At 39.9% G+C, this 144179-nt stretch overlaps 1 protein-coding gene across 1 annotated transcript; it reads right to left on the bottom strand.

The window, feature by feature from the left end:
- Positions 1-54825: 54825 nt before the first annotated feature.
- On the bottom strand, positions 54826-134514 carry LOC126094465 (sorbitol dehydrogenase-like). Its single transcript, XM_049908853.1, has 8 exons — positions 134360-134514; positions 115130-115163; positions 82093-82257; positions 81745-81904; positions 68984-69168; positions 62472-62650; positions 62258-62379; positions 54826-55073 (listed from the first exon to the last, which is right to left on the bottom strand). Exons 1-8 carry the CDS (start codon positions 134411-134413, stop codon positions 54911-54913), a joined length of 1062 nt encoding a protein of 353 aa, XP_049764810.1. The 5' UTR covers positions 134414-134514; the 3' UTR covers positions 54826-54910.
- Positions 134515-144179: the final 9665 nt, after the last annotated feature.

Genomic DNA, 144179 nt, shown 5'->3' with positions numbered 1-144179 from the left:
GAAGTATTATGTGCATTATTGAAGTATTGTGAGGAATTTGATGATGAAGTTAAGGTTATAGATTAATTATAGAGTGAGCAATATAAAATCAATCCAGCAATGAAAAGTGCCACCCAACATGAGTCTCTGCAGAAATATATCCAAGAAGGGGGGAGGGGGGGGAAGGGACAAAATTTTAAAATTTCTATTTTTTAATATAGTTTATTAGGTGAGTTGAAGTTATGTCATGCCCTAGGCTAATTTCAACTGGAAGTATAGCCAAAGTAATTGTATCTCAAATGATTGATAGCTATCCACTTTGTACTTTCAAAGTACATTGCTTTATACCTAAACGGTATGCATATTTCAGTAGTGTGTCTCATATTGTATGCATATTTCAGTAGTGTGTCTCATATTTTTATATCATTAATATGCATATGGATACTACCTTTTTTATCCAACAATTTGAAATTATATCATCATATGATTACATCCAGGGTAACATAGGTAGAAAATATTCATGAAAATATGTTTATATTGGTTATTTTAGTTGATACCAATAAGCTATTCTCAATAGTTATGAAATTTATATTTCAGATTTTTAATTTCAGTGTCCAGCTAACATTATATAAAAATTCAGAGTAACTAAGAATTTACTGTTAGATATCAATCAAAATAATCAATAAACAATGTCACATTTATGTTCTACAAAGTGGGGAAACAGGGAATATACATGTAAACTCTCATTCCAGTTATTCATCTTTCATGACATCCATAACACTTTGCTTACAAGACTTCACTTCTGTTCATGTTACTTCCATGCTTCCCATTTTTAAAAAAATTGTCTGGCATACTTAAAACTGAATAAAACATGTTATGAAAGCCACATAGTTTTGGTTTGTTTACAAAATGTGTAACAAGGGCCAAAATCAACTGGATGAATGTGGCAAATCTCCCAAAACTAATCTCAGATTTGCTGGTAGTGCCAATTTATAACAACCTAGGATTGAACCAACAACTGCAGAATTCACAGCCATATGACTGCATTTGGTGTTGTTTTGTAATCCATAGTTTGACACGACATCTTTTTGATGTTGCAATTTTGCATTGTTTTCCCTGTCTAATGGTATTCTTGCAACTGATGCATTTATCTTCCAAGATTAGGTATAAACGTAGCCACATGGAGTATAGCATGGCCATGTTCTTCAGAGAGCATAACAGTAGTGCTGCCAGACAAAACTGAATGTCTATTCAGTAAGCCATCTTCAGTCACATGAAATGGACAACTACTGTTGTGATTCCATTGCACAGCAAAGGGAGGATGTGTCCTTATGGGGAATGGTAGACAAATAACAAGCACATATACTGCAGCCATCATTATGATGTTACTGGAATTGGTGTCAGAATCTGTTGTTGTTGTGGTCTTCAGTCCTGAGACTGGTTTGATGCAGCTCTCCATTCTACTCTATCCTGTGCAAGCTTCTTCATCTCCCAGTATCTACTGCAACCTACATCCTTCTGAATCTGCTTAGTGTATTCATCTCTTGGTCTCCCTCTAATCTGTGCACCATGTAATCTGCAGTTTGACAAGAGCTGTATGAAGAAGTGTCAGAGAAATGACTGAGGACAATGTTTTGGATCAGTTCTGTAAAGTTTCATGTCCATTATGATTAAAGAACACCACCAAAATCAACATCACATTTAGGAGTCAGCATAATTTCATGTGAATGACATGACAACCACAAAAGTCCAAGATATATAGCGACTGCTGAAGTCACAGTACATCATGGTGGACTCAGCAGTGTTAAATCTGCAGTTCAGTAAAGTCCCTCATAATCATTACTACAAACAGTTGAGACTTCTGTACTAAATAAAAAGCCTGACCCAAATTCCAGGGAGGGCACATGCCCCCTCTTGTTCTCCCCTTGTGGATGCCTATGCTACCTGAATCTATTTATGAAAGATTCACACAAGTAGAGCAGTTAGTGAATGTGGTGTATGTTACTACTAATTGTTGCTGCCATTTGTCAGGTGGCTACATGTCAGTGCAATATGCATTTCATTGCAGTGCAGTATTGTGAGTGTAGTTGTCCTCGTGTAAAATGCTTTAGGCAGTTCAGAAGAGAATGGCTATAGTTGAGGTCCATACGCATTCCTGATCATTATAAGAAATATGTGAAGTTTTGTAGAAATTTTTTTGAATTCCAGCATCACAGCACAGAGTAGCACACAACAAACATGGCGACAGATTCAAGTGTTCGTAATATTCCTGTGCGCGAAAATTACAGCTCCGTAGTGAAAAACAGTCATTATGTGAATGATAATGGTGTTACAACAAAATTAAATGAACGTATTATCAGCCTACAGAAAATTGTCGAAGTGCTTCGTAAAGAAATTTCATGGCTCAAGAAAGAAAATTGTGATCTCCGATCAAAACAAGGTACGTGCTACAAGCGGGACTCGGTGCAAAACATTTCGCCTGCTTCCAAAAACTGGAACAAAGCTACGTTTAAAAACAACCAAGCTACATTTAAAAAGAACAAAGAAGAAGTGTTAATCGTGTGAACAATGACCGCAACATTAATTTCGTGCATGAAAACTCGTTTGAAGTACTCGCAATTGTAGACAGCGAGGGTAAAACGAGCCGTTACGAGTCGCTTGGGAAGGAAAACATTCAAGATAGTAGGCCTAAAACCACCAGTGAACAGTCTAAACACATCAAAAAATCTCAAAACAGTGATAAAGTGTCGTAGGAACTTCATGAGACAATACTGGTACAAAATGACCTTGAAGTACGTCACAAAATACCGATACAGACAGACACTCAAACGAAAAACATTGTAACAGACAACTCGCATAATAAAATACTCATGCTTTCAGATAGTCATGACCGTGGACTCGCAAAGAAAATTAAAGAGAAAACTAATAGAAGTTTGTGTAGCATAGTAAAACCGGGAGCCCCACTAGCAGAAATAATAAAAACGACTGAATCTAGAGAGGTTAAAAATCTACACGATAAAGACTGTGTAATACTCATCGGAGGTTCAAATGATGTATATAAAAATGAAACTGCAAATGCTACACATTATCTTAAACAGTGTCTGAAGAACCTCACGCATACAAACGTGATAATCGTGAATACACCACATCGGCACGATCTGGATAACCAATCGTGTAAATACAGAAATACAAAAAGCCAACTATCAGTTTGCCAAAATATGTAGACGTTTTAAAAATGTTAAATGTGTTAATATAAATAATATAGGTCATAGATTCCATACACAACATGGACTACACTTAAACAGTATTGGGAAAGAATATCTGGCGAACATGATAATGAAGGAATTAAAACTACTTCAAAACACCTTCAACACAAAAACAACTGTTATACCCCTATCAGTAATAGAACATTCCACAATACAAGAAAAATCAACAAAGGCAGTCATCTCGTCAGCAGCAGAACTGACATCAGCAGAACCTTCACCACCACCACCAACAATAAGAACAGGAGACACAGCAACAGTGGGACAGACAACAGCAAAGCCAACAACAGCAGTAGCACCAGTAACGACAGTACCAATGGAGAAGCCACCAGCTAAACCACACCCCATCAGAAGGAGCCAGAGGACAAGAAAGTACATCACTCCAAAGGAGGATTTTTTATGGTTCAGCACCAAGAGGAGAAAAAAACTGGGACAAACCGGTGCAAAGCATCAGTCACTGTCAACAAAATGCAAACAAAAGATACAGGCAAGGTAAGCTGTGCTCGTTTCTCAGTCTTTCATCAAAATATACAATCTGTCAGTAACAAAGTGCAACAATTAGAAGTGGAACTACAAACCTTAAACAGTTCAGTCACATGCATTACTGAACATTGGTGCAGAGGAACTGAAATAACATTAATAAATTTAAACTCATATATACTAGCATGTCATTATAGTAGAACCACCATTAGAGGTGGTGGATCATGTATATATGTTAAGCAAGGAATTGCTTATAAAATTAGAAATGATATTAATTCTGTAAGTGAGGAAAAACACACAGAAATATCAGCCATAGAGATAAGCAAGACAGATGAGGCACAAAGGTTAACTATAATATGTATTTACCGTTCACACAGTGGTGACATAGATACTTCAACTACAAAACTAATCCAGATTCTAGACATGGCTTCTCATTTGTGGAGACTTAAATATAAACACACAAAACCCAGACAGATTCTGTAACTCATTCTTGAATATATTGCACTGTTATAAGTTATCACCATTAGTTAACAGAGCAACGAGGATAGCCAAAAACTCATCATCAACAATTGATCACATCATCACAGACATAGATAAAGAAAGTTGTGAAATTATTGTAGATAACCTTGGCATTTCTGATCACTCCTGTCAAATCCTAAAATTAAACATAAATATAGACAATACAACTAAAACATACACATACAGAAGGGTTTTCTCCAAACCAAACAGATCAGAATTTGCCAAGCAAATAAACAGTATAACTTGGGAAGAAGTGTATGCTGAAACTAGTGTAAATAAGAAATTTTCTAAATTCATGTCACTATTTAAACTCAGATTTGATGAAGCATTCCCAAAGGTGCAAACTGCAGTACACTCACACAAAAGAAATACCTGGGTGACCAAAGGAATAAGGAAATCCTCTGCAACACTCAAACAACTGAACAGGTTAAAAAACTACCATAGTGATCCTGGTTTCCTAAACTACTACCGCACATACAAAAGAATATACAGAAGAGTATTACGAGATGCAAAAAAAGCCCACAATGACAGTATTATAGAAAAGGCAGAAAATAAAATTAAAGCAGCCTGGACTGTTACCAAACAGGAAACAAACAGTAATAATTTAAAAACAGTAAACATTCAAATTAAACATAATGGTGCTATTATACATAACCCAAATACACTAGTAAATACTGTAAATGAGTACTTCAGCAGTGTTGCTACCAAGCTACAGCAAAAGTTTGGCAAAAAACAGCCTGAACAAAAATTGAACTATATGGCTAACTCAATGTTACTGTTACCGACTTCTACAGAAGAAGTAAGGATGGTTGTGAAGAATCTAAAGAATAAAACATCAACAGGTTTAGATGAAGTGCCAGTGTGCCTACTGAAGGGCTGCATTGACAGCATACAACATCCTTTGGCACACATCATAAATGAATCTTTTACTGCAGGCTGCTTCCCAGAATACTTAAAATGTGCAAAAGTCCTGCCTCTATTTAAGAAAGGCGATCCAGAAAATATAGAAAACTATAGGCCCATCTCATTACTCTCATCCTTTTCCAAGGTAATAGAAAATATAATGAAAAAGAGGCTAATGCATTTCCTAAACAAGTACAACCTACTGTGTAAAGAACAGTTTGGTTTCAGGCCAGGAAGAAGCACAGGTTCAGCAGTAGCTCACTTCACAAATTTTGTCTTAGAAGCACTTGACGAAGGTGAACATGTAACAGGCATATTCCTTGACCTTAGCAAAGCATTTGACATGGTAGACCACAAAATACTACTAAACAAAATGGAGGCACTAGGAATAAGGGGAACAGTAAATAATTGGTTTCAATCGTACTTGGAAAATAGTGTACAGTGTGTAGAGATCTCACAAACGAAGTTCAGCAGATTGACAAAGCACATTTCCAAACCAGAACATATTAACATAGGAGTCCCTCAGGGAAGTGTGTTAGGGCCAATACTCTTCCTAATATACATCAATGATTTTCCCCAGAGTGTCAAATACGGGGAAGCAATACTATTTGCAGATTTCAAGAATTTCAAGAATCTTATTCACCATAGATCATTTTACAATGATATTGGCTTCATCATACAAGATGTACTAGTACATACAGAATAACAAAATAAACTTCTGTCAATACATTATAAATACATTTGAAGCATGGCAGTGTACCAAATTACAAAGGATAGCTTTTAAAAGCTAACGCAACAAGCTACCTTATAATCTAATATAATATGGTATTTTATTGTTTATAGTATAAACTTTGTAATTACACACGATTAACCACAGCACAAAATAATATGTTTAACTTCAGACAACTTTTACATGCTTATATTCTCCTCAGGCATCTCAAAGAATTCTTTATTGTCATAGAATGGATGATCTGACAGCCAGCTGTACCACTTAATTTTAAAAGAATTTGTATCCATAGACTGAACATGAATTGGCAGTTTATTGAACATTTTGAGTGGGTTAACTTTGTGGGAATTTCCTGTTCTCGCTAATCTGTGGCGCGGTATGTCTAAATTACCGTTCGCCCTGGTGTTGTGTTCGTGTATTTCCTTTCTGGCAATAAATTCTGAAATATTATTTTTAATATAGAGTACAGACACATAGATGTATAAATTTATAATTGTAAGTATTCTGAGTCTGGAGAAAAGAGGACGACAGTGCTCCCTATGATCTCTTTTACATATTATACATATGACTTTTTTTTGTAATTTCAATACGTTTTTGATGTGAGGGAAGTGCCCCCGTATAATAAGACCATATGAAATATGTGACTGGAATAGCCCAAAGTATGTCACCCTAAGGTACTCCAAGCTCACTACCTCCCTTAGTTTCAAGAGAAGGTATGCCACCCAAGATATTTTTTCACATACATGATTGACATGTTCCTCCCAATATAGTTTTGAGTCAATGTGAATACCTAAGAGTTTTACTGACTTATTGCCTACTTCATTTGATGTTTCCATTAAAAGTTGTTGTGTTTTGTCAGGGTTGCATAGGAGCTTATTGGCTGCAAACCAGTCCAGGGCCTTATCTAGTGTTTCTTTTGTTAGGTTATTCAGATCTGAAATGTTCTGATGTGTGGTAAGTAGTGTTGTATCGTCAGCATAACACACAACAGGGTGAGCTATATTTTTAGGTAAATCATTAATAGCGACAATGAAGAAGAAGGATCCAAGGATAGACCCTTGTGGTACACCTGTGCTGATTTCCATGATGGAAGAATTTAAATTTCTGACTGAAACGAATTGTTTTCGGTTACTTAAATAAGAATTTATCACAGATAAAGTGTTCCCTCTCACCCCATAAAACTCTAGTTTCCCCAGTAGTATGTCAGCAGGAATGCAATCGAAAGCTTTGCTTAGGTCACATAATACCAGTGATACCATGTTATTATTTTCAAAAGCTGTTAAGGTTTGGTCAATGATTTCCAAGATGGCCCCTGTTGTGTTCTTCCCTTTTCGAAAGCCAAACTGATTGTTACATAGGATATTGTGTTTTTCAAAGAAGTTGCTTATTTGTGTGTGTATCAGCGCCTCAAATACCTTTGAGAATATTGGAACAATGGAGACTGGTCTGTAGCTTTGGGGGAGATGTTTGTCTCCTTTTTTAAAAACTGGGACAACTTTTGATACCTTGAGTGCATCCGGAAAAACTCCAAATTCTACACATTTATTAAAAATATAAGCTAATGGTTTGGCGATTGAGTGTATTGTCTTTTTAATTATGTTATGATAACCAATAACAGTCCATACTTTTAGAACCTGAAAATTTGGATACAGCTGTTATAACATCAGCAGTTGTGACAGCCCTCCATTGAAATGCCAGGTTAACAGGCAGTGGTGTTCCAACAAGGTTCATTGCAGATGAATTTGTTGCTTTGATACTGTTACTTATTTCTTTAACTGAGTTTAAAAAGTACTCGTTTAATTCTTCAGGATCAAGCAGAGCTGTTTCTGTGCCTTTCGGTGTATTCTCATGTTTTATTATTTGCCAGGCTGCCTTGCATTTATTGGGAGCTCTTTCTATATAGTTCTCCACTGCTTGCTTTTTTGCCAGAAGAAGTTTAGCTTTATAGTGTTTTTTGCATTTCAGATATGACCTATGAATGTTCACACTCTGTTCTGCCCCTTGGTCAGAGGCTTGTTTATGCATCTGGTACAGCATATGCAAGTTTCCTCTAATTTCTACTAGCTCTTGTGTGAACCAGTTCAGGCATTTCTTTTTCATTTCATTTGGAGATCTAATTTTTTTTACTGGTGAGCAAGAATACCATAAATCTGTGTACTTTTTAAAGAAGTTACCAAAGCTAAGCAAAGATGACAGCAGCATCCTTATCAGTGATGAGTCACCAGACAAATTGAGAGACAAAGCTGAAGAAACACTCGATCATGTATGCAAGTGGGTAGCAAGCAACAAATTAACCCTCAATATTAAAAAAACAAACAGTATTAATTTCCACACAAATAAAAAACATAATAGCATAGGCCTAAAAGTTAAAGATGAACTTATAGATTGTGTCACAAACACAAAATTCCTAGGAATGCATGTTGACTCACAGCTTAACTGGACTGACCATATTGCAGCACTAGAAAAGAAAATTGCTACTGCATGGTATGCACTCCGGATAATTATGTCAGTATGTAATTGGTCATGTGCTAAGACTACATACTTTGCATATGTGCATTCAATAATTAGTTATGGCATAACCTTCTGGGGTACAAATGTGCAGAACATACAAGCAATTTTCAAGCTGCAAAAAGAGGGCTGTACGAATAATAACAAAAAGTAGCAAGAGAGCTCACTGTACTGATTTATTCAAAACTATGGGAATCTTGACAGTACCATGTGAATACATCTTTCAGACTGTGATATATATAAAGAAACACATTGACCAGTACACACAAAACAGATCTATACACCAACACTGGACTAGATCCTGCCACCATTTGCATCTCTACAAAAAAAAAAATACAAAAACCCAAAATAGTTTATTATTTAATGGAATAAAAATGTATAATAGACTTCCAGAGGAGATCAAAGCTGAAACTGGAATACATGCCTTTAGGAAAGCTGCAAAAAGTTATTTAGCAGATAAATGTTACTATACTGTCAAAGAATACTGTAAATGACATGTGTTCACCTCAATTCATGCAAGAGTACCTTTGTAAATTTATATTTATCTGTAATTAAGATTGATATGTATTTGTTTTGTGTAATCCATGCAAGAATACATTTGTAAATTTATATTTATTTGTAACTAAGATTGGTGTGTATTTGTTTTGTGTACAAACGATGAAGTTGCACAATAGAAATATGTACTACCAGAAGTACTATTATGTATATACTCATTCCATGTATATAGTTGATGACATCCATACAACACAAGTTGTCTACGGATGAATAAATAAATAAATAAATAAATAAACATGATGTGGTTTAAGAAATGGCAACCAACGGTTTTTATTCTAAAGGCAAAATGAGATAGACAACCTCCTGTTAGGACTCCACAGGACATTGCCAATCTTGAAAGAGAAAGTAAGTTACTACCAGTCTAAAAAAACGAATACACAAGATATCTCAACTATCTGATGATAGGCAAACACCCTATTGTAAAATTATTCATGAATTAAAATTAAAACCTTACAGCATTAAAACTTCACAATAGCTGACAGAGACAAACTCAAACAAACTGAATAATCCAACTGGCTTCTCGAAAGAATTATTGGTAGAGAGATAGACCCTGAGTCTTATTTCATATCAGATGAGTTATGGTCTAGTCTATCTGGCCATATTCACAGAACAACAGGTATTGGATGGCGAGGAATCCTCATGATATATTTGAGTATCCACTTCACAATTATAACATTGGTGTTAAACATCCCATTTCTGATACTCTTACAGTGGGATCAATAGTTTTTTGACCAGACTGTCTGTGGAGGTTACCCTCCATATGGGGGAAAGGAAATACACCAATAATAATTGCATACGAATATTATAGGTTAAAGATTTATTTCTGACTGCACAATATAAAAATTCTCCACATCTCTCATCATTCAGTGTGATCTGCCTGTCTAAAGCACAGATGCTCCATGCCTTCATTCTGCCATGTTGGTTGGTGATGTTCTGGCAGTAATTCACAGTCAAATGCTGATCATTCTTTTTGGGATGCTGTTAGTTTCCTGGAGAAGTGTCTAAGCGGCTGTGTATCACCTACCGCCTCTTGCTGAAAGACCGCCCAAATAGCTGAGTTGCTGGCATCAGTTGTTTGTGTATGAGGGCCCGTCAGGGTGTCAGTCAGAGGGCCCTGAACTTCAGCTGTATGAAGTAAATGTCATCAGTAGATGTTTGGGATACCCAGGAACTGGCAAAGTTCATGGTAAACTTGTGGTGGTGGTGGTGAAATCGAAACAGTCTGCAGGTGGTTTGATGCCCTCTGCATTCAGAATGTGTTCAGGAAATGTAAGTTAATGTTTCTGCAATTGCAATTTCATTTTGTTGATTACCACATCTGCATCAACGGCATGAAAAGAATTTCAGATCTTGTTCATGACTGAGGGAGTCAGTGGAGAAAATTAAAGTGTCACCAAGGTACACACAACAGCAATTGCATTTGAAAAGTACTCCATTTATTAAAAAATGCCACATCTAAGTACCATTTTTCAGTCTGTATGGCATTACCAAGAATTTGAATTAGTTGAAGGGTATAATAATGGCTGCTTTACCAATGGTATCTGGATGCGTGGGGATTTCATAATAAGCTTTGCGGCAGTCAGTCACACTAAAAACTGTAGCTGCTGTGAACAAATGTGTGAAATCTTGAATATTTGATACTGGAAGCTGTTATGAACCATGTGAGACTTAAGAGACCTGTAGTCCCTGCATAGTCTCATGGAACCATCGCACTAATTTTAAGGATGACACCCAAGCACTGTCTGATGGATGGATGATGCCTGATTGCAACAATTCATCTGTTGTTGTCTTAGTTGCATGGAAAAAAGCTGGTGTGATGTGCTGTGCCTTGTGGCAAAGAGGTGGACCCAGGATCATGTTGAAGTGGTGCATTGTGCCATTCCTAGTAGTTCAGCGGTAGCATCTAACTCATGCTGAGTCATGTGAGGGGCCAGAATGCAGTTACAAAGTGGAGATAATGAGGCAGATAGTGTTGTAGTGATCTCTCTATTTTTTTGGCAAGACAAGTCATGTGTTGCAGTGTCAACAGGCAGCAGGTGTGTGGCATGGCAGTCTGATAGAGACATCGCTGTTGTGCACCAGTGCCACTGTCTTGCGTGACATTCATTGGAACTGGTTGCAGGCATGCAAAAATGTGAGGAATGTCTCTTGTATTTGCCAATGCTGGTCATCATTGGTCCAGTGTAGTCGCAGTGAATTGATGAGGGTCTTCTGGAGTCATTCTTGGATTATGGTGATGGTTTGTATCATCATAATACATTTTTGTAGAAGAGGACTGCTGTTGCCCAAGGCTGTAATGTAGGTTGAAAGTGGGCATGAGAATTGGTTCCAACCCAGGATGGGTTCTCATGCAACATGGCAGTATAAGGCATCATGGTAGAGGTCACATGAGAGACTGAATTTGTGAAGGAAATCAACCCCAATCACATGTTCAACAACATCAGCCATGTAAAAGGTCTTAATTGCAATATAACTCATCTGTAAGTTGTACGGCTAGCTCCACAGCACTGTTTACAAAGATACTGGCCTTGTTACCCATATGTAGTTACAGTCTGAGGCTTTCAGCTTGTGGTTCAAACATTAGTTGGGGCACTGTGAACACATCCAACCCTCTGCCAATAAGAAAGTACATGTGTGTGGAATGGCCCCAGATATATAGTAGCCCTTCAAAAGAAGTCACTGGGGTATAAGAGGGGCAACATGGTGTTGTGGCCTAAGCTGGTGCACCTATCGTGGGCAGCGATAGTCACTTGGATATGAGCAGACCTGCTAACAGTTGCAGGGCGATGCACCATACTGCACGATACCACCAGCGTTGTAGCCAGGGGGAGACAAGATCAGCTGACCGGGAATTTTCTGCAGGTAATGTGGTGCCATGTGCAATCCATGACTCGGCACATGGAGAGGGGACCATGTCAGCTTCAAATGAGGTTGGGCAGCATTAAGATTGTTCAGATTGTGTGCCTACTGATTGGGAGGTAGGGGCAGGGATGCGCAAACTGATGTCTGCCTTTGCTGTATCACTGAGTACAATTTGTCTGCTGGGGCAATTTTTTTTTAGCTAACCACTCCACCTTGTGCGCAGTCATTGTGAGCAGTAGCTGAGGCAGAAGTTTGATGATCCATAATGTCCAGAGGCTCAGGTTCAGCATTAATGTGGGGTACACTAGCAAATACAAATGGTGGAATAATTGTGAAGGAGATCCCTCAGTAAGCTGCTCATCATTGATAACGTATCACATATGCTGCTCAGGGATGTGAGCAATCCATTGTAGCAGTGCTGTTTTTAGTGTGTCATAGTTATTGTGTGATGGCAGTGAACGGATGTCACTGATTAATTCCATGTGTTCTGTGACAGATCAATATTACAAACTTTGAGTTGTCATTCACAATACCTAACATAGCGAATACACACTGGGCTGTAGCGAACCGTATGTCACTTTATCAGGCTAGAAATGCATATCTACTCTGTCCTGTGTAACCTGATAATGGTTTTACCATCTGAGCCAAATAGCAAGGCATGACTGATGCCAAAACATTTGTTCATGGTGTGGTTGGACCTAGGAACATGGCATCATTGTTGCACTTTGGTTGTGCGCACAAAGTGATTGCTTCAAATCTCAGCGATCACAGTGCGGTAGCTGCAGAAGATACTGTTGGCACCATATTCATTCACTCAAAAATTGAATGTGAATAGTCTATGAAGCTGGTCAGCATGAGGTCTGCATGTAAATTCACTGATAAAGGCTCCAGTGATGGCGAATGTTGTGTCATAGTCACTGTGTCTTGTGTTTGTATATGCTTCTTGTTCCATATTCCACATTGTTTGTTGACAAAAGTAATGAAAACAATGAACTGTAGCTGATACTGATGGGTTCAGAGCAATAGAGCTTCAAGAAACAATGAACAAAGTGAATTTTGTACCCATTGTTAATGAAGTGATGTAAGACAGTATTTTGCAAATAACTCGGCATTTACTGCAGTTGAGGTCAACATTGTGGATGTTTTTGTCTGTGTAATGGAAGGGCATACACCAATAACAACCACACATGAGTGTTACAGGATAAATATTTATTTCCGAGTGCATGCTACAGAAAGCCTCTTCTCTCTCTCTCTCATCTCTCATCTCTCAGTGCAAACTACCTGTCAAACACACAGATGCTTCATATCTCTGCTTGACAGCCTTGGCCAGCAGTGTTCTTTGCCTTGGAGTTGCCACATGTCAAAACAAATGTTTAGCCCATGAGTCCTATCATGTAATAGGGGAGAGAGTGTGGCAGATATGATACGCGAGTTGGGATGGAAGTCATCAAAGCAAAGACGTTTTTAGTTGCGGCGAGATCTATTTACGAAATTTCAGTCACCAACTTTTTCTTCCAAATGCGAAAATATTTTGTTGAGCCCAACCTACATAGGTCATCAAAATAAAATAATAGAAATCAGAGCTCAAACAGAAAGGTTTAGGTGTTCGTTTTTCCCGCACGCTGTTCGGGAGAGGAACGGTAGTACAATTGTGGTTCGATGAACCCTCTGCCAAGCACTTAAATGTGAATTGCAGAGTAATCATGTAGATGTAGATGTAGATGTAGATGAATACAGCTTCTGCCAACATGATCAAGCAATAGGGAATAACTCAAATGTTTCACTGAATTACATTCATGCAGCTGTCACAAATGAATGATTTGTCAGCAGTGAACGAAAGGATGTGGGTGTTAAGGGAGAGGGTAAGGAGTCATTCCAATCCCGGGAGCGGAAAGACTTACCTTATGGGGAAAAAAGGACAGGTATACACTCGCACACACACCCATATCCAACCGCACATACACAGACACAAGCAGACATTTGTAAAAAAAAAAAAAAAAAAAAAATGTCTGCTTGTGTCTGTGTATGTGCGGTTGGATATGGGTGTGTGTGCGAGTGTATACCTGTCCTTTTTTCTTCCTAAGGTAAGTCTTTCTGCTCCCAGGATTGGAATGACTCCTTACCCTCTCCCTTAAAACCCACATCCTTTCGTCTTTCCCTCTCCTTCCCTCTTTCCTGATGAAGCAACAGTTGGTTGTGAAAGCTTGAATTTTGTGTGTATGTTTGTGTTTGTTTGTGTGTCTATCGACCTGCCAGCGCTTTCGTTTGGTAAGTCACATCATCTTTGTTTTTAGATATATTTTTCCCACGTGGAATGTTTCCCTCTATTATATCCATATTATTTATTTATTGATTTATTTAGTCCAAATCCTACATGTATAGAATATAGATAAGGATATTGGACATGGTTAAGTATTTACAGTTTGTATTACATTACTCATTCCTAAGGACTAGATATTGAAGTGATTTACCAAAGAACAACAAACATTAGAGGCAACATGCAAAGTAGAATATTCATAATGCATCATTATTTTTGTTGTTTGGCTTATAGGTACTCTGTCAGACTGTAAAAGCAATGATCAGTTAAATATGCCTTTAGTTCAGCCTTAAAACTACTGAGTTTACTTATTTAATATGGTTAGGCAGATTATTATAAATCTTTATCCCATATGTAGTGTGCCTTTTTGGCTACCTTTATTCAGCAGAAGTAATTTATACCAAAAATACTTTCTACCTTTTAAACAGGTTAGTATTATCTCACCTGTTTAACTAAAAGAATTTCACATGACTTTGTATATGATGTATTATATTTCAGGCTAAAATGTTTTTAAAAAATTACTTTGTTACAATCAATATGTACTAACTCCGTTTGTAAGTTAAAATTACTCTTCTTTTAGAAACATTTGAAATTACAAAATATTCAGCACATCTAAAATTCCTATTATTAATTACACAATCTGATGCTAATTATTAAATCTATTTCTGGACTCATTTATAAAATAATAATCGAAATTGATAGAAATTCATTTGTCAACAACATTTGTAAACTCTGGAATATTGTTAGTACCACAGAATGAGGTAGTAGAGGGCATGCCTCTGATGTGATTGACGTGCTTTAATGTTTAGCAATAACAACATAATTTTTTATAAAGACAGTGTGAGATAGCAAAAGGTGAAAAAGTAAAAATCAAGATAAAAACTGGCAATTCTTCAGTAGTTATTATGCCAATTTGAACCAAGAAAATCAATAATATCAAAAATTTCAGCCTCAAGAATCTACCCCTAGACATGAAGAACTGGAGCCAACTACAAGAAAAGAAGATAAGTAGGAAAGTTCATTGTAAATCTTACTCCTCTTGAAGCTTATTAACAGAGTTTATTTTGAAGAGTGGCAATCAATAGGTGATGTGATAGAGGATAAGATTACAATTGGTGGCTTCGTCGGGGATCAATTGACTGATAATGAAGTTTTGTCTCTTATCAATTGCAGTTTATATATGAACAGATTTCTGATCACTCAAAGAAAGAAGACTGAGTACTGCGCAACAAAGTCTTATTATAATGCTACAGCCTCCCCTAGATCATTATGCAGTGTCTGATACCACATTTTTTATATGCATCCGTGTATTTATCGTTCGATTCAGTGCTTCCTAGAGCCTTTTATGTGTATTTTTATAGGTATTGTTCACTACAATTTGCCCAAAAAACCTATTCTTCTTTGTAAACACATATAGAATATTCTGAGAAGATGTATATTCATGTGATTGTTAATAGTTTGTTGTCATTAACAAAAATATATACATATTCCAAATTAAATATCAAATCATGAAATTGAAATAATAAATGTTTAGCAACAAATATTAAGAGGCTGTGGAAATGTTGGCATAAATAACTACCACCTCTAATTACCATAACTGCAATTGGAAAATTACTGATACAAAAAACCTCAATCCGATTCAAAAGAAAATAACAATTATTATCTAGTGATGTAATTTGATTCATTATTATTTTTATGTAATACATTGTAATTAATGGTGCTTGTAAATTATGCAGATAATTTACCTCTTGTTAATTACACCACCCTAATTTACAAAATTCCTGTATCTAAGCAAACACGTGTGTATTTAATTTATGTAATCTGGCAAAGCATGGTGTGTATACTTTGCGCAAATGTTAGCAATAAAATCCATACAGTCACTAACTACAAAATTAAGGTAAAATCAAAATAATTGTTGAAATCAGATTGTGAATTAATTTTCACACATAAAACCAAAGCTGATGATAAATATAATACGTCATTTTACATTATATGCTATAAACTGTACACATGTAACAACAGTTAGTCTAGATGAAATTGTTTTCAATTGTAAGTTACACTTTGTAATAAATTAACAATGGTAACAATTGTTAAATTTGTATATAAAGCAAAGCAGCGAGAAAGTCAGTCAGTCAGTCAGTGTAGTGATTACCTCAGGAGTCTGTGCAGTTCACTTATCAACTAAGTCAATAAACAATTTTGTGGAGCTTGAAACTTTCGAATTTTCTTATCAATCATCAATAAACCAGGCAAACACAAATTTAAGTTACGTGTTAATGATCTGAAGAGATCGTTACATGTGGTGGAGTTGAGCTGGAATTGATGTTTGAAGTTAGAATTGTGTTTATTGAGTGAATGTTTCAGGCTATGTAAAAAATGTGAATGCAAGACAACTTTTGCCCAGAGAATTATTTGTGGTAACAGTTTATGGAAAGATCAAAAGGAAAAAAATCATTACCTGCTGTGAGAGGGTCACAAATCATCTGTTTTGGATATCATTATCTGATGATAATGGACCAAATTCTCAGACTGTGCCGCTGAAATTCAGTTGAATAACTGTTCTTTTGATTTTCTAATTTTAAATAGTGTTGCATGATGAGAACATGAAATGAATGAAGAGAAGCAAGTAGACTGTGAATCTGTAGAAAACAATTCAGACCTAAGATCGAGCATCAGTGAACTATCATCCATCAGTAATCCAAGTGTAGATCAAAGGGTTCCAGTGAAAATGTCGCCACGAGTACTCCAATTACACAGGGAAGGTGAAAATAATTTGTTAATGTTATTAATTTTTTTTTACTATCAAAAACAGTCTTGATCACAATTTATTTATTACGATGACCGGTTTCGACCACTACTGTGGTCATCTTCAGACCAATGAGTAAGAACCTCCTTCTTCTGTAGAATCACTAGTAGTGATTCTCCAGCAGAAAGAAGTACTTACTCATTGGTCTGAAGATGACCACAATAGTGGTAGAAACCAGTCACCGTAATAAATAAATTGTGATCAAGACTGTTTTTGATAGTAAATATTTGTAACACATTGATCACTGTATTTAAAAAAAGAAAGTTATTAATGCAACATATGAAAGAATTGAAGGAAAGGATGGGACAGATTAGGCAAGATATTGGTCAGCAAAGTCAAAAGGTATGGTAAGTCAGCAAAATCAACAGTTAAGGCAGCAGTTCAGTGAACAAATGATGGAATTAAAGAATACTGTTATTGAAAATACTAATCAGATAAGGGAAATCCAGGAGGATTTGGCAGCACTAAGAATTACTGTTGAGACAGGGCAGGGTGAACTCAGTACTTGTGTTGGAGTGGTAGAAGAACAGGTAGATGTATTAGAAACTAATTTCACACAAGAGTTGTCCAAAAATGAGGAGAGATTCAAAAAACTAGATACACATGTAGAAGCAGAAAATTCTAAACTTAAAGTAGAGGTTGTTCAGACTAAGAGAATTATAGAAGAAAAAGTAGAAGCTTACAAAAGGAACTCTAAGTTAAAACCCACAGACATTACCAATTAAATAAATAATGAAGAACTGAAGTGTGATGAAAAAGTAGATTTGTGTAAAAATAATGTTATAGATTTAAATAAGAAAGTTGCAGAATTACAAGAGGATGTAGCTCAAAGAAATTTTGTTACCAATATTAATTGTGAATGCAGTGGCATACCTTTAAAATTCTTTCCAGGTGGTGGGAAATTGCATCCTGTTGATTTTTTACATCATTGTCAGGATAATTTTAGTAATAACAGGACAGACAATGTTAAAATTAAATTTGTTAAGCGATTTTTGGATGGAGAAGCAATTGCATGGGCCAATCAGAATGTTAATTCTACGATGTCATGTGATGAACTTGAAAGAAAGTTTTTAAATAAGTTTTGGTCAGAATCTGAGCAAACTAGGATTAAAAGTGAGTTCTTGAATGGTCGAATGTATAGAGAAAGTGATGGTAGCTTGAAGTGTTTTTGTGAAAACCAATTGAGGAAATTAGTACACTTAGACAAACTTTTTGATGAATTAATACAAATAAATTCCTTAAAAAGGAGATTAGCAAAAAGAGTACAGTGGGAGTTGGTTTATGGACCAGACAGCTCTGTGGATCAGTTCTTGAGATATGTAGATAAGTAGGATAGAGCCTTTGAGAGAAATAAGAGGTTAAATAATGGCAGATTTGGCAATCAACCATCTGTGTGGTGGAATCAGAGCAGGAATCAAGGCAGGAGTGATAATGAAAATCAGAATAATAATAGTGGTTACAATAGAAGTGATAATAGGTGGATCAACCATAGTAATGGGAATGGAAAGACAGGACATGACAACAGAATAGAATGGCAACAGAAATTAGATAATCACCAATCAAGACTAGGCAATTTAAACTGACGGATGCCTCATTGGGAGCCTGTCATTTTGGGGCAAGAAATAAGTACCAAAATCAGGCTAAACACCACTGGCCTAGAGACATTGAAAATATTTATTTATTTATTTCATGTTCCATAGATCCAGTTAGTGAGTCAGTCACAAGGATATGGAACGTGTCAAATTGTACATGTTTCAATTTAAACTTACAATAAATACAAGGGCAATTCAATGCCAAATTGCATATAGTTTAAGTAAGACATACTATAAATACAGTTATAGATACAATGTGAGCTAGATAACATAACAACCATTTAACAGAAAAAGGAGTTTCAAATAAAGGTAAAAAATAAGAGCACAAAGTTAAATCAGATAGTAGGCCTACAAGAGTAAATACAGGTACAGCCAACCTGTTGTTACAAAAAATGTGCTAATGCTCAAATGCACAATAAAATCAATTGAACTTCTTCTAGACACAATAAGTTTAGTGATGGTATACATTTTCTTTCAAATATTCATCCACAGTATAAAAAAAAATTCTCTGTCAGGTAATCTTTGAGAACTTGTTTAAATTTTGGCAGTCCTGTATGAACACATTTGATATGTAGTGGGAGAGCATTGAACAGCTTAATGCTGGAGTAGTAAACTCCTTTTTGTACCAGAGTGAGACATTTCATTTCTAAATGTAGATTGTTTTTGTTTCTGGTGTTATAGCCATGGAATTTACTGTTGTCTTGGTAGATAGAATAATTTCTGCTCACAAAGGTCAGCAATGAAAAAATATACTGTGAGGCAGTTGTTAGGATACCTATCTTCCGAAACAAGTGCCTGCAAGAGTGTCTTTGATGGACCCCACGCATTATTCTGATTGCTTTTTTTTTGGACAGTGAAAACTTTTTTTGCAAGTGGTTGGTTCCCCCAGAATATGATAGCATATGACATCAACGAGTGGAAGTAGCCAAAGTAGGCAACCTTAATGGTGTCAACTTCAGCCACTGAAGAAATTACCCATAATGCAAATGTTTCTGAGCTAAGTTTTTTACATAGATGGAGAATGTGAACTGACCAATTACATTTGCTATCTATATAAGCACCCAGGTATTTTGTATCTTCATCTTTCTGTATTGGTCAGAGATGCCCCGGCGAGAGCCGGCCCACCTCACAGGCCTGGTTTCTCAGGAGGCTGGTTTACCCGTGGTCGTCCCTTCCCCATCGTCCCTGCCACTGGGTCTTGCCCCTCCAGAGGTGGACTGAGATCCGGAGTTCGACGGCTTGTCACCTGTTCTGTCCCGGGCTCCGGTGGTGGGACGACAGGGGCCTCTTTGTGTGGGTCACTTCCAACCGTATTCGAAGGTTCCGGCTCGAGGGTTGGCAGATCCCCCACGACTCCACCTTCCAATGGACATGGAGGTCATTGCTACTGCATGACACTCCACCTTCTGACGCAGTGGATCACAGTGGCTTCACCCCCCGAAGGAGGAGGAGTGCAGTAGCCACCATGAAAGATCGCGGGAGGCGCACATCGGCACGCCGCATCACAGACAGTAGTTGCTGCAAGTAAAGTCCCATCCACCAGAGGGCACGCGAGAATTCGGCCGTGTCCTCTGCCGGCGGAACAACAACAACTCAGGCAGCACGGACCGTGCCCAGTCAGTTCACATCGGGCATGCCTAGCAGACAGTTCCCGGTCTACACTAGGTGAAGTGCGACGGAAATGTGAATCGTGTTACTACACCAGTCATGTGATTCACAATCTAAGCTGCAACCACTGTGCTGTATTCTATGTAGGTATGACATCCGACAAGTTGTCTGTCTGCATGAATGGCCACCAACAATCTGTGGCCAAAAGAAACAAGTGGACCACCCTGTTGCTGAACATGCTGCTAAACATGATATCCCTCATCTCAATGACTGCTTCACAGCCTGTCTCATTTGGATCCTTCCCACGAACACCAGCATTTCTGAATTGCGTAGATGGGAACTTTCCCTGCAATACATCCTGCGTTCCCATAAGCCTCCTGGCCTCAACCTTTGTTAGTCACTGTACTCACCCATCCAGCCCCCTGTTCCCATTCCAGCACTATGCAGCCGTCATTTCACAGCCACACTTAGTCTTTTAACTTCTTTTTATTTCTCTCCTTTCCACTACTTACCCCCTCCTCCCCACCAACTCTCCTGCCCTCTGTCTTAACTGCAGCATTTTACTGTCTGCCACCCCCACCATACTATCCCTGCCCCTCCCTGCCCCAGCCTCCTCCTTACCCCTAGCCAGTCGCCACTCCCATCTTGCGCTGGTGCTGCTGCTTGCAGTGTGGTTTCAGTTGTCTGAGACTGCAGACGTGCGTGCAAGTTAGATTTGCGTGGGTATGTGTTTGCATGTGTGTATGTGTGTCTATTGCTGACAAAGGCCTTAATGGCCGAAAGCTATAATTGTTGTTCCTATCGCAACTCAGCATCTCTGCTATATGGTGAGAAGCAATTTTCCTTCTGTAATATTGTTATCTATGACTACTGTACACTGTACAGTACACACTCATATAGATCTAGAAAATTGTCTTTCATTCCCAGAACTATACATTGTCCCACTAATTATTTCCTGAACATCATCACAGGTTCACAAAGCTAACAACATGCACAGAAAAAGTAAACATTATTTACTAATACAGATTGTCAACAGGGTATGATGGCCAGAAACTGGTTTCTTAACAACACTTACAATACTTATTATACACATAGTACACACTTTAACCTATTATCATCCTCATCTCTACAAAGCTGTCCTTAACTTTCTCACTATGTTTTACACAACTCATTTCTCATGAACTAGTTTTAAAATGTCCTTTTCACTTATTTTTCTGCTGTAGTAGTAACTATTGTCTGAAACGCTTAAAGAATCATTATTTACACATCTTAAGAATTACAAAATAATTATAAATTATTGGCCAATCATTACTGGAAGAAAGTCAGTTTTAGTACACAGTTTACATTTTCAAATTATTCCTCAAATAATGTCACTCAATATTCATATTACATACAGAAAACTTATGCTACAGAGAATGGACAGTATTTACAGTAAGAGACAACTCCATTAAAGGTTTATGGATGAGTAAAAGAAGAAAATAGAATGCTACACAGCATGGAAACCTAGTGCTCGCCACACACATGACACAAAGATGTGGTGTTCTACTGAGGGCTTTTGCATCATCTTATTTTTTCTTTGTGTTTGACACTTGCTTATAGGGTTTCAGTTCAGTTATATTACACAAACCAAATAACCTTCCAGATTTTGGATACACTAACTTGTATGCATTTGGGTGTGGCATAGACTGAATTTTGAATGGACCAATATAGTTATCTAAGAATTTCTTTATTTATTGTTTATAGACTTGGATTTTTCATACGTCTTCACCAGGACCATATCATCAATTTCAAAATTTGTGGGTTACAACTTCTTATCATGTCTGTTTTCCCTCAATTTCCCTTGTTGTTCCATTGATTTCTTGAGCACTTCTTCTCTTCCCTGTGGAATCATAGCTTACATGCTGGGAATCCAATTAATTCATTGATCAGATTCCATGGTTTCTTGTGATATATTATTTCATATGGGAAAAACCCAGCAGACATTTGTTGTAAGCTGTGCAGTATATCTTCAAAGCTGTCTATGTGCTCTATACAACTTACATGATTTCTGTTGCAATAAGTTCTAAATAATCTCTGTATCTCTCTCATGTAACATGCAGCTGGACTGCTTGATGGGTGGTAAGCAGATATTAGAATATGGTTTACATTCTCATCCTCAACAAACGCTTTCCAGAGTTTAGAAGTAAATTGTGCTCCACTGTCAGAAAGTATGCTCTTCGGTTTTCCTACCTTTGTGAAATAGTTTCTTCTAATTTTCAAAATGATGTTCTTACTTGTAGCTTTCTTTACCATATAGTTTAATGAATTTTGAAAAAAGATCCACCATGACAAATATTTAACAAAATCCTCCTTTGGCCTTAGGCAATGATCCATAAAAATCAAGTGCTACAAGTTGTAGTAGCTCTTTTACCAAAATGTTTTGCATATATCGTTTGCAGGTTTGATTACTAACCTTTACCCTGTGGCACATGTCACATGTAGATAATTGCTTCCTACTCTCCTGGCAATGTCATAAAAGTATACATTTTCTTGGATCTTTTGGATACATTTCTGTGTCCCACAATGTCCGACACTCTCACTTACATACTTTATCAAAACTTCAATATACTGCTCTGGCCAACACAATCTCCAAGCATCACTGTCTGCATTGTATCTTCTGAAAAGTATACCCTTGTTCACTTTATAATACTGCTCTACTTTCTCATATCCTCTCTTACCCAGATAACTTTTAACTAATTCCCAGTTGGAATCACGGTTCTGATATCTATGGATGTCATTACAAATTTTCCTGATTTCATTTTCATCTTTCACCCCTTTTAGATACATAATCGAAAATTCCCTTTCACACTCATCACTGTTATTTTTACTTTCTTCTCCATTGGCAATCTAGATAGAGCATCAGCAATTAGATTTTCCCCACCTTTTATATACTTTACTCTATAGCTGAACTACCGGAGGAATAGTGCGCACCTGCTGTGATGCAAAGTACACTCTTGTATATAGATTAAAGCCTTATGGTCTGTGTATACTGCTACTTGATGTCCTAATAAGTAATTCTTGAATTTGGTGAAAGCCCAATAGACAGCATACAATTCCTTTTCAGTGACAGTATATGATTTCTGATGTTTTTTGTAAAGTTCTACTAGCAAAAGCTATTGATCTATGCTCTATCGCACCATCTGCAATCATTTCTTGGAACAAATGAGCCCCCAGTCTATAGTCACTGCTGTCAGTCAAGATGCAAAATGGCTCTGTAAGATCAGATCTGTATAACATTTTGCTATTGCACATCTGTTTCTTGATGTTGTCGAATGCCTCCTGACAATCCTTATCCCATATCCAAGTGGTATTCTTCTTCAACAAGTTGTTCAAACATGGTGCATTTCAAGCTTGCGTGCTGACAAACTAATGGTAGTTGCCACAAATTCCATAGAACGATTTGTTTCTGTCTTGAGCACAGGAAATTTTACAATGGCCTCAAGTTCTTCTTCTTCAGGCAAGATTCCTTCTTCTGAGATGGTATGGCCTGAAAATTTGAGTTGTTTAACCCCAAATTTGCACTTCTCTAGTTTTAATGACATACCTCCCTGTCTCAATCTATAACATACTTCACCCAACAAACATATATGTTCTTCCCAACTCTATCCTGTTACAAGTGTGTCATCAACATAAAGGACTAGTTTGCTTAACAATTATTTTCCTAGAACAAAATCTAATGCTCGGATAAATTCTGCAACTGATACATTAAGGCCAAATGGTACAACACAATAGCAATAGCATCCTCCTCTATACAAAAATGTGGTATATTTCCTAGACTGAATCTCCAGTGGCACCTACTGGAAATCTGCTGTTAAGTCTAAACCAGGCATTTACTTCATATGTTCAAATTGGTGTAATAACTTGTCTATGTTCCCAGGGTGATCAGTTTCCCTCTCAAGGTATTTGTTTAAATGTCTCAAATCGAACTCAAGTCTTACTCCACTGTCGCGTCTGGAAGCTACCATCAATGGGTTATTGTATTCACGACCACATCTTCTGTAGTTCTTTCCTCACAGCTTTTCTTTTTGAGATCAGTACTCCATACGGTTTGATAAAAAATGGTTTGTGAGGTTTTAGATTAAGTCTACATTCATAGTTTTTCACTTTCCCAGGTTTCTCACTAAACACATCTTTGTACTCCCTCAACAAACTACCTAATTGATCTGTCATTTCTTTACCTAGACTCCCAGCTTCCTTTAGTTTGGTGGCCACTTATTCAGCTTACTTGCCTTCGCTGAATTCTTCTTCATTGTCTTCCTCATTAAAGTCAATCTTTTCATTTATACAAATCACTCTTCTCATTTGAAAAGTGTTCTCTAGGCAATTTTGGATGTTTAGTTTGGATGTAAGTTTTAACTTTTTGTTATTCCAGTCATCTGCATTTACTCCTTGTATCCAATTCATTCCAAACAAAATATTTTCATTGAGGTCAGGGACTACAAAACATCCTTGGTTATACTGTACATCATTAATGGTGAAAGGTATTAAGGCTTGCCTGTTTACAACTTTGCTATGCCTACCAGTTACTCCTTTAATTTTGTTTCCAATAACAGGATATTCTTTGAAGTCAGAACTATGTCTTATCTAGTCTCTAAATTTTTCAGAAATGGCACAAACAGAACTACCCATGTCTATGAGGCAAACTCCCTAATAATTTGCAACTTTTATACATATATAAGGCCATCCCAAAACTTTTTCCTTCCTGCTTTACTCATCTTCATGCAACAAAACATCTTCAATCTCTCCAAAGTTCAAGTTGTTTATACCATTTTTGCCCACACAATTTCTCTTATTTGTCTATATTTTACTTAAAGCTACATCAGATGACTGCTTGATGTCATGTTCCTCTTTTACACACTGTCTACTTTTCTTGGAACTGATCTCACTGTAAGCCTGCTGATTGGTTCTACCTTCTCAGTTGGAATGCAATTCTTCACAAATAATCTTGATGACCCTTTTCTCTCTGTCACTGTCACAGTAACCCTTGTAAGTATCCCATAAAGTTTCTAGCATCACATCTAAATTATGATGGCTGCCCACATGTTCCTTATCTGATGATACCTTCCCAGTTTCCACTGATACAATCTGGTTCTCATATTCTTCACAAATACTACTGGCATGATCTTCTTCACCATTAATTAAATCTTCTTTAACCTCCATATACATTATGCCCTCTAATTCTTCCTCCCAGTCATCGTTACTACTGACAATTTCACTATCAACATTACCACACATGCTATCATCTCCAATACTAGACACTTCTACGACCTCTTTACAATGATCATCAGAATTGTTGACAAAGTAAAAGTATCATCACTTAAGTGCTTAACAGGGATAGATTCTTCCTCCATTAATTTACCTTATCCAAACTCATCAAGATTATTATCAGAACCTTTGCAAACTTCTTCACCATGCTGATTATACAGACTTGAAATAGCTTCCTCCTCTAATGGAACCTCTTCAACATTCTTACAGATGCTAATACTTCTATCTACAATACTTTCATTCATACTTTTCCAGAAGTTACTGTCAAACTGTAATTTGTTAATCTGATGTGCACTTCTTACAGTGGTTCTGTCATTTCTACTCCAATATCTTCAATTACTCTGTATTATTGAGCTTAGGCTCAATTACATCAGTGTGTGTAACAGTTCCGAGCATTCTTGGAAATCTTTTAGGATAATAAATGAAGAGGGCCTTAAAAAATTCAATGACAGCCTAAAAGAGATAGATTGCGGTCCAGTTTATAGGGAAACAGATGTAAACAAAAAGTACAATTCATTTTTAAATGAATTCATGTCTGTATTTGAGTCCATCTTTCCCAAAAAAAGTAGTTAGAAATAGTCATATAGGCAATGCCAAGAAGCCTTGGATCACTACAGGGATAATAACATCTTGTAGTACAAAGTACACCCTCCTCTAACATTATCTTTATTCAATAAAAATAATCAACACCAAACGTACTTTGTATATTTCAAACAGGTTAATATTATCTCAGCTGTTTAACCAAAAGAATTTCTATGATTTTGTATATGATATAATATATTTCAGGCTAAAATGTATACAAAGAAAGTACTTTGTTACGATCAATATTTACTAACTCTGTATGAACAGTTAAAATTACTCTTCTTTTTTTTTTAGAAACATTTGAAATTATGAAATATTTGGCACACTTAAAATTCCCATTATTAATTACACAATCTGACACTAATTATTAAATCTGTTTCTATATTCATTTATTAAATTATAAAAGAAATTAATAGAAATTCATTTGTCAACAAAATTTGTAAACTCTTTGGAATATTGTTAGTACTGCAGAACGAGGTAGTAGTGAGCATGCCTCTGATGTGATCAGATGTGTTTTTATGTTTGGCAATAACAATGTAATTTTTGATAATGAAGTGGAAATTGTAAAGACAGTGTGAGAGGGAAAAATGTGAAAAAACAAAAATCAATATAAAAACAGGCAATTCTTCATTAGTTATTACTCTAATTGGAATCAAGAGAATCAATAATATCAAAGATTTCAGCCTCAAGAGTCAGCCCCTAGACATGAAGAACTGGAGCCAACTACGCGAAAAGAAGAAAGTTAAAAAGCTTATTGTAAATCTTACTTCTCTCAAAGCTTATTAAAAGAGATTATTTTGAAGAGTGACAGTCAACAAATGATGTGAGGGAGGGGTAAGATTACAAACTCCTGTACATATTTTGTAAGTCTAGCAGAATGCATGTGGGTGTTAGTGTGGAGTAATATCACTTCACACAGTCTTCCTTTTTTTGTGTGTCTCCAAGATGTCTTAGTTGTTGACAATAAAATGTCAGCAGTGATGGTTACATCTTGGGGAAGCAATTCGTAGTACACTACACCATCATTGTTCCGCCAGATGCATAACATTATCTTTTATGGACATGTGCAGGTCTTTGCACAGGGTGTTGCTGCTTTGTTTGGGCTCAACCATTTCTTTCTTTTCCTTATGTGAGCGTAACGATACCATTTCTCGACGCCAGTAATGGTACAGGACAGGAAAGTTTGGTGTTCTTCATGAGCCAGTTGATGACAAGCAAGCAGAGATGCACATATGACCACAGACTGATTTTTGTGATTTTCGTTAGTGAATGAAATACCTGTATACCCCATTTTTTAACCTTCCCCATTGCATGTGACTGTCACTTGGTGATGGAAGTTCTTGAGTACACTGATGTGGATCATTGTGCATTAAATCATTTAAATGATCTTCAACAAACCCCAAATGTCTTCCCATACACAGTGCAAATGTTTCTGGCTGCCTCCATTGTTGTGATCCCTCTATTCAACTCAAACAGAACAGTATGTCAGAAATGTTCAGATTTCTCCACTTGTCACTCCATTTCCAAGTATCCAAATTTCCACTCACTATCTCCATGTGACAAAATGATAATATGTAACTTCAAACAGTAACAGTGAACTACAAATAGAAAGTGACAATCAATAAATAAATCCTTACCAACTGGAATACCAAAATGCAAAACAAAAACAGTATGAACTTATGCATCAACCAAATAATAATGGACCTGTGAGCCAATACAAATACTTATTAAATTGTAAGTTTTAACAGCATAATGCCTTATGTAATATGACACCTTTTACAGATCTAATCATTCTGGTGGATAGTTATGACTTACTTAGAAATGTACTCTCCTTTTCACACCCTCTTTGTTATCTTAATGTACATTTTCCAGTTTTGTGACCTTTGTTGTGCTTGACTGGCTATGAATGATATTTTACGCATACATTCTGTATGGATGTTGCCTTTTTTTTTTTTTTTTTTTTTTTTTTTTTTTTAATGATGTTTTCAGCCATTATGGCAGTTACATTAAACAAGAGTAGTTTATAGTATTTATTCTATAAGTACTTTTTCTTATATCCTTCTGAACTTTGCTATAATTTTATGTGCCGTTTTTTATTTTGATTCTGTAAGTTTTATTCCTGTAAGCTGGTGTATGTGGCTATATTCTTATGTGCAATTTCATATCTTAAATACGAAGATGACTCATGTATAGCTGATACTAGTATTCAAAACAAAAAAACATTTAAATAAATAAATAATTTTGTGGTCTTCACTTTGAGGATTTTCAGTCCTGAATATAAAAATTCAATACCTCCTGTAGCATACAAGGATGTCTACTATGCCTTGTCTTTTTATCTGTTTGATTCTCAGCTGCCTTCACTACTTTTTTGTCTCAAAGCTACCCATTCATCTTCTACTATATTCTTTTCCCTTGTTCTAGTCAATCATTGCCTCTGAATCCTTCCTTTGAAACTCTCAATAACCTCTAACAATGGAATCTCCAGATGGAAATATCAGCAATGTAAGAAAAGGCATATTGCTATTTACCATAAAGGATCCATTTTAGGTTGCAGATAGGCACAATTAAAAGACACTTTCATAAAGCTTTCAGCCACAGCCTTCATCAGTAAAAGAGACACACCCTCCATTCAAACACACAAGTAAGCACACCTCATGCTTACATGACTGCCAACTCCAGAATCTTGGGCCTGAAATGCTGGAGTTGTTGTAACTGTTGTATGTTGCTATATTCTTATGTGCAGCTGCAGTCTCAGACCTAGGATGCTGCAGTTGGCAGTTTATGTGTGCATGAGGTGTGCTTGCTCGTGTGTATGAATGGTGTGTGTCTCTCTTTTAGTGATGAAGGCTGTGCCTAAAAGTTTTATGTAAGTGTCTTTTAATTGTGCATGTCTGCAATTTAATATGTCTTCTTTACAGTAAGTAGCAATTTGTCTTCATCTACATTGTTGATATTCTCAGCAACCTCTGGTTCTTTCAACATGATCAGGTCCCATCACCTTAATTTCCTGCCTTGTTGGAATGTCTTAAGTTCTATCTACAGTTTATAACCAATAAATTATGGTCAGAGTGCCCCTAGAAATTTAATTACAATTACAATTTAAAATCTGGTTCCAAAATCTCTATCTTACCATTACATAAAGAATCTGAAAACTTCCAATGTCTCCAGGTCTCTTCCACACATACAGCCTTCTTTCATGATTCTTAAACCAAGTTTTTGCAATGACGCAATTATGCTTTTTGCAAAATTCTATCAGGTGGCTTCCTCTTTCATTCCTTTCCCCCAATACATATTCACCTACTACTTTCGCTTCTCTTCCTTTTCCTACTGTAAAGTTTCAATCCCCCATCACAATTAAATTTTCATCTCCCTTAACTATCTAAATAATTTCTACCAGAAGATGGAGCCACTTACTCCTGAAGCTTGTATACATAATACCATTTATGCACTATGGGATCAAAAGTATGTGGACACCTGGCTGAAAATGACTTACAGGTTCATGGCACCCTCCATCAGTAATGCTGGAATTCAGTATGGTGTTGATCCACTCGTAGGCTTGATGACAGCTTCCACTCTTGCAGGCATACGTTCAATCAGGTGCTGGAAGGTTCCTTGGGGAAGGGCAGCCCATTCTTCATGGAGTGCTGCAGTGAGGAGAGGTATTGATGTTGGACAGTGAGGCCCGGCTCAAAGTCAGTGTTCCAAAATATCCCAAAGGCATTCTATAGGATTCAGGTTAGGATTCTCTGCAGGCCGGTCCATTGCAGGGATGTTATTGTCATGTAACCACTCCGACAAAGGCTGTGCATTATGAACAGGTGCTTGATCGTGTTGAAAGCTACAATTGCCATCCCTAAATTGTTCTTCAACTGTGGGAAGCAAGAAGGTGCTTAAAACAGCAATGTAGGCCTGTGCTGTGATAGTACTAAGCAAAACAACAAGGGGTGCAAGCCCTCTCCAAGAGAAACACAGCCACACCATAACACCACTGCCTCCGAATTTTACTGTTGGCATTACGCACACTGACAGATGACATTCACCGGGCATTCGCCATACCCAACGTAACGTTAGCGACAGCCCCGGACGGTGCACAAGTCCCGCCCAATCACCCCCTCCACACCAATCCATATCCTAAGCTCCGCCCATGGTGCGCCGCATGTTCCAACATCAAAGTTGTTCGTATCACAGATACGCCTGTCATAAGAAGGGAGAAAATCAGTAGTTAGTACGAAATACAGTTTTTCTGGTACCATTATGAAAAGAATTCGAAATATGTTCATTAATATGCGAGTTGAAAAATCATTAATAAGAAAGAAAAATAAAAATAGTATCCACACTGTCTTTTTTATTTCATGAGCTTTCATCTGCACTATATAAAAAAATCTAATATTTGTTAACTGCAGTGAGCGCAAATTTCCATCATCTCGCATAGTGTAAGAAATTCTGTTGGGAAATGTTAATTGGTAGTATAGCCAAGGATGCTGTCCATTGTCGATTGTCTAAAGTCAATGCTGTGCATAAACAAGACAAAGTTGATGTCTTGGTTTGTTTCTGATTACCTCATTAAGACTAAAGAATATAAGAGTGGTATAATGTAGAAATGCATAATGCAAGCAGTCAGATATTTATACAGTGACATTCTTCATTAATATTTGCCTGTGTAATGGGTGAATTTTTACTTGTGAACGCTTATGACTGCTTGCTTATAGCAGACACGAGATTACTTTGAGTTCTTCTTCAGTGTTTGAGAGCTTTAGAGCTGCCTATCGTTAAACATATGTACATAATTTCGTCAGTGTCATTCCAACACATCTTATCGTACTTTGTCTGTTAGATATCAGTTTTGACAGCAGTTGGCCACAACAGTCAAGATTAGGTACCTTGTGTATGATAACTTTATTGAGAGTGCATATCTATGTTTCATTTTGACAGTATTACACAAACTGCTAAGAAGTACTAACAGCACATCACTGCTAGTATGAACAACCGCAATAAAACAAAAAACGACGAAAAAGAAACACGACAGCCACGAGGAGTACCAAAGATCATATTGATGCACTCTTGGTTGGTGTGGTGGGGGTAGGTGTGGAGGGGGCTAAATGGGCGGGGCTTGTGCAAATGTCCGGGGCTGTCGCTAACGTTTCCTCATACCCACACCCTGCCATCAGATTGCCACATTGTGTACCACGATTCATCGCTCCACACATTTTCCCACTGTTCCATCGTTCAGTGTTCATGCTCCGTACACCAAGTGAGGTGTCGTTTGGCATTTACTGGCATGATGTGTGGCTTATGACTGCCACTTGACCATGAAATCCAAGTTTTCTCATCTCCTGCCTAACTGTCGTAGTACTTGCAGTGGATCATGAAGCAGTTTGAATTCCTGTGTGATGGTCTGGATAGATGTTTGCTATTACACATTACGAACCTCTTCAACTGTCTGCAGTCTCTGTCAGTCAACAATTGAGGTCGGCCTGTTTACTTTTGTACTGCACATGTCCCTTCACGTTTCCACTTCAGTATCACATTGGAAACAGTGGACCTAGGGATGTTTAGGAGTGTGGAAATCTCACATACAGACATATGACACAAGTGACACCCAACCACCTGACCATGTTTGAAGTCCATGAGTTCCATGGAGGGCCCCATTCTGCTCTCTCACAATAGCTAATGACTACTGAGTTCACTGATATGGAGTACCTGGCAGTAGGTGGCAGCACAATGCACCTAATATGAAAAACATATGTTTTTGCGGGTGCCCAGATACTTTTCATCTGATAGTGTATGTGTGTTCTCCTGCTGCCACTTGGTGAGGTGATTCTTTTATCTGTCCAGTTACATTATGTTTTCAAAAATTGATTGTTTTCATTGATATAAGTAACTTCTTTTGTCACATCATGCATTTCTTCAATCTTTTCAGAGCTATTTGGCATACAAACTTGTACAACTGTGGTGGGTATGTGCCTTGTGTCTATCTTGGCTACAATCTATCCTGATAGGAACTGCAAAATGGCTAAGCAGGAATGGCTAGAGGGCAAATGTAAGAATTGAGAAATATATACCACTAGTGGAAAGATGGATACCACCTACAGGCCTAGAAGAAAGCAGAAGCAGCTATATGAATGTCAAGAGCTCAGTTGGAAAACCAGTCCTAAGCTAAAAAGGGAAAGCTGGAAGATGGAAGGAATGTATAGAAGGTTTATACAAGGGAGATAAACTTGCAAGCAGTATTATATAAAATGGAAGAGGACATCGATGAAGTTTAGATGGAAGATATGATACTGTGAGAGGAATCTGACAGGGCACTGAAAGACCTAAGGTGAAATGAGGCCCTAGTAGTAGACGAGATTCCATCAGAACTACTGATAGTCTTTGAGAGAGCCAACCATGACAAAACTCTTCCACCTGGTATGCAAGATAATTGAGACAGGTGAAAGTCCCTCAGATTTCAAGAACAATTAGCATTTCCAATGCATAATAAAGCAGGAGCTGGCGAATGTGAATATTAACAAACTAGCCATTTAATAAGTCATGGATGCAAATTCCTAACACAAATTCTTTGCAGAAGAATGGAAAAATTGATAGAAGCGAACCTTGGGCAAGATCAGTTTGGATTCTAGAGAAATGTAGGCACATGTGAGGTCATACTGACCCTAGAATTACCTTAGGACATAGGTTAAGGAAAGGAAAACCTACATTCATAGCATTTGTAAACTTATATAAAGTTTTTGACAATGTTTACTGAAATACTCTCTTTGAAATTCTGAAGGTAGCAGGGGTAAAATACATGGAGCAAAAGACTATTTACAACTTTTACAGAAAGCAGACAGCAGTAATAAGAGTCAAGGAGCATGAAACAGAAACAGTGGTTAAGAAGGGGGTGAGACAGGATTGCAGCCTATCACTGATGTTATTCAATCTGTACATTGAGCAAGCAGTGAAGGAAACCAAAGAAACATTAGGAGGTGGAATTAAAGTTCAGGGAGCAGAAATATAAACTTTGAAGTTTGTTGATGACATTTTAATTCTATCACAGACAGTAAAGGACTTGGAAGAGCAGTTGAATGGAATTTTTTGAATTCCAAGAGAGTTTTGCCAGTAACTGTAGTGGAATGTGGATAAATGTACCCATTAAAAGCTCGCATTCGGGAGGACGACGGTTCAATCCCGTCTCTGGCCATCCTGATTTAGGTTTTCCGTGATTTCCCTAAATCGCTTCAGGCAAATGCCGGGATGATTCCTTTGAAAGGGCACGGCCGATTTCCTTCCCCATCCTTCCCTCACCCGAGCTTGCACTCCGTCTCTAATGACCTCGTTGTCGCCGGGACGTTAAACACTAATCTTCTCCTCCTTCTCCATTAAAAGCTTTTCTAGAGCTAATAAACTCTGTCCCGTTGATTTTGTACGTTGTTGCTACAATTTTGTTTCTGGGATGACTGGCATGTTTGGAATAAAATTTGTAAAGAAGTTTTTAGTTGGGGAGGCACTGTCATGTGCATATCAACACAATGCTTCAGATATGATGCACAGTGAAACTGAAAAATTTTTGTTAATAAATTTTGGTTAAAGTCAGGACAAGCGAAAGTTAAAAGTGAATTTCTAAAGGGCCAGATTATAGACAGGAAGTGAAAGCATGAAAGATGTTTGTGAAAAAATAGAGGGTCAATTCATTTGAACAGACCTTTAAAAGGATTAACAGAAATAGATGCATTAAAAAGGAGATTTCCAGAGAAAGTATAATGAGATTTAGTATATGAGACTGATTCTATTGAATAGCTACTAAAGTTTGTGGAAAAACTTGACAGGACCATGTAGAAAAATGAGAGACATAATTTCAGTGAGGGTGGATTTGCTGGTTTTCTGCAAGTGGGTTGGAATCAAAATTATAATGGGGGAAATTATGGGAGAATGTGGATAGGTAATTTTAGGGGCAGTTTTCAAGGAGGCGGTGACAGGAGAGATTTTTAGGAAAATAGCAGGAACAGGAATGGGTACAGGGAATTTACGAATAGAAATAAGCCAAAGCAAGGGAAATATAGGCCGCATAAAAGCATGTCTTCAAGATGGCGGCACATGCGGACATACTGGTAAATCGCTCAGTAAATATCAGTAAATTACCATCAGTAAATTGTCTACTGTGTGAAAAAAAGTGATAAAAGGTGTCAGAACATGTGTAGCAACACGTAAATGGTATCATTCATGTTGTTTCATGGAAGCAAATCTTAGTGAAACTTTGTGTGGTTGCAGGACTGAGTGCAATGGTCCTGAAGCTGCCTCAGATATGTGTAATGCAAAACTCGAAATAAGTATGAGGTAAGAACAACAAAATGACTTAACTAAAGCCAGACGATATGCTGAAATGCTGAAAAGTTTGATTCAGCATGTGGACTCACCAACAGACACACAAAACTGTGAACAGCAGTGTGCATTTATTAGGCCTAAGAAATGCTCCTGCCCTGTGTTAAATACGAACGTGTATCATGTTCCACTAATGAACAGATATGAGGCATTAAATTCAGACAGTCAAAAGCCATGACTGCTCATACACGTCTATCGACCAAAAAAGTGCCTGTGGCAGTTCGTTACCACGTATTAACACAATACGTGACAACAAGGAATGGAAAACAGAAAAACAAACAGTGAAGGAAAAAGAAGAAATTTATGTTCCATCAATGAGTCATGGTAAGTGGCTAGCTACAATCATGTCCAATATCCAGTCAGACTATAAAGTCACTGCAAGTAAAAAACCTGGTGCTCCTTTACGGGAAGTGCTGAAAGACTGTGAAACTGCAGTAAAATGTGGTGTGAACTGTGTTGTAATTGGAGGAGATAACGATGTGTATAAAAATGAGAGTAGCATTGCTGTAAAAGCACTGGAAGAATCACTAGGAAAAAGTCACACGCGGAAGTATTTGTTGTAAGCATTCCTCACTGACATGACTTAATTGAAAACTCATGTATAAATAGTGAAATAAATTGTAACAAGCCAAAACCTCAGAAAGGTTTGCAGCAGTTTTGTGCACACAACCTTCACTGAGGCAACCAGCTCTGTCAGAGAGCATTTTACAAGACATGGACTGCATAGAAATCAGCTAGGCAAGAAAGTCCTGGCCAAAGAAATTCTCCAAGCAATAAAAGCAGTAGGGGTAGACATGCACAAAAAACTTGCACTACATACAATAGGTTCATTGCCAATGACAAAACAAATGGAGAATGCACCAACAGCACATGAGGAAACAACATCTCTTGCTTCATCTCTAGAAGACATTAGGCCTACATTAGCATCAGAATGTGAACCATCATTGTTACCATTGGCATCATCAGAAGCAGTAGTAGAAAATGTATCAGCTATAGAAGCACCTCCACAAACCATAGCAAAAGTTACACCAGCAACGATAACTACATCCCTGCCAAAAGGAGGGAAGAGAACTACAGCAGAAGAAGCAGTAACAAGTGTTGTGGGTAAGCAGAAAACAGTGCCTCTTCTCTGTCTACATGATTTTTAGTGGAACACAGTAAGACGAAGCAGCCCATAAAATAGGTAGTGTAAAAGATCTAATAGCTCCTAACCAAACTGTTCATTCTAAAGGCAATAACAGTTCTAATCTTAAAATTTGCTACCTGAATATTCAAGGAGTCAAAGACAAAGAATTTATTGTAAATAATTTTAGACTAGAGAACAAATTTGATATTTTTGTCTGATTGAACACTGGGCAACAGAGAGTGAACTTACAGCTATCAAATTTGATAACTATAAAATAGCAAATGGTTACTGTAGAAAAGTGCATAAAAGGGGTGGTGTGGCATTGTATACTGACCAGTCACTCAGCCACTCCATCAATAGGTTAGATCTAGACTATTTGTGTGATGAACAGAATTTTGAAGCCACTGGTATAGTTAGTAACAGTTTTAAGTAAGTGATAATAGCCTTATACAGATCACCTGAAGATAAAATTAGTGTATTTTTAGAGAAACTGGACATGTTGTTAGATGTATTTAGAAAGACAAAATGGTTACGTTATGACATTGTAATAGGTAGAGATTTGAATGCAGATTTTGGTGTACCAACAGCTAAAAATAGTGTCAATGAACTCAAAAATCTTCTAAGACAGTACAATCTGCACTTTATCAATAACAGACCCACAAGACATGAAGCATGTCTTGACAATATCTTTGTCAGTTTCAAGACAGTATTCCCATTCTCAGATCATGATTCTGTAGCATTAAATTGCACAAATAGGTTCTGTGCTGATAAGAGTAACAATGATAAACCTGTCAAAAAAACTGCTAATCACTAGATTGGTCACAAATGATAAAACTGACAGGTTTTGTAAGTACCTTACCAACAGAGACTGGTTTGGCCAGTTATTGTGGATTGTTGGCAACATTGTGCCGAAGCAGACTCTTCGAGTATTTGCTGCAATAAATAATTATAAAAAGGGTTGTTATTAAGCTGTTTTTAAATTTTTACAGTTGTTATAAATGTAATCTAAGTGTTGTTAAATTAGTGGAAGTGTTAGTGAAGTATAAAATAAGATTAAATGGGGTAAGAAGCGTATTCTTCTTCTCACACCTGTAGCATGAATCCTAGGCCTAATTTCACGCATGCAAATCGTAAGTAAGCAGTGAATTAAACTTATAGGTAAACGTTTCCAGTTGGTATAAATATAATCTAAGTGTTGTTACATTAGTGGAAGTGTTAGTGAAGTGTTAAAGAAGATTAACGGGGTAAGAAGTTTATTTTCCTTCTCGCGCCTATAGCACGGATTTTAGGCTAAATTTCACGCTTGTGTATCGTAAGTAAACAGTGACTTAAACTTATATGTAAGCACCAGTTTTTTTATTCAGTACTCTTTCAATTTATTTATATCTGCCTGAATAGTTTCTAGGGTCTTTTGTTTACGTTTTAGTCAGTACTTAAATCAGTTTATACGATTTCTGTTTTTACCATGAGTGAGAAGTGTGTGACATGCCGTAGGATCATTAGTTCTGGGGTGTGGTGTGATGGGTGCTGTAGTTTCTTTCATTGGGACTATTGTAGTGGTGTGGGAAATGGAGACATAAATGAGGCTCACCAGTGGTATTGTAGGATCTGCAGTAGAGATAGGAAAATACTGGAACAGGAAGAGAAAATTGCAGCTCTTCAAGCTGACTTAGACAAGGCAAGGGAGGATCTGGACAGGTTAAGAGGGAGAAGGGTGAACATAGGTGAGAAGTGGCAACAGGTAATAGGGGGAACAGGCAAAGCTTTGTCATAAATCTTGAAAATAGATTTGACCTGTTGCCTCAGTCAGAATCAGATAAGCCTCATGTCGCTGAAGCTATAGAAAGGGCACAACAAGCTTTCAAGGACTTAAAAAAGGTAGGGAAATTTGTAAAGAGAAAGAAAGTTCTGTTGTTAGGCAACTCCCATGGTAGAGGTGCTGGCCAACTACTGCAGGAAAATCTAGGTCCAGAGTACCAGGTCACAAACGTTTTCAAGCCTAGTGCAGATCTGGGTCAGGTAACAGAGGATGTAGGTTCTTTATGCAAGGATTTCACAAAGAAGGATGCCATGGTTATAGTGGGTGATCCGGGAAACAGCATTGACAAGACTCTGAATATTCCATAGAGAGTGACCTGGTGAAGATAGCATCAGCAAGGAAGCATACGAGTGTGGGATTTGTGTCTGTGTTGAGACGCCATGATCGGTCTCATTTGAACTCTTCCCCCAGGAGGATGAACTGGGAGTTGAACTGGCTGCTTAGGATGGATATAGGGTCCCATATTGGTTTGATTCCTGTGGATGTTATTGATAGGTGGGACTACACTAGGCATGGCCTTCACCTCAATAGGAAAGAGAAGGGAAAACTGTCTGGGTTTATTGTAGAAAACTTAAGGGGGGACACTGTCACAAGTGGTAAAATACCAGTGGTCACACGTGTCAGAGGGATGCCTTTTTTAGGATAGGGAAGGAGGAAAGAAAACAAGTTTTAAGAGAGATTGGCAGACACACTCAGTTTGAGAAAACAGATGAACAGGAGTCAGATTTTAGTACAGCCTCCATTTAAACAATGCTTAACAGAAAGTAATCAGAAACTGCCAGTTCATCTTTGCCAAAGCAGTTATAATACCATTAGTATGCAATATCAGTTATCTTTATTACACCAGAACATACCAGGACTCAGAAATAAAGTTGATGAACTACTCATTTGTATTGATGAAATGAATTCATCTAACCAAATTGACATAATCTGCCTCTCTGAACATCAAGTGACCACTGGTATAGATATCTTAGACATTTCAGGATTTAAGCTAGCTTCCTACTTCTGCAGAGGCAAGACCTCTTCCACACTTGGGATGAGGCCCCCTAGTAGACATGCAAAGTGGCCATTGGTTTTATTTCCAGCCTTGGATCCTATTTTCTTAAGAGTCTCCATAATGCACCTAATATTATAGCTCCCAACAACTAACAAACCCATACCCAGTGCTTACCCAGACTCTTCTGGAGCAGTGGCCACTTATCCAGTCATAGGTGAAATGTATGAGACGAGACGGCTATTTCTCATCTTCCTCTTCACCTCAAGTGATGCAAACATTATAAAACCTCCACCCATCCTGAGGGCAGCATGGTCCCCCCACATCAGTGCGCACCCAAGGTAGCAGCTAGAACATGGCTGACCTTGGCCAATGGTGTCTTCAGCTGTGTGTGATCTTGATAGCTCCTCCTGCCACACAAAGCAAACATACTCCCTAGCCATTCCAATACTAAAATTTGAAAGAAAACAGAAACAAGCCCTGTTGCCTTTCAGACATGGATTTGCAGTACCAAACTTCTTAAGCTCAATGCAAGCTACTAGAAACAATGATCAGGTGACTAACACTACATCACTGCATGCCAGTAGACAAAAAAGTACCAATGATTCGGATGCTACATTGCCTCTCCTCTGTATATCTGAAACAAAATTTAATTTTAATCAATTATATTAACTAAAAAAACTGGCATTTTCAAAGGTAATGGTAGTTCATGTTACCACAACGTACTATCTGTGAAGATATTCCTGACACTTTGGTTGAGAAATGTTTGTTTTTCTGAGTTACAGTTACAACTATCTAGACTGTTGACTATGACGCCACAATGCTTTACTTCACATTTCCTACTTCCTATTTCATGTTATGTCTTACCTTCCTCCATCTTTTGAACTGACTTACCCACCCAGTTATAAGTCATTGGGGATGGGTTTGTTAATTGTTGGGAGCTACAATATTAGGTGCATTATGGAGCTCCTTAAAGAAATAGGGCGCCAGGCTGGAAATAAAACCAACGGCCACTTTGCATGTCTACTAGGGGGCCTCATCCCGGGTGTGGAAGAGGTCTTGCCCGTGGCTGTTGAGCGTCCAGGATGCCTTCATGTTAAGTTATGGCTCATATTGGCACCAATGACCCAGTTATAAGTCTGAACTATGCTGTAACTTCGCATTTGTCACAGAGAAATTGATTGCCAGAGGTGAAAGAAGTGACAAATGAAACAAAAATTTTGGTACTACCCAAGGATTAAACCCAGAACCTTTGAATTTGCAGTCTCTCACTTACACTCCCTCCTTTTCTTTTTTTTTTTTTTCCTTTTATCTTCTTCCGGAGGTGCCCATAGCAGCCAGACAGTGGGATATCCAGGTTGTCATCTCATTCAGTGAAAGTTAAACACCCTATAATTACTGTTGATATCACTCATCAGCCTATCCTATGCTATATCTTCAATCCCTTCTCGCACCTGGTACATCCTAATGGTCTGGAGGGTGCATTAACAATGACCCCATGTAATTCACAAAGAGTGAAGCATACAGTGCCTTGTACCATAAAACAGTGAAATTGCTCATTAAATACCACCAAAAATCTAACAACTCTGCATTAAAAAAGTATAAATACGCTATACCTTTAACCTACACCATGGCGTTATTACAAATAGTGAGGTAGTAAGTGATGTTGGGATGGATCAATTCAGTGGGTTCTATGGACTGGAGCATCCATCGGACATAGGATGTGTGAGGAACGCATCTGGGGCAGAGAGGGCCCTCAGCAAGATGTATGGTGTATAAACATTGTCAGTTGAGGGATATTTCAGTAGTTATAAAATACCACAGGTCCCTCACTGCAGAGGGAAGGAAAGGTGAGTGCATGTTACTCCAGACTTGCTTCCAGCCAGCCACCAGATGTCACCGTTCAATCACATTAGCAGGCAGTGTCCATTGAAAGTATTGGTAGAAATCTTTGGTCCAGGAACCCACATGGTCGGCAGGACATCCAACATAACTCATGCCAGATAGATGCAAATGTGACACAGTGGTGGTGCAGTATATCCAACAGGAATTGCTGGGTAGAGGGATTGAAGTGCCACCTCCTCAATCAGTGTACCAGTGAGGGCGTCCTTGTCTGAAGCATGCAGGTGATGCATCATCTGCAGAAAGAGAGTGCACCCTCTAATTTGCATGTGTACCTTTACAATGCCACCCATATGTGAGGGCAACATCAGTATCATGTGACAGGTCTTGAACACCCTACCACTGCTGACAAGATGACCAGAGGCCACCTGGAACTTGGCATCCAACATAGTGGGTATTGGGAGAAGTATGTGTAATGATTAACTTTTGGGCTGAGGTAGACTTTGGCAAAATGTACCCATATGACCAAGTCAAGTGTTCAAAAAAAGTATGGAGCTGAACTTGTGTGTTGATCATATCACATAGTCTGCAATATGTAGCTGCTACTGTGAGCCCCACACTCCCACGGGAGGCCACTCCCAAACATTTCATCGTCGGGGCCTTGTTAATGGGCAATGGTGTACTGATATTCAGTCCTCTGCCCACATCCATGTAATGTGATTTCCGCAAGTAGATACAGCTCCTGGCCACCTCACCATAGGTGAGGTCCCTGACCATGGCATGAATGGCCATACTTGAGACATGGCGAGGGATCGTATCCTCAGGGCATAAGATGCCCTGCCCACCACTAAGTGTTCTGTAGCACCTTGAAACAATGGAGCTACCTCAGTAGAGTAATAGATCACTTGCTCTTGACACTTTGTAGTACCACATGAGGCATACAGATTCAGAAGGCAGACTGCCCCATTGGTGAGTGCAACGTCTCGCCCTGTTCGTAAATACTGAATATGTGTTGCTTCTGTGCCATCCACCATCGCGTAGTAGTATGGCTGTACCACAACCAACAACCATTGTTGGTAGTTGGTTTGGCACAAGACATGTATCCATAAACATGCAGGTGCAGATCAGGCAGTACCTCTTGGAAAAACATGATATCAATGTCTGCCACCCGATCATGTCCTTCAACAGCTGAACTTTGATTGCAGAACTAATGTCTTTGACATTGACTGTACCTATCTGATAAACCTGGCTCATTGGATAGTATGATGATATATCCTGCACTTGTTTAAGCCAGTAAGCTCCACATCATCTATCTGACTGTCTCTGTCACCTGTAACATATTGTTTGCTTGAGACAAGATGTCACTCAATTCTGACAACATTCTTTCCACCTCCATCTCAGACACCCAGTCACCACGCTGGATGCATGGTACATTAGGCGACAGATGATCTTAGCCACAAAATTTGCCAGAGGGCTCATCAGTGGTTTGAATGCCGTTGGAGTGAGGTCCTCAGCTTAAGCTGCAGAGGGATTGTCTTCCTCTTCCTGCAATGTGTCGCCATTTTGGAAAGCATTTCCTCTGGAAAGCCTCCTCTTCTTTCATTGTTTGAATGGCTTTTGCATGCAGGAACACATGTCTGCATTATGTGGATCATGATCTGCATCTGAGCTTTAATCAACCTTCAAGTGCTCTCCTTCCTTACCCAGATGCAAGTGCAGACTTGGTTACCACTGCTGAGCATGTCAGTGGCACTGATTCAGGCTGTGGCATCATGAGTGGGGAAACTTGGCCCACGAGGGTTGGTAACTGGAATGGAACAATATCCGTGTCCGTCATGTTCCTCGCTGCCTTAATTTATGTGATAGGCAGTATCAGTGGTTGCGATGTAAGCATTGTGTCTGCACATAGTATCTGGACAAGATGTTGCTCCAGGCATTCAGAGCAAACATGCCCTTCCTGTCTATGACCTGAACAAGTCCTTGTTGACCATCATAAATGACTATCACACAACATCCACCAATGCCATGTATGATGGGATGTGTTTTCACAGTTCAATTCACACCCGATGCACTCCGTTCAGAACAGAACATGTCTTGAACATGTATCACTTTTCTTCCTCATGACTTAGCATTTCCCCATAAGACCACAAGGTGTCTACAACAAGCATGGCTGGAAGTTCTAATGGCAGCTTGAAGATTCATATGTTCCAAACTCTGAGGTCTGCATGGTCAATAGTCCCTACAGACACATAGCTGTCCAAGTGGAGGAAATGACATCCATTGGTAGAATGAGGAATAAGCCATTCACACATTGCTTCACTGATAAATTTCGGGTAAACTGTGCTGGAGATGATTGAAAGATGTATATCGAGGAGTTCCTGTGGATCAACATGCATTACTTCATGCAGGAAATGCTCTACTTTGTATGCCTTAGATTGTGCATACTGGGAATGGAACATTAATTTTATTGTGGCCCTTGTTTATGGAAGCACCATCGCCATTCGAGGTGATTTGTTTACACTACAGTACCACTACCCACACAAATAAACAATGGCCTGCTCATTCAGAGTCACACACAGCACCGCACATGTCTGCTTCACAACACAGCTGAGAGCCAACTGCCTGAGGACTTGTGACAAAGCAAGTGGGGATAATTTTACTTCTCCTCTTGTTTTGCCATCTACCTCCTTAAATTTTTTAACCATTAACGTACATGAATATAATCTGCATTTTCATTAAAGAGATGGGTTGGCCCTAAGGTTTAAAGAATATAACATGAGATCTAATTTTGTGCTTAGTTTTATGGGTGTAATTGATTTTCTAATTTATTTTGTCTATTCCTACTTAATATCTTTAATTACAGTGTGAAATCAGTAATTTTTTCTTAACTTAATTTCTATTGTTGACTTATAAACAAATATAAATTCTATAATAATTATTAACTTTCGGAAGACAAAACTCAAGCATTCTTTAAGTATTTATTTGGCTATATTCAAAAATGTGTTAGCAAAGCCAGCCCTTAATTGAATCCAAAGTAATTAACAGTTTTGTCAAAAGTGTTGTTTCCATAACTATGTTTGTTACTTTCATAATTTAAACAAATAATTCGGCCTAACTCTTGTAGTAGAAGAAACTGTTAAAAAGTACCAATTTTTCAATGTATTCAGTTAATCAAATGAGTTAAGTTTTAATTGTAATTTGTGTAAGTTAAACATCAAACAATGTGTAGTTTACGTGACTATTATTGTGAGGATATATATAGGCCTGATTGTTGTAGTTTATGCAGATTAACACAGCTAAATGACAAGTAAAAACTATTTAAGGGACAAAATAAATTTTTGCTTTATTTGCGCAACACATAATAATACATTTGGCTATGCAAATATATTACGTTGCCCATTAACAAACATGGAACATGTGTATTCCACAGAGTCTAATGCACTCTGCGCATCATATCTTGTGTGCCACTATGCACACTGGAAAATGTTTGTTTACACATCCCCAACACCGATTTTTGGTCCTGAGACAGTCAGTCCATGGCTGAGTTTCAGACAAGAAACCTGTGTTGGTTAGATCAACAACAATGCATCAACTTAACCATGAAGTAAGTGTTACACCAATATACCATGTGTTAAAACAATGACAGTGTGTGTTCCATAAGTACCTAATTACTTTACAAGAACAGTGAACTGTGTGGTTAGGCTTTTACTATTTGTGGACGTTCAACAGTTAACTATTGTAGCAGTATGTGGATGTTTGCCTGCAACCTATTAATGAGGCTTATCGAAAGTTAAACAATAGAGCACTGGCTATATGTAACTGTGTATATAGGGGGGGGGGGGGGGGGTTGTGAACAATGAAAGTAAACAACTATGAAATTCAACTGAGCCCCTGTCAGCTACGTTATTTACAGTAGTCAGTGTCGAAATTGCAAACCCCATATTTCATCCAGTGCAGTAACGCAGCACGTCGACACCGAGGACAATCAATGAAAACAATAAAGCAGGTGATTGTCACATTTGTTGCCTCAATGTGAGGACTGTTGTACATGGGCACAATAAATTAGGACTCACAAACTTTGACAGTGAAATGTGAACTTGGGCAGTTTGCAGTATAGTTTTAAATGGAGGAGGTGCAACAGCCAGTTGGCCCTGGGGTTTCATGGCCAAAGTAGGGGAGCAGCCAATCAGCAAGCGGGTTCTACGGAAGCGGCCATTGCGTACTGGAGCAACCAAGCAGCGTGCAGGTGGACATAGTGGACAGAGATAAACAAGATGCCTCGGCAAAAGAATTGCAACTTACAGCAGATGATAAATCGGGATGACAACTGCTGCAGCAGCAACAGCAACAGCAAGCAGCAGACAAGTGATTAAAAAAGAAGCTAATTTCATAGCAAAAGCCATTTCATATTAAGTGATGCATAATGAGTGGCCTTAATGAATGAGATTGTGTGATGGGAGACAAGGCACAACACGGGTCTGGTTCAGTAGACGATAGTGCTTATAAATCAGACATGAATGTAACTTTGAATGATCAGGACCAAAGTCCTATTGTAGATGAAATGATAAAAGTGTCATCTACATTGTGTGGTGATGTGAGCAAATTGGACAAAAACAGTACTGAAGTGGATGAAATCATTAGGGTTAAGGAGGAGGAATCTAGTAGTGAAAATCAGCAAGGGTAACAGTTTATGGCAGACGGAAAATTGGAAGCAATGTTAAGGCAAATTATGAGTAGTAAGTGTATGAAAGAAGACATTAGCAGGGTGGAAAATAAAACTGATAGCATTAGAACTGGTTAGCTTAAAGGATGAATTGAAGGAAGAAATTAAAAAGGAGATTAAGGTAGTCAGCTCTAATCTTTCAGAATTAAATAAAAAGTTTGAGGCAGTAGTTAAAGATTGTGATAATACTAATGAGAAATTAAAATTAATGAGTAGTAAAAGTGTGGAAGAGAGAAAGAAGCTTTGTGATGACAATAGTAGGAAAGTGTAGGTTTCCAAAAAACAATGTGCTGAAGATAGGGTTAAACTTGAGAACCAAATTAATCAGATTAGAAATGAATTAGAAACAAAGGTAGAAACCAAGTGTGCAGTAGTGGTAGAGGAAAAACTGGAAAATGTAAATGAAAATGTAGATTCAAAATTGGTCAAAATAGAGAAAAAGGTGAAAGAAGTACATAATCTAAAGCATAGAGAAAGTGACAGTGGGTCTGGTAAGAGGATGATAGTTTTTCCAGGGAAAAGATTAACAAGGATTTGTTGTGTGAAGAAGATCACATGATACGTAAAAAGGAAGTGTGGCACCCTGTAATAACAGAAAGTGTAAAAGGTATACATGTAAAGTGTTTACTGGACAACGGTAGTGATTTGAATGGCATTACACAAGCAAATTTTGAATCTATTAAGAACACAGAGGGTATAGTAATGATGCATGTGTCTGGAATAAAAATTATTGGTGCTACTTGTAAGCTATCAGAGTGTGAAACGAGAGGTATTATTAACTGTGAAACTGGCAGGACAGTTGTTGGAGTGCAATTTGTTGGTGATTTAAAATCTCAGCATTGATGTAATATTTGGGACTAATTTCTTGTGCACTTAGCAAGTAGGTGGTTCAACATTCTGTGTTGGATTCATTATGTGGCAATAATGCTTACCCCAGGTGTCTGTCTCATTTTTCATGTTTCCTGAGACATGAAAACTCTTCTCGTATCCTATTTGCAGTTTATAAGTGAATCAGAGTCATGCTACTTGGACTTTTATGTGATTTTTTACAGTAGGATACTTTAGTATAGGGATAGGTTACAAAAAGTCTCTCCAGGGTTGTGTGTAATATGGTATGTTGTGTTAGTTACAAGTAATTAAATCATAAGAGGATGGAAGAAAGTAAATTGGTACCATGATTAAAGAATTTCTGTCAAACAAAGAGGTAAGATAAACAGACAGTGAAAGGTGTCAGCATATGTGGACTATAATTAACATCTGAAGTAATCAGCGCATGTGTGAAGTTAGTATAATTTGGTGCAGCAGCAGAAGATGCAGTAAAACCATCTTGGATACTATGTCTTAATATTAATTATGGTATAATAGAAGTGTTTGTGTTCAGTGCAGTCAGGATACTGAGATAACTATCTATGTATAGAAGTGTGTCATGGTACAGCCTTTTCTAACATTAAGTAATTACAACTTTAAACATAATTTCCTGTAGTAATGTGCATGGAAAGAGTAGCCCTTTAGACTAGAATATTAAGCAATTCGATGAAATAAAGTGAATAGTAATGAGAGTTAAGTTTGCCTTAGCATAAGGATCTGTTACTGTGGAGTGTTTTTCAGTAGAATCAATTACGCATTAAATAAGCAGAGTAGGTGTTTATTTATTAGATAATGAAGCAGTCAAGAAAGTGGTAATACTGGAACAAAGAACAATAAGTTTGCTGATTAACTGATAACTGTGGTGCTAAACTGATGTGAATATTCTGACAGGTCAACTATTTTGTAACATTTGGTGATTTTATGAGGATTTAATTTTCTGGATAAATGAGAGTAGTATTCAGAGTGTAGAAATAGGGCAATGACTTGGCACTACTTCCATCCCCGTTATTTTGATTTGAGTAGTAATTAAGTTGTGTGATGGTGATTATCCTTTTTTCATATAGTAATGATTAGTAAATCTATGCTACTGCACATCTTGAGTTTTTGCAAGAAGTAATGTACATATTTTAGACACTAAGGTGAGATTTTGCAAATGGGAAAGAGACCCGAGTCTTTCAGATTTAACCAGTGTCAGACAGTTACGACTTAGAGTAATGTTTTGTAGTGTAATGCGCACTTGAATTAAAAAATTTTTTTAGGCCACACCATTTGTACTACAGTCAAATTTAGTGCTAATTACTGTAATGTTATGAGAACTATGTAATGTGTTTATTTATGATGTAATGACTATCATTTGCCATTAGTGTTAGACATTTTTTTCCCAGACTTACGCTAGAAGTAAAAGTAAGTGTGCTAAAGTAGGGTACTTTTTTCTAATTTTTTCCATGTACTGCAGCAGATGAGAGCCACATTAAAAGGAACTGATCGCAGTGCATTTCCTTATAACTGTCACTTGGACCTGTTGAAGCCATGGATAACTTGGTGAGAAAATGTATAAAAGCTCATTAAAAGAGTGAAAGTGCTTGTGAAAAATACTAAACGCTGAGCAAGGGATATTTTCTGTCTAAAAAGTGAACTGCAATGTGCAGTGTAATTTAACTTATTGAAATGCATGAAGATTTATTATTTTAAGCAAGACAGGACTTGTATCAAGTGATATGTATCTTAGAATGTAATCTTCACTTACCCAAAAAGGACATCTCTTACGATGAAGATGCTTAATTTTTGTTAAAAGTACAACTTGTGGATATTTTGTGACATTGTACAATACACTGTATGTAAATATTTAGTATGGGGATTTTTGTATGGCCAGTTCAAGGAAGTATAAATTTGAGAAACCTTTTGTACTGTAGTTTTGATAAGATTTGTTATGTAATATTCTTTTGTGTGCAAATTGTTAAGACCAATTCCTGGTGTCACTTATGGTCATTGAATTGCCCAGTTAGCTATTTGCAATATCTATCTGGTCAATCGAATGAGGGGGGTGCTGTGATGAAGCAAACTGGGATGATTTTACTTCACCTCTTGTTTTTCCATCTGCCTCCTGAAATTCATTTTTTTCACTTTTAACTAATTATCATTAACATACATGAATATAATCTGCATTTTCATAGAAGAGAAAGGTTGGCCCTCAGTTTTAAAGAATACAACACAAGATCTAATTTTGTGCTTAGTTTTATGTATGTAATTGATTTTCTAATTTATTTTGTCTATTCCTAGTTAATATCTTTCATTGGGGGCAAAAAGAGTAATTGTTCTGTAACTTAATTTATACTGTTGACTTATAAACAAATATAAATTCTATAATAATTATTAACTTTTGGATGACGCAACACTAGCATTCTTTAAGTATTTATTTGGCTGTATTCGAAAATATGTTAGCAAAGCCAGCCATTAACTAATTCCAAACTAATTACCAGTTTTGTCAAAAGTATTGTTTGTGTAACTGTATTTATTACTTTCATAATATAAACAAATAATTTGGCATAACTCTTGTAGTAGAAGAAACTGTTAAAAAGTACCAATTTTTCTATGTATTCAGTTAATCAAAAGAGTTAAGTTTTAATTGTAATTTCTGTAAATTAAACATCAAACAGTGTGTAGTTTCAGTGACTATTATTGTGAGGATATATAAGGGCCCGATTGTTGGTCCTGAGACAGTCAGTCCATGGCCAAGTTTCAGACAAGAAACCTGTGTTTAGTCAGATCATCAACAATGCATCAAATTAACCATGAAGTAATTGTTACACTAATATGCCATGTGTTAAAATAATGACAGTGTCTGTTCCATACATACCTTATTATTCTAGAAGAACAGTGCACTGTGTGGTTAGGCTTTTACTGCTCAGATGTTCAACAGTAAACTATTGTAGCAGTATGCGAATGTTCGCCTGCAACCTATTAATGAGGCTTATCGAAAGTTAAACAATAGACCACTAGCCATATATAACTGTGTTTTTACGGGGGGGATTGTGAACAGTGAAAGTAAACAACTGCGAAACAACTGTGCACCTGTTGACTACATTATTTACAGTAGTCAGTGTCAAAATTACAAACTCCATGTGATTCTTCAACTTCTCTCGGCGTATTTCTTGCTCAAACAGTCCACGGGTGTACTGCTGCTCCATAGTGTCCAACAGGCACATGTTGCCATCATCAGGTGCACTGACGAACTGAGCTCCTGAGGTCCCTGGGGTCGGTGCAACTGCCTCATCTGCCATGGTTGCTTGTTCGTTTTCTTTGCTGAGCCTCTTTTTAATTTGATTCAGTGCTGGTTCCCATGCCTTGCTGAGGTTATAGCCGCAGTCTCTATTGATGAGTCTGTCCCTGGTGTCAATTTTGATAGTCTCTGTAACGACGCTGTCCCAGTATTTAGATGTCTGTGCCAAGACACTGGTATGTTGGTAGTCCATTTCATGATTTTCAGATAAACAGTGCTCTGTGACTGCCGACTTGTTGGGGTACATATGTAAAGTGTGCCTCTGATGTTCTCGCCAACAATCTTCGATGGTGCACACTGACTGTCCAATCTAAGTCTTCCCACACTCACAGGGAATCTGGTATATGCCGGCCTTCCGCAAACCGAGATCGTCTTTGACACTTCCCAATAATGCTCGTGTTTTATTGTGTGGGCAAAAGATAGTTCATACTCGGTGTTTCCTAAATATTCGTCCTATTTTCCCCGATAGTGCGCCAGTATACGGTATATAGGTGGTGGCTATCTCTTCCTCCTGACTTTGTCCATCTCCACACGCTGTACTGTAGAGGTGGGGTGGAGAGCGCGTCTGATCTGCCATTCCAAGTACCTGTTTTTCCGAAATACAGTTTTGTGGTGTTCTAGCTCATGGGGCAGACTCTCTGTGTCCGAGATGGTGCGCGCCCTGTGCACCAGTGTTTTTATTACTCCATTCCTCTGTGAAGAGTGGTGGCAGCTATTTGCATGCAAATACAGGTTGGTGTGCGTTTTCTTCCTGTTTACCCCATGGCCCAGGGTGCCATCTGCTCTTCTTTGACCATGACGTCCAGGAATGGTAAACTTCTTTCTGCTCTGGTCTCCATAGTGAATTTGATGTTCGGATGTATGTAATTCAGGTGTGTAAGGAAGTCTAGGAGCTTGTCCCTTCCATGGGGCCATATCACAAACGTGTCATCAACATAACGTAGAAAACAAGTAGGTTTCCATTTGGATGATGCCAAAGCTTCCTCCTCAAAATACTCCATATAGAAATTCGTGACCACATGCGAAAGTGGGCTCCTCATTGTGACTCCTTCTGTGTGCTCATAGTATTCTCCATTAAACAGAAAATACGTGAAGGTCAGAACGTGCCTGAAAAGGTTGGTCATCTTCTTGTCAAATTTCTGTGCAATGAGCTCAACTGACTCTCGAAGAGGCACACTGGTGAATAACGAGACAATGTCAAAACTCACCAGGATATCTGAGTCTTTCAGCTTGAAGGTCTCGAGACATTTTACGAAATCCATAGAATTCTGAACGTGATGAGGGCATTTACCCACGTAAAGGCTTAGTAGTTCTGCCAGGTATTTGGCCAGAAAATATGTAGGTGCCCTAATGTTGCTGACAATTTGGCGTAATGGCACCCCTTCTTTGTGGACTTTAGGGAATCCATAAACTCTTGGCGGTACAGGTCCTTGAGGTGTTAATTTCTTGGTGATACCCTCTGGTAAATCCACGTGCTTGAGAAGAGCCCTAGCCTTGTTCTCCACCTTCTTTGTGGGGTCAGTGTTGATCTTCCTGTAAGATTCGTCACTTATTTGCATGCAAATAACTGGCACCACCCTTCACAGAGGAATGGGGTACTAAAAACACTGGTGCACAGGGCACACACAATCTCGGACGCAGAGAGTCTGCCCCATGAACTGGAACACCTCAACACTGTATTTCGGAAAAACGGGTACTTGGAATGGCAGATCAGATGTGCTCTCCACCCCACCTCTACAGTACAGTGTGTGGAGATGGACAAAGTCACGGAGGAAGAGAGAGCCACCACCAATGTACCATATACTGGCGCACTATTGGGGAAACTAGGACGAATATTGAGGAAACACCGAGTAGGAAGTGTCTTTTGCCCGCCCAATAAAACCTGAGCATTATTGGGAAGTGTCAAAGACGATCTCGGTTTGCAGAAGGCCAGCATATACCAGATTCCCTGTGAGTGTGGGAAGACTTACATTGGACGGACAGTGCACACCATTGAACGTCGTTGCCAAGAACATCAGAGGCACACTCGACTTATGTACCCCAACAATTCGGTAGTCGCAGAGCACTGTTTATCTGAAAATCACGAAATGGACTACCAACATACCAGGGTCTTGGCACAGACATCTAAATACTGGGACAGTGTCGTTAGAGAGGCTATCGAAACTCGTACCAGGGACGGACTCATCAACAGAGACTGCGGCTATAACCTCAGCAAGGCATGGGAACCAGCACTGAGTCTAATTAAAAAGAGGCTCAGCAAAGAAAATGAATGAGTGACCATGGCGGATGAGGCAGTTACACCGACGCCACCACAGAGGCCGATGCCAGCCTATCAGTGACCACTGACGTATGGCCACGGGCACGGACCGTGGAGAGAACGCTTCAGGGGGAAGGGGATTTAGGACGGCCACCCGCCCTCAGGAGCTCAGTGCATCAGCGCACCTGACGATGGCGACATGTCTGATTGCCGAAATATTGTCCCTGTTGGACACTATGGACCAGCAGTACACCCATGGACTGTTCGAGTACAAACTCCGTGTTTCAGCAGAGCAATGCAGTACATTGACACCGATGACAAGCAACAAAAGAATAAGCAGGCGATTGTCACAGACTGAACCCAGAAGTCTGGCAATTATCCCCTAAACAATATGACTATCACCAAGACTATCTAATTATATCAGACTATGCTTTAAATTGCTAAAATTAGAAGGAAGGTCAGCATTGGCCATAATTTTGATGAATTATTAAAAGAAAAATCGATTTTTGATCACATAATGATCATCTTCAGAGCTTTAGTGAACAAATTCAAGCTCGTAGGCACTGGTGTCTAGTTATTAGCAGTAACAGAAGCTATGAAACAATATTGTGATCATTTCATAGCTTTATACACCAAAGCACTGAAGATGATCATTATGCAATCAAAAATCGATTTTGCTGTTAATAAATCATCAAAATTATGACCAATGCTGACCTTTCTTCCAATTTTATTTATTGTATGGTCGTTGTCCACACAGCAATCTATTTAGTCACCAATCTTTAAATTGCTGTTTATTCTAAACAGAGTAATCAGAAACATTACTCATCTGAAAGCTTTCTCACTGACATATTTCTCACTGAACTCATGATGTTGTTTTAACTACATAATTTGATCACATTGATAAGTTGCTGGAACAAAAATCATACTGATTTTTAAGTATTCCCTTTTTGGAGCAGGTGGCACAGTGTAGTAAGATACATTTTTATTTTACCAAGGATGCAAGATTCTGAGTTGCTTGTCTCATGAAATTTCCTTTATCATTGACCTGCTCTTGTAGAAGGTCATTTGTGTTTCTTACAACAACAACACACTATTTACTGCTGCATGTTTATGAATTCAGACTGTTGTACTGCATTCAGATATATTCCAAATCATGGTCATAATTGGCATTTGCTGTTAATTTTCTTCATGTGAAATTAATGCTAGTTCATTATGCTGCAGAGAGCTATATAAAACAAATCTGTGGTCACAATCAGAAACTAAATTTAACTTTGAACTGATGGACAGAACAACCATAGATTATTAAACAGTCAGTATAATCACATTCACTGGATACATATTCAAACACTCCAATGAAGTATTCACTATAGTTATAACAATATGTGTGGATGTGATCAAAGAGAGAAATTGATACATAGACTCATACCATTGTTGCTCAGGTACCACACACTATTGCCCAGTCTTCTGTTTAGAGCTATGAACTATGGTATTTGAGGTCTGTCAGACAACTGGATCATTTCCTTCCTGACTAATCATAACCAGACAGTGTACATCAAGCACACAAATATTGAAATAAAAACTTTATCTGAACACTTATCTGATTATAAACAAATTAACTGTGGTGTACCCCAAGGATCAGTAATGGGACCCCTTCTGTTCTTTATGTACGTAAATGATCTAAACTTAGATGTTGATGCGCATAAAATAATCGTATTTGCAGATGAGACCACACTTCTACTAAAAGGGGACAGCAATAAACACTTACAGCAAACAGTAATCATGGTCACAAAACAACTTAGTACCTCGGGACAGAATAATAAGCTTGTAATAAACAGTAAAAAAACCATTGCACTAAAATTCCACAATGCCCCTAACAAGGGCATGTTTATCCCATTGATCTCTATCAATGACTAGTTGGTAACAGTACTGATACCAAATTATTTGGAATTTGGCTGCAGAGCAATGTAAAATGGAATATGCATATTGAATATCTCAATGCAGAACTGAGCAAAATATGTTACCTTGTATGATCACTAAAATCATGCTGTAGTAAGAAAACAGTAATGAATGCATATCATTCCTACCTTCATTCTCATCATAGATGTGGGGTCAGTTTCTGCAGAAACTCTAAAACAGCTAATAGCACTTTTTAACTACAAAACAGGGCTATTAGAATCTTGTTTGGGTGCTAGCCTAGAGACTCTTGTGAACATCTGTTTAAGAAATCTGGTATTCCTCCATTGCCATGTGTATACATTATGGAATCCTTTCTATTCTTTAAAATAAATCTAATAAGTAAGGACTGCAGACTGCAAAAACACTGATATACATGATCACTTTACCAGACAGAACAGAAACTTACATATAACCTAAATCAGCACGGCTCTGTGCGAAAAAAGTACTTTTCACATGGGAGTTAAGCTTTATAACAAACTTCCTGAAAACATAAAAGTTACTACTGAAGTCAATACCTTTGGAAAATCTCTAAAGTCATATTTACAACATCACTGCTTTTACTCCATTGAAGAATATTTAAATTTACAAAGGTTTTATATAAATATTTATGTATAAAGTAAATTATTGTAGCCTTAAATAAGTATGAAACTAGAATTATATGAATACATCCAGCTGCAGGCATTGATATATGTCAACGGGGACAGGTGAAAATGTGTACCCCGACCGGAACTTGAACCCGGCATCTCCTGCTTACATGGCAGACACTCTATCCATCTGAGCCACCGAGGGCACAGAGGATAGCGCAACTGCAGGGACTATCTCACACACGCCTCCCATGAGACCCACATTCTCACCTTGTATTTCCACACACTACATTCGCAGTGTCCCATTCCAACATACTCTTTACTCATGGAAGATGTTCTTACCAAGTCCCATAAGAGTTCAGGGAATATGTATGCATCTGCACAGAAGAAGAAGGTCATGGCTGGTATTGCCAGCACTATATACTTATATGGATATCCATATAAGTATATTAAATAAGTATGTCTAGAAATGACTTTCAGCTGTATACTTACAGCTTTACTTGTCCAATGTCTTATGCAAAAGCTGCTTTGTAGACAACAGGACCAAACAATAAAATAAAATACAATACAATACAACTACATTTAAGAATGACATATAAAGTGATAACTAATGTAACAGATGAGAAAAGATAATACCTGCTACATGTGAAAGCCAAGTCAAAATCTAAAGAAATGACTTACATCTGGTTGCTCTGAACAACAGAGAAACGTATTTAAATGTTAGGCCTACTTCATTTGTTACAAAACATGAGCAACATATCTGAAGACTTATAATTCCATAGCAGGCCACCAAGAAATTTTTAAAATGACTGTACTCAGTCTCATCATTCTCTCTGTCTTTTACTTCCAAAATAATTGGTAAAACAGTCAGTCCATCACTTGGTCTGGTGTTAGCTCTGACATATTCCATATTCATACTGAAGTATGTCATCATTTGACAAGACTTGGGATGAAAATAGGGATTTGTGTTTTTTTTTTAAATTTATGATGAAACAAAATTTAAAAGCACACAAGTCAATAAAAATAAAATTTTATTAATCATTGAACAATATGCAAAAATAATAACAATTAATACAGGTTTCAGTGTAAATGTCTTTTCTTATCCTTGTTTATTGCAGTGAATAACTATTTTGATTGGATTTCCACTGCCAGATATTGCAGTCTCAAAAGCTTGTGGAGTTTGTTCCAATGTAAAGTTGTGAGTAATGAGTGGCTTCACATTTGCTTTACCAGAAGCAACAAGTTCCAAGGCCAATGGATAGCTGAAAATAGCAAAAAGAAAAATCATTCAGATAATTAATTGATAGCAAATTAATTTTTGGGGTAAAATTATGAGAGGACACACAATTTTAGTTATCACCTGGAATAAATAAGGTTAATTTTAACTATCACATGGAATAAATAAGGTTACTACTATCTGTAGGTAGATTTCCACAGTCCTGGTCGTATGGTATTGAGATTTCCTAGACATGTGCCTCCCACTCCCCTCTCTTCAGACTCTCTGTGACCCCATGAACCAAATCATGGCAATTCCTTCTGTGCTGCACTTTCTCCTGGAGACTTCCCAGGTTGGAATCCTCGACTTCTGTGATGCCATTCACCCATCCTTTCCTTTGCTGCCCTCCGTCTTCACCTTGTGCCTTCGATCTTCCCCATCATTAACATATTTCCCAGCAAATCATATCTTATCATAATGTGCCCAACAAAAGCAGTTCATTTTTTGTTTCAATAACAGACCTCCCAAGGAGAAATCTGATTTTATTTGCTGTAATACTGATCTATTTGTTCTTTTTGCGGTCCATGGAACTCTGAGGAGTTACTTTCAACACTACAAAACAAAGGTGTCTATTGCACACTGTTGAGCCTTTCTTATGGCCCTAGACTTCATTGATACATCACATCTCTAATGACAATAGCCCTTACAATACAGATCTGTGTTGTTAAAAGTTATGTATTTACTTCACAAAACATTGTCTAGGTTGCACATTACTTTTTGGCATATTAATAAGTTCACTTGATTTCTTGGTTGCAGTCACCATCAGCAGCAGAAATCTGGGAGCAGAGATAATTGAACAAATAAGCTACTGCCATTTTTTTCTCCTCTTTCATGCCATGAAGTGATAAGTGTAGTTGCCCTGATCTTCATTTTCTTGATATTCACCATTGGACCAGCCATTTGCTTTCTTATTTCACCCTCATCGTGGGGATCTACAACCCTTTCATTTCCTGCCATCGCTACTGTATCATCCACGTAACTAAGGTTATTTACACACTGATGGAAAAAAAATTGCAGCACCAAGGAGGAGCTGTGCAACATAAACAAAAGTTGATAGGTGTGTTTCTACATCAATTGCATTAGAGTGGTGCTCGTAGTGCCATTATGAAGATACAAACCAGGTCTATTTAAATAAATGTTATAACAATCATGAACGTTAGCTACCTTAGAAACTGGACTTTGTGAGTTGATGTTAGCCAGGAAAGTCTTTAAGGCAACAAAGATGCCATTATCAACACATCAATGAGTTTGAACGAGGTTGTGTAATAAGGCTACAAGAAGTTGGATGTTCCTTCTGCAGAAAGATTGGGTAGGAATATAGCCACTGTACATGATTGCTGGCAGTAGTGGCCATGAGAATTTACAGTTACAAGACGGCCAGGCTCCAGACAACCATGTTGCACTACTGAGAAAGGAGACAATCATGTTTGGCATATGACTCTTCCTTGTGATACAGCATCTGCAGCAGCAATTTGAATGACAGGTGGCACCATAGTGACACAACATACTATTGCAAATCACTTATTTGAATGACAGCACTGAGCTAGTCACCCTGTACAAGGATTACTTCAATGACAGCTCTGAGTTAGTCGCCCAGTACATGCATTCCACTCCTCGCAAACCATAGCCCTTTGCAACTTCAGTGGTGTCAAGCGAGAACTCACTGGAGGGCAGGGTGGAGGTCTGTTTTGTTTTCTGATGAAAGCTGGATCTGTCTCTGTGCCATCGGTGGCTGTGTGTTGGTTAAAAGGAGGCCAGTTGAAGGGTTGCAACCAAGATTTCTGCATGCTAGACAAACTGGACCTATACTTGGAGTTGTGGTCTGGGGTGTGATTTTGTATGACAACAGGAGCACTCTCTTGGTTATTCCACATGCCAAGACTGCAAATTTGTACATCAGTCTGGTGATTCAATCTGTTGTGCTACCATTCATGAACAGCATTCCAAGGGGTCTTTTCCCAACAGGGTAACACTCAACCACGTACCACTGCTGTAAAACAGCATGTTCTATAGGCTGTTGACATGTTGCCTTGGCCTGGTTGATCTCCAGTTCTGTCTCCAATCAAGCACATGTGGGATATCATTGGACAATGACTCCAAAGTCATCCACAAACAGCATTAACCATCCATGTATCGACTGACCAAGTTCAACAGATATGGAGCTCCATCTCACCAACTGACATCTTGCACCTGTACAACACAATGCATGTACATATGCATGCTTGCATCTAACACTCTGGTGGTTACAGTGGTTATTAATGTATAAGAATTTCACATTTTCAATGTCTTGTCTTGTGCTTACATTAATGTGTGATCTTGGAATGTTAATCACTTAAATGTGCTTCCTAAAAAAAGTATTCCTGCAATTTTATTACTCTACATTAATTATTTTTTGGTGTTGTGATATTTTCCATCAGAGTATTTATCCCAGCTATCTTAATTCCAGTTTCTTCTTCAGCTAACTTAGCATTCCTCCTCATATTGTGCTCTGAGCACAGACAGAATAAATTAGATGACAATATGTCGCCTTCCTTCACTCTTTTCTGAATCTTAACCCATCTGAGTATAGATCCTGTATGAGGTAAATCAGGTGATCTGGCACTCCCATGTTTTTTAGTACTTCCCATAATTTATTGTGGTTGATCCTGTCAAAGTATTTACCACAATCAATATAGCAGAGACAACATCTTTCTGGAATTCTCTTGTGTACTTCGCAATTCATTGGATGTTGGCAAAAGGATCTCTGGTTTCTCTTCCTGTATGACATCCAGCTTGTTCTTCGGGTAGTTCTCTGTCTATATACTGCTGAAGTCAATTTTGTAAGATTTTAAGCATGACTTTGCTAGCACTTGAGGTAAGTGTGATTGTTTAGCAATTTGAATTCTTTGGAAGTTCCTGTTTTGGAATCACAATGAACATTGGGCTTTTGAAGTCTTTTGGCCATTGCTGGGTTCTCCATATTTTCTGACACACTGAATGCAACACTTTCACTGCACTCTTTCCAATGATGTTGAACAGCTCTGCTGGAATTCAATCACGTCCACTTGCCTTGTTTTTATCAATATTTTCTAAGTTCCATTTGACTTCACTCTCTAAAATATCTGGCTCTGGTTCTAAAATCAGATTAATTCCATCATCATAATTATGTAGTTCTTTCTTATATAGATCTCCATATTGTCACAACCTGCAGTGGGTTGCGACATACATACATTAGAAGCTCACTCTCATATCAGAGGTGACATGGGATTTTGAGATCAGCCTTTACATGAGCAGCTGCATACAAGAGTGAAAGGTGATGGGGTCAAGCTGAGATTTTTCAAGTCTCTGTGGTTGGAGATGGTACAGAAAGACCTAGATTTTAAGCTGAGTTAGATATGGTGGTGATAAATAAAATGAGACTGTGTATTGGCTTACTGGTCTGCTTTCTATTTCCTGTTCATGTGATTGCAGTGAACATGCAGAACAGCATAGATACTAGTTTATAACTTCAGTAAGTGTAAAAACATAGATGAGGCTTGAAACCAATTTGTCACCCTTGCCTATAGCTTTATTAAGATTCAGGTACACACAGTAGTGTGTGGTGTTACAGACTACGAACTATGAAATTGCCAGATAGTATTGCATTAATTGAACCCTTAGGTTCAAGCATTGATAATAATATAAGTGGCATACAGACATAGATACTTGTACACTAATGTACAATGGAAATGTATAACCCTATCCCAGAGGTAAGTATAGGCAAGCTTTTGCAATTCCTTCTCAGTGCACAAAATTATTTGAGTTTGATGCTCACTTACATAGTATCTGCTGTGGGCTTCCATGGCTACAATCATTCATTGGAAAACTCTTCTTGGACTCTGCCTTGCTTGGCATTTGAGAGCCTCTATATACATCATTTGGAGAGTTTACTTACACATAGGACTTGACAGAATCGCTTCTTATCTCCAGTTCACAATCAGTGGGCATGAAGTCAGCAGTTGCTCAATGTTTTTGAACTCTTAACAGACTGATGAAAACAATTTGCACTGTACATCTCTACGTAAGTTACAAAGCTTACTGCTAATATTCATACTTACGTCATATTTCTCTTTTTCTGGCAACCTTTCATGATTCAGTCATTACAATATTCTTCCCAATGTTCTTTAATGTACTCTGCTTCTGTTGAATCTTTATCATTTCCATCTTTTATCATTCCAATTTTCACTTGTGATTTTCTTTGATGTCCTGAATTTTCTTGCAAAGATCCCAAGTTTTCTCCATCCAGCTATTTTCTTCAACTTCTTTGCACTATTCATTTAAGAAAATATTCTTATCTCTTATAGCCAATTTTCAAAAATTTTCATTTAACTTAAACATTGCTGATATGTCTCCCTTCATTCTTCAGCAATTTTCAGTGCCTCAGCTGATTGTCATCTGGCCTTCTTATATTTCTTCTTGGTAATGTGTTTTCCTACTGCCTCATTGACAGTGCCGACTACTTCTGTCCCCAGCTCTTGTGGGTTTTTGTCTTCTAACTCTAATGCATTAAATCTGTTCTTGGCTCCTACTGCATAATCAGAAGGTATTCTTCTATCTGTAAGATAGAAGAGCTTTGGTCAGTTTTCTCAGTTTCAGCCAGAATTTTGCAATTAAAAGCCGATGATCTGATCCACAATCAGGTGCAGGTCTTGTTTCAGTTGACTGAATAGTATTCTTCCGCTTCCGATTACAATGTGTGTAATCGATTTGACTCCAGTATTGGCTGTCTGGTGAAGTTCAGGTGTATAGGCTTCATTTGTTTAGCTGGAACAGTATGGTAGTAATAACCACCAACCTGTCTTGGCAGATTTCTGGGTGTCTCTGTCCTGCTTCATATACTGTACTAAAACAAAATTATCCTGTTACATCTTCTACTGTTTGAATTTACACTGTGAAGTTCCCATCTCCAACTATGAACAGGACATCATTTTTTTTGTGTCAGCAGCAGTAATTGTTTCAAATCTCCACAGAATTGGTCAATAACGTTCTCTTCAGCATCAGTTACATTTAATTTTTTTGAGTAGATAAATAGAGCTTTATGACTACCCCTTGTATTATGTCAGAACTATACTGGTATGAAAAACTGAAGGATGAAAGTAACTTTTGTGTGATGTGTCACTAACAAGTAACATAGCTCAATGATAATTGCACCATACATAGAAGGAAGTGCTGCTGTATAGTACAGAAGGTACCTGAAAGAAATACACAAAGGTGTGAACAGAAATGACACTTATTCAAAGACAAAATAATTACACTGAAGTCACTGCAATTGAAGATGGTTCTCTGGACATTACAAATGATGCTACATGGTTCTTAACAAAGAGTGTGGTCACCACAAATGACACTGAATACTCTGCAGTGTGCTCCCATGCTGACCGCAATGTGGGTGATGAGTTTTTGTGGTAGGATGTTCCAATCCACCCCCAGCACAGTTGAAAACTACCCTGTGGTCTTTACAGAGACATATTTCAGCATGTCCATGTGCACCAATGCATCTCACATGTGCTCAATGGGATTTAAGTCAGGGGAACAAGCAGATCAGTCCATTTACCAAATATCCTCTTGTTGCTACAGCTCCTCCACATGCATTGTTCGATGTGATTGCACATTGTCATCCATAAATATGAAATCAAGGGTGAATGCATCCCTGAAAAGATGCAAATGGGGAAAGAGTACAGTGTCACGATAACACTGACTGCTGAGTGTATCATGTTCCAACACTTTGGGATCACAAACAAATATCTCCCAACACCATAACACCTGGACCACCTAACCAATCTTGTTCAACAATGTTCCTAGCTGCATTACATGTTCCCACCTGCCACTTTATGAGAATGTATCTGGCATTGTTGAACATCATCATTTTGGTGCTACAAGTGTTATGGTGTGGGGAAACATAATATTGTATGGGTCTACTGACCTCCAAATCTTTGAATATGGTACACTCACCGGTCAACATTATCATGACACTCTACCCCTTCCACATATACATCTTTTCTTTTCAAGGATGCATTCAACACTGACTTTATTTTTATGAATGACAATGCATGGCCACATTAAACTGCCCAGGAGGATGTGGCATTGGAGTGAGAGGATATTACGCAAGTTGACTGGCCTGTTCATTTCACCAAATTCAGTTCCATTGAATGTGTGTAGGAGATGTTGGAGAGACGTACTGCAGCACATTCACAAGCACCAATGACCATCCAGCAGTTATCAACTCTGCTAGTGGGAATGGAATGCCCTACCAGAAGAACTCATTTCCAACCTGGTGGCCAGCATGGGAGCACATGGCACAACATGTATTGCCATCCATGGTGATCACACACAATATTAAGAATCATGTCCCACTGTTGGTAATGACCAAAAAACCACCATGAATCACAGTGACCACAGTGTTATTTGAATAAAAGTGTCATTTCTGTTTGTTTTGTTGCATTTTTCTTTCAATTACCTTCAGTACTATACTCAAGCACTTCTTTCAATGTATGATCTAAGCATCATCAAGCTATGTTACTTGACTGTGATCATGTGGAAGTTACTTTTGTCCATAAATTTTGCACACCAGTGAGTGTTAATTTTTTTTAGTTGGCACTGTTGTTGTTACTGAAGCATAGAAATTCATTAGCATTATAGCCAAACTAAGCATTTAAGTAACTAAAAAAATAAATTTAACTTGAAAAAATTCCTTATTCATGTTGACAAATTGTTCTCTCTTATCCACGGAACAGAACAAATTGCAGCACTTGGTAGAATAAACAGATTAGTTTTTGTGATTGGAAGTTTGTACAAGAGCTTCAAAAATGGGAGTAAAACTTGATATTTAGGTGAACTTTCAAAAAATTGCCATCAGTTAATAGTTAACGATGAAACTATGACTTCAGTTTAGGGTACATATAAAAATATTCTGTTCAATACTAGCAAATAAAAAAACTTTGTTAGGAAAACATATTTTTGGAAATCAAATGAGGTAATCCATATTAAAGCTAGCTACCATTAGCTTGAGCCAGAACAGTACTCATGAGGCACTTCGAGAAATTTTATATTTACAGCCACCCATATCTTTTTCTTCTCACTTTTATTTAAAGTGTGACAGTACGGTATATCTTGATCAAAATATTTTGAAACATTAGATACTTTTGTAGTACTTACTCATTGCAATATCGGAAACAATTGCGAATGTCGACTTCACGGAATGTTGCATTCACCATTGGAAGAGTAACTTGATCAGCTCCCATGCCCACTACACAATGAACACCTCCAGGACGTGTAACCTGTTGTTCAGAATTAATAATCCTGTTAGTCTGATGAATGTTATTACTTCAGAACAAATTTTTTGCTCAATAAACAAGATATATTTGAGTACCTGTAGTCCAAGCTTTGCTGTGAAGTCAACACCACAGCAATCAATGGTCATATGTGGTTCAGTTTCAAGCAGCTCTCTGACTCTTTCTGCAACTTGTTCCACTGTAGCACCCTTAGGAATGACTACCGTGTAATCCGCTCCACATTTCTTAGCTAATTCTAGACGGTGTGCAACTATGTCTAAAACATAGAAATTAGAAACTTAAGTGGTTTCCAAGATGCAAACTTAAAAAAAAGAAACATTTTTGCAATTTATCCTAAAGACATTAAAGAGGTATATGTATATTTCAGTGAGTGGGATATGGGTAATGTCTGTCTGCACCTACATACCTACTTCGAAAGCCACCATATTGTGGTGGACGGTATCTTGTTCCACTATTAGTCACTTCCCTTCGTGTTCCACTCGCAAATGTAGCAAGGGACAAACGACTGTCTATATACCTCTGTACAATCCCTAATTTCTTTTATCTTGTGTTTGCTGCCCTCAAATAAAATATATATTGGCAGCAGCAGAATCTTTCTACAGTCAGCTGCCAGTTCCGTTTATCTAAATTTTCTCAGTACTGTTTTGTGAAAATATTGTTGTCTTCCTTTCACTGGTTCCCATTTGAGTTCACAAAGCATTTCTGTGATACTTGTGTGTTAGCTGAACCTACTAGCAACAAATCAAGTAGCATGCCCCTGAAAGGCTTTGATGTCTTCCTTTAATCAGATGTGGTGGCAGTATTGAAGAATGTGTCTCACTAATGTTCTAAACACTGTCTCCTGTATATATGTGCTACACTTTCCTAAAGTTCTCGTAATAAACTGGTTGACTATTTTCCTTCCCTGCTACCACGCTTATGTGCTTGCTCCACTTCATTTCACTTTGCAAGATATTTAATCAACACTACTGTGTCAAGCAGCACACCACTAATACTGTATTCAATGCTCATGGTTGTTTCAGCATTTATTTAAACAAACAATTACAGGATTTTTCCTACTCATCTGCATTAACTTACATTTTTCTACATTTAGGATAAGTTGCCCCTGATCACACAAAATAGAAATTCTGCCTATGTCATCCTGTGTTCTTCTATAGCCACTCAAAACAATACTTTCCCATATACTATTGTGTCATAAGCAAACAATTGCAGAGTGCTGTTCATCCATCTGTCAGATAAATTATGTATATAGAGAACAAGAGTGGTCTTATCAAACCTCCTTGGGGCACTCCTGGTAATACCATTGTCTGTGATTAACACTTGCCAGTCACTGACTGACTGATGACATTACAGGATCATCAGCAAATGATAATTTTTGCTGCTCAATTTGATGTGACTTGACTTAATCAGGGAGTGATCTTATCTCCTTTTATCATAACATTTTACTGTGTGATACTGATCCCTGTCATTCTGGCAAAGCCCTTTAATAGGTTCTTGTTTCCTGTTTACTCTGTCCATCAGATTGCTTATGAATAAAGAGACCAAGAGTCCTATATTACAGTTCTGTGGGACACTCCTGATGAAGCCTTTGTCTCCAATGAACACTCATCATACCTTTGTGTCTCTATTGAACACTCACCATCCAGGACAACAAACTGGATCTTATTGCTTGAAATGTCTTTGAGCCACTCACATGTTCAATAACATTTTCTTTATGTTCAGGCTTTCAATAGCAGCCATCAACATGGCACTATGTCAAATGCTTTCCAGAAATCTAAGAATATGGACTCTCCCTATTGTCCTTCATCAGTGGTTCATAAGATGTCACGTGAGAGAAGGGCAAGCTAAGTTTTGCATGAACAATTCATCCTAAATCCACACTGAGCTGTGGACAGAAGTTTATCTGTCTCAAGAAAATTTATCATACTGGAATTTAGACGAGGACCAAAAATTCTGTAGCAAACCAACATTAATGATACTGATGTATAATTTTGTGGGTCTGTTCTTTTACCCTTCTTATAGAAAGAAGTCACGAGTGCTTTTTTTCAGTTGCTTGAATCTTTGTGATGGGTGAGAGATTCACGATAAATGCAAGCTAAGTGAGGTGTTAATGCATTGTTAATACATGCATTGTTAATACATGTAAATCAATTTTTTTCAATATTATATAACAAACCAGTTTTGTTTCTAATACAAAATTGGCAAAATGAACTATGGCCAATTGCATGTTTTTCTGCTAGTATTCAAATACAGATTCTTTATTCACCATTGACCACCTGACGTGGAATAGGCAATTTACATGGATATCATATAACATTTTCCTTGAATAGTACATTAAAGCTAAATGAGCACTGAAAATAGTGCCCATAGATGACAACATAAACCATAACATAAGCTAAACACATTCAGTGACATCACATAATGAAATACTTAAAAATTAATGTCGATTAATTTTATATTCATAAATTCTGCTATATTGTAAAAGGATTAATTAGTAACCAATTTAGTATTTTGCTCCTGAAGCTACTTATGTGAGCCGACCGAGAGGAAAATGGGAGTTTATTAAATATTTTTAGACTATTGATTAGATGGGAATTCCCTGTTCTTGTCAGCCTGTGCCTAGGTATGTCTAATTTTGTTTTGCCTCTGGTACTATGGTGGTGTATGTTTCCCTCATTTCAAAATCTGCTATATTGTTTTTTGCATACAATGCTGAGGTGTATATATAAAGATTAATAACTGTTAATATTTTCAGCTGAATGAACAGTGTCCGGCAGTGCTCTCATCTACCAGAATTGCTCATTGCCCTTATCACTTTCTTCTGAATTTTTAGAACTTCAGTGATGTGAAGAGAATGTCCCCATATCAGCAGTCCATACTCTATATGTGACTGAAACAGTCCAAAATAAATAACTCTTAAATATTCTTTTGTCACCAAGCTCCTCAGTTTCCACATTAAATACGTAACGCGAGACAATTTTGCGCAGATATGGTTGATGTGGGTTTCTCACGTTAACTTAGAGTCTACATGAATTCCTAGAATTTTAACTGCTTTCACCTCTACCTCTTTTGACAATCCTAGTATAATCTGTTGGTTTTTATCAGGATTGCAAAGCAGTGTATTTGATGAGAACCAATTTAGTGCTGCTTCCAGGCCATCTTGCATCATATCTTGCAGAACTGATATGTTCTCATGCTGAGCAAGCAAAGTTGTGTCATCAGCATAACAAATAACAGTATTGGGGATACAATGGGGTAAATCATTGATTGAAATTATAAAAAAGAAGGGCCCAAGGACAGAACCTTGTGGGACTCCTGTCTTAACTTCTAGCAAGTGTGAGTCTGTTTCTGACAGAGGCAAACTGCTTCCTATTGTTTAGGTATGATTCAATTACTGCCAATGCAGAGTCTTGTACTCCATAGAATTTGAGTTTAGCAAGTAAGATGTCATGAGAAATGCAGTCAAATGCCTTACTTAAATCACATATAAGAAGTGAGGCTTTATTTTTATAGAAAAGAACACAGTAAGGAGCCATCCACAATCAGTCAGGAGCTTTAAGCAGGTCTGTAGTGGAAAAGTATCATTATACTATTACAATTTCCCAACAGCATCCCAGCATTACTACAGGGATTCTGTGATGAAGCACCTAACACTAGAACAGAAATCATATGCATGTAGCTAACTCATTTCTGTGCCAGTACTGTGATTTGATTGCTCACTTCAATTGAAAAACCAAGCACAGTACACAGACCAAATACAAACAGAATGTATTGATTTGCTTGCTGATATATAAGGTGTTCTGTTCACTGGTCACCTGTTCACAGATGAAATAGAGGACACTGATCACTACTGTCAAGTACTTGAAAATTGTGACAGGATATTCAGAATAGTATATTCCATAATATAGCAAATGTCTCAATTCCAGTGGTAAACAGGTTGTAAAGTACTTCATCTATTGCTGTGCAAGGATGGTCCACATATTTCTCAACCTGATAGTGGAAATGAAAAATGCTGTTTTTTTTTTAATTAATTTTCAACATGTTCTTGTTTAACATTAATACAGTTCATCCAAAATACTATTCTAACACTGCAATCGCTTCTTAGTTTGAAAAAAAATACTCCAGTCTGATACACAGTTTCATTTCAGCACAAACTCTGCTGCAGAGTGAATCTTCATTCTGGGAATGTAAATTAATGTGGATGAGTATGAAAAACTAAACCGCAATTTTCAGATACAGCGTTAGCATTGTTCTGCTTCACACAGTCAAGTCATTTAAATATTTGGTTGTAACATTGCAAAGCAATATGAAACAGAGCAAGCATGTGATGATTGTGGTAGGAAAGGCAAATGTTTTACTTCAGTTTGATGGGAGAATTTTGGGGAAGTGTGGTTCATTTGTAAAGGAGACTGCATATAGGATGCTAGTGTGACCTATTCTTGAGTACTACTCTAGTGTTTGGGATCTGCACTACGTCAGATTAAAGAAAGACATCAAAGCAATTCAAAGGTGAACTGCTAGTTAGTTAACAGTAGGTATTATGAAGATGGTTTGGGAACCCAAATGGGAATCCCTAAAGGGAAAGCAGCATTCTTTTTGAGTAACACTATTAAGAAAATTTAGAGAATTGGCATTTCAACCCGACTGCACAATGATTCTGCTGCCACCAACATATATTTCATGTGAGGAGCACAAAGATAACATACAAGAAATTAGGGCTCATATGGAGGCATATAGATAGTCACTTTTCCGTCACTCCATTACTACATTCACGAGTAGAACAGGAACAGAAATGGCTATAGTAGCAGTAGTAGTACCTTCCACCATGCATTGTATGGTGGCTTATATAGTACATATGTACATTTAGAAATAATAACCAAGACTGTAGCTAAACCATTTCTCTGCAATATACCTTCTACCACCTGAGTGATAGTCCCAGAACATATGCAGGAGAACTTCTGTGAAGTTTTGGAAGATAGGAGGTGAGGTATGGACAGAAATAAAGCTGTGAGGGCTGGTTGTCAATCATATTTGGTAGCTCAGTGAGTAGAGAACTAGCCAGCAAAAGGCACAGCACCTAGGTTCAAGTCCCAGTCCAGCACACAGTTTTAATCTGCCATAAAGGTTCAAATCAGCACATACTCCACTACTGATGAAAATTTATTCTGATGACTTTTTCCTTCTACAAACTAAGTCTTTCCCAAATTTATGCTACCATATTTGTTATAAGATTTCAATAATACTTCAGAGCTACTGTTTTACCTATTTAACAGTCAGTTAACAGGATTTCTTTTGCATTCCAAAATACCATTGCCATGACTTTCCTCACCAATTATGTTAGCTTCACCCCATCTGGAACTGAAGAGCTGCATTCTGACCACTGTTTTGACAGTTGTTTCAATTCTGGTGTGAAATACTGAACACAGGTTTCATCCACTGTCACATAACAACTCAGTAAATCACTTTTGTTTTTATGGAAAGGTACCAAACACTGTTTAAGAATTATCATGCGAATTGGCTTCTGATCTGCTATGAACAGGCAGGATACCCCATCTTGTTTGAAGGATTACCAAGTGCAAAATGTAACCAAAATTTTTTTTCTAAAATGAAATTTTCACTCTGTAATGGAGTAAAATAACCGATGATGGTCGAAGTAGAGAGGATATAAAATGTAGACTGGCAATGGCAAGGAAAACGTTTCTCAAGAAGAGGACTTTGTTAACATCGAGTATAGATTTAAGTGTCAGGAAGTCGTTTCTGAAAGCATTTGTATGGAGTGTAGCCATGTATGGAAGTGAAACATGGACGATAACTAGTTTGGACAAGAAGAGAATAGAAGCTTTCGAAATGTGGTGCTACAGAAGAATGCTGAAGATAAGGTGGGTAGATCACGTAACTAATGAGGAGGTATTGAATAGGATTGGGGAGAAGAGAAGTTTGTGGCACAACTTGACTAGAAGAAGGGATCGGTTGGTAGGACATGTTTTGAGGCATCAAGGGATCACAAATTTAGCTTTGGAGGGCAGTGTGGAGGGTAAAAATCGTAGAGGGAGACCAAGAGATGAATACACTAAACAGATTCAGAAGGATGTAGGTTGCAGTAGATACTGGGAGATGAAGAAGCTTGCACAGGATAGAGTAGCATTGAGAGCTGCATCAAACCAGTCTCAAGACTGAAGACCACAACAACAACAACATGGAGTGTGCGCTGATATGAAACATCCTGGCAGATTAAAACTGTGTGTTAGACTGAGACTTGAACTCTGGACCTTTGCCTGTTGAGGGCAAGTGCTCTACCAGCTGAGCTATCCAAACATGACTAACAACATGTCCTCAAAGCCTTACTTCCACCAGTCCCTTTGGATGGTAGGAGAGGAGGTACCAGTGAAAGTAGCATTTTGCCTATGGGCTGTGAGTCATGCTTGGGTAGCTCAGATAAGAGAGCCCTTGCCCGCAAAAGACAGTGGTCCGAACTTAGAGTCCCTCCACTCCCCCAACAGTTCATGGTGAGGTTGCACTTCTTTTTGTGAGGATTGAAGGAGATAGTCACCATTCATATTTATGTGCCATTAATGATATGGATAATTACCTGTAATTATCACTTTACTTGCTCCCATAGCTTTTGCTGCAAGCAAGGTCAGCAGACCAACTGGACCAGCTCCAAGAACAAGGACGTTTGAGCCAAGACAAACACCAGCTCGGCGACACGCATGTACACCCACTGAGAAAGGTTCAAGAAGTGCACCTTCCTCAAGTGAAACATGGTCCGGTAACCTAAAAATATGCAAGAAATAGTATGTGTTATAGCGTACAGCTGAGAAAAATTTAAAACATAAAAGCAATAAATATAATGAAACTTTGTCTCAAATGATTAATTTTAACAGTAGGAACAATTATCCAAATGCAGTGCATTCAGTTATGAACATTAAGTTAATTCTCTAGATATACACTAAATCAGTTTAATGCAGGTTTTTTCATTACAATAATATTTAAAGTTAGATAAGTAGAAGACATTACACATATTTACAATTACTGATACAGTGTATTACAATTATAAACTGATTCTTTCCACACTGTAATGAGGGACTGCAATTATGGTCCATGGAACATGCATGTAACTGAACTAAATGAGGTTGCTGCTATTCAGATTCTCACCCAATGTCTCACTAGTAACATACTCAAATTTTTTTTTTTTGTATGTAAAGGAAAATTTCATTCAGAAATTTGCTAAATTCATAAACAGACAGTTGGATAAGCCAATACTCAACAGGAGTTAATTATCAGTACAGCCAGTATATACACATGAAAATAAGTAACACATACATGTACCATTTATTAGCATTTCTTCTCATTACATTCATGTACGGAATGTGGAAACAATGACCACTTTAGTGCATCTGCATGCACTGTAATTAGTCTGTTCTTATCTTAAAAGTCACTATAGAAGCAGTAAACAGGAGGCTATAGTTTGTTCCTAGATTCTTCCCTTAACACTGCTTCTTGAAACTTTGTAAGTATGTTTCTGCAGTATAGTTGTCATCATTCTTCTGGTGTCTGCCAGCTGAGGGCTTTTCAGCATTTCTGTGACATTTTCCCATAGTTCAAACAAACCTGCCAACATTCATGTTGCCCTTCTTTGCATACGTTCAATATTCCCTGTTATTGCTATTTGGTATGGATCCAACACCTGTGCCATATGTTAGGTTGGGTCTTACCAATGTTTTGTAAGCAATCTGCTTTATAGACTGATGGAATTTTCCCAGTTCTCTTTCAAACCTCCTTTACTTGTGACTTAGTAGATGTGTTGACTCCATTTCCTGTACCTACAGGTTGTTATACTCAGGCATCTGTATGATTTGACCAATTCCAGTTTTGTGAACTGCACAATACATTCCTGTACATTTAAAGCAAGTTGTCAGTTTTGGCACCAGTTTGAAATCTCATGAAGATATAATTGGATATTTGTCCAGTTTCCTTCAGGTAGTACTTCATTATAGGTAACTGCATTGTCTGCAAAAAGTCTGAAATTACTATTAACACTGTCTGCCAAGCCATTATACAACATGAATGGCAACAGTCTCAACGCAGTACTCTGAGGCATCCTTGAAGTTACGTCTACATCTTATGATGACTTTCCATCCAAGATAATATGCTGCATACTGCCTAACAAGAAATACTCAAGACAAAATTTTTATCTATGATATGATGTACTTTCATTTATAAGTAATGCATAGTACAGAGTCGAATGCTTTCCAGAAGCATTTATCTGTGACTTTAAGGATGTCATTAGAGTAAACTGGAAGTTCAGTTTCCCATCACCACTGTTTTCTAAACCTATGCTGGTTGGAATACAGAACATCATTCTGCACAAGTTGTATCACTATGTTTGAGCTCAGAATATGAGTATGTTCTAGGTTTCTGCAACAAATGGATGTCAGTGATATAGGACAGTAGTTGTTTTGATCACTCCTGCTACCCTTCTTGTAGACATATGTGACTTGCACAACAATAATAGGAAACATTTTCTGTTTGAAGGATCTGTGCTGTATTATGGTTAACAAGGGTCATCTGAAACTAAACTCACACTTATCTCACATAGTATCTTGACAACTTAACATCAAGGCAATTAAGTGGGTGCAGTATTTGTTGGTTTTCAAAAAGCATTACAGTCAGTAAAACACCAACATTTGTTTTATTGGAAATACCATCATATTACCATCAAATGAAATTTTTTTACTATACTGAGGACATCTTGTTTGCAGGTAATACATTAACATTTTATCTTGGATGGAGAGTCATCCCAAGAAGTAAAAGTAACTTCAGATGAGCCCCATGGCAATGTATTTAGACTATAGCTTTTCATTCTGTACATCAATAAACTGGTAGACAATATTATCAGTAACATCAGACTTTTGTAGATGATATAACTATCTATCACCATTTACACAAATATCGAGACAGATTTTTTATAAGATCTGAAAGTGGTGCAAAGACTGGTAGCTTACTTTAAACATACAGAAATGTAAAATTTTTCATCTCTCAAAATGCAGAAAAGTAGAATGTTATTGCAACAGTATCAATAAGTCACAACTGGAATCCATCAGCTCACACAAATATCCGGGTTTAGCATTTTGTAGGCATAAAAATGGAATGATCAAATAGGCTCAGTCATAGGTAAAGCAGGTTGCACAGGCAAGTTCAATGGTTATGATAATAGAAAAGTGCAGTCAATTTACAAACAAGATTATGAAACTTTCAAGCAATATTTTGTGCGACCCATACCCAATAAGACTCTGTGAGAAATGGTTTATAATCTACTCTACAATGACAAATTTTCACACTTAACACACCTGTCAAAATTGTAAGTGCTCGGAAAGGAGAACATTTAACTGGATGAATCTAAGAATGCTATCTAGGATGAAACTGGATAATAATGATCCACAACACAGGTGATAAATTCACATCAAATATTTCTGGACAGATTAAAATACAGCCCTACCTGTTGGTGAGTGAAGAGTGCAGCTCTGCAATCACAGACAGACAGACAGACAAAACATGTGGCTCCACAGTGGATCAATTGCAGACTATTAAACAGGAACATCACACCCACTAGGGTGATGAGAGCAAAATGCTATCTTTTACTACCTGAAATTCCAACTGAGGTGTGATTTATTCAACCGCAATACAATAATTAAGAAATAACTTTGTATAAACTTTGCTTCCTTGTCTAGAATCAGAATGCTTCTCTGTTTTGTGGAACAATTTTCTTCAACAAACTCCCATTAAACAAATCAAGAAATATGGAATTGTTGTTAATCCAAAAGAAAATTAAAAATACCAATACCCAAAAAGGGAAATAAGAGTAATCCAATTACAGGCCCATATCACTAATTTCGATTTGCAATAGGGTTTTGGAACATATAATGGGTTCAAACTTTATGAATTGCCTTGAAGAAAATGATTTTTTGACACATAGTCAGCACAGATTCAGCAAATATCATTCTTGTGAAACACAGTTAGCTCTTTATACTCATAAAGTAATGAATGCTATTGACAGGTGATGTCAAATTGATTCCATATTTTTAGATTTCCAGAAAACTATCAACACCCTTCATCACAAGCATCTTCTAAACAAACTGCATGCCTATGGAATATTGCCTCAGTTGTGTGACTGGATTAGTGATTTCCTATCAGAAAAGTCATAGTTTGTAGTAACAGACAGCAAGCCATTGAGAGAAACAGAAGTAGTATCCAGCATTCTCAAAGGAAGTGTTGTAGTCCTTATATTGTTCCTGATCTATATTAATGACATACGAGACAATCTGAGTAGCCCTCTTAAATTGGTTGCAGATGATGCTGTCATTTACCATCTTGTAAAGTCATCAGATGACCAAAACGATTTGCAAAATGATTTAGATAACATATCTGTATGGTGCAAAAAATGGCAATTGGCCCTGAATAAAGAAAAGTGTGGAGTTATTCACATGAGTGCTAAAAGAAATCTGCTACATTTCAATTACGCGGTAAGTCACACAAATCTGAAGGCTGTAAATTCTACTAAATACTTACGGATTACTATTACAAATAACCTAAATTGGAATAATCATATAGATAATGTTGTGGGTAGAGCAAACCAAAGACCGCAATTCATTGGCAGAGCACGTAGAAGGTGCAACAGGTCTACTAAAGAGACTGCTTACACCATGCTTGTCTGCCGTATTCTGGAGTATTGCTGTGCGGTGTGGGGCCTGCATCAGGTAGGACTGACAGATGACATTGAAAAAGTCCAAAGAAGAACAGCTCTTTTGTTTCATCATGAAATAGGGGAGATAGTGCCACAGATGTGAATTGGAGTGACAATCATTAAAACAAAGGTGTTTTTCGTTGCGACGGGATCTTCACATGAAATTTCAATCACCAGTTTTCTTCTCCGATTGCGAAAACATTCTGTTGGCACCCACTTACATAGAGATAAATGATCATCATGGTAAAATGAAAGATATCAAGGCTTGCATAGATAAATTTAGGTCCTCGCTTTTCCCTGCACGCCATTCGAGAGTGGAATGGTAGAGGCAGCCTGCAGGTACTGCACTGAACCCTCTGCCAGGCACTTCATTGTGAATAGCAGAGTAATCACATAGATGTTGATCATGTAGTAGATGTAGAAAGCACTACTATGTGCCAGATGAATCAATTTTGGGTCTACAGGGAAGTAATACAGGAATGCAGAAGCAGGGACAGGTCACCTAGTTGCAGGCAAGAGTAGCTGGATTTTCCACTTGCTGGAAAATGGGTTGGAGAGGTAAGCTAGAGATGACCAGCCAAGAAAATAGTATACAAGACTACAGAGGGTACATAATATGTGAAAGAATCCAGGACAGATAGTCTAATATGTATGTGGACATTTAAATGTAATTAACAAAAGAAGTAAAACAAGTACATAGCTGATGGTGACTAAAGGTAGGAAATACTAAAAAGGAAATTACATGTTCACCATGTAACTACTACATGGCATAATGCAAGAGTCATCATAAAAGTAAATTCAAATGCATAGTGAGTAAGGAAAATAAACATCAGTAACAATATTATTTATTGTGTATGAAAGGGAAATGGATAGGTTATAGTTAGATATAGTGGGAATTAGTGAAGTTTGGTGGCAGGCAGAAAAATACTTCTGGTCAGGTGAATACAGGGTTATAAATATAAAATCAATTAGGGTTAAGTCAGCAGTAAGTTTAATAATGAATAAAAAAATAGGAGCATGGGTAAGTGACTATGAACAGCATAGTGAACGCAATACTGTAGCCAATATAGACACAAAGCCAATGCCTACCACAGTAGTACTAGTTTATATGCCAACTAGATCTGCAGATGAAGAGATTGAAGAAATGTATGATGAGATGAAAGGCATTATTAAGATAGTGAAGGGAGACGAAAATTTAATAGTTATGGGTGATTGGAATTCAATAGTAGGAAGAGGAGGAAAAGTAGTAGGTGAATATGGAATGGGGGTAATGAATGAAAGAGGAAGTCACCTGGTAGAATTTTGCACAGAGAATAACTTAATCATTGCTAACACTTGGTTTAAGAATCAAGAAAGAAGGTTGTATACGTGGAAGAGATTTAGGAAACAGGTTTTAAATTGTAAGACATTTCCAGGGGCAGATGTGGACTCTGACCACAATCTATTGGTTATGAACTGTAGATTAAAAATGAAACTGCAAAAAGGTAGGAATTAAAGAAGATGGGACCTGGACAAATTGAAAGAACCAGAGGTTGTAGAAAGTTTCAGAGAGAGCATTAGGGAACGATTGACAAAAACGGGGGAAAGAAATACAGTAGAAGAAGAATGGGTAGCTTTGAGAGATGAAATAGGGAAGGCAGCAAAGGATCAATTAGGTAAAAAGATGAGGGCTAGTAGAAAACCTTGGGTAACAGTAGAGATATTAAAATGTAACTGATGAAAGGAGAAAATATAAAAATGCAGTAAATGAAGTAGGCAAAAAGGAATACAAACGTCTCAAAAATGGGATCGAAAGGAAGTGCAAAATGGCTAAGCAGGGATGACTAGAGGAGAAATGTAAGGATGTACAGGCATATATCACTAGGGTATGATAGATACTGCTTACAGGAAAATTAAAGAGATCTTTGGAGAAATCAGAACCACCTGTATGAATATCAAGAGCTCAGATGGAAAACCAGTTCTAAGCAAAGAAGAGAAAATAGAAAGGTGGTAGGAGTATATAGAGGGTCTATACAAGGGCAATGTATTTGAGGGCAATATTATGGAGATGGAAGAGGTCATAGATGAAGATGAAATGGGAGATATGATACTGCATGAAGAATTTGACAGATCACTGCATGAACTAAATCAAAACAAGTCCCCAGGTGTAGACAAAATTCCATTAGAACTATTGATAGCCTTGGGAGAGCCAGCCCTGACAAAACTCTGCTACCTGGTGAGCAAGATATATGAGACAGGTAAAATACCCTCTGACTTCAAGAAGAATATAATGATTCCAGTCCAAAAAAAAGCAGGTGTTGACAGGTGTGACAATTACTGAACTATCAGTTTAATAAGTCATGGCTGTAAAATACTAACAAAATTCATTACAGACGAATGGAAAAACTGGTAGAATCTGACCTCGGGGAAGATCAGTTTGGAATATATTGAAATGTTGGAACACACGAGGCAAACTAACCCTACAATTTATATTAGAAGATAGATTAAGAAAAGGCAAACCTGCGTTTCTAGTATTTGTAGACTTAGAGAAAGCTTTTGACAATGTTGACTGGAATATTCTCTTTCAAATTCTGAAGGTGGCAGGTGTCAAATACAGGAAGTGAAAGGCTATTTACAATTTGTACAGAAACCAGATGGCAGTTATAAGAGTCGAGGGAGATGAAAGGGAAGCAGTGGTTTGGAAGGGAGTGATACAGGCTTGTAGTCTACTCCTGATGGTATTCAACCTGTAAATTGAGCAAGCAGTAAAGGAAACAAAAGAAAAATTTGGAGTAGGAATTAAAATCCATGAGGAAGAAATAAAAACTTTGAGGTTTGCCGATGACATTGTAATTCTGTCGGAGACAGCAAAGGGCATGGAAGATTGGTTGAACGGAATAGACAGTGTCTTGAAAGGAGGATATAGGATGAATACCAACAAAAGCAAAATGAAGACAATGGAATGTAGTATAATTAAATCAGGTGATGCTGGGGGAATTAGATTAGGAAATGAGACACTTAAATTAGTAGACGAGTTCTGCTATTTGGGGAGCATAATAACTGATTATGGTTGAAGTAGAGATGATATAAAATGTAGACTGGCAATGCGAAGGAAAGAGTTTCTGAAGAAGAGAAATTTGTTAATATCGAGTTTAGATTTAAGTGTCAGGATATCTTTTCTGAAAGTATTTGTATGGAAGTGAAACATGGATGATAGATAGTTTAGACAAGAAGAGAATAGAAGCTTTTGATATGTGGTGCTACAGATGAATGCTGAAGATTAGATGGGTAGATCATGTAACTAATGAGGAAGTATTGAATAGAATTGGAGAGAAGAGGAATCTGTGGCACAACTTGACTAGAAGAAGTGATTAGTTGGTAGGACATGGATGGTAAAAATCATAGAGGAAGACCAAGAGATGAATACAAGTAGCGGAGTCAGAGAGATGTAGGTTGCGGTAGTTACTTGGGGATGAGGAAGCTCGCACAGAATAGAGTAGCATGGAAAGCTGCATCAAACCAGTCTCTGGCTTGACGACAAAAACAACAACAACAACAACAACAACAACAACAACATGAAAGAGTACATATTACAGAGCAAATTGAACTGCAGGCCTGGCCAGGTTGGTGGCACTGTTGTGTATATACCTGATAAACGGGGAGGGGGGGGGGGGCTGATACTAACAGGCCACACAGTCAGTATTCTTAAAAGTGTAGCCTTATCACATGCTATTCAACACTGTTGATAAGACCTGCTTTCATATACATGTGTGGTGATGCACATGCTATCACAGTAAAAATACTTTTACATCACAATATCCTTGAACCAGTTGTCACAGAGGACATCAAAAGAACAGCAGAATGGATTTTCCTTGGCTCATGATTACATTAAGAATGCTGAAGAATCTAGAACAATGGAAAGTAAGGCAATTCTCACTAGCAAGTTATTCGTACTATAGATATTTCAGAAGGATTGTGGCCAAATGCTCCCACAGATATCAGTTCAATTTTCTGGGCCTTCAGATTTAGTGCTTATTCACACAGAAATCAGTCTTAGAAGCTAAAAGACAAACAAATGATGAAGCCCATAATTCTCAACTGTCACAATAAAAAAGAAAATACTTAAATAAGATGAAAGGAAACTATATCTTGTGTATAATTCTGAATATAATGACCTCACTGTATATGAATTTTGGAGATTAACAGAGTCAGTTACTGATTCTTATACTATGTCTACTTTCAAACCAAAAAGCACATCTTTAAGATATAAAAGATTTGTATAAAGATGAAAATATCAAGCATTATCAATCAGCTTGTGCTGCTATTTAGTTGCAGTCAAAGGTAGCATCTACCAGATAGTATTTAACTCTTAACATGAAACAAACAGATCAGTCAGATAATGCACCTTGGCACAAACTTTATAAAAATAAATGAACATTTTAATCTCTGCAGCTTCACTTACCCATCACCAGATGTAACAAAAAATCATGAGGCTAACTAGTAAGAAGCTATAACTACCACCTGTGATGCACAAAATAGAAAGTAAAATTACAAAGAAGCTGGTAGTCATTTCTGGAATTAGTACACATTTCCATGAAAAGTGATGAAAAAACTAATTGAGGAATATGGAATGGAGGTACCATAAATAATTATTTCACATTAACTGGCATGGAAAACAAACTGACTATGATGATAGGACTGACTATGAAAGATAGGACAGGGAAATAAAATGCAATGAGTTACAAACACATGACGATTACTACATCTACATCTACATCTACATCTACATTTATACTCCGCAAGCCACCCAACGGTGTGTGGCGGAGGGCACTTTACGTGCCACTGTCATTACCTCCCTTTCCTGTTCCAGTCGCGTATGGTTCGCGGGAAGAACGACTGTCTGAAAGCCTCTGTGCGCGCTCTAATCTCTCTAATTTTACATTCGTGATCTCCTCGGGAGGTATAAGTAGGGGGAAGCAATATATTCGATACCTCATCCAGAAACGCACCCTCTCGAAACCTGGCGAGCAAGCTACACCGCGATGCAGAGTGCCTCTCTTGCAGAGTCCGCCACTTGAGTTTGTTAAACATCTCCGTAACGCTATCATGGTTACCAAATAACCCTGTGACGAAACGCGTCGCTCTTCTTTGAATCTTCTCTATCTCCTCCGTCAACCCGATCTGGTACGGATCCCACACTGATGAGCAATACTCAAGTATAGGTCGAACGAGTGTTTTGTAAGCCACCTCCTTTGTTGATGGACTACATTTTCTAAGGACTCTCCCAATGAATATCAACCTGGTACCCGCCTTACCAACAATTAATTTTATATGATCATTCCACTTCAAATCGTTCCGCACGCATACTCCCAGATATTTTACAGAAGTAACTGCTACCAGTGTTTGTTCCGCTATCATATAATCATACAATAAAGGATCCTTCTTTCTATGTATTCGCAATACATTACATTTGTCTATGTTAAGGGTCAGTTCCCACTCCCTGCACCAAGTGCGTATCCGCTGCAGATCTTCCTGCATTTCGCTACAATTTTCTAATGCTGCAACTTCTCTGTATACTACAGCATCATCCGCGAAAAGCCGCATGGAACTTCCGACACTATCTACTAGGTCATTTATATATATTGTGAAAAGCAATGGTCCCATAACACTCCCCTGTGGCACACCAGAGGTTACTTTAACGTCTGTAGACGTCTCTCCGTTGATAACAACATGCTGTGTTCTGTTTGCTAAAATTTCTTCAATCCAGCCACACAGCTGGTCTGATATTCCGTAGGCTCTTACTTTGTTTATCAGGCGACAGTGCGGAACTGTATCGAACGCCTTCCGGAAGTCAAGAAAAATAGCATCTACCTGGGAGCCTGTATCTAATATTTTCTGGGTCTCATGAACAAATAAAGTGAGTTGGGTCTCACACGATCGCTGTTTCCGGAATCCATGTTGATTCCTACATAGTAGATTCTGAGTTTCCAAAAACGACATGATATTCGAGCAAAAAACATGTTCTAAAATTCTACAACAGATCGACGTCAGAGATATAGGTCTATAGTTTTGCGCATCTGCTCGACGACCCTTCTTGAAGACTGGGACTACCTGTGCTCTTTTCCAATCATTTGGAACCTTCCGTTCCTCTAGAGACTTGCGGTACATGGCTGTTAGAAGGGGGGCAAGTTCTTTCGCGTACTCTGTGTAGAATCGAATTGGTATCCCGTCAGGTCCAGTGGACTTTCCTCTGTTGAGTGATTCCAGTTGCTTTTCTATTCCTTGGACATTTATTTCGATGTCAGCCATTTTTTCGTTTGTGCGAGGATTTAGAGAAGGAACTGCAGTGCGGGTTTCCTCTGTGAAACAGCTTTGGAAAAAGGTGTTTAGTATTTCAGCTTTACGCTTGTCATCCTCTGTTTCAATGCCATCATCATCCCAGAGTGTCTGGACATGATGTTTCGAGCCACTTACTGATTTAACGTAAGACCAGAACTTCCTAGGATTTTCTGTCAAGTCGGTACATAGAATTTTACTTTCGAATTCACTGAACGCTTCACGCATAGCCCTCCTTACGCTAACTTTGACATCATTTAGCTTCTGTTTGTCTGAGAGGTTTTGGCTGCGTTTAAACTTGCAGTGAAGCTCTCTTTGCTTTCGCAGTAGTTTCCTAACTTTGTTGTTGTACCACGGTGGGTTTTTCCCGTCCCTCACAGTTTTACTCGGCACGTACCTGTCTAAAATGCATTTTACGATTGCCTTGAACTTTTTCCATAAACACTCAACATTGTCAGTGTCGGAACAGAAATTTTCGTTTTGATCTGTTAGGTAGTCTGAAATCTGCCTTCTATTACTCTTGCTAAACAGATAAACCTTCCGCCCTTTTTTTATATTCCTATTAACTTCCAAATTCAGGGATGCTGCAACGGCCTTATGATCACTGATTCCCTGTTCTGCACTTACAGAGTCGAAAAGTTCGGGTCTGTTTGTTACCAGTAGGTCCAAGATGTTATCTCCACGAGTCGGTTCTCTGTTTAATTGCTCGAGGTAATTTTCGGATAGTGCACTCAGTATAATGTCACTCGATGCTCTGTCCCTACCACCCGTCCTAAACATCTGAGTGTCCCAGTCTATATCTGGTAAATTGAAATCTCCACCTAAGACTATAACATGCTGAGAAAATTTATGTGAAATGTATTCCAAGTTTTCTCTCAGTTGTTCTGCCACTAATGCTGCTGAGTCGGGGGGTCGGTAAAAGGAGCCAATTATTAACCTAGCTCGGTTGTTGAGTGTAACCTCCACCCATAATAATTCACAGGAACTATCCACTTCTACTTCACTACAGGATAAACTACTACTAACAACGACGAACACTCCACCACCGGTTGCATGCAATCTATCCTTTCTAAACACCGTCTGTACCTTTGTAAAAATTTCGGCAGAATTTATCTCTGGCTTCAGCCAGCTTTCTGTACCTATAACGATTTCAGCTTCAGTGCTTTCTATCAGCGCTTGAAGTTACGGTACTTTACCAATGCAGCTTCGACAGTTTACAATTACAATACCGATTGCTGCTTGGTCCCCGCATGTTCTGACTTTGCCCCGCACCCGTTGAGGCTGTTGCCCTCTCTGTACTTGCCCGAGGCCATCTAACCTAAAAAACCTCCCAGCCCACGCCACACAATCCCTGCTACCCGTGTAGCCGCTTGTTGCGTGTAGTGGACTCCTGACCTATCCAGCGGAACCTGAAACCCCACCACCTTATGGCGCAAGTCGAGGAATCTGCAGCCCACAAGGTCGCAGAACCGTCTCAGCCTCTGATTCAGACCCTCCACTCGGCTCTGTACCAAAGGTCCGCAGTCAGTCCTGTCGACGATGCTGCAGATGGTGAGCTCTGCTTTCATCCCGCTAGCGAGACTGGCAGTCTTCACCAAATCAGATAGCCGCCGGAAGCCAGAGAGGATTTCCTCCGATCCATAGCGGCACACATCATTGGTGCCGACATGAGCGACCACCTGCAGATGGGTGCACCCTGTCTGTGTGTCTCAAATGTTGTAGGTAAAGAAGAAGCTAATTTGGTTAACAAGAATTCTGTATGATGAAAGATATGTACTGTGTTACATCACAAGCCAGTTTAAGGAACTCATGGCCTTAAGAAGCGATGGTTTTCACCCAAGTTAAATGAACGTCTAAGTTCCAAATATTTTAAAGTCACTAACATCATTTCGTAGGCCTTCTGAGAGTATTCTTATGCCATGTACCAAACAGTTAAATCGTCTAAGTACCACCGATTCAGTCTTTATCTTGTGTTTGTAAAGCATAGTTTTCCTCTATATACCATGTAGCAAGAAGTGTGGCATTGCACAAACCCCTGTGATTTTATACACAGTATCAGGTCAAAAATCATTCTCTCAGTAAGTGTGAACTGATGGGTGTTTGGAGGGAGGAAGAATTAGAAAATCTCCATAAATCAGTCTGTATGTTTGAAAAGTCTCACTTCCATACAAATAACATTATACGACACTAAAAATGAAGATCATAGAACTTCTATGAATTGTGCTTTAAAGCACAACCATTTTTCCATTTCAAAATATGTCTGACATCTATTTATAGAAATTCATGTTTACTTGTGGCAAAAATCAGCAGCATGAACATAGAATCTCGAGAGGTTTCCATGATCAGGTGGTGTAGCACAGAAGAAGATACTCTGGCAGAGATTATAACGTCCCTCCTTGCAGAAGTTGCAAGTCCGACAAGGCACACCAGGTTCAATGGCAACACGATCACCTGTCAATGGCAACAGAACATCACTAAATGCTTATTATGATCTTATCACTGTCATGCAGTTGTCATTAATGACTGAAATTATGTAAATTGCAATTAACTATATGCCAAGAATACACACACACACCTAATTAAAATATGTTTGCACAACAAAACTCTTAATAAAGTACAACACATGTAGGAATACAAACCCCTTTTCAAATTCTTTACTCCAGGCCCCAACTTTTCAACAACTCCAGATGCTTCATGACCAATGATCATTGGTTCTTTCACAATAAAGTTGCCAATGTGACCTTTTGTTAGATAATGCACATCAGAGCCACATATGCTCACACAACCCATACGTAAAAGTACCTCTGGAAAAAAAAGGAACACATTTTAGTAATTGTTTCCCTTACTTCTGTTTATTCAGCATCTGTCATGAAAGCGAACTGTCACAAAATATTAAATTAAGAAGTGAATGACTGAAATGTCAATCTATAAAGTCTTTTCCAGAACAGTTTGAAAGCATGTGTAGGTTTCATTTAACTTTACAGAACTGCATAGTGTTCGATGATGCACAGTACATTTTACTGGAACCAAGACTAAAAAATCATTAGAAAACTTTTGGAAAATTGTGCACAATTTTTTAGAGTAAAAGAGGCCACTAGATAAAAATAATGCATTCTCCCCCTCCACCATTCCCCAAATATGTTTGATATTAATTTTGACATCTACAAGGCTGCCTAGAAAAACGTAGTTGAGGAAGGGAAGTGGAAACGTTTTTGAGGATGATGTGGCATGTTGTTCTGAGGGTTGCGATATTGGGAGAGAGGGGGAGGCTAGCAACGGATTATGTACAGATAGCAATGTTTTACTATCCATGTTGTGATGGTGAAGTTGGTAGTACACCTTAGCTGTAAAGGCCTTCAGACAAGAATTTCACATACTGCCATTCACTTCTGTTCTTTCTGAAAGTGCTATAAGCCAGTGATGCATAATTTTTGAGCCACTAAATGAATGAAATTTTATTGTCGTTTAGCTGTTACAGCAATTGACAAAGTCAAGTTACACATATATAAGTTATGCAGCATATATCCATGGGTTGAAGATCAATATGTTTTCCATAAAATACAATATTTATAATCAAATAATATGAAAACGTTGCATCTTAAATTACTCAGTTAAAGAATTTGCATTGTACTCTCCAAACCAGTACCACTACGATATTTCACAGTCATAAAATTCCTGAAGTGAGTAGCAAGGATTTGCAGCTAACCAACTGAATAATTTGTCTTTAAATAAATCAAATGGAGCTTCCATACATTCTAGTGGCAGTTTGTTAAACATCTTCATACCCACCACTTCGTAGCTGTTCAATGACTTGGATAATCTGTAGTAAGGTATGTCAAGATGGCTACTATTACTGGTCCCATGAGAGTGTACATCTCTTCTACACTGGTATTCTGATAGGTTGCTCTTTATATGCAGTAGGGCAGTGTAAATATACATCTTTATTACAGTTAATATTTTTAAGTTGATAAACAGTGGTTTGCAGTGGGCCAGATTATCACTGTTTGTGATAATTCGAATTACTTTCTTCAGAAGTACCAAAATGTCCTGAAGGTGTGAGCTATTGCCCCATATGAAAAAAAGCCCATAAGATATAATGCTTTGAAAAAAAGCAAAGTAGGTCAGTCTTACATAGGCCGCAGGTACATGGTTTTTTAAATTCCTTAACAAATACAGCACTCTAGACAGCCTTGCACTAATGTATTTAATATGTGGCTCCCAAGTCAATTTACTATCTATAACAATACCTAAGAACTTAACACTATCCATGAAGTGTGCTCCTGGCAGATCTCTTAAACTAAATACAATCTTTTGAGTTTTACTCTCATTAAGCAGGAACCCATTAGCCCGAAACCAGACTGATGCTTGTGATATTATGTCATTTGCCACAGTTTGGAGCATATCCACGTCTAAGCTGATATTGAAAAAAGTGGTATCATCTGCATAGAGAATGGAGTGAGTATTTAAGTAAGATGGTAGATCATTTGTCATTAGGTTAAATAGCAGAGGTCCTAATACTAAGCCTTGTGGCACACGGCACTTAACTTCAACTAGCTGTGATCTCTGTTTGCCAATACAAACAATTTGTTTACGGTTGCTGAGGAAAGATTTGAAAATGTTGTCAACTTCACTGTTTGTGATTTCATAGTAAACTAGTTTGCTGAGGAGTGAAATATGCTCCACACAATCAAAGGCTTTGCTAAGATTACAAAAGGTAGCCTGAGCAAAATTTTTTCCTTCATAAGCATTAAGCACTTTTTTAATCAGGGAGTCAATGGCATGGACTGTGGATTTGCCCTTCCTAAAGCCAAATTGTACCACAGTAATAATGTTATTACATGTCAGATAATCACACAACTGGGAGTTGTTGATGGATTCCAAAACTTTAGCTAAAATAGGTGTCAGAGATATTGGGCGATAGCTAGATGGGAAGTTTTGTCTCCTTTCTTGTAAATGGGCACTACCCTGGATAATTTTTATACATCTGGGAATACTCCTTCAATTAGACATCTGTTTATACATTTAGTAAGAGGATATATTATGTGCCAAATTATCTTTTTTAACATATTACAAGAAATACATATGTATCTTCACTCTCAGAGGGCCTAAAATTATTTACAATAGTTAAAACAACATCTGGTGTGACCTCTGTTAAAAGGAATTTATTTTTCAGGATGTAGTTTACATTATGATATCTAATGAGATCAGCTACAGTTTCTTGTGGCCTCCCAATGCTTTCCCTAATTTGGTTAACAGATTTTATACAGTAGTTTTAAATTCATCTGCTGAAATTTCTACCTCAGCTTTCTGCTTGCTTTTGGTCACTGAATTTATTATAGGCCATGCTTTTTTGCATTTATTTTTTGATGATTCAGTGCTGACTACGTTATGTCATTTTTTGGCCTCATTTAAAGCATACTTAATTACTTTTGTGCTCTTGAGTACCTTTGTTTAGCCATATCAGTTTTCTGAAGTCTGTAAGAATCTCTATACAACAACAACCTCTTTTTCATATTGGCTAGTTGAGCAGTATACCACGGATTCTTATCCCTGTGTCTATTACTGTTACTTTTAGGTTTAACTTTACATTTGTATTGAGGGCAGTTGGTCTCGAATATATTTAAGAAAGAGTGAAAAAATCTATTGAACAATGTATTGGCAGGGCCCTGGGCATTATTGTTAAACTTATGTGACCAGTCATAATTACTGAGTGAGACAATAAAAGTAGACAATTTTTCTTTTGTTATTGGTCTTGTGATGACTATTTTAGGCTCTTTAAACTCCTTTTAGTCCATATTAGGCCTATCTGTACCTATTTTTACCCAAACTGAGTCATGGTCTGAGAAATAGAAGACAGCTACATCTGAAGACAGTAACTATCTAACAGGTTTTTAAATTCATTTACGGCATGCATGTCTTGGTTTACATCAAATGCGGTACTGATGTTACCAACAATCACTATACTATATTTCTTCCACTGAGGACTAAGAAAGAAATTTAGTAATGTCACATGTTTTTCTAAAAATACTAGTGCACTTCCGTCTGGTGATCTATAAAGAGATACAATAGCAATTTTTAAATGATCCAGATATACACCTGTGGTTTCAAAATGTATCTCACTGCACAGATATCCTAGATCTAGTTCATTACTACAATTTATTAGTTCTTTCTTAATGTAAATTGCTAAAGCTGTTTGCTAAGTGGAAATCATGTAGTACCTGGAAAGAAATCACATTTGCTTTACACCAGTGCTCACTTAAGCATAATGCATCAAGTAAGTTCTCATTTGCAAATTACATGCAATTTTAAAATTACATGTTTTCCACTTATACTTTCAATATTTAGATAACCTATCTCGAGAGACAAAGTTGGTGAGCAAAAATTTTTTTTTTTTTTTCTTTTTTGTGGGGAGCAATCGTCATTACTGCTATATTTCTCTCTTTTGTTACCGACATTTATTATATTATTCTTATCTTTAATCTGGTCATCTAGTGTGAATCTGGGAAAACCTGTTTGTCTCGGCCCTTCTTTGCTACCTCTGAAAAAGAGTTTTCCCTAAATCTAAGTAGTATTGCCTCAGAGCTATCAGTTTTTGCTATGGCTAACTCATTGGCTACTTTTACGATTTCATTACTCACATACTTCTATCCGAGTTGATTCAGATGGAGACCATGAGCAGTGTGTCATCTTGTACCTAACTTAGTTATGTTTACAAAACAGACATTTTAAAAGTATTTACAAATTTTCTTCATTTCTTCACTTACTATTCTCACTTCAACATTCACACAAGACCAGGATGGAAGATCATGCCGACATGGTATTGAAAAGATGAGGATTTTCGTATTTTGTAGTTCCTGCAGTGTCTTCTTTAATGATAACAAGAAGTATTTTCCTTCATTTCTCACTATGTCATTTCATACAGCCAGAAAAATTGCCAGTTCCATAGCTTCTGCTGATGAAGAACCTGCTACAACATCTTTAAATTTTGCACTAGGTTTTATTGTGGCTGAGATATTGTGGCTTGAATTGTTCTCAGCTATATCCCTTAATTTCTTTCCTTGACTGTCTGCATATAAATGTATTTTCACAGGCCTAGGTCTGCATTTGCGGCTTGCTTTCTTGGGGTTTTCGGTTTCATTACTTATATTGACTGCTATCGCCAACACAAGAAAGAACTAAGTAATAATGCTAAAATCAGCTAGACCCAGGAAAAAATTGGTTATGTGTGGTAGGAGTTATAAGATGCATGTACAAACAGCATAGTACTGTATATAATTTAATAACAGGAATTTATAAGGGCTGTCCCTAAAGTACCCAACCTAAGAAAGAAAAGACAAAAATTTTGTGAAAAAAAAAAAAAAAACTTTATTTCTCTACAAAGACTCCATTCAGCCCAATACAGTTTTCCCAGCAATGTTCAGTAGCTTCAATACCCTGTTTACAGAGATAATCATGTATTCTTGTTTCTCTGACATGTTCTACATCCTGGAGGATCTCCTCACTACAGATCAATTGGAACAAAACCTAAATGTCATCAATTGTCGTCTACTGCAGATTTCATCTCTCCATTTTTCACTAATCTCTTAACATTAACTCATTTATTCAAGTTTGGAAGCAGAAAATAATCAGAGGGGACTACATCTGCTGAATAGGGTACACGAGGGAGCAATGCAAATTTAACTATTGATTTTCACCTTGGCGATAATGTATGTGTGATATGGTGCATTGTCATGCTGAAACAAAACTTTCTTTCTCGTTAAATGCAGCCATTTATCATCACTCAAATGCTGCAATAAGTTTGCATAATAGCTAATCATTTTCAATATAATCAATTAAAATTGTGCCACCTGTATCCCAAAAAACTGATGCCATGACCTAGCATGCGGAATAACTGTCTTTGCCTTCTATGGAGCCAATCCTCTCCTTTCAGTCCATTGTAAAAGATAGCAGCCACCAATGGATGTTGTATCCCTTGACATTCATTACTGGACCATCTAAAATTGTAAGGCTAAACCTGTGTTTCAAAATTGTTTCCACAGCCTGTGATCAACAGAAAGATCAGTATTCAACCACTAGATCACTGAAGTCTGGGTTCTCCATTCTTCGTCCAGTAGTTAATACCTTGATGGAACTCATCCAAGTTGTTTGTCATGGTAGCTTATTTCTTATGTTTAGTACAAATTCTAACTACACCAAACATCTTTTTGACTATGACATATTTTTATTTCATACATCACTCCTCATTTTTCCACTATCTTTGCTACTAAAAAACCAGATAATAAAAGGCAGACAATTTCATACGCTATTTTAAAGACCTATTTTGCAAACAAGTGAACATACGATTTGAAAACACTTTAAATAAATAATTTACTTTTTAGCCACTGTTTACATTTCCTGTATTCCCACATGACTCCCCAACACCATGTATGGGTGTCATTCAATTATGCCTGCCAGCTGGGCAGGACATTTCACACCCAGCTTGATCTTATATCTTTGTATGGCACTTGGAAACACTACGTATCATGGTCAGTTGGCAGCTGATTCAGTGCTCATATGCTTCTTCATCATCAGGAAGAAAATGAGCTGGCTTCAGTCAACCAATAGTAATGACATTTAGTTTATCTTTTGTCTTATGGTAAAGAACCATGAATCAAGATGAAAATCAGTAATGAACTCACAAATATACTGGAGATGATTTACTCACACTGGTGAAGCCTTTTCATTCATCTGGTTGAATGTGTAAGTTCTGTGTATACAGAAAATGTTGTTCCTTGCAAGAGATATCCCAATTTTATTAATAATAAGTAAATACTTAGTATTTCTGAATCATGAATTAAATAATTATTATGGCCAAGGGAAAACATTGAAAAGTAGCAAAAAGGCTTCCAGATTCCATAGTGTTTCTGTTGTAAGGCTGCTCCTGACACAAAGTTTGATGCATCCACAAACAATGCAAGCAAGTCCATGCTCCACGCTTGGGAAAGTTAGTAGGGAAGTTCAGGCAATAAATTCCCCACATGTTTCAAATTGTTCTGTTGCCTCTGGTATCTAGTCAATGTGTATTTTGTTATTTTTCTTTCTTCCCTTCCAATAGTCATATAGAAGAGTTTGGTTTTGTATAGCATGTTTCATATGACTTCATTCACCTCCATAGCTGAGAAGTCAGCGTGGCTGAGTGCCATGTGGAGGACTTGGGTTCGATTTTTGGTGCTACCAGGGATTTTTCCTTTGTGGGGAGACTGGGATGGGGTGCTTCCAGTCTTGTGAGACCAACTGAGGACCTACTCAACCCATTAGTAGCAGTTCAGAGGTCAAGAGCCTGAAAATAATTGGGAGAGTGGTGTGATGACCAGATACCCTTCCATACTGCACCCAACAACGCCACTGGCAGAGGAGACACAGCATTCAGCTGAGCCCAATTGGCCTGCCTATAACCAGAAAGCTCAACTTTCAAATGTTGGCGATAGAAGTTAGGCATGCCAAGAAATGCTCTCCGTTTTTTCACTGTTCCTGGACGGCAATGGTCCGTACTGTCGGCAAATCTGGTTTGGTGTCTTCTGCCGTAATGATGTATCCAAAAAAAACTTATTTTCTGAGTGCCAAACACAGATTTTTCAAGATTAATGCTCGGACCATACGTATCAAAACATTCGAAAAGTGCAGTTAAGTGCTTCAAGTCTTCTTCCTCTGAACTAGATGCAATCTGAATGTCCTCTTTGTTGGCAGAACAGAAATTTAATCTTTGCAGTACTTCGTTAACAAATTTCCGAACTTTGCTTAATTTCAATGGTATGAAACTAAATTCTTCGAGGGTAAACGGAGTTGTAATTGCAGCTGTTTGTCCATCTTCTTCCGCAAGTGAGATCTGATAATACGCTTTTCAGAAATCTAACTTCGAAAATATAATACACACGTCAAAAAAAATTTCGCGTAAACCTAGTTCCCAGAACTCTTGAAGATAGACTCACACTGTGGATATTGTATCACAGATACAGTCCCTTTGGCTGTTCAGAGATGGCACTAAACCCACCCAAAGATGTAAATAACCATGCATGAGCAGCCCTATTAGATATTAGACGGAGGAGGTCCGACAGCCGATCAGTTCCAGTCGTTTCACCAGGAAGGAGGTACACGGCTCGTGTTGTCTTTAGTTCAACCATGCCTAGATGGTCAATACCGTGGTTCGATCGTGACTGTATTGTTACTTTGTGTCACGAAGGGTTCTCGACAAGTTAAGTGTCCAGGCGTCTCAGAGTGAACGAAAGCAATGTTGTTCAGACATGGACGAGATACAGAGAGACAGAAACAGTCGATGACATGCCTCGCTCAGGCCGCCCATGGACTACTAGTGCAGTCGGTGACCGCTACCTACGGATTATGGCTCGGAGGAACCCTGATAGCAATGCCACCATGTTGAATAATGCTTTTCGTGCAGCCACAGGACGTTGTGTTACGACTCAAATGTGCGCAACTTCACTCCCGAAGTCCATGGCGAGGTCCACCTTTGCAACCACGACACCATGCAGTGCAGTACAGATGGGCCCAACAACATGCCGAATGGAACGCTTAGGACTGGCATCACGTTCTCTTCACCAATGAGTGTCGCATATGCCTTCAACGAGACAATCGTCAGAGATGTGTTTGGAGGCAACCCGATCATGCTGAACGCCTTTTTGGGGTGGCATTATGTGGGGCCGATGTACGCCGCTGGTGGTCATGGAAGGGGCCTTAATGGCTGTACGATATGTGAATGCCATCCTCCGACTGATAGTGCCACCATATAGGCAGCATATTGGCGAGACATTCGTCTTCATGGACGACAATTCGCTCCCCCATCGTGCACATCTTGTGAATGACTTCCTTCAGGCTAACGAAATCGCTCGACTAGAGTAGCCAGCATGTTCTCCAGACATAATCCTATCGAACATACCTAGGATAGATTGAAAAGGGCTGTTTATGGACGACGTGACCTACCAACCACTCTGAGGGATATACGCCGAATCCTCGTTGAGGAGTGGGACAATCTGGACCAACAGTGCCTCGATGAACTTGTGGATAGTATACCACGACGAGTACAGGCATGCGTCAATGCAAGAGGACGTGCAACTGGGTTTTAGAGGTGCTGATGTGTACAGCAATCTGGACCACCACCTCTAAAGGCCTCGCTGTGTGCTGGTACAACATGCAACGTGTGGTTTCCACGAGCAATAAAAAGGGCGGAAATGATGTTTATGTTGATCTCTATTCCAATTTTCTGTACAGGTTCCGGAAATCTCGGAACCGAGGTGATGCAAAACTTTTTTTGATGTGTGTATTTTTTTTTCCATGACGGATAATGCTGATACCTATTCGTGGAACTGAATAGTTACCTGGGAGGGTACAGTCATTTAGACGGCGACAGTCTCCATAAACACGACAGTGGCACTCTTGTTTTGTGACCAAGTTTAGAAGACAGGCCCACTGCGGTTTAGATCGATGAATAATGTAGTGGTTTCATATTTACTAGATTTCTTCTTTCGCAATATACAGTTTGTGAGGATCTAATCTACGAGACTTGCATAAGGCTAGAGGGCCACTAGATACTGAGATATAATGCTGAACACAGTGTTTTACTTCTTTTAGCTCGACACAGGGTTTCGTTAACTCAAAGAAATTTCTTTAAAATTTTGAAAAGTCGCAGCAGATATGAAATAAATTAAGCGAATCAGCTGCTTCAATAAATGTTACATTCCCTTTCGTTTCCAACTGAGTGTTGTTAATAACATTTTGTTTTCAACATCGACGACGATGTGAAAATTATGACGAAAATAGGCGTCTAACATGCCTTTTGACGTACCGTACCTGATAATGACCATTGACAATAACGTCTTAATCCGAGGTCAGTATTCAGCAGCCGGAGACTGGAATTGGAGACCTATTTGCTGCGAACAGTTTCTATGCAGCCGCTTTTTCCTTACCATCTTTTTGTTACTGGTAGGACAGACGTCTGCTCCGTTGGCTACCACTAACAAGAGCTCTGCAGTATTATCTTCAAAGACAAGCAATTATTACCGGCATGTAACAACATCTGTGGTAAAACATTCCCGTTCACCCGATTTTCCCGGTAGCAACGCTGGACACATTATTTTGGCTTGCAATCAGTGCCAAAAGGAAAATGGCAGTAACAGTGTTCTTTGTCATTGTGTTTCTGCTTCTGTTACGAGAACGTTGTCACGTTTGATTTCCATCGTGTCTTAGCACTCTTAGTTGACTTTCTTGTTCGTCGAGTCATGCGCGCAACTGATCCAACTGTAACGTAGAACTTGTAGCTTATGACAACTTCTGTGATGGAACTGACTGAACTTCAGTAACTAATCGTATGCCCATCACCCAGACTGTCATGAAAGCCAATTTATCTACACCTTCTTCAGAAATAGTTAAAATATGGCTGGGAAGTTAGTCTGACAATGAAGTTTTCAGAATATTTTTATTGACCTTTTTCCCGTATAACCTCATTTCATTTTAAACAAAAGTTAAACTGGTTTCATTTCGTCTAACTGCAGTTCTAGAGAGGATATAGAATGTAGACTGGCAATGGCAAGGAAAGCGTTTCTGAAGAAGAGAAATTTGTTAACATCGAGTATAGATTTAAGTGTCAGGAAGTCATTTCTGAAAGTATTTATATGGAAGTGAAACGTGGAATGCTGAAGATTAGATGGGTAGATCACATAACTAATGAGGGTATTGAATAGAATTGGGGAGAAGAGGAGTTTGTGGCACAACTTGACTAGAAGAAGGGGTCGGTTGGTAGGACATGTTCTGAGGCATCAAGGGATCACAAATTTAGCATTGGAGGGCAGTGTGGAGGGTAAATATCATAGAGGGAAACCAAGAGATGAATACACTAAGCAGATTCAGAAGGATGTAGGTTGCAGTAGGTACTGGAAGATGAAGAAGCTTGCACAGGATAGAGTAGCATGGAGCGCTGCATCAAACCAGTCTCAGGACTGAAGACCACAACAACAACAACAACAACATTCTCCAGAACACTGTTTAGAGTCTCTCTGTAGCTAAGGAATATTAATTTGACTCACTCGGAACTAGCAGCAAAATCCCATACGTTTACACCAAATCGTGGCTCCAGTTGCGCTAATACCCTGTCCAGACACATTAATGTGACCACCTGTCAAAAGTCTGAATACTCACCTGTTGCAGCGCGGACGGCTGCGAAAACTCCAGGAAGAGAGTCAGTGGGGTCCTGGAAGGTACTGACAAATGTGGAGCCATGCCAACTCCAGTGCTGTGGCCAGCTGCACTAGGTTTTCCGGTTGAGGATCGAAGGTGCGAAGAGTCCCATCGAGGTAGTCCCACATACTGTCAATTGGATTAAAATCGGGGAGTTTAGTGGCCAGAGAAACACGCTCATACTGGTGCTCTTCGAACCACGCATGTGCACTACGAGGTGTGACACACTGCATTGTCCTGCTGGTAGGTGCAATCGTGCCGAGGAAAAGAAAAACTGCATGTAGGGATGGACATGGTCCCCAAGGATAGAGGCATACATGTGTTGATTCACTGCGCCTTCGCCTCGGGAATGCCACGAAAACATTCTCCAGGTCATAATGCTCCCTCGTTTACACGCCAAAGGCCATCGGTCCAGTGGAACATAAAACTTGATTAATCTGGAAAGGTCATCAATTGCCACTCAGTGAACGTCCAGTTGCCATATTGGTGTGCAAAATACAGCCTTCATAGCCGATGAACAACAGTCGGCATGGACGCATGAACCAGGAGCCTTAAGCAGAGGATCAACGTTCGCTGAACGCTCGTTGAGGAGACACTGTTGGCAACCCTTTGGTTCATCTGGGTGGTCAGTTGCGCAACAGTTGCCTGTCTATGCCCCCGTACACATCTCCACAGCCATTGTTCAACCTCGTCATCTACGGCCCATGATGCATCACAGCTGTCTCGGCGCCGGTTTTGGGTAGCACCATTTTGCCGAGTACAATATACGTTCCCAGGGCAGCATGCGAACAGTTTACAAACTTCCACCGCTGACCCGAAAGAAAGCTATCATGCCCTTTTGCACGTCAGACATATCACTCCGACGACTGTAATGTGCTCCGCATCTCCTGCTTTCCCCCCCCCCCCCCCTCCCACACACGCCAACTCCACTCACACACTTCACATATCCTCCATTACTAGTGCTGCCACCTGCGTTCTGTGAGCGGTTATTGCACGCTAATGTCGAACATAGGAGATGGTCACAATGTGACTGGACTACATAAACAACTAAACTGTGCAGTTTCATTTGTTATGCCAGGCGATAAGAAATTGCCCTTCACCTTGGTAGAAACAGATTTCGGGTTTCCAAACACAAAATGGCGGCAATTTCATACCGTCGTAGTCTATGTCAACTTTTCCGAGAGCTGTAGCGTTTTTGTTAGGAGTATCTGTAGTCTTCATTTTCTATCATGTTTTCTTGATCACGTCGGGGTCACTACTCTTGGGAGTTTACTCCTTATGTTTAGTGTGAAATCTAACTAAACCCAACACCGTTTTTGATTGCAACAATGTTTATTTCACAACTCACTTTTCCACAATCTTTGCTCCTAAAAATTCAGAATGTTGACGGGGTAACGGACAGAGTTTGATACACTTTTTTCTCCGTAAAACAACTGAACATAAAATTTTTAACTGTTTAAAAAAAGTTACTGGTTAGTAACTTTACATTTTCTATATTTCCCCACAGTTATGTTGGTTGTCTTCTCTCCCTTCCCAACACCGATTAATCACTGAAACACGCCAATGTGTGTTAAGTAAAAATTTTCCAAGTGAATTGGCAGCGCTGTTGGTTTCTTATCCAGTGGCGTTCACCAACACTGCAATATTCGCCACTTTCTTGAGAGCTAGTCCAGATTGTCCCTACGCAATGCTGTTTTTGCGAGTCTCCCCGTCCCGTCCCAGTATGGAAACCTGTGTATACTTCAGAATCTATACCATTTTAAGAAATTTCTCCACCGCATCGAAAAGTTGGTTTTTCGTTCATTAAAAGCGTCTAAAAAAATTGCATAGTTAATGAGATTTTAAGTGCCAATAAAACGCACTGAATCCGATACAGGTATCTGTATTAAGATAACATGTACGGACAAGCAAATTCTTAATGTCTATGTGTTATCTGGCGACTGGAAGAGCTGTTATCGAAGAAAAGTAACATTTACTTAATATGCAGATTATTTCGGGGTGTGACGATCGTGTGACACGAAAGTACTTCTGTAATCTGTGCCAAGGTATCGCTGATAACACAAAAGGCAGCTCGAGTACTATTCTCACATCAGTATCGAACGGTAGCATTGTGCGTTATCGCGAGAAGGTGCTTTAAGCAATGACACTGGGGAAATTTCCATTTAGTATAGACGTTCATTTATGTTTGATTACAACATCTTTCATTACGCCATCTGTAAAGAACAGGTGAAATCAGGCATTTACCAGAAACACTTTGGCGCAGATAACGCAGAAGTAAAAGAATCTGATGGGCGTGTAACCCTCTCCACACTTAAGGGAACACGATCCATTTACATCTTATCTACTATCGTGATCATTTCCAAGACAGTGTAGTAGGTACATTTACTGAGGACTGTTTCGTGTGTGTGTGTGTGTGTGTGTGTTGTCCTTAGCGTTAAGTTAGGTTAAGTTAGATTAAGTAGTGTGTAAGCCTAGGGACCGATGACCTCAGCAGTTTAGCCCCACAGAACTTACCACAAATTTCCAAATTTCATCCACTTTGGAAATGTTACAAAACAATACCCCTTGATGAAAACACTTAAGAAACATACGATTTTGTATTGGACGATCGGCGACTAAAGGTGTATGAAATAACTGACGCTAGAGGCGTATCAGAAGAAAGAGTGTGTCATATTTTACACGAAAACTAATTACGAGATAGATCGGCGTCAGGCAGCTACAGGGTTTTGACAAAAATATCGAAAAACCGCGAGGAAAGCAAGCTTGAACATACAGTGAATGCAGATGCTAGTCAAGTCTGTAGGTTGCACTGTTGCAAATGACCACGAACGGCAGCTGTGCAATGTATTCAATGTGTTGTGTAGAAAGTGTTCAGAACAGTATTTGTGTGGTTATGAATGCTTTATATCGGACATTGGCAAACTGTTAAGCTTGTATAGTGCGTACTTCCGTAAACAAGGGGGCTGGAAGTGTTTGATGTTTCAAGAGGCACCATTTCGAAGATCGAAAGCGGAAAAACATCGTCCCCAAGTCACAATGCAGTCGAAAGTGCGTGCTGAATGATGGCGACACACAGTCGCTGAAGAAAAATGTGAAGATAAATAAGGGAACGATAGCTGCAAAAGTTACTCCAGAACTGAATGTCGCACTCTTGAACTCTGTCAGCACAAAAACAAAACGAAAGGATTCCATACGCATGGCGAGCTGTTTTTCCAAAACTAGTCATCAGTGATGGAATTGGTCATACCTTAACAAGAAATCATGATGGAGAAGCCATAAAACGTGGACTATGGAGTAATGGAAGAAAGTAATTTGGACGGATGGTCTTCTTTAATTCAGTTTACAACTTCTAGCCGAGTTTACGTCCAAACGATGGAACATGGCGGGGGTTGGGTGACAGAGCAGCCATATCGAGGTATTCCATGAGTCCTATTTTTACTCTGCAACGTCTTATTACTGCCAAGAATTATGTGACCGTTTTGGCTCATCTGGTCCATAATACGGTACAACTGATGATGCGTTTCAATAATTGCACGGCCCCTGTTCATACAGCTCACATCGTCCAGGACTGGTTTTGTGAACATGAGAATGAATTGCCATATCTCCCCTAGCCGCAACAATGACCAGTTCTCAATATTATTGAACCTTTGTGATCTACCTTGGAGAGAAGAGCATGTGATCGCTATCCAACTCCATCATTGTTACCTGAACTTGCCACTATTTTGCTGGAAGAATGCTATAGGACTCGCTTTAAAACCGTAGAGGACTTATATTTATCACTCCGAGACTACTGGAAGCTGTTTTTAAATGTCAACGCCTTTCCTACACCGTGTTAGAAATGGTAAAGTGTTTTGTGTGTTTCCATATTTTTGTAAAGCCCCTGCAAATTGTTGGATACTGACCAATAGCAAATGCGAAACTGAATTCTCAGCATTATTTAGGGCCTTTAAAAAGAATTAAGCCAGTTATCCTCCAAGGATTTGATAGTGATGATGGTACTGGTACATATGTGGCACGAGAAGTGAAAATGCAATCATGGAGCAGTGGCCCACATCAAAGGAGGAGGAGTAAATTTCAACAACCGGAAACGGTTAAGTCTAGTGTTTTCTGCGATCATGGGAATTTGTCATATCGTTTACCAATAATAATTGTCGTTCTGACTGAAGGGAAAAATACAAACGAAGAAGCCTTGTTCGAACAAGTAAAATTATCTTTTTTCTGTACTGTGTACTTGCTCACAGAGGTTTTTTGATGACTGGCAGACAGAGGGCTTTGATGTATGAATTGATGCGTCATCCACCCTGTTCATCAGATTTGTCTGTTTCTCACTTACTCCTACCCCAAGAGCAATCTTTTTCCGTAAAACGTTTCGAACAAAAACAAACAGGTTATGCCGTCGCATGTGAGTATGAAGGTCGCACTCCATAGATGGAGTCAGCTCAACGGAAAAATGATATATTAAGTACATGCACCTCTAAGCGAAAGGTAAGTGCATTTGTAACTAAAACCGTTGTCTTATATTACTCCTCCTAACACTCCCTCACTCCCTCACACACACACACACACACACACACACACACACACACACACACACTTTATGTACTGCCACATCGTATCCATTTAACAGTGATCTGCCTAGGCAGATACGTCAATTTCCACGAGACTTTGCTTTTACTTCGCAGTAAGATGGTGTTTACGTCTTTCTGGGAAAAATGGTAAATGTCGTCACGAACGCAATAACCGTCATGAGCTCGGCAAGATTCTACACCGCTGGGCAGAGGGAAGTGCAACACCATAAAGAAATCATTAGAAGGTTGTAAAACCGCTTCCACAAACGAATAATAATGGCAAACAATAGCAAATCATTGTCACGCCACCAATTTATTTAGAAGGTATGAAATAAAAATCTGCTCTGGAAATCGAATCAGAGAGAAATATGGAGCCTTTCTGAACCACTAGCTGATAGGTTGTGTCGATGCTACAAGTTAATTGATACTACTGACGAGAACGGCGACAAAATACCTGAGTCAATACAAACAAACACATCACTGGACATACGAGGGGACATCTTTAAGTTATAATTATCTCCCCGACATTATTACGTTATTTTGATAAAATTTTATCAATATTATCATCGATCGCCCAGGACATGATGCTCAAAATTTCAATTAATTGTGTCCTTTTTTGTTACAGGGAGTGCCAAATTTAGCTGAGGTGTAAAATGAAGAAAATTGAGATTCATAGTGTGTTTAAGTTCCTGCATTTGAAAGCTACCAGTGTCCGAGAAATCCGTGATGAGATGTCAGCTGTTTATGGAAATGATTGCCCATCTTATGACACTACTGCGAGGTGGAAAAGAAATCTCCAAATTGTCACGTGTCACTGACAGATGAGCCAAATACAAAGTCAGCTGGAGATGGTCATGCTTTCAGTTTTTTGGGATTGTCGTGGAGCCATCCTCACATATTATTTTGCCAAGGGTCAAACCATTGCTGGCAGATACTGGAGCAATCTTCTGGACAAGTTACGAGAAGCTCTGATTAAGAAACGCCGCGTAGGCTCTCCGGAGGCGTTCGTCGTGTAGCTGACACTGCACTGACTCACGTTTCCGTTGATAAAATGAAGGTATGTGGAGTTGAGATCTCGCAGCGTCCGCCTTATTCTTCCGATCTCGAGCCAAGTTACTTTTATTGTTCCGAGAAATGAAGAATCCATTTGCGGTCGTCGATTTGACGAATAGATAACACCATTAATGAAGTGGAAATGTGATTTTAAGGCAAAATCTGCAGTCTCTTACAATCAACGCATTCGGAAGGTCAAGAAACGATGGGGGGAACGTATAAATCTGCATGTTGACAACGTAGAGAAGAATTAACAACAAAAATCAATGCAAACTATCACATTTTGGAGTGAAACAAACAACGTCATGTAGTTTAGTGCTGTCTTAATGTGTTATGCGAGGTCGGATTTAATTTTGAACACTGCAGCTGGAGTGTGCTCTCAATTTCTGGAGATCGAGATAGTCCCACACCGCCCTCCAAATTAATTACCTGTTTTAAGTGAAATTAACATACACCAGATAAACAATTTCACCTCATTCATAACCAGTCTGAAACAAGCTCTAAGCAATCATCAGACCACGTCTAGTCTTACATAATCTTACAGAAAACATCTCGTCAGAATAAACATTGGTGTCCAAAATTATAGCAACAAACCGAAATTTTGCAATTTTGCGTTTACTTCGCGACAAAACAGTATAATCATGTGATAGTAAAGCAGAAACAATATAGAGAATACAGAACGTAAACAGCTGCAACGTGCATAACAATAGATAAAAATGTTCTTTGTTTTTTCCAACTTAATGAATTCAAAAATGGTTCAAATGGCTCTGAGCACTATGGGACTCAACTGCTGTGGTCATAAGTCCCCTAGAACTTAGAACTACTTAAACCTAACTAACCTAAGGACATTACACACATCCATGCCCGGGGCAGGATTCGAACCTGCGACCGTGGCGGTCGTACGGTTCCAGACTGTAGCGCCTTTAACCACTCGGCCACTCCGGCCGGCTAATGAATTCACACATACATTCCGACAACGGGTTAATGCGCTCAATACGGGGTTTGACCACCTCTGGCAGCAATACAGACGTGAAAAACGACGGGGCATGCTGTGAATCATGTCATCAATCTCATGTTGAGGCAATAACGTACATTCTTCCTGTACCGCTGCTCGCAAGTCAGAGAGTGGTTGGTGGATGCTGACAAGATGCAACCCGTGCCCCTAGGCATCCCAGACATGCTTCATGGGATTCAAATCGGGGTAACGAGCAGGCCACGCTATGCGTGCATCTTCTGTTTCCAAGAAAATACGTGTGCTCTGTGAGGTCGAGCATTATCGTCCAGCAATACGAAGTATGGGCGCACAGCATCTCACAACAACCGCACATTAGGTCCCAATATCTCGTCGGGATACCTGACAACAGTTAAACCTTGCCGATTAAGCTGTACAATTTCACAACGAGATGTTCGAGTCGTAAACATAATCCCTGCCCACACCATTAGAGATCATCCTCGATATCAGTCTCTTTCCACAATGATTGGGTCCCGAAATCGTGTTCCACGTTCCCTCCAGAAGCGAGTCCGTCGAGAATCATTCTCCAGACTAAATCGGGACTCATCTGTGAAAACAACATTGGCCCATTGTTCGACCGTCCAGGTGGTGCGTTGACGGCTCTACTCTAGACGTTCCCTTCTGTGAAGGCGCGTCAGAGGTACACATACAGCTGGTCTCCGACAATAAAGGCCACGCTGCCGAAGCCTTCTATAACACCGTTTGCCTCGCTACAACACGTCCAGTGGATACTGCGAGGTCAGATGCCAGTTGCCGTACAGTACTAAGGCGGTACCGTCGTGCCCTTACAGTCAAATAACGGTTTTTGGAATGGTTCAAATGGCTCTGAGCACTATGGGACTTAACATCTGACGTCATTAGTCCCCTAGAACTTAGAACTACTTAAACCTAACTAACCTAAGGACATCACACACATCCATGCCCGAGGCACGATTCGAACCTGCGACCGTAACAGTCGCGCGGTTCCAGAATGAAGCGCCTAGAACCGCTCGGCCACCGCGGCCGGCAATAACGGTTTTCCCTTTCTGTTGTTACACATGGTTGGCCCCACCCCTGGTCTTCGGGATGCAGTTTCGATCTCTCTAAACTGTGCCACATCCCAAAAACAGCAGAACGATTCATATTAAGTTATTGGATCACATCCGGTTACGACTATCCTGCTTCCATTCTTCCTATGGGCCTCCACCACAGAGCCTGGCAGGCTCGTTCTCTATGCCATACTGCACCGTCCATGACTGTAGACAGGAACTATGGGCGTGGGGCAACCCGGCAAACACGGTCTCGTTTGATAGGTGCCCGACATCATTGTTGGCGTGGTTGTCCGTTGACCACAATACCATATTCCGTGCAGGACACGATCGTACGGACATCTGTTGACACATTGTGTGATTATATCATGAATTAGGCACATGACGGGGAAACAGTGGTTTGTTGGTTTAATTTTGAACACCGGTGTATATTATGTATGAGTATAATATGTGTGACGTAATTCTGAAAGATTGTTTCTCACCTCAACAATAGGCTGGCACGCACAAAGCACAGTGAGGGCTCTGTTGGAGAATGCGTGGTAGAAAACAAAATTCGCTTCTTGGACGCGTGTCTAAGAAGTTGTTAGCGCGATTTAGCAGGCGCGTTTACCGTGTAGAATCTTCTGCTGTGATTTGTACTACATGTAGGGCTGTCAGCATATTAGTGGCAAATTATCTTTAAAGGAATTAATCAGTACCAAGCGAGGTGGCGCAGTGGTCAGCACACTGGACTCGCATTCCGAGGACGACGGTTCAAACCCGCGTCTGGTCATACAGATTTAGGTTTAACGTATTTCCCTAAATCGCTACTCGCCATTGCTGCGATGGTTCCTTTGAAAGGGTACGGCCGATTTCCTCCTCTATCCTTGACACAATCTGAGCTTGAGCTCCGTTCCTAATGACCCCGATGTCAACTGGACGTTAAACTCAAATCTTCCTTCCTTCAGTTAACGAGTAAACATCGATGCTTTGTGGAAACGAGACAAAACCGTTAAAATAAATGTAATCTTTTTTACATATCTCACGACTTTTCTGTTAATCTATGACCACCACAGACCTAAGCAGGGTCGGCCGCGGCGTGTACGATGGCACGCGTGCAGCTCGATGCTCGGCCCGTCTCGACTTTACTCGGCCCTTTTCGGGAGTACTCTGTTGAACAGCACGGCATTTCATTGTAACATGTGCGGCAGTTTTCGGTTGGCACGACATTTTTCATTTCGGCATAACCGTGTTGTCATCGCTGTTAACCCTCCACTATCTGTTTGAGGTATAGAGGAAGTTCGCAGGTTTGCACAAAAAGAGCCAGTATAGCAATCTATAGTCACTATCAAGCAGTCACATAATCGACAGGAACGCAAATTTGTTATGGAGCAACGTTACAACACCATGCGGAAAGATAGTGTAAGTGATGAAACTGGTGAAGAAAAGAATAGTATACTTTCTAAAGTCGCACACATTATTTCACTGTCACTTACAATAGCTTCCGATCGAACTGAACGAAGAGAATGGACACTTTATAGGTTACTGTAAAATACGTTGTTTAAGTCAAGCAGAGTGCCTGCGACGAATTTTCGATTTAAAACCAGCTGGAGGGGATGGGAGCAAGACTCTCAAATTGCTGTTTTCGATATAAATGAGTTCGTCAGTTTCGAGACGCGTCATACCATAAGAAATAAGTTCAACAGGTGACACGAAGAAACTTATTACATCCCAGAGAATTTATGGTTATTCTTTCAACAGGAAAATAAAAATTCTGTACTCTAAGTTCCGGGGGGGGGGGGGAGGCAACGTGTGCCCCCTATTACTGCACCACGCCCCCCTTGCCCTTGCGGACGCCTATCTATGCTTTTAGAGATATGGTCAAATGTGGCAATGGGTTTCAGTTCAGTAATGCGGCGCAAGAACGGATTACATTTGCAGTTGTAGGCTGTTCGCCCACGTAGCTGGCCTGAGTGGCCGAGCGGTTCTAGGCGCTTCAGTCTGGAACCGCGCGATAGCTACGGTGGCAGGATCGAATCCTGACTCGGGCATGGATGTGTGTGATGTCCTTAGGTTAGCTAGGTTTAAGTAGTTCTAAGTTCTAGGAGACTGATGACCTCCGCTGTTAAGTGCCATAGTGCTCAGAGCCATTTGAACCATTTTTTTCGCCCTCGTAGTTAGGCTACCCGCCGAGCCTCAATGTAGAATTCGTAGCGTAATGATTTCAAACCAGATCATGTAGTATGAAATTATATCAGTTCAACAAGCAATTATATGTCGGATCATCTAAAGCTGCAAATAACCGAGAGAACTGTGTGTATAAGATATGTATATGGCTGTATAGCGTGACTCTTACAATGATATTCCTGACTTACCGTTGCGAAAAACGTTCCAAGACGGAGATGGTACTCTCTCCCCCTCCCTCCCCCCGCTGAAATTTTTCTGCATTTCCCCATTTATCATCAGAAAAAAAAGAAGCGAAAGTCCACTTTACTTACTACAACAATGACGTTAATACGGTAATCTGTGAAGTTAAGGCATACACATTCCATTACCTAGGCGTAATTTTCACAGTTCACCACGAAGTTTGTTTGCCCTTTTCTCTTCACTGAACGACTTTATGTACCTTGGCATCAAGAATGCCTTCATCCGAGGGTCTCCAGTAAGTTAAGTTACACATTATCATAGCAAGCCAAGTAAATTTTATTGAATGCAGCACTACGCTTCACAGTGTCACGGATACGTGACTACTTTTCAACAGAATCACCGAGTCTCTAAACAATGGTCGGAAAGTTCTACCAATCGTTCAGTTTCGCGACGAAAGCAATCCGTTCCCTGGTCATGGAGCCATTCGAGTACCGCGGTATGAACGTCCTCTTCGTTGGGAAACCTGTGTGCAATTTATACGTTTACCCACAAGACACTTACTGTCCGGCCAACTTCAACTTTCAAGTACGTTTGCAGCTGTTGCGCTGTTTCACTCGCACAATGTGATGCACCTGTTGAACTGAATCAAAGCAGAATTGTGTATGCGCGAAACCCAAAACATATATTTCTTCTGAAAATGTACCACTCTTGTTGGACAACTGTCTTACAGTGGCACGAGACCTGTAACTTTTGTTTTAAGTCCAAAGACAGAAAGTCCTACTTTTGTTCACTCTATTCCATATTTCCTACATTTCTTTATGAGTCTTTATACCTGTCACCACGACCGCAATATCTGCACATTCACATTTATGGCGGTATTAAATTTTTACTGTGCTTCTTTCACCTGGCGACGGCCTTGCCGCAGTGGAAACACCGGTTCCCGTCAGATCACAGAAGTTCAGCGCTGTCGGATGTGGCCGGCACTTGGATGGGTGACCGTCTGGGCCGCCATGCACTGTTGCCATTTTTCGGGGTGCACTCAGCCTCGTGATGCCAATTGAGGAGCTACTCGACCGAATAGCAGCGGCTCCGGTCAAAGAAAACAATCATGACGACTGGGAGAGCGGTGTGCTGAACACACGCCCCTACCATCCGCATCCTCCCTCAGTGAGGATGACACGGCGGTCGGATGGTCCCGATGGGCCACTTGTGGCCTGAAGATAGAGTGCTTCTTTCACCTCCTTTCCGAATGAAATTAATCTGTACTAGATTAAAAAGTGCTACAAAAATTCCATCGGTGAATTTGACTATAGCTGTAAACTTAAAAACTCTATGGCATTCTGCGATCTGGGGCTTTCCCGGGATATATGATACTTCAAAGGTTCTCGGGTGTAGTGCGGGATGCAATCGTCGAAGGTACCATCTGATGAGGGAGGAACGTTGTTCGCATCAATATCGTAGACCTTCGAAGATTGCATCCAGCAGTACACCCGAGAACTTTGGACGCATGTATATCATTCTGTTACGAAGGGTACAAACACAAAAGTGAAGCTAAATAATAGGATTTCTTGCCCAACACCACTGAAAGATGGATTGATTGATGGCTAGCTACGATTCCAGGCAACCGTCAGATTTGTCTGCGCTTGAGTACTCAAAACTAGCTGACGCAATGCTTAAGGCACTGTACAGGTATCCGGTAGAGGCAGGATTAAAAATTCGTTGGGCCATTTTGACTTTGTTTTTATGTCGTTTCCATAACATCAGTTCAAGCGAATGCTGATATGGTTCTATCGATAAAAATCATGGTTATTTCCTCTATACAATAAACACTCCGGCCAAACAGGCCTCAGATTAAACACTCCGGCGAAATAGGCCTCGGAAGGCTCAACGGTACCGACCGACCGCCGTGTCATCCTCAGACCCTAGGCCTCATTGTATGCGTATATGGATGGACATGTAATCAGCACACTACTCCCCCAGCTGTTGTTAGTTTTCATGACCGAGGCCGTTACTTCTCAGTCAAGTAGCTCCTCAATTGGTCTCACAAGGGCTGAGTGCACTCAGTGCTGTCTAATAATAAATTATTATTGTTATTCTTTCTTTTCTCAGACGTTATGTCTGGTCAAAAATAAAAGTGACACGGACCTTGATCAAGCGTGACTTCCTTTTAACTGTACGGTATGTGTTACATTGCATTTAGGAACTTTCGGGTTATTGAACATGTATCAATAATTACGGATTTCTGTAGTTATATATATACGTTTGGATGTAGCTGTATTGCGTTGATGTACTGGTGGATATTGTGTGGTATGACTCCTGTAGTTGATAGTATAATCGGTATAATGTCAAATTTATCCTGATGCCACATGTCCTTGACTCCCTCAGCCAGTTGGATGTATTTTTCAATTTTTCTCCTGTTTTCTTTTGTATATTTGTTGTATTGGGTATGGATATTTCGATTAGTTGTGTTACTTTCTTCTTTTTATTGGTATGATGTCAGGTTTGTTATGTGGTGTTTTTTATCTTTCATAATGGTTCTGTTCCAGTATAATTTGTATTCATCATTCTCCAGTATATTTTGTGGTGCATACTTGTATATGGGAACGTGTTGTTCTATTAGTTTATGTTTTATGGCAAGTTGTTGATGTATTATTTTTGCTACATTGTCATGTCTTCTGCGGTATTCTGTATTTGCTAGTATTGTACATCCACTTGTGATGTGATCTACTGTTTCTATTTGTTGTTTGCAAAGTCTGCATTTATCTGTTGTGGTATTGGGATCTTTAATAATATGCTTGCTGTAATATCTGGTGTTTATTGTTTGATCCTGTATCGCAATCATAAATCCTTCCGTCTCACTGTATACAGAGTGTTACAAAAAGGTACGGCTAAACTTTCAGGTAACATTCCCCACACATAAATAAAGAAAAGATGTTATGTGGACATGTGTTCGGAAACGCTTAATTTCCTTGTTAGAGGTCATTTTAGTTTCGTCGGTATGTACTGTACTTCATCGATTCACCGCCAGTTGGCCCAATTGAAGGAAGGTAATGTTGACTTCGGTGCTTGTGTTGACATGTGACTCATTGCTCTACAGTACTAGCATCAAGTAGGCATTGTTGGTGATGTCTTGATTGGGCCCCATGTTCTTCCACCTACGCTCAATGGAGCACATTATCATGATTTCATACGGGATACTCTACCTGTGCTGCTAGAACATGTGCCTTTACAAGTACGACACAACATGTGGTTCATGCACGATGGTGCTCCTGCACATTTCAGTCGAATTGTTCGTACGCTTCTCAACAACAGATTCGGTGACCGATGGATTGGTAGAGGCGGACCAATTCCATGGCCTCCACGCTCTGCTGATCTCAACCCTCTTGACTTTCATTTATGGGGGCACTTGAAAGCTCTTGCCTACGCAACCCCGGTACCAAATGTAGAGACTCTTCGTGCTCGTATTGTGGACGGCTGTGATACAATACGCCATTCTCCAGGGCTGCGTCAGCGCATCAGGAATTCCATGCGACGGAGGGTGGATGCGTGTATCCTCGCTAACGGAGGACATTTTGAACATTTCCTGTAACAAAGTGTTTGAAGTCACGCTGGTACGTTCTGTTGCTGTGTGCTTCCATTCCATGATTAATGTGATTTGAAGAGAAGTAATAAAATGAGCTGTAACATGGAAAGTAAGCGTTTCCGGACACATGTCCACATAACATATTTTCTTTCTTTGTGTGTGAGGAATGTTTCCTGAAAGTTTGGCCGTACCTTTTTGTAACACCCTGTATATTGTCTTTTCTTAGCCATGTGTTGGATGCGTCTTGATCGATGTGTGACTGTGTTAGATGATACGGGTGCTTGCCATGTAGTGTTTTCCTTTTCCAATTTACTTTCTTCGTATCTGTTGATGTTATGTGATCTAAAGGGTTGTAGAAGTGGTTATGAAATTGCAGTGGTGTAGTCGATGTATTTATATGAGTGATTGCTTTGTGTATTTTGCTTGTTTCTGCTCGTTCTAGAAAGAATTTTCTTAAATTGTCTACCTGTCCGTAATGTAGGTTTTTTATGTCGATGAATCCCCTTCCTCCTTCCTTTCTGCTTAATGTGAATCTTTCTGTTGCTGAATGTATGTGATGTATTATATATTTGTGGTATTGTGATCGTGTAAGTGTATTGAGTGCTTCTAGGTCTGTGTTACTCCATTTCACTACTCCAAATGAGTAGGTCAATATTGGTATAGCATAAGTATTTATAGCTTTTGTCTTGTTTCTTGCTGTCAATTCTGTTTTCAGTATTTTTGTTAGTCTTTGTCTATATTTTTCTTTTAGTTCTTCTTTAATATTTGTATTATCTATTCCTATTTTTTGTCTGTATCCTAGATAATTATAGGCATCTGTTTTTTTCCATCGCTTCTATGCAGTCGCAGTGGTTATCCAATATGTAATCTTTTTGTTTAGTGTGTTTTCCCTTGACTATGCTATTTTTCTTACATTTGTCTGTTCCAAAAGCCATATTTATATCATTGCTGAGTACTTCTGTTATTTTTAGTAATTGGTTGAGTTGTTGATTTGTTGCTGCCAGTAGTTTTAGATCATCCATGTATAGCAAATGTGTGATTTTGTGTTGGTATGTTCCAGTAATATTGTATCCATAATTTGTATTATTTAGCATGTTGGATAGTGGGTTCAGAGCAAGGCAGAACCAGAAAGGACTTAATGAGTCTCCTTGGTGTATTCCACGCTTAATCTCTATTGGCTGTGATGTGATATTATTTGAATTTGTTTGGATATTAAGTGTGGTTTTCCAATTTTTCATTACTATGTTTAGGAACTGTATCAATTTAGGATCTACTTTGTATATTTCCAATATTTGTAGTAACCATGAGTGGGGTACACAATCAAAAGCTTTTTGGTAATCAATGTATGCGTAGTGTAGCGACCTTTGTTTAGTTTTAGCTTGATATGTCACCTCTGCATCTATTATCAGTTGCTCTTTACATCCTTGTGCTCCTTTGCAGCAGCCTTTCTGTTCTTCATTTATAATTTTGTTCTGTGTTGTATGTGTCATTAATTTCTGTGTAATGACTGAAGTTGATATTTTTTTATATTGTTGGTAGGCATGTTATGGGGCGATATTTTGCTGGGTTTGCTGTGTCTGCTTGATCTTTAGGTCTCAGATAAGTTATTCCTTGTGTAAGTGTATCAGGGACTGGGTATGGGTCTCCAATGTAATTGTTAAATAATTTAGTTAGATGTGAATGTGTTGAAGTGAACTTCTTTAGCCAGAAATTTGCTATTTTAACATTTCCAGGGGCTTTCCAATTGTGCATAGAATTAATTGCTCGGGTGACTTCATGTTGCAAGATTATCACTTCAGGCATTTGTGGTATCATCTTGTATGTGTCTGTTTCTGCTTGTATCCACCGTGCATATCTATTACGTTGTACTGGGTTTGACCATATGTTGCTCCAGAAGTGTTCCATGTCTGTTATGTTTGGTGGATTGTCTATTTTAATGTGTGTGTTATCTATTGTCTGGTAAAATTTCTTTTGGTTTGTGGTGAATGTTTGGTTTTGTTTCCTTCTATTTTCACTTTTTTTGTATCTTCTAAGTCGTTTGGCCAATGCTTGTAATTTCTGCTTCTTTTCGTCTAATTGCTCTATCGCTTCTTGTTGTGAGATTTTACCTAACCTTTTTCGTTTTTTGTCTGATATTTCATTTCTTATAAATTGTGTTAGCTGTCTGATATCTTTTCTCAGTTTTTCTATTCGATCTGTAGCCTGTGTTGCCATGCTGGTTTTGTGGGTTTCTTCTGTGTGTTGGTTGGCTCTGATCTCTGCCTAGTGTGTATATTTAGTGTAGTGAGTGCTCCTACATAAACCAGTAGTTGTAACTCTTCCATAGTTGTATTTTCATTTATTTTGTTGTGTATGATTGTGTTGATAGTTGTTATTGTTGTTTCAACTTGTGGGTTATTTGGTGGTCTATGCAAGAATGGTCTAATGTCTGTATTTGTGTCTTTGTATTCTATATATGTCAGCTGAAATTTTTTTTCTATATATAACATGTGTGTCACTTCGTGTTCTATTTGTGCTTGTTCTGGTGGCTGTCTTAAGATTTTGTTTTCCTCTGATTGTTTAATTGATGCGTGTTGTTCTTTGTTTGTTTGCTCTGGGATGTTTGAGTCCGTTACTGTATTTTCTTCTTCTTCTGACTGCACATTATTTTGTTCCAGTATTTGTTGTACTTGTTGTTTGATGTGTTCTAATTCTGACTGGGGTATCCTGTTATTTTTGATTATTACACGGATCTGATCAGCTAGTCGTTGTTCTGTTAAAAATTTTAATTCTGGGTATCTGGTAATAAATGTTGTGTATACTTGTGATCTGTATCCAGTTGTGTTGGTTCCTAGGTTTGTTGCTTGGTGATAACAGAACATGAGGTGTCGGTTAACTTCATCTGACCACCTCATCCCCTGTCTTTGTTTTCCTTCTAGGGTGGTTGCAGGAAGCATATTCTGCAAAACACCTCTATTTGGATTTAAATCATTTTCCAATTGGCTAGCAGTGTCGTTACCATTGTGGACGGGCATAGGGTTCAAGCGTTGTCCCCGACCATGACAGCGCTTGCCCGAGGCTTCATTAGTTCCGTCCTGAACCAACTAATCACACTAAAAGGGGGGTTAGCCCTATTAGTGGTTTGTTCTTTTCCTCGCCTTTTACGACTGGCAGAACATACCGGAGGCCTATTCTTTTCCCGGGCCTCCACGGAGTTTATTATTATTATTAATAAACGCGAGCTTTACAGTAAATAGTGTCTATTGTGAACATTGTGTGCTTCCAGAAACTATATTGTGCACATTGTCTTTACTACGTAGTAGTTCATATTGAAAAAAAATCCCTAAGTCCTTCTTTTGTTGTTTATAGAAGTGCCAACTGCTCTTAAATGTTCAGAATGTAGTTTCATCTCCTCTAGAATGCTTGTAACGTGCTAAGTTCTACAGCACGCAACTGACGTCTGCGAAAAGCGAGGAGTTGTTTATGTCTGGCGACGAATACAATGCCAAGTAGTCGCTGACGTGTGAATTTCTTACAGAAACAAAATTACGAAACCTATTGAGAAATTCTTCGCGAATATCTTAAGTCTCAAGTTTTCAGTCACTTTTAAAACAACCAAATCAGTCATAATAAGTTACTAAAATTCATAATCAATAACCGCAACATATTTCGGAAACTTAGCTCTGATTAAAGAAACCTAGTGGATTTTAATTCGTCGTCATAGCATCCATGCATGTAATGCAGTTTAAATTTTTGCAGGTTTGTCCCACTTTCGCTGGTTGGTATTGTTGGTATTTACTTTCTACTATGATTTAAGTTTAGCTTTCGAAATGAGGGTCTGGAGGAAAATAGACGTGTGAACTGGGAAGCTACAATGAGGACTGAGTAGGATTAAAAAATAGGTGGACGACGAAAGTCAGTTAACAAAGGACAAAAGAGAATTGGGGGAAGAGAGGGTCGTTGGTATGATTTGGATTATACTTGTACCTGATTGTTTGGAAATGGGATATTCAGACTAAAACGTTTAGACATACTAGTTTCGTATAACATTTATTTCGTAGTCCAGGTCCCTATAGTCAGATCCATGTAATGAAGGTACGATTCTGACGAGTCCTTGGAACAAGCAGCATGAAACTGAAAACAATAATGAGACTATTGCTATTATGATCTACTTTCATAGTGATTTCCGAACCCGCTGTTGCATAGATGGGATTATTCAGCAGTAAAGTACACTTTCTTTCTTTCACTAGTGCCATGTCGCATGCTGGCGCAGGGTCGGCTTTGTTAGGAACGGTTTTGTCAAGGTTAGTGGAAAGGGGTGGCCGCATGCCCTTCCTGCCGCCACCCCGCACCCCCCTGGGACTGAATTAGTGTACCCCTGCTGTCTGTGACTAATGTAATTCATGGAATAGTACTAACGTGTTCAGATGTGTGCAAGTCGTGTAACTGAGGCAGAACGTGGGGACCAGCCCGGTATTCACCTAGCGGGATGTGGAAAATCGCCTAAAACCACATCCAGGCTGGCCGGCACACAGGCCCTGGTCGTTAATCCGCCAGGCGGATTCGATCCGGGGCCAGCGCGCCTACCCGAGTCCAGGAAGAAGCGCATTAGCGCTCTCGGGTAACCTGGCGGGTTCAGCAGTAAAGTACACTCTAAGGAAAAAGAGGCCGCACCACGAAGGAACTATCTGAATGAGACGGAAATCGGTAGATGTGATGTAAATGTACAGGCAAATAAATTATCACAATTTCAGAAACATTGGGTGATTTCTTCAAGAGAAAGAGCTTCACTAATCGAGAAAAAAATACCACATTGGTCTATCTGTGACCATTATGCAAGAAATTTATCGTGCCAAATACCGTCCAGTTGGTACATTAGGTCGTCAAAATCCCGAGCTGGTTGGAGGGCCCTGCCCATAGTGCGGCCAAAGTTCTCAATTGGGGAGTATTGAACGATCTTGCTGGCCAGCGCAGGATTTGGCAAACACGAAGGCAAACTAGAAAGTTTCGCCGGGTATGGGCGGATATTATCTTGCTGAAATGTAAGCTCAGAATGGCTTTCCATGAAGGATAACAAAACGGGGCGTAGATATCGTGGACTTACCGTTGTGCTGTAAAGGTGCCGAGCGCCGCGGATGACAACCAAAGGGGGCCTGCTGTGGAAAGAAATGGCGCTGCAGAGCATAACTCATGGTTGTCGGGCCGTATGGCGGGTGACAGTCAGGTAGCTATGCTACCGCTGTCCGGAGCGTCTCTAGACACGTCTTCAGCCTGGAATCTCATTGACTGGAGTAGAGCGATCTTCTTTGATCAGTCGCGTTTCGAATTCAGCCCCAATGACGAACGTGTCTGGAGACACCCCAGAAAGCGGTAGATAGCAATCTGGTGCCTGCCATACGGCCGGACAACAAGGTCTGGCAAAAAGATTAAGAAACGCCTAAGCAGCCACTTACAGCAGAGCGGTACGTTGACGATATTCTACGCCCCGTTTTGTTGCCTTTCAGGGTGAGCCATCCTGGGCTTACATTTCAGCAAGATAATGTCCGCCCGTACCCAGCGAGAGTTTCTGGTTTGTCTTCGTGTTTGCCAAACCATATCTTGGCCATCATGGTCACCGGATCTCTACCCAATTGAGAAATTTTGGAGAATTATGGGCAGGGGCTTCCAAATAGCTCGGTATTTTGACGATCTAACGTGCCAATTCGTCAGGATTTGGTACGATATCCATCAGGAGGATATCCAACAACTCTGTCAACCAATGCCCAGCCGAATAACTTACTGGATAAGGACCAGAAGTAGACCACTGAGTTGTTCATTTGCTGAACTAGTGAAGCTCTTTCTCTTCAATAAATCAGCCAGTGTTTCTGAATTTATAAACGTTTGTTTGACTATACACGTTCATCACACCCACCGATTTCGGCCCGATTCGGATATTTCCTTCGTGGTACTTTCTGTCTTAGCGAGTACTTCGAAATGATCAGTAGTGATTGGTGGCTCCGAAAAAACTCCTATATTGATTTTGGGTGAAATCGGGCGTGACCTTTATAACAAAAAATGGTTCAAATGGCTCTAAGCACTATGGGACTTAACATCTAAGGTCATCAGTCCCCTAGACTTAGTACTACTTAAACCTAACTAACCTAAGGACATCACACACATCCATGCCCGAGGCCGGATTCGAACCTGCGACCGTAGCAGCAGCGCGGTTCCGGACTGAAGCGCCTAGAATCGCTCGGCCACAGTGGCCAGCCCTCTATAACACAAACCAAGGTTCACAAGATTATGGAAATACGGGAAGTTCGAACAGGTTTCCACATAGGCTGCGGTGTTACAGATTATGAATTCAGCAGTAATTAGCTCAACCATGAGAGATGCTTTGCTTATGTAACATACGTATCTGATAAAACAATGGAAACCCCTGGCACAAGAGGCAAAAAGATTAAGAAAGGCTTACGCAGCCTCTCATCTGTAACCAACAGACCACAGCATTTTGAAACGTAAGTAACGATTTCATCATCATACGCAGCTGACAAAGTCTCAGATAAGCGACCCTCTTTCAAGTATCTCCTGTTGAGATCTGATAAGAAAATCACTGAGAAACGAAATGTTTAGAAATGATGCAAACGTAATTCGAAGATGACAATCGTGAAAAGGCTATGTTCACAGGAGAGAAATACAAAATAAATTGGCCAGTAAGAATTGGACTCTCGCTTTGAGGACTCCGTACATACTTCATTAAGTACATAGACAGTTCATCTACCCTGAGAATCGAGGAACTGTACTATTTTTGCCTGTTATCGACAGTCTGAAGTCGAATAACAAATGACAAAAGAAATATGTTTGCGCGTGCTATAACAACAAATTAACAATTTTCTGTTTTCTTTCTTCATTTCTTGTTCTGTGAAATATTGCTTCTTGCCAAATTTCATGATTCTAGTTCAACGGGAAGTACCGATAGGTTATGAAGAGTGAGTTCTTAAGTATCAACATGTGTGACAAATGACCGTATCTTTTGATTTCATTGACTTAAAAGCTTCAGTTTTTTACTCTACCAACAAAAAGGGTGCTTAACATCGAACAGACTGTCAGGCGGATGGACAACAAAGCGATTATATCATGGTTCCGTTTTTACCAACTGAGATACGAACCCTAAAAACGAACAAAAGCGACACCCACATCACTCACTCACATTCATATTGGTGCCGTCGTAAAATCCATTTTTTAATGACTTTGGATTTTAATATTTTCTAGCAACCCGGCCCGGGCTACGCACGAAAACGCATTGCGTATATACGGCCAGACGTCTATATGACTTGTGTAGCGTAGCGTATTTTGCTTATGGGTCCACTGCATAGAGTTGCGACTAAATTTCAGAGAAAAACGATAAGTGAAAAGTATCATCGCATTCGTATAACTTGTGTAAGCAGCGCAAGGCAGGAAATCTGTCTGGAGGCATGAATGTTACGTGTTGCATATCGAACTGTCGATCCCATAGCAATTCTGAGGGCACATCGTGACGAAAGCGATGCTTTACAACCAATGTAAATATTGAATGCGAATCTTGGATGTGTATGCATGGGCGTGATTCACTATGTATCGGAGGCTCGCTGACGTGGCACAAATAAAACAAAAAATAAGAAAAAAACGCGCATGAACTACATGTTTAGCTGGTGTTACAGCACTGCTCTTGTGAAGCTTAGTACGCCCTGTGATGAACTGGTGAGACCCATTGCCGCAATTCTTTGTCACGGACTCTTTTTTTGCAGACTACTGCCGCCGTGCTACGCAAAGAATTGTGTCCACATCTAAATTTGAGTCAAGGAAGGCAGAAAGCTGAAACTTGAGCCATTTGCTGTGCTGTTGAAAGTACATACTGTATGTAAACTGAGCGAAGCTTTTGAAGTCGTTTTTTTTATTAGGAAAACGTGTCACTTGTAGAAAAAAACATAGTTTGGATACTAGGTTTTTTTCCTGTCGCCATACAGTTTTTCTCAAACGATTGTAGGTACTCTATTAGTAAAAAAATATTTGATTATTTCAAATTGTTAGTCTCATATCACAGCCTGAGGATGAAGTGGATATCTTTTGCTTATTGGTTATATTTATTAGGACAGTTCAAAAGCTAAAAAATTCACTGCTCATTGTTCGAAGAGTCTGCAGCTAAGAGTGCGAGTTGCGATTGCTTATCTGACAGAAGCAGAAACTGGAAGTCTGATACTGTCGTCATATTCCGAAATACGTACGTCCACATAATTGAGGGGCGAATGTTAGGTTAAAAGGTGGCGTGAGAAAAAAAAGAGACCCAGTTAGGATTCGAGCCGACAACCGTCGGTTTCCAACTACATTCTGTACTACCAGCCCTCTACAACAGATGCGAATTAGACCCCTTTCAAAAAATGGTTCAAATGGCTCTGAGCACTATGGGACGTAACTTCTGAGGTCATCAGTCCCCTAGAACTTAGAGCTACTTAAACCTAACTAACCTAAGGACATCACACACATCCATGCCCGAGGCAGGATTCGAACCTGCGACCGTAGCTGTCGCGCTGTTCCAGACTGTAGCGCCTAGAACCGCTCAGCCACCCCGTCCGGCTAGACCCCTTTCGTCGCGTTCTCGAGGCGTTACCGTTTTCTCGTATTATGGCAGTTGTTCACTAGGTGGCAAAGGCATCGTTTTCACAACTTAACTTACATTCATCATAATTCAGACAACTTGTACGAAGTATTTATAAATCATGTATAAAAACCTTCCTCGTGAATCACTGTATTTATTAGCCAAAATCAGCTCCAATTTCTTACAGCAACTCATCAGATTAGACTGCATATACAGACGGACACGAGAAGGCGACATCAATTTATTATATAGAGAAGATAGAGACTCACCATTTTCCTTCGGCTCCGGGATTGGCCACTCTTCCTGCAACACAGACAGCAACCAGTTAATGGCTTCGTTACATAATTTTTCTTAGTCATGCAATCAGATCGTTTGGTTCTTTTCTTTTCCCACTTGTATCTTGTTTCTAGAGATACGTTTTTTTAATGCCAGTATAAGAATTACACTGGCAAAACAGAAATTATGGGATAAACCTTAGTGAAGTAGTGAGAACAACAGTTTGCGGACGCATTTATAAGGCGGGTTATAAAGAGATGACTTAAAATTAAGGAGCACATATGAAGCATTATTATGGGATCTGCCTTGGAGGTAAAATGGATGTTCAGAATGATTCGATTCAGGAATATAGTGATAAAATCATTATACCCACTACAGGCAATGTAATAGTTAACTAGAACTGCAACATGATCAAAGTCAACAACGGCCATGGAGAATGGCCTCAATATAAGTATTTAACAAAATACACTGGTTAACGTGACGTAAGAAAAAACGCGTTATCTTACTGGGCATACGTTCGTAGCAACATCAACTCACAGATCGCTACAACAGGACTGATATCGTGCAGACACCGAAATGATACTTTTTGCTGGGAACAATCATAGGAGCCAATGAGCGTGCAACAGTTAAGGTGTGATAATTGTGTTCACTGAGCACGACCGGCGGATGCCGCGAGTTTTCTAGGCTTGGAGCACAAAACGGACGGGTAGAGCATGGGAACAATGTGAGAAAAAACGTCTTGCTACTAGACAGTTCCGTTTTTGGAGCGTTAAGAGGCTCAATAATCGCAGAACGCATTTACAAAGGTAACTTTCCATGAAAATGTCTACGAACAAACATTCTCAGTCGAGTCGGTCCGGTAATCCCCACCATTGATGAAGGCGTTACGAGTACACACGAGAGTGCCCACCGTCCGTGAGTGTGAGGAGGAATCAGTTTACACAGCTTTTCAAGACAACAGGAGAAACATTTTTAATGTTGTTGAGGTGTACTAAACGAAGCTAATCTGCCACAGTAATCAAAGCAAAATAAAAAAAAAAATATGAACTTGAGGTAGTACCGTAAATGAAGCTAATCTCAACACATTTGGGATTACAGTCTTTAACTGCCGCACGTGTGGTGCCGCTGTGGTTTGGATGTCGCGTTTTGTCGCACTCGCTGTTGATTTAACGGGCTCTGTGAGGCGGATACTACACTCTCGGTGGGGTGCCGCTGAATCATGTTGGTCTGAAGTATGGTATCAATCTCGCCTATTGCTTCTCCCTGGCGTCGCGGGAACATGCAATGTTGATCGCTTTACAGACACACACAACCGACTCACTATTGATGCCTTCAAAGCGCCGTGAGCTTATCTGGTAACACTACGGCAAGCCGTTAAGTTCTGATAATGAAATAACTTAAACATAAACGTGTAGTATCATTGCCACAGATACTACTACAACGCCGCGCCAACGCAAGGTTGGCAGCCCGTCGTCGGCCGAGCACAGCGCACTCTAGCGGGCTGTGCAGCCCGACGGAACTGGAGTGTGCCTCGTTCACGTCTTAGCTAGATTTCAACCTAGGCAGACGCACATTCGTAATCGGCCCTCAGCCAGTTCTGTTTGCAATGATTCTCTGAGGAGGGCCTATCAGGCTTAGTCCCTGAGAATATGTTGTATTAGCTATAGCCGTAGCTGAAGTCCTACAAACTACTGAAGATAAGTAATTTTCATTGTACTATGTGTTTCTTGAATAATAATCCTTCTCTCTAACAGTGTGCCGTACCGCATATTATTGCAACCTGGACTCCTTCAGCTCCTATCAACTGGGTCTCCTACTTATTTGCATTTAGTAACGAGCTGAAAACACCCTCGCGTTTTGTGCCTCTAAACCGTGAGACAATAAAACGTAACACCAAAATCGCAGCACTCGTCATGTGGAAAGCTCGGCGACGGCGCGGGAAGTGCCGACAATTGGGAACGCATCATGTAGCATGTTTTACGGAGAAATACCACCAGCAACGGCAACGCATCATGTAGCATGTTTTACGGAAAAATAACCACCAACAGCGGCAAAGAGGCGCGCAGTAGAGAAGACTCTTGTCCTCGTATGCATACAGTTCGCTATGCGGTTTTTTGTCGGACAACTCGTCATCTGCTACAGCACGCGATCATCTGCTAGGGCAGACGGGTATAAACGCGTAGCAGTGCGTTGTCGCAAAGGCAGTTTTTTTGAGATGAATCTCCCACGATATGATTTTCGTGCAGTGATTTCTTACGGTTGTAAATAAAGCATAAAATAGAGAAGAATTCCAGTTTCTTTGAAAAACCTTTAAGTGGGTTCTCTCTCTTCCATGGTGAAAGTCTGAAGCAAATGTCAGAAGCTAGTAGCGGAATGGGCACAGGAAACTGATAGCGCATTCACAGTGAGCGTATGAATGTACCTGTTACAGCCGGGCTGCACGCATAAAAAATGGCTAAAAGTCAAGGCTCCCTTCCATTCTCAACTGTGCTCGCTTGTCAATTATTTTGTCATTCTGAACTACGTATGACGCCATTACCGTGGGGCACATCGCTGCTCCTTTGTACACAATTTCACATGGGGGAATCCCGTGTCGTGTGGCGCGGTGGCTGTTATAATGCTGATCACCATTGTTTCAAAGATGTATGGATAAAAATCGTACGTTAAAATCGCAAATTTTCTTTATCGATTGCCGGCTTCGTCTCACTGCCGAACCGTCGTCATACCAGTCTAAAATGTTAGACTTATTTGAAGCTGACTCGACAGTGAGCCGATACCACTATTCCATAAAGAAAATCTGTGATCTTGACATTTTTAGCAACACGTTTTAAATCGACAGATCGTATATCCCCCACTGACAATGTCAATGAATAACCAATGTTTCAGTGCCGAAAATCACTGAAGTAACTATAAAAGAGGTGTTCGTAATGCAGTACCGCGTATTTGAAAAGTAGACGAGTTGGCGTAGTAATTAAGATACTTCAATTTTATTGTACATTATTTTCAATTATATATACGATTTTATTACCACTGTCTGGCTACACAGGTTTAGCTCCCTTAGTATAATTTCTATTGACTATCAGTTTCATTCTCATCTTTCCTTGGCAGTATCTCTGATTTTCAGCACGCCATGTGAGTGAGTGTATGATAGGGAAACGAAATACATGAGAGGACGAGGACAGAAACTATCCTCACGTTGACGGCAAACATAGCAAGAAGGCTCAAACTTTACTGGTGTGTCCGTTGTCCGTCCAATGACGTTCGCTAGCCACGAAACATTTTGCTGTTCCGCGGCAGGAAATGAGGGCACAGGATAAGGTTTCAGTTTCATTAAACACAAGGCTACACCAACACATACTAGCAGCACGAGAACGTATTTGCGAACCATCGTGCCCAGCACAATACTGCAATACGTTCAGGTCAGTCTGTAAATTGACCTCTTACATTACGTACCTTGTTACCAACGTACATCATTCTTTGTTGAAATATATACGAAGATTAAAATTGTGTCATTTCAATTTGCTGCCTCCTTCATTAGTGTTATCTATAACTAGATTTTTATGTAATATCCTGTCAGTCCGTCGTAAAAAGTATATTATTTACTAAGTTTCATAATGAAATATGCACCACTTATCATCACGCAATTCCAGTCGTCAGTTCTGCCATATAGAACATTGAGGATACTGTCGATTAAGTGCTTTGCCCTTCCCTTACACTTTCCCATCAGTTATCTAAAAGCTGCTCACAAATAAGTCAGAGCGTATAATTTCAACCAATTAAATATCTCTATTTTCTTGTAGAAGTTGATGAGGATATAGCAAGTTTGCGAATGCGACGTTCTCTCTGCTGAATTATCTACAGAGCGACGTTGTAGCTTCTTACGCTTCCCCTTGTCAACTCTCATCAGCTTTTCTCTTTTATTCTATGTAAACGATATTACATAAACCATTGTGTTTTACACGACTTGTTTTTTTCCTCCAGAAAGTGAGTGTTGCGTAATGTATTGTGTACTTAGTGTTATACCGTTGGCGGGGGGGGGGGGGCATATTACAACATATTACGACATTAACTGAATTTTACGTCAGTTTTTGACAGAACATGTCAACAAAAGTAAATAGGAAACACTTCCCTGAACATTTATTTCAGAGTACTTTAAAAACACCAGAAAGTGTGTCCTATTTCATAATTTTGCTTTTTACATGATAGTAGGGAAGGATATCAAAATCCGACAAGTTTTTCTGCGGTTAGATGTTATGTCTTTTCAGAGAACAACTGTAATTAATATTTTGTGTTTGAGCCGGAAAAATCACGCACGTTAATATAACAGAAGCAAACAATATAATTTTTCTTGTTTCCTACTAAATATTTAGGTCATTTCAATACTATTTGAATAAACTCTTAAAGTGTCCTTCCAGACAGTGACACAACTATGTACATTCCTAAAAGTCTGCCGCAGTGTCCTGTGAGAGTGTACAGTCAATGGAAAGCATAGTTTACAATCATTAAACGAAAGTAATTCGAGATTGAAAATTGCATTCTTTTTATATGAAGTAGATGGTAAACTTATGCTGATTAAGACTAAAAAAGGACGTAACTGTGGCTACGTTGAATAAAAGAAACCATTTATTATCAGTTCAATAGACAATATGAAACGTAAACCAGCCAGTTTTTGATCGTACCTCATTTGGAATGTGAGGCCGGTGCACCAGTTCTCCATCCACTGTCAGTATTTTGGATGAAAGTCTTGTTTTGTAAATACCGTTTTAGTTCTTTAAGCAAACCTTGCTGTGACGGGAGTATTAAGGATGAGAGTAGTAAAATAAGGAGCTAAAGTGAAAGCAGACGATGCTATGATTGTGGAACACAGTGAGGCGCAGCAGTTCGGTGCAGAGTGCACTAGTTTTAATGTAAGAAAACTGTACTCAGTTGTCGTCATTAGGACGCCATTTACCTGGCTGATTTATTATTAAATCATATGAATTACGCTTTGCTGTTAGGGGCACACTCAACTGTTGGAATCAGTATTCCGAGGTATCATTGCCGGCACGGTAGTTCAGCTTGTTCGGTATGGGACTCTGTATTAAAAAGCTGGGTAAAGGTTTTATCGATGGAATATGAGAGATATCATACCTTCTTTGCACGAGATCAATGGAGATACCATCGAAGACAGTGCTGCCAAAGCAGAGTTACTAAACACAGCTTTCGCAAATGCCTTCACAAAAGAAGACCAAGTAAATGTTCCAGAATTCGAATCGAGAACAGCTGCCAACATGAGTAACGCAGAAGTAAATATCCTCGGAGTAGTGAAGCAACTTAAATCACTTAATAAAAGCAAGTCTTCTGGTCCAGACTGCATAGCAATTAGGTTCCTTTCGGAGTATGCTGATGCATTAGCTCCATACTTAACAATCATATACAACCGTTCGCTCGACGAAAGATTCGTACCCAAAGATTGGAAAGTTGCACAGGTCACACCAATATTCAAGAATGGTAGTAGGAGTAATCCACTTAATTACAGGCCCATATCTTTGACGTCCATATGCAGCAGGATTCTGGAACATATATTGTGTTCGAACATAATGAATTACCTCGAAGAAAACGGTCTGTTGACACACAGTCGACATGGGTTTAGAAAACATCGTTCTTGTGAAACACAACTAGCTCTTTATTCGCATGAAGTGTTGAGTGCTATTGACAACGGATTTCAGATCGATTCCGCATTTCTGGATTTCCACAAGGCTTATAGTGAAATTGCGTGCTTATGGAATATCGTCTCAGTTATGTGACTGGATTTGTGACTTCCTCTAAGAGGGGGTCACAGTTCGCAGTAATTGACGGAAAGTAACTGAGTAAAACAGAAGAGATTTCAGGCGTTCCCCAAGGTAGTGTTATAGGCCCTTTGCTGTTCCTGATCTATATAAACGATTTGGGAGACAATCTGAGCAGCCGTCTTAGGTTGTTTGCAGATGACGGTGTCGTTTATCGACTAACAAAGTCATCAGAAGATCAAAACAAACTGCAAAACGATTTAGAAGAAATATCGGAATGGTGCGAAAATTAGCAGTTGACCCTAAATAACGAAAAGTGTGAGGTCATCCACATGAGTGCTAAAAGGAATCCGTGAAACTTCGGTTACACAACAAATCAGTGAAGTATAAAGGCCGTAAATTCAACTAAATACCCAGGTATTACAATTACGAACAACTTAAATTGGAAGGAACACACAGAAAATGTTGTGGGGAAGGCTAACCAAAGACTGCGTTTCATTGGCAGGACACTTAGAAAATGTAACAGATCTGCTAAGGAGACTGCCTACACTACGCTTATCCGCCCTCTTTTAGAATACTGCTGCGTGGTGTTTGATCCTTACCAGATAAGATTGACGGAGTGCATCGAAAAAGTTCAAAGAAAGGCAGCACGTTTTGTATTATAGCGAAATATGGGAGAGAGAGTCACAGAAATGATACAGGATTTGGTATGGATATCAATAAAAGAAAGGCGTTTTTCGTTGTGACGGAATCTTCTCACGGAATTCCAATCACCAACTTTCTCCTCCGAATACGAAAATATTTTGTTGACACCGACTTACACAGGGAGGAACGATTGCCAAGATAAAATAAGGGAAATCAGAGTTCGTACGGAAAGATATAGGTGTTCATTCTTCCCGCGCGCTATACGAGATTGTAATAATAGAGAATTGTGAAGGTGGTGCGATGAACCCTCTGCCAGGCACTTAAATGTGATTTGCAGAGTATCCATGTAGGTGTAGATGTAGATGTCCGCACAGAAATGAAGAAGAAAAACAACTAAGAAACAGATAGAAAGCAAAGACAAAAAGAAATGGTAAAGTGGCAGATTGTAGGTCAAAAGCTCTCGTGTTCATCCCCAGTAGTCTGACGATTGTGGTCTTTGACCTCTGGCAATACACTCTAAAACAAAATAAACGACGCACCACGAAAAGGATCTAAAGAGACAGAAATTGTTAGATATGATGTATGTCTACAGACGAAAAAGTATTGAAATTTTGGAAGAACTGAATGATTCATTCAAGAAAGAGAGATTCACAAACCGAGCAAGTCAATAACACGTTGGTCCATCTGTGGCCCTTATGCAAGCAGTTATTCGGCTTGGCACTGATTAATAAGAGTTGTTGGGTGTTTTCCTGAGGGATATAGTGTCAAATTCTGTCAACTGGTGCGTTGGATCGGCAAAATCCTGAGCTCGTTAGTGGGTCCTGCCCATAAGGCATCAAAACGTTCTCAATTGGAAAAGACCCGGCGACTTTGTTGGCCAAGGTAGGGTTTGGCAAATACGAAGACACACTAGAAACTTTTGCTGGGTACAGGCGGACATTATCTTGCTGAAATGTAAGCCCAGGGTGGCTTGCCACGAAGGGCAACAAAACGGGGCGTAGACTATCGTCGACGTACCGCTGTGCTGAAAGAGTGCTGCGGATGACAACTAAAGGGTCCTGCTATGAAATGGAATAGCACCCCAGACCATCATTCCTGATTGTCGGGCTGTATGGCGGGCGGGCAAAAGTCAGATTGGTATCTTACAGCTGTCATGAGCGTCTCCAGACAGGTCTTCAACCTGGAATCTCATTGACTGAACTAGAATTGTCTTCTGTGATAAGTCCCGCTTCGAGCTGAGCCCCAGTGACTTGTGAAGACGTACCTGAGTTGGGGCCTGGGTTGTTTGGGGGAGGAGACCAGACAGCGATGTCATCGATGTCATTGGATTAGGGAAGGACGGGGAAGGAAGCCGGCCGTGCCCTTTCAAAGGATCCATACTGGCATTTGCCTGGAGCGATTTAGGGAATTCACGGAAACCTAAATCAGGATTGCCGGACGCGGGATTGAACCGTCGTCCTCCAGAATGAGAATCCAGTGTGCTTGTCACTGTGCCACCTCGCTCGATGACGTATCTGAAGACGCCCTGGACAGCAGTGGGCTACCAACCTGACAGTCGCTCGCCATACGGCACGACAACTAAGAGTGATGGTCTGGGGTGCCGTTTCTGAAAAAAGTACGAGGGATAATATACCTACGGCATGATGGTGCTCCATTACAGTGCTCTCTGAAGTGTGGAGCTAAAACACTAGTTCAGACAAAACGTTTCAAGTTGTCTGGGGTCTTCTCAAGTGTGCTATCAGTAATTGAAACCTACACTGTCGAAGTTCATTCATCTCCACCTTCAAGTGGGTGTACATTGCCTGGAACAAATTTTCGGCCAAATTCCAGTATGACGTTTTGCTCGTCATCCTCTCATTGTCGTTGTATTATATCCACCCTTTCTGAGTCTAGTTCCTTTGTTGAAAGCTGGTTGTTGACTCACTATCACAGCCTCGTCAGGGCCCCATTAGCCGCCACTTTTCGGAGTTCCTACTGGGCCTTCACAGCTACCGTACCCATCCCAGTTTACTCGAAGTCCTCACTGGACTTCACCCCTGTAGGCCACGCCCCACTTTGCGGTGTTCCCATCTGCCACAAGCTGGGTTGGTCTTCTGAGAGAGCAGAACAGCAATATCACCGCTTAAGATGGAAAACAAGAGGATTCCCAAGGAGATACATGAAACAGAGATGCGATGGAAACAACACAGAGGAAGTCCAAGGGGTAAATAGCCGAAAGATGTGGAGGGGTGTGTTGAAAAATGAGGCGAGGGCTGGACCAGAGAGAACACAGAAATATGGTGGTAAAACATGACTAGATGATCTGCTTATGTTGCAAACACACCTAGCCTGGGGCTAGAAACTGTTCAGGATGATGATGATGATGTTCCTCTCAGGGATCACTTCCTGCAGTTGGTTCCCATTCAGCAAAACCACTCAATACAACCTAATACAGATTGTGGAAACTGATACTGGACTTTGTACATGATGAACCAGAACTGGAATTGGAAAATCAGTTTATAGAAGATCTGACTTGAAACCCCCCCCTAGTAAACACGGTGTGCGAGGTACAGTATCGCTCCTTTCGTTAGCATAGTGGGTGTATCTGTGTCATGTGGATGACAGATGAATACTTGTTCGGTGTTCCTTCTCTGTGGATAATTACGGAAATGAACAGTGGGGCAACTTGTTTCTGAAATTCACGCCACTCCATCTGGCGGAATTGTTTAGAATACTGAAAGCCACTACTAGCCTCGTGGAGTAATTAAGCGCTGGAGCCAACACTGCGTTATCCGCTGATAACCCTGGAACGATGATGTTATTCCGGCGGCGCTTATCGGACAGGGCGTCAGCTTACTGTTTAGCCAACAGCTCTGTCAACAGAGCCGCTGCCTGCCCCTCATTGCCCGCTAAGTGCGCACGGCCTCGTTATCTGAGTGTACTATTCGCGGGATTGGGGGGCGGGACTCTCCTGACCCCGGACACATGACCCTACCGCGGGCTCGCCGCTTACGTAAGTGGTCGCCTGATTACCAGCAGACGCACTGGCGTTCAAGGCCGGCCAATTAGCAGGAGCCTCAGCGCCGGCAGCTACAACGCAGACAAACAATTTGCTGCCCTAGTGACGAGACAGAGAAGCTCTATTTCTACGTGCTGGCCGATACTTCGTACAAATACTCAGGGAAACATGACTGCCTATATACCTCCGTACATACCACAATCTATCTTTTCTTATTCCCGTTAACCATACGCGCGAAACACAAATAGGGGACAACAGTCATCTGATACCTCCTAATACCGCGTCGGACCCCCCCCCCCCTCTCCTTTTGCTGGGCATAGTGCAGCAACTCGACGTGGCATGGACTCAAGACGGCAACCGTCTACAGCCGTCCATAAATGCGAAATTATTGCCAGTACCGGATTTTATACACGAACTGACCTCTCTGTTACGTCCCCTTCGATAGAACTCATGTCGGCGATCTGGATGGCTAGATCATTCGCTCAAATTCTACAAAATGGTCTTCGAACCAACTGCGAACCATTATGGCCTAGTGACTGGGTGCATTGTCATCAATAAAAAATTCCATCTTTGAAACTCTACCATCTGAGCTACCGAAGCACGACTCACGCCCGGTACTCACAGCCTTACTTCTGCCAGTATCTCGTCTCCTACCTTCCAAACTTTACAGAAGCTCTCCTGCGGACCTTGCAGAACTAGAACTCCTGAAAGAAAGGATATTGTGAAGACATGGCATGTACCGGGCGTGACTCGTGCTTCGGTAGCTCAGATGGTAGAGCACTTGCCCGCGAAAGGCAAAGGTCCCGAGTTCGAGTCTCGGTCGGGCACACAGTTTCAATCTGCCAGGAAGTTTCATATCAGCGCACACTCCGCTGCAGAGTGAAAATCTCATTCTGGAATTCCATCTTTGTATGGGAACATGAAGTTCATGAATGGCTACGAGTTTTCTCCAAGTAGCCGAACGTAACTACTTCCAGCTAATGACCGATTCTGTTGGACCAGAGGACACAGTCCACACCATGCGAACAGAACCCACACCACTAAGGAGCCACAACCAGACTGCACAGTGCCTTGCTCACAACTTGGGTCCATGGCTTTGTGGGGTCTGCGCCTCACTCGAACCCTACCCTCAGCTCTTACCAAATGTAATCGGGGCTCATCTGACCAGGCAAAGGTTTTCCAGTCGCCTAGGGTGCAACTGATGTGATCACGCACCCATGAAAGGAGCTGCAGGTGATGTGCTGTTAGCAAAGACACTCGCGTCGGTCGTCTGCTGCCATAGCTGGTTAACGTCACATTTCGCCGCACGTCCTAACAGATTTGTTCATCTTACGTCCCACATTGATTTCTCCGGTTATTTCACGCAGTGTGTTTGTCTGTTAGCACTGACAACTCTACGCGAAAGCCGCAGTTCTCGGTCGTTAAGCTGAGCCCGTCGGCCACTGCGTTGTCCGTGGTAAGAGATAATGCCTGAAAGTTGGTATTCTCGGTACGCTCTTGACACTGTGAATCTCGAAATATTCAGTTCCCCAACGATTTCCGAAATGGAATGTACCATGCGCCTAGCGCCAATTACCATTCCGCGTTCAAAGTCTTAATTCCCGTCGTGCGGCCGTAATCACGTCGGAAAGCTTTTCACATTGATCACCTGGGTATAAATGACAGTTCCGCCAATGCACTGTCCTTTTATACCTTATGAACGCGATACTACCGCCAGCTGTATATGTGCATATTGATCCCATGACTTTTGTCATCTCAGTGAGCTATTGTACCATCACAATTGCTATACAGTCTTTCTCGCTTGCCGTTTCTTTAAGTTTATGAGCTAGTTTTTCGTAAGAACGGCGAAACCTCACTACCAAAAGAGTCGCATTTAAGTTCCTCGAGAAATTCTGTTAGATGTGTTCTCTCAGGTTTTCTGTCGTGTGATTAATGCTGTGCTTTCAGCTGTTCAGCTGAGTGTTTGATTCAGTTTTCAGGCATATTATTTCAATGACTGATCCAGTCTTCTTCAGATGCTGCGAGCTGTGTTACGCATACTCTTTGCCTGGACTATTGGTGGTGTTGCGCTGATACAATGTCTGATCAGTGGTTCCCAGACACCTATCAGATGACCTTAATATGGGGTGCGTCCATTCTTCGTCTTCATGATGGGTTCAACTTTGCTGAGGGCACTTTCAGTGTGGTGTCTGAATGTTGCGGAGAAACGACAGCACATTGTTCGTCAAGAGCGGGAACCAAAGAAGGTAGCAACGTTGCATGCTGGGGTCTGGAGAGAAATTTACGTCCTAAGTCATACCATATGTTTTCCATTAGGGTCAGATCGGGACTCTAAACAGTTCAGTCCATTTAGAAATGTCACTGTACACAGACCTCACAGTTGACAATGTGCACCGTCACGCTGATACAAACGAGCATCGTCTCCGAACTGTTCCTCTACTGTATGCAGTACTTTTTTTTTTTTTTGCTGGTTACTAATACACAGCGTCACCGGTCCAGATCCGGTCCAACTGTCTCGGTGGACAAGTAAGAGGAGATTCAAAGCAACGGCTGAATAACAGCCGAGCATAGCACTTTGAAGGTATGGCGGTGGAACTTTAAGTTCCGTGCCACCCTCCGACGGTGGAAGGACAGAGGAGGGGTCCAGTAATGCGCCAACTCTGTGGTAAAGGAGAAAAATGGCTGTAGGTGAACAGGCTACTGCTAGCGACTGTACAAAATAGAAAAACGTGGTCGTATTGGGCCTATCGTCAGTCAGATCCCGAATCCGAGTCCTCCAGAATGGTGAGCGGAAAGGGGTGTTGGTGCCAGCGCCGTGGAACTATAGTGCCGATGGTTTGGAGTCCAGCGATTGTCTCACCGAGGAAGTCCACTTTCGTGTGCAGTTGGCGAGCCTTACGGCGAATGGTCGTCTTGAGAAGGGCTGTATTTGTCTCCTCATGCAGAGTGACAATCCTGGTGAGTGGAGGGGCGTGAAGACTCCACCTGAGAACTTTACTCTGTAGGCGCTGGAGCGTCAGCAACCGGGACTTACTAATCGTGGCCCACGCAGAGGAACCATACGTTAGTGAGGGTAGGACAACGCAGTGATACAGCCACAGCTTTGTATCTACACTCCTGGAAATGGAAAAAAGAACACATTGACACCAGTGTGTCAGACCCACCATACTTGCTCCGGACACTGCGAGAGGGCTGTACAAGCAATGATCACACGCACGGCACAGCGGACACACCAGGAACCGCGGTGTTGGCCGTCGAATGGCGCTAGCTGCGCAGCATTTGTGCACCGCCGCCGTCAGTGTCAGCCAGTTTGCCGTGGCATACGGAGCTCCATCGCAGTCTTTAACACTGGTAGCATTCCGCGACAGCGTGGACGTGAACCGTATGTGCAGTTGACGGACTTTGAGCGAGGGCGTATAGTGGGCATGCGGGAGGCCGGGTGGACGTACCGCCGAATTGCTCAACACGTGGGGCGTGAGGTCTCCACAGTACATCGATGTTGTCGCCAGTGGTCGGCGGAAGGTGCACATGCCCGTCGACCTGGGATCGGACCGCAGCGACGCACGGATGCACGCCAAGACCGTAGGATCCTACGCAGTGCCGTAGGGGACCGCACCGCCACTTCCCAGCAAATTAGGGACACTGTTGCTCCTGGGGTATCGGCGAGGACCATTCACAACCGTCTCCATGAAGCTGGGCTACGGTCCCGCACACCGTTAGGCCGTCTTCCGCTCACGCCCCAACATCGTGCAGCCCGCCTCCAGTGGTGTCGCGACAGGCGTGAATGGAGGGACGAATGGAGACGTGTCGTCTTCAGCGATGAGAGTCGCTTCTGCCTCGGTGCCAATGATGGTCGGATGCGTGTTTGGCGCCGTGCAGGTGAGCGCCACAATCAGGACTGCATACGACCGAGGCACACAGGGCCAACACCCGGCATCATGGTGTGGGGAGCGATCTCCTACACTGGCCGTACACCACTGGTGATCGTCGAGGGGACACTGAATAGTGCACGGTACATCCAAACCGTCATCGAACGCATCGTTCTACCATTCCTAGACCGGCAAGGGAACTTGCTGTTCCAACAGGACAATGCACGTCCGCATGTATCCCGTGCCACCCAACGTGCTCTAGAAGGTGTAAGTCAACTATCCTGGCCAGCAAGATCTCCGGATCTGTCCCCCATTGAGCATGTTTGGGACTGGATGAAGCGTCGTCTCACGCGGTCTGCACGTCCAGCACGAACGCTGGTCCAACTGAGGCGCCAGGTGGAAATGGCATGGCAAGCCGTTCCACAGGACTACATCCAGCATCTCTACGATCGTCTCCATGGGAGAATAGCAGCCTGTATTGCTGCGAAAGGTTGATATGCACTGTACTAGTGCCGACATTGTGCATGCTCTGTTGCCTGTGTCTATGTGCCTGTGGTTCTGTCAGTGTGATCATGTGATGTATCTGACCCCAGGAATGTGTCAATAAAGTTTCCCCTTCCTGGGACAATGAATTCACGGTGTTCTTATTTCAATTTCCAGGAGTGTAAATTCAGCTCTCGGCTGGAGAAGAGCGGGTACAAGGCCTTTGTCAACTTTAACCCTTTATGGACGATATATTCTGCGTGGCGGTGGAAGAAAAGTTTCTTATCCAACGGGACCCGGACGCCCCCGATTGAGATCTTGTTTCGGAGTACAGGGCGCCGCTTAGCGAAATACAAGGCCATGGTTTTGGCGGCATTGAGGGCCATTTTATTGGAGCGACACCAGGTGACTGTAGCGTCCACTTGCCTTAGGAGGCGAGCAATGAGTTGATCAGCGTTGCGGCGGTCATATAAAGCGCCGTGTCATTGGCGTATTGCACCAAATGGCAGTGACGGAGGACGGGAATGTCATTGACACAGATATTAGAAAGAAGAGGGGACAGCACAGAGCCGTGACATGTGGCGTACACTGGAGCGCTTTCCCCGCTGAGCAACGAGGAATGTCCTCTGGTGAAGGGGAGGACACAATGCTGCAAAATGTTTTATCCTTCCACATTTAGCATTTTCTAAAGCGCAAGACGACGACCACATCCTAACGACGAACCACTGTCTGTGTTTCACTGTTGGTACTACATGCTCTGACAGGTAAAGTCCTTAAAGCTTTCGCCAAAGCCAAACCCATACATCGAATTGCCACAGGGCATAGCGTCATTCATAACTCTATGTAACTAGTTTCTAGTCTTTCACTGTCCAGTGGGTGTCGCTCTCAACATCATCTCAAGGGTCGCTTAACACTGACTGCAGAAACGTGTGACCACTCCATCCCTTTCTTTTTTAACCCCTTACACACGGTCATTGCGCTATCTGGGTTGCTGGTAGCATTTTGAACTCAAGAGTGATTTTTTCCGCTTATTTCACGCGATCTTTTACAACTATCCTCCCGCAGTACACCCTGTCAGTCAGCACATGAGGCCTGGTTGATCCGTTTTCACTGTGGTTGTTCCTTAGCGTTTCCATTCACAATCACATCACTAATAATTGACTTTGAGAACTTTAGATGAACTGAAATGTCCCTGAGAGGTTAGTTACTCAGGCGACATCCAATGACTAGACCACCTTCGCAGTCTTTGAGCATTACTGCCCGACACATTCCACTATTTCTCTTTTGACAACCATTATACTTCCGCCTACTGTACAGGAGCTGTGCCTCATCACTGTTCACTGGTCAATCCCGCATTGCACAGGGGTGCCTGATACTTTTTATTTGATTACTGATTACTTACAACTGAGTTCGACTTCCGGCGCCTGGTACGTCCTTTTTAATGCTTCTCTTTTTTCAGAGCCCGCGCATTTATTCCGTGAAACGCATATCCTCCTCTGCTGGATAAGATGGTCGGGGAGATCTTAATAAATTGAGTGCGGGAGACCAGGTCTTGTTTAAATTCGAAGGATCTGTCCTAGTTCATTATGTTGCCACCATCTTTGTTTCAATAGATTCCTCAATCACACTACCCTATAAAATTGGTGTTTCTGCCATGATGCTGGTCTTCCAGTCTTTCATTTCATGCTCTATGTAAATCTCCGAAATCGGAATCGCTGATACAGTTCCTTCCCGAGGGACAGCCCCATGTTTTAATACCTGCGCCACCTCGATATCTAGACATAATAAAAGGAAAAAACCTCCATCGTATCATCAGATTTTTCTTACAGCTCCCTTAATTCACTGAGCTTGCCGAAGGTTTCATCTCCTACGAAAAGCCCCGCCTCCGTACCCATGGTCGCTATTATACACTCTAGGTTTTCTATTCTGAGCTCTGCTCTAACATCCGTAGTGAATAAAAAGGACGAAAAGGGGAGGTGAGATGATGATTTACTTCAATTTTCACCAACCTGCGCTAAAAAATCGTAGCTGACATCCGAATGCTCGCCGCAGTTTCGCAGGGATTCCTTGTGATCTTTTAGTGCGATCCCAAACGCTAATTTTGATGCCCCCACCCTCTTATGTTAATGGAAAGAAGCAGATGATGTGCTGCCACAACCTCTTCTTCTTGCCTCATCACCACAAGCAACACCCCTTCTACACGCACTCAGAACGCCATTCATGTCAACAGCCGTACAATTTGGTATTGTACTCGTTTTCGGCTTAATCAGTTTTACGTGGCATTCGCTGGGAGTGTTCTGAAGCAGAATAAACAAATGACATATCTTTCGGGCAACGTTAAACTTCACTAGAATCGTCCTCGCTTCTTTGGCACGATTGGTAAGCCGACGGCTTCGTCACTTCGCCACAAGGCTGTTGTAGCGGTAGCACCTTTTCCGTGTGACCCAAGGTCGCTACTGTCTTTGGCGCGCACTGTCGCCTGCAAACAATACGTACTCGCACTCCACGAGTAAGGGATTCTTGTATCTCGTCTACAGCTGCAATATGTTAGTTGTGAATCTGAAGGCACGCCACCGCGTTCAACAGCGCCCTGTACAATTATAATGCAAATGGGGTGTAAGTGCGTTAAGTTAGTGTAGTGTATCCGCCCACGGACAACAAGTACCGCACTTTGGCAGTTCTCCATAGATCAATATTTGTGACAAAAAGCACAGACTGGAAATTTAGACGCTGTTGCAGCTTCTACCACTTTATTGCCTAATGAATTCAAAATTAATATTTGGTGCACGATTAGCATTCCATCGAAAGAGACAGAAGTATAGTATACTCATTAATGGATAGGACCTGACGATTAATGGTCTATCGAATCATCGAAATTTTTTGTTCTTTTATGAACAAGTAGAGTGAAGTGTGCGTACAGAAAAACAATGGATGTGTGATTGGGAAGACAGAATGAGTTAGTGCAATAGTTACGGATAGCCATCTCGCGTTCTTGCAGCAATAAAACGACACAGAAACTTACTGAATGAAGTGTACCTTTTAACTATGGTAAACCGTGGTACTCACAGTTGCTGTGGGAGCACAATGGAATTCACCAAATAATGTAGTGTTACGACACAACTCAGTAAGTAATATCTCGTTCCACAGAGAGAATATTGGATAATAAGAAGAACGAGATTGTAGACGGTGAAACGAGACTACATAAATAGCCATTAATGTAATTGGCTTAAATGTTCATCTTAAAATGCGTGATGTTACATATGTCCAAAACTGTCTCAATAATTTAAAATTGATCTATGAATTATTCTGAATGTTTCGATTATATTCTGAATATGTTTTCTGTGCATCGAGTCTTAAATTATTCCAAATGCTCCACCTCCTCAGTGCTGACAAGTCTATACTACGTAAGGAAAGCTGTTATTAATGCCAAGATTGACCTGAGTGCAACGAAGCTTAATTACACGAACTGCCCCAATGGAGATTGTAGGTCCTTGCTTTTTTTCCAACCCACGAACAGGCTAATCGAACCATTTTGAGGGGGGGAGAGCTTAATTTAACATGGAACCCAATTCATAGTCCATTTCGTCATATTTATCAAAGTCTCATAGCAATGCCAGAGATGAACGTTATGTTAAAGTGCACAAAACAAAACAAAACTTATAGGACCGACTAGAATCGAACCCTGAATCCTTGCATTTATTCTATGATATAAACCCAAGCAAACACAGTGATACACTAGATATTCTGTAACAGTGTATTCATATTTCGTTTTGCATTGCAAGGAGATGATACATTGATGATGAGACAGAAATAATGTAACTTAACTATATATTTGGCAGTAATGTAACAGCCCAGCCGGCCAGGGTGGCCGAGCGGTTCTAGGCGCTTCAGTCTGGATCCGCGCGACCGCTATGGTCGCAGGTTCGAATCCTGCCTCGGGCATAGATGTGTGTGACGTCCTTAGGTTAGTTAGGTTTAAGTAGTTCTAAGTTCTAGGGGACTGATGACCTAAGATGTTAAGTCCCATAGTGCTCAGAGCCATTTGAACCATTTGTAACAGCCAGCTTGTGGAATATCAAGCTAAATATTGCAAATATTTTTCTATTTTCGCCTATAGCAATATCACGTTCCTCATCAAGCTACATTTCAGGTGGCTACAGTGTAATTCTTATACAGCCAGCTGATCGTTCAAGCAGTGGACAGTAACAATTCGCTCGATAACTTGATTCTTGGATCTACCGTCATTAATAAATTGTGTAGCACTCTTGGATGGGCTGGTGTCCTTGTCATAGTAAGAAGAGGTTTAATTTTGCCTTCACCTTTTCTACTTTGAGAGATTTTTCATTATAAAATGTGTTTTATTAAGTCGACGTTCTCATTGCATTTACTATAAATGCTTGACGGATTAGAACGATGAAATATGTTCATTTGTAACCATCGCTTACGAACTTACGAATAAGAAACGAATAAATGGGGAAACGCTGATCAGATGTTTTATTCAGATTCACAGACGTTAAGACACGACATCACGGGGATTCCCCCTCTCCATCGCATACGTGTCACAAATCACTCTGGGCAACTGGAAAAATATTCTAGTGTGGTTGAAGGGTGTTTTAGGTCTACAGGTATACTTCCTTATGTTCTTAAACTTGTCTCAATAGTATGCAGCAGTTCCTTTGAATTTAAAAACACAAAGGAATGTCAGCGGAGAGAAGAATGTCAAATTCTCGACACAAAATTTACAGGAGCAAAACTTACGTTTTCTCGCAGCAGCTATAAAGAAACCGTGTTTCAAATCGTCTACCATACAAATAACTCGAGTGGTGTGCGCTTCTATCGCATAGACGGAAGTTGTCGAATCTAATCCGAAAACACACTAAATTTTTCGGTATGATACGAAATGTTACGGGGTTTCGAAATGATGCTCACACCAACAAATCGGAAGTTGTCGAATCTAATCCGAAAACACACTAAATTTTTCGGTATGATACGAAATGTTACGGGGTTTCGAAATGATGCTCACACCAACAAATCGGAATATGCAACGCTATTAAACTTAAAATAGAAACACGATTTTTACTTCAATTTAGTATTCGGTTTCTTCTAAATTACTTCTAAGGCACTTTACGATTAAAACCCTTTGTATGGAGATAAGTTGTATCATCTCCTTGCGAATAAAATGGATGACAGAAACACGTGTACTGTACATGTTTTTTCTACGCTGTTTACGACCTCCTATTCCGCTGGCACCAGCGTGGCACGCGAACACAGCACTGCTACTTCTACAAGACAGACACATATGATCGTCAGCAGACGCAGAGAAACGCCGAATGCAAAGCGCATAGCAAGTGGCAGTGACGGCGACAGAGAAAGCGCATCCCCTCCCTGGGATCAATATAACGACTGCAACTACCGCCGTTCGATTCTGTACGGATGCACAGCAACTGGGCTACTACTCACCAGCCTCAAGTCGTTGGCCTTGTATAGGACGGCTGTCAAATTCTTCTCGGCCATCTTGGTGTCGACTGCTGATGCTGCTTCGATGCTGGAACAGTTTCACTACGCACGCGGAGCGTGCTGGCAGTGTTTTTAACCCGGCTCGCGCGACCGAGCGCCGCGCATGCGCAGAGCTATTTCATGCTTATTGGCCGCGCTGCAGGCCCCTTCAAATTCGTCAACGAACGGCGCGCCTCACCGTGGAACGCACGTCGTTCAGTCGACGATGTAGTAAACCTGTTATCAGTGCATAAAACGAATGATATACATGAAACCATGCAGTAAACTGCTCACGAAGTGTCGAAGTGAAGCCTAAAACAAATAATACGACTTGTTCAGGAAAATACTCTTTCTTAACTTACGAACAGTGCTGTAGCTCTTCCGAGAAGGAAGTTTTGTTCACATGGTGTGCAGACGAAAGGTCTAATAGAGAAATAAGATATTACAACATATTCCAGAGATTCCTTTCATCGACGGAGTGCAGTTCTGCGACGTACTTTAAGTCCTCCCTGAACAAAGAAAGAAACTGATGAACAACTAAATTAGAAAGAAAGAATATCACAAAGATTTACTGTTAAAGTGTTTTACTTAAGAAGCTTCAAAAACCACGTTCCACTAACTTCATTTTAATTAGGAAGAATGAGTTAAAACTAACGGCATTCCTGGGTTCAGTTGTTAATACCTGTATCAAACAATTCATTCAACCATAGGCACAACCAAACGTGGAACTAAGACACATTTCATATAAACTATCAGTCAAATAATGACCATTTACGGCTCCTGTTATCAACATAAAATTCCTTCTTCAGTAGCACAAGATGTCTAAGGTAAGCACAATGAATATGTCTAGGTAAAAGTTAAAGAAATATTCTCATCAACGACGACGTCAAAGAACAATTCGAACAGTTATTGGCTACATCGGCAGAAAAAGAAAAAAATGCACGAGTTACACGTTAATGTGGCAGGTCAAGTAACTTTCATTGACTGCTGAACTAAACTTCAATGCGTGTGACACAGATACATTACACAATTTTCCAACGTAGTCACCAGGTCTCTGTAACCAACGGTCGTAGCGTTCAACTGATCCGCTCCTTGATCAAGGAGGCATTCGAGAGCGGCTGTGTCAACATCCTTATCGCTGGAAAATCTCTTTCCGAAAAGATGGAAACCGTAAGGGCAAGATCTTGGCTCCTTGATCAGTATCATCCGCGTCTGTGGGGTCTCGGTCAAACTGTTGACATCATTTTACTACGGCTGCTTGTGACACTGAATGTGGCGCATATATCGCCAGAATTCCATGGCGAATTTGTGTGTGATTAAGACGATTCGCACTGTCCCGCGTACTTAGACTCTAGTGTACGTTTCTAGCTGTCGCGCCATGTCACTCCCACACTGATGCACCTGGTTCCCGCACCACAGCAGAACTGTGTCTGCTGGAAACTCGGACGCTGTGCTGTCTTCTGACTTCGCTTCATTCTTGTTGCGCAATGGCCGTAGCGTGGAACGACGTGTGTAACTTACTTGCTGCGGTCCCTACGTACAATGGGCAGTAACTGGAGCAACGACAGTCTGTGTGAACCTTGTTTGATAAGAATGCAAAACAACGAACACACCTCACAAGGGCTTTTACACTTTACGAGCCGTTGTGCTGAGGTAATGATGCTAAAAAGTCTTTGGAATTATTTACTTGTATATCTACATCCGTTCTCTGCAAACCAATGCATGCCAGAGGGCACTTCCCACTGTATTACGTACTGGGCTTCTTCGTCTCATTCCAGGATGGAAAGTGGGAAGAATGGTTGCTTAAATATCCCTGTGATTAGTCTAATCTTGTATCTGCGGTCTCTATAGGAGCGTTACGTAGGAAACTTTAGTAAATTTCTAGATTCCTCATTTAATATCGGATCTTGAAACTTGATTAGTAGGCTTCCGCGGTGTATGTACATCCACCGGGTGGTTATAATTAAAGCGCAGCTACTCATAATGGTTCAAATGGCTCTGAGCACTATGGGACTCAACTTCTGAGGTCATTAGTCCCCTAGAACCTAGAACTAGTTATACCTAACTAACCTAAGGACATCACAAACATCCATGCCCGAGGCAGGATTCGAACCTGCGACCGTAGCGGCCTTGCGGTTCCAGACTGCAGCGCCTTTAACCGCACGGCCACTTCGGCCGGCGCAGCTACTCATGAAGGACCAGTGTGGGTAGTAATTGCCGTATGGCAGTGAAACGTCGTAGAAATGCTAATGCGTTAGTGCGGAAGCCAGTTACATTAGAAGAAGTTAGTTCCAATTTTGGCCACCAGTTGAAAATCTGCTGCTGTACACATTTTGTATGACAGTAAGACATCGACACTGTCATTTGACAGCCACAACGTGAATGAACACTATGGCTATCGAGAAGAAAGACCGACCGCTGTTAGTGAAACTGTTTTAAGTGAACAGCAGCGATTGAAGTGCTACATGGAGAGAGCCTCGCTGGCCTGAGGAGACGCCCGATGTCATCAAATGGTCTAAAGAAGATGATAATGAAATTGAAAAACACGAATGAGCTTGCTGGTGCCCATGAAAGAGGAAGGCGTCCTATCGTGGTGGAAGTTATTGAAGAGTTGCTGTTGCTTTAAATGACCATGCAGCACTTGCCCCGAATAGTGCTTCTACTCGTGCATCATCACGAAATTTTTACATCTCATGATCAATAGACGAAAAGTTTTGCGGTCTATATTTACCCTGGTACTAGTACAAGATCCAGACGTTGCAGCAGCTGAAACGTCATGATCCGCAGCAACATTCTGAATTTGCACTTTGGTTTCTGGCACGGATGGAAGTTTATTACTTCTGACCAGGCAATATTCTATGGAGACAGAAGATTTGCTTAACGCTGCCTTCCACTAACATGATATCTCTAGGGATTTTCCCAGACACATGCCCTAAGATCACGTGATCTGAATATCTGTGACTATTGGCTCTGGGGATATCTAAAAGAACGTGTTTACCATGGACACGCTGGGTCTCGAACTGATCTGAAGTCCAATATACGTTGCTCAGTTTCCACCGGGACTGCTGCAGGAAACTGGTGATCACGTCATTTTACGGATGCAGCATCTCGTCGAAGGTTCTCGGTTGAGTTGCGAGCCAGAAATGCACCGCTTCTTTCAAAGCCCGGCCCATTGCCAATAGACGCCCCCTTAAGGGGCTCCGGAACGCCCTATACTTGCAATGTTAAAATAACGCTTATAAATTACATCTTTCCTCACAAAGTATTTGAGGTAGGAAGTTGAACTTTTTACAGATTATTTATTGGAATATGGGCTACAACTTAACACAGGGATTTAAAAAAATTTTAGTTCAGTTATTAAAGATGATTTTTTTCAATTGTAATGAAAATTCGCAACATTTTTTTGCAATTTTTTATTTATTTATTCAAAAATATACAGTTTTTTGGAAAAAGGCTGTGTTTAATTATGCAGAATGTACTGTGTAACATTTACTGAAAGTTTGAAACAAATATGTTTGGCAGATCCTTAGAAAACATGTAATTAGTATGAGAAACTAAAAGTTTTGGGAATCGAGCGACAAAGATTGGATTAATTTTTTAGTGCATTCCAGGTCCATAGGATGGATTATCTTCATCCTCTGCAAACTCCTCCTCCAGCTTCCTCTTGTTCCTCCTCCTGTTTACTCTTGCTTGTATTTCTAGACTCTTTACAGCCCTGTCTGCAGCCCGAAGGCGTTCCTTGTCTAAAGCAAGCATCGCTCGTACCATGTTAGAACCTATCTTCATTCCCATATTTCTAAATACCTTGCACCTTACAATGTTGCCATCATTGAAAGTCGCAACAGCAACTTTACTTTTACTCATTATTATACTCCAACAAAACAGAGACTCAAGAAACAGAATTAATTACGAATATTTTCGAGATAACGACAGAGTAAATAAACATGAAACAATCGACAATCACACCAGCGATATATATTGAACCATCACAGGTTAGCCACAACACATACTTTATCTCACATCACTAAAATGTACCTGATGAACAAGGACGTTAATAATAACACCATTTGACAGCTGTTTAACAGCGCCACAGTGGGTCACGCCCATGTAGAACACATTTCAAAAAAAATTTAAAAATAGTTGTAGTCTTCGGAATTGAATAAATTATATATCTATTAAAAGGTAATAGTCTGCAGATTCAGAAAACGCAAAAAAGTAAAAATTGAACTTTTCATGATTTTGAGCCTTTCCTTAATGCCTGTTTGAGTGGACCAAACAAGTGATAATCAGAAGGGGAAAAATCGGGACTATATGGAAGATGATTCAGTACTTCAAATTTGAGTTTCTGGAGCGTTTCAGCAGTGTGGGCTGCAGTATGCGGACGAGCATTGTAGGTGCAACAACACAACACCTTTTGACAGCAATCCTCGGCGATTGCTTCGAACTGCAGGCTTTAGCCTGGCAGTAAGCATCTCACTGTAACGTACACTGTTTATCGTTGTGCCCCTTTCCCCATAATGTTCCAGTATTGAACCTCGTGCGTCCCAAAAACCCGTAAGCATCAGTTTTTCTGCGGACGGTCAGGTCTTGAACTTTTTCTTGCACGGCGAATTTGGATGTTTCCATTCCATACTCTGCGTTTACTCTCCGGCTCGTAATGATGTATCCATGTTTCGTCACCAGTAATGACCCTGTCTAAGAAGTTGTCCCTCTCGTTACCACAGCAAACCAAATGTTTTTGCAGATGTCCAAGCGTGTTTGTTTCTGCAACTGCGTGAGTTATTTTGGGACCCATCTTGCACAAACTTTATGAAACTCAAGGCTGTTGTGGATGATTTCGAAGGTAGATCCGTGACTAATTTGCAGACGATGTGCCACTTCGTCAATAGTTAGTCGTCTGTCTAAGAGAATCATTTCACGTGAACGCTCAATGGTTTCTTCACTTGTGGCGGTAAACGGTCGTCCGGCTCCTTCATCGTGCATAACACTTGTGCGACCATTTCGGAATTTTTTAATCCATTCGTAGACACTCCGTTGTGGCAAAACACTGTTCCCGTATTGCACCGAAAGTGTTCGAGGAATTTCGGCCGCTGATACGCCTTCCGACAACAAAACACGGATACTGAACGTTGCTCTTCTTTTGTGTAAATAGACAGTGGAGCAGCCATGATTAACAACACGGTTGCCACAACGAAACTAACTTAGCAGCTTGAAAATTGCAAAACTATAACAACAAATAAACAGAGCATGAGTCATCAACGTAAAACTACAGTACTACCAAAATAAACAAAAATATAACTAAATTGCCTATAATAATTGACTTACCCTCGAGAATCAACAGAATGGATTTCTGACTTGTTTGACCTATTCTGCTCACGTCCCATTCCTAATCCATTACTTATGGAAAAAATTATATTTGTCTTTCTTGCATTCACAGCGCCATATTTGCATCTGATGGCCAAAACTAGAACTAATTTTTTCCAGCCGAAATCGATTCCGCATTAACACGTTAGCATATCTACAAAGTTTCATTGTCGTATGATAATTACACAATGGACCTTTTTGAGCAGCTGTACTTTGATTATAACCACCTGGTATGTTCAAGCTTCTGTCAGTTGAGGTGTTTCGCCATTTCCGTCAAATCTGTAACTATTCGAATTACCCTTCTTTGCCCGCTTTCATTATCCCTTAGTCCTATCTGAAACGTATTCCTCAAGTTGAACAATATTTTATGCTGGATCGTATGGAGGGAAGGAACCTTATGCAAAAAACGTTGATGATTTTTACATTTCCAGAGATCTCTTAATGGTCAACCTTTCGCCTAATGAAGCGTTCAAATGCTTCCTTCTATCCCACTCGGGCATCTATCTAAACTCTGAATTTTTTCTTAAAAGGAGACCACTTACCTTGCACACAGTGCAAAGCGCATCTTCCAAACTATACAACTGTCCTAGTAGGAATTTTTCCAACTGACAACATTTTGTTTTTGGACGAAATCCTTCATAAATTCTTATATACAATGTTATCCCTCTGAAGGCCTCAAACTTGGCACGGATTCCTCATTTGAACTGTCTTACACAACACAATTAATATTTTTAACTCCCGACCAAAATTGATAAAAGGTAATTCACGATGACACGAGCAAAAACAGAAACAAACATGAATAACTCAGTACGTAGTATTTTGATCAGAAGACGGCATCAACCTCACGATGTCTAGCTACATCCTCATACCAAATTATGTTCATAGCTTTTAATCCAGAGCGCATCTCAATTTCAATCAAATTTCGATAAAATGTTAGCAGTTTAGCAGTCCCGCTACTAGCACTCACAAATGCAAGAATCTTCGGCTGTTGGGGTATTTAGACATGCAGAATACAACTCCACAATCATAATGATAGTTCATCATAGAACGCAATTCCAATAGTTCGAATATACGAGGGTAAGTCAATTATTATCCGCAATTTAGTTATATTTTTGTTTATTTTGACAGTAGTGTCGTTTTACGTTGATGACGCAAGCATTGTTTATTTGTTGTTATATTTTTGCAGTTTTCAAGCTGCTAAGTTAGTGTAGTTATGGCTGCCTTGCTGTTAATCATGGCTGCTCCACTGTCTATTTACACCAAGAAGAGCAACGTTCAGTGATCCGCTTTTTGTGGTCGGAAGGCATATCAGCGGCCGAAATTCATCGATCACTTTCGGTGCAGTACGGGAACAGTGTTTTGCCACAACGGAGTGACTACTAATGGACTGAAAAATTCCGAAATGGTCGCACAAGTGTTATGCACGATGAAGGAGCCGGACGACCGTTTACCGCCACAAATGAAGAAACCATTGAGCGTCCACGTGAAATGATTCTCTTAGACAGACGATTAACTATTGACGAAGTGGCACATCGTCTGCAAATTAGTCACGGATCTACCTTCGAAATCATCCACAACAGCCTTGAGTTTCATAAAGTTTGTGCAAGATGGGTCCCAAAACAACTCATACATTTGCATAAACAAACACGTTTGGACATCTGCAGAAAACATTTGGATTGCTATGGTAACGAAAGGGACAACTTCTTAGACAGGGTCTTTACTGGTGACGAAACATGGCTCCATCATTACGAGGCGGAGAGTAAACGGCAGAGTATGGAATGGAAACATCCAAATCCGCCGTGCAAGAGAAAGTTCAAGACCCGACAGTCCGCAGGAAAACTGATGCTTACGGTTTTTTGAGACGCACAAGCTCCAGTACTGGAACAATATAGGGAAAGGGTCACAACAATAAACAGTGTACGTTATAGTGATATGCTTACTGCCAGGCTAAAGCCTGCAATTCGAAGCAAACGCCGAGGATTGCTGTCAAAAGGTGTTGTGTTGTTGCACCTACAATGCCCGTCCGCATACAGCAGCCCACACTGCTGAAACGCTCCAGAAACTCAAATTTGAAATACCGGATCATTCTCCATATACTTCCTATCTTGCCCCTTCTATCACTTGTTTGGTCTACTCAGACAGATATTAAGGGACCATAGATTTGACTCGGACGAAGCAGTGAAAGAAGCGGTGCATTCCTGGGGGTGGGGTTGTTTGGGGTGGGGGGGGTGGGGGGGGGGAGGAGACCAGACAGCGAGGTCATGGGTCTCATCAGGTGCACTCCTGGCTCGCAGCACAACCTAGAACCTTCTTTTATGAGGGCATCAGGAAGCCTGTTCAACGATGAACCAAGTGCGTTGAAACGCAAGGAAACTATGTCGAAAAATGATGTTCATGTAAATTTCCTATTTGATTACAATAAAATTTTATAACTTCTTTGCGGATGGTAGTTGACTTACCCTCGTATTTGGCAACAGTGGTCTGGAGAGTAACAGCTCGCTGGTCGGCTACAGCGGCCCGGCCGCATCGTACTAAAGGCCAAACACATGTCGTATCCCAACATCCTGACTAAATAATTGTACAGCTGCTTTCAATCACTAAGAGTACTTCCTTATACTGTAGATAACTGTATCATCAGTGTGGTTCACAACAGCATGGTAAAAACTGAATCTGTTCTAGTCGTTGCTCCACATACCTTTTTCTTATCCTCCAGGGTAATGTAATTACTGCGTAAAATTTTGAGCTTAATGAAATTTAGTGGTGGCTCAAGTCTTTTTTTTTTATTTCAGGCGAACGAATAACAACATGGCTACTACTAATACTAGTCTCAGATCTTCTGTGAACTGGCTCCTTGGAAAGGCAGTATCTCAGTTGTCAACAGCAAAATTATCTCGTGCATTAGACATGTGCAGAAGCGTTGAATTCTATCACCTACAAGAACATAAGACACTCACAGATAGTGCATGGGGGCTTAATAAAATGAAAAATGAAAATGCAAATAATTTTAGTAGCTGTGTGTCCGATTACGCAAGTCTCGTAAACGGCTGGCCCTGACAACTAATTGTTACGCTATCTGACTGCATAGAATGACAACAAAGAATGAAATGAAAATTTTCGTTAACACAATTAATTAATTAAGTCCCCAGCAACTATAAAATCTACGAAGCCAACATAGCACAAGTGTAGCTGTTCTGTGTGTGGTAGTGTGACTCAACGCACATCTGGCACGGTTCTTCTTCAACAAAACAAGAATTTTTAAATACCAATTTTACTGACGTGATAAAAGAAAATTAGAAATACTACAATTGCGTAAGGAAAGCAGAATTACACTCTAATACAAGAACACAAGCCAGATGCTTTGTTGACTGAACCTGTAATGGCACATTATTCAGGACACACAATAATAAGAAAATAAAGAACAGTAGTTAGTTACCTTAATTTATATTGACGAAAAGCACTCAGATCATTACAATATCTCCATTGGATCAACATCTGCTATCTCTCCCATCAAACCACTGCATAAAACATGGAACAACACTCTGCACTATCTCATCTCAACTTCCGCTACAAGCAGTGTCCACCACAACTGCTCGGCAAGAACTGCCCGCCACTACGTCTCAATGAGCACTGCCCGCTGCTACTACTCAATAAGCACTGCCAGTGGAGGCGGCGGAACAATACTCTCTCTGGCGCGATTTTTGGCGCTGTGGCTCAGTGTAGCCACCTTTCAATAGTTATAAATTGACCTATGAATGTGCAGTTTCAGTGTGGAAGCGTGCAAGGACTCCAACACAGCGAATAGATTCATGTGTCAGGAAACTATTTAAGTTGAATGAGCAATATCTAAACTTTTAAAGTCATCAGATAACCAAAACGAATTGCAAAATGATTTAGATAAGGTATCTGTATGGTGCGAAAAGTGGCAATTGACCCTGAACAAAGAAAAATGTGAAGTTATTCACATGAGTACTAAAAGAAATTCGCTAAGTTTCGATTACGCGGTAAGTCGCACAAATATGAAGGCTGCAAACCCAACTAAATACTTAGGGATTACGATTACTAATAACATAAATTGGAACGATCACATAGGTAATGTTGTGGGTAGAGCAAACCAAAGCGATTCATTGGCAGAACACTCAGAAGGTGCAACAAGTCTACTAAAGAGACTGCTTACACCACGCTTGTCCGCCCTATTCTGGACCATTGCTGTGCGGTGTAGGATCCTCATCAGGTGGGACTGACGGATGACATTGAAAAAGTGCAAAGAAGGGCAGCTCGTTTTGTATTATCGCGAAATAGGGAAGATGGCGCCACAGACATGATACGTGAATTCTACATCTACATCTACATTGATACTCCGCAAGCCACCCAACGGTGTGTGGCGGAGGGCACTTTACGTGCCACTGTCATTACCTCCCTT

Source organism: Schistocerca cancellata, chromosome 8 (assembly GCF_023864275.1).
Source record: "Schistocerca cancellata isolate TAMUIC-IGC-003103 chromosome 8, iqSchCanc2.1, whole genome shotgun sequence".
Lineage (NCBI taxonomy): Eukaryota > Metazoa > Arthropoda > Insecta > Orthoptera > Acrididae > Schistocerca > Schistocerca cancellata.
This window is presented reverse-complemented; position numbering and strand designations above follow the sequence as displayed.

Excerpts from the sequence above, each read along its gene's own strand:
- LOC126094465 (XM_049908853.1), bottom strand. The coding sequence starts at position 134,413 with ATGGCCGAGAAGAATTTGACAGCCGTCCTATACAAGGCCAACGACTTG. Across the intron at positions 62,380-62,471 it reads CAGCAAAGCTTGGACTACAG|GTTACACGTCCTGGAGGTGT; the intron begins GTACTCAAATAT and ends TCTGAACAACAG. Across the intron at positions 55,074-62,257 it reads TGTTTCCGATATTGCAATGA|CTATCCATTGGCCTTGGAAC; the intron begins GTAAGTACTACA and ends TGCTATTTTCAG.